The 111,405-nt window shown below is 54.2% G+C and overlaps 4 protein-coding genes across 12 annotated transcripts; 1 reads left to right on the forward strand and 3 right to left on the reverse strand.

The window, feature by feature from the left end:
• Positions 1–6,362: 6,362 nt before the first annotated feature.
• On the reverse strand, positions 6,363–9,816 carry IFI30 (IFI30 lysosomal thiol reductase). The gene is made up of 7 exons (XM_007195468.2): positions 9,643–9,816; positions 8,422–8,604; positions 8,257–8,331; positions 7,934–8,026; positions 6,963–7,115; positions 6,729–6,782; positions 6,363–6,644 (listed from the first exon to the last, which is right to left on the reverse strand). The coding sequence occupies exons 1-7, from the start codon at positions 9,754–9,756 to the stop codon at positions 6,582–6,584; spliced, it is 735 nt and encodes a 244-aa protein (XP_007195530.1). The 5' UTR covers positions 9,757–9,816; the 3' UTR covers positions 6,363–6,581.
• A 2,888-nt stretch (positions 9,817–12,704) lies between these two features.
• On the reverse strand, positions 12,705–25,224 carry PIK3R2 (phosphoinositide-3-kinase regulatory subunit 2). The gene is made up of 16 exons (XM_057541468.1): positions 25,089–25,224; positions 22,537–23,284; positions 19,611–19,703; positions 19,223–19,264; positions 18,983–19,114; positions 18,682–18,892; positions 18,102–18,187; positions 17,843–17,951; positions 17,655–17,753; positions 17,326–17,506; positions 17,098–17,223; positions 15,919–16,061; positions 15,511–15,687; positions 14,611–14,682; positions 14,261–14,431; positions 12,705–13,933 (listed from the first exon to the last, which is right to left on the reverse strand). The coding sequence occupies exons 2-16, from the start codon at positions 22,856–22,858 to the stop codon at positions 13,726–13,728; spliced, it is 2,172 nt and encodes a 723-aa protein (XP_057397451.1). The 5' UTR covers positions 22,859–23,284; positions 25,089–25,224; the 3' UTR covers positions 12,705–13,725.
• Positions 25,225–26,077: 853 nt separating this feature from the next.
• MAST3 (microtubule associated serine/threonine kinase 3) lies at positions 26,078–55,481 on the reverse strand. 9 transcript variants are annotated; one of them, XM_057541486.1, is made up of 28 exons: positions 55,256–55,481; positions 54,882–54,971; positions 46,689–46,777; positions 46,535–46,604; positions 46,325–46,345; positions 45,719–45,797; positions 45,100–45,257; positions 44,825–44,900; positions 44,322–44,531; positions 44,122–44,223; positions 43,715–43,847; positions 42,101–42,165; positions 41,589–41,674; positions 40,522–40,730; positions 39,736–39,874; positions 37,727–37,859; positions 37,405–37,570; positions 36,761–36,862; positions 35,928–36,050; positions 34,959–35,068; positions 33,174–33,313; positions 32,391–32,635; positions 31,730–31,936; positions 30,996–31,222; positions 30,435–30,557; positions 29,668–29,804; positions 29,374–29,555; positions 26,078–28,403 (listed from the first exon to the last, which is right to left on the reverse strand). In XM_057541486.1, exons 1-28 carry the CDS (start codon positions 55,300–55,302, stop codon positions 27,871–27,873), a joined length of 4,002 nt encoding a protein of 1,333 aa, XP_057397469.1. In that variant the 5' UTR covers positions 55,303–55,481; the 3' UTR covers positions 26,078–27,870. The 9 variants fall into 9 exon arrangements, with proteins under 9 accessions (XP_057397469.1, XP_057397468.1, XP_057397476.1 ...); XM_057541485.1 differs by having other exon boundaries at positions 46,535–46,607; positions 55,256–55,480; XM_057541493.1 differs by lacking the exons at positions 54,882–54,971; positions 55,256–55,481 and adding exons at positions 48,186–48,353; positions 49,521–49,587 and having other exon boundaries at positions 46,535–46,607.
• Positions 55,482–69,206: 13,725 nt separating this feature from the next.
• On the forward strand, positions 69,207–86,004 carry IL12RB1 (interleukin 12 receptor subunit beta 1). The gene is made up of 16 exons (XM_007195620.3): positions 69,207–69,267; positions 70,115–70,177; positions 71,101–71,218; positions 71,665–71,834; positions 73,821–73,960; positions 76,881–76,914; positions 77,389–77,511; positions 78,272–78,354; positions 79,198–79,435; positions 80,470–80,637; positions 81,314–81,451; positions 81,823–81,978; positions 83,364–83,498; positions 84,407–84,512; positions 84,826–84,907; positions 85,639–86,004. Exons 1-16 carry the CDS (start codon positions 69,207–69,209, stop codon positions 86,002–86,004), a joined length of 2,181 nt encoding a protein of 726 aa, XP_007195682.1.
• Positions 86,005–111,405: the final 25,401 nt, after the last annotated feature.

Raw genomic sequence — 111,405 nt, forward strand, 5'->3', positions numbered from 1 at the left:
GTGGTTTCTCGTTGTGGAGCACAGGCTCTAGGCGTGTGGGCTTCAGTAGTTGTGGAGCACAGGCTCAGTAGTTGTGGCACTCGGGCTTAGTTGCTCCACGGCATGTGATATCTTCCCGGACCAGTGATTGAACCCTTGTCCCCTGCATTGGCAGGACGGATTCTTAACCACTGAGCCACCAGGGAAGACCAAGGATGCGTTCTTAGGAAGGAAAAAGAAGAGTAATTTTGTCCCTGTTTAAGCGTATTTAGTGATTGTTTCAAAATACAAAAGAGGAAAATAAAGGAGAAAAACCTAAATGGATTTAGAAAGTTGGAGAGGGAGAAAGAGGAAATCTTATCTTGTGTGGTCAAATTGGCAAAAATTAAATGGATTATTATAAGAATTTTAAAAATGAGCTTTATTTTTAAAAAAATTTTTATTGAAATATAGTTGATTTACAATGTTGCATTAGTTGCAGGTGTACAGCAAATTGATTCAGTTATACATACATATATACCTTTCTATTCTTTTTTAGATTCTTTTTCATTATATGTTATTACAAGATATTGAGTATAGTTCCCTGTGCCATTCAGTAGGTCCTTGTTGGTTATCAACAATGAGCTTTAATATCAATAATGTGACTATGCAAAACTAGAATTTGACTTTCTTTCTCTGTTAAAAGAATAACATTTTCTTGGATTATTGTAAAAGATTTTTCTTTACCTGTTAAGTAATTCATATAGAAAACAAAGATTCTGTTTTATCAAAATGTTGTCTTTATCAAGTCTCTAATTAGGAAAACTGAGTCGTCTCAAAATTAAAAGAGCTGGAGCTTTTTCTTTTATCATGTTACTGTATTTGCCTATAAAATCTTTTATTGTCACTTTGGTTAAATAGGTAACTAAGTATTGTTTCATAATAATTTGTGAGCTTATTTAACCTAGTGTTCAAATCTTTGACATTTTGGACAAACTTCCCAAAATCAAATTCTAAATTTTATTTCCCCTACACTGTGTTTCCTTTTGAACCATGGTTGAAATTTTAGAATTGGAGCCACTAAACTCTGTCTGCCTACCTATAGGTCTGTAATTCAGAGAGGCCTTTACTTCTCACTATGTATGTTGTATTTTTCTACACCAGGAGGTGTGAGAGGCAGGATTCTAAGATATGGCCCCAAGATTTCTGCCTCAGATGTACATCAGTACATCCTCCTCAAGTGTAGGTAGAACTTGTGAATATGATAATATGCAAATATGATGTTATGTTGTATTTTAGAAGGGATTTTTTAAAAACTTATTTTACTGAACTATAGTTGATTTATAGTGGTGTGTTAATTTTTAGAAGGGATTTTGTAGGCATAAGTACCCTAGTCAGTTAATTAAAAAGGAGCTTGGTTAGTGCCCTCACTGTGATACATTTCTTTTTTTTAAATTGAAGTACAGTTGTATAATATTATGTAAGTTATAGGTATACAGTATAGTGATTCACAACTTTTAAAGGTTATACTCCATTTGTAGTTATTATAAAATATTGGTGGGACTTCCCTGGCAGCTCAGTGGATAAGACTCCCTGCTCCCAATGCAGGGGGCCTGGGTTCGATCCCTGGTCAGGGAACTAGATCCCACATGCATGCCACAACTAACAGTTTGCGTGCCACAACTAAGGAGCCCACCTGCCACAACTAAGACCTGGTGCAACCAAATAAATAAATATTTTTTTAAAAATTGGGCTTCTCTGGTGGCACAGTGGTTAAGAATCCGCCTGCCAATGCAGGTGACACGGGTTCGAGCCCTGGTCCGGGAAGATCCCACATGCCATGAAACAACTAAGCCCGTGCGCCACAACTACTGAGCCTGCGCTCTAGAGCCCGCGAGCCACAACTACTGAGCCTGCATGCCACAACTACTGAAGGCTGCGCGCCTAGAGCCCGTGCTCCGCAACAAGGGAAGCCACCGCAATGAGAAGCCCGCACACCGCAACGAAGAGCAGCCCCCGCTCGCCACAACCAGAGAAAAGCCCACGTGCAGCAACAAAGACCCAACACAGCCAAAAATAAAATAAATAAAATTAAATTTTAAAAAATATTGGCTATAGTCCCCGTGTTGTAGAATATATCCTTGTAGCTTATTTTATACCTAATAGTCTGTACCTCTTAATTCCCTACCCCTATATTGCCCCTCTCCCCTCCCCCTCCCCACTGGTAACCACTAGCTTCTTCTCTATATCTGTGAGGTCTGTTTCTTTTTTTTTTTTTTAACATCTTAATTGGAGAATAATTGCTTTACAATTGTATGTCAGTTTCTGCTTCATAACAAAGTGAATCAGTTATACATATACATACATCCCCATATCTCCTCCCTCTTGCCTCTCCCTCCCACCCTCCCTATCCCACCCCTCTAGGTGGTCACAAAGCACGGAGCTGATCTCCCTGTGTTATGCGGCTGCTTCCCACTAGCTATCTATTTTACATTTGGTAGTGTATATGTGTCCATGCCACTCTGCTTTTTTGTTACATTCACTAGTTGGTTGTATTTTTTAGCTCTGTGATACATTTCTTTAAACAAATTTTTTTTTAGTATTTATTTATTTGTTTATTTTATTTTTGGCTGCGTTTGGGTCTTAGTTGCAGCTCGTGGGATCTTTCGTTGTGGTGTGTGGGCTCCAGAGAGCGTGGGCTCAGTAGTTGTGCTGCGCGGGCTTAGTTGCCCTGCAGCATGTGGGATCTTAGTTCCCCGACCAGGGTTCGAACCCCCATCCCCTGAATTGGAAGGCAGATTCTTAAGCACTGGACCACTAGGGAAGTCCCTGTGCTACAATTCTATTTGGCAGATTCCTGAAGGTGCATTGGCTGATGTTAGGGAACCACAGGACAGCATTATCAATCCTAATTCCAGTTATTCGTTCAAATGTGAACTTGGCCACAATCCCACCACATTGCGTTTAGTCATCCCCTCTCCTTAGGCTCCTCTGGTCTGTGATTCTTTCAGGGTTTTTTCTTGTTTTTCATGACCTTTACACTTTTGAAGAGGACCGGTGGGACATTTTGTAGAATGTCCCTCCATCTTGGTTTGGGTGCTGTTTTCTTGTGGTTAGACTGGGGTTCTGGGTCTTTAGGGAGAATCCCACAGAGGTGGTGTCCTCCTTGCATCAGATGGTGCATGTGATATCACATGATTTACCCCGGTGACGCTAACTCGGATCACATGATGTTAACCAGGATCACGTGAGGCTCACCTGGCTCACGTGATTAAGGGACATCTGCCCGGTGTTTCTACTCCACTGTCAGTTTACCATTTCTCCCTTTCCCTACTCTTTGGAATTGAGTTCCAAAATCCAGTCCACTCTTAGGGCTAGAGTGAGGGGGTGGAATTAAGCTCCACCTCCTGGAAGACAGACTGTTTCCAGATACAATTTCACCAGCCATTTTCAAGAAACTAAGTTGGACTTTTGGGAGCCAGTGCTTACAAAACCCTCACAGGAAAACTGGCCTGTCCCTGACTTGAGGGTCAGCCCTACAGGTCCAGCCTGGCCAACCAAGATCCTTGCCATACTTTGGGGACATCAAAGAAGAGAGAAATTCACCAAAAGGCACAGATGAAACTGCGGGTGAAGCTCGAGTTATCTCCAGTTAACAAATGATAGAGGCTTTTAGAAGTCCACCCTGAGATTCTTTTTTTTTTTTTAATTTTTATTTATTTATTTATTTATTTATTTATTTATTTATTTATTTATTTTTGGCTGTGCTGGGTCTTTGGTTCATGCGAGGGCTTTCTCCAGTTGCGGCAAGTGGGGGCCACTCTTCATCGCAGTGCGGGGACCGCTCTTCATCGCGGTGCGCGGGCCTTTCACTATCGCGGCCCCTCCCGTCGCGGGGCACAGGCTCCAGAAGCGCAGGCTCAGCAGCCGTGGCTCACGGGCCCAGCCGCTCCGCGGCATGTGGGATCCTCCCAGACCAGGGCTCGAACCCGTGTCTCCTGCATTAGCAGGCAGATTCTCAACCACTGCGCCACCAGGGAAGCCCCACCCTGAGATTCTTTACAGAAACTTGCAGTAAAGCAAACTGAACTCCTGCTGCACCTGTGTAAAATAATCAGGGCAAATCCCATGAGACCTGTCAAGGAAGGACTTTCTTTGAGATTTTATTTTATTTTTTATTTTTATTTTTTTGGCTGAGTTGGGTCTTCGTTGCTGCATGTGGGGTTTCTCTAGTTGTGGAGAGTGGGGGCTACTCTTCACTGCGGTACGCCGTCTTCTCATTGTGGTGGCTTCTCTTGTTGAGGATCGCGGGCTCTAGGGCATGTGGGCTTCAGTAGTTGTGGCCTGAGGACTCAGTAGTTGTGGCGCACAGGCTTAGTTGCTCTGCGGTATGTGGGATCTTCCCGGACCAGGGCTCAAACCCGTGTCTCCTGCATTGGCAGGTGGATTCTTAACCACTGTGCCACCAGGGAAGTCCTGAGACTATTTTTAACAAAAGGCACAGCTCAAATATCATTCAGTCATTAAACAAAATAGAAGGAAATCCTGCTACTTGTGGCACCATGGATGAACCTGGGGGGCGTTATGCTAAGTGAAATTAGACAGACAGTGAAAGACAAATTATGATTTAGTTTATATGTGGAATCTAAAATAGCCAAGCTCGGGCTTCCCTGGTGGCGCAGTGGTTAAGAATCTGCCTGCCAATGCAGGGGACATGGGTTCGAGGCCTGGTCCGGGAAGATCCCACATGCCGCGGAGCAACTGAGCCCGTGAGCCACAACTACTGAAGCCCGCATGCCTAGTAGTCGTAGTTGAAGTTGAAGCCACCGCAATGAGAAGCCCGTGCACTGCAGCGAAGAGTAGCCCCTGCTCGCCGCAACTAGAGAAAGACCATGTGCAGCAATGAAGACCCAATGCAGCCAAAAATAAATAAATAAAATAAATTTATAAAAAAAATAAACATCCATTTTTATAAATAAATAAATACATACATAAATAAAATAGCCAAGCTCATAGAAACAGAAGAACGTTGGTTTTCAGGGGCTGGTGGGGAGGGAAGGAATGGGGAGATGTTGGTCAAAGGGTACAACTTTCACCGTAAGATAGTAAGTCCTGAGGATCTAAGGTACAGCATGGTTACTATAGTTAACAGCACTGTATTGTACACTTGAAAGTTACTAAGCAAATAGATCTTAAGCATTCTCACCACACACACCAGCCATGGATCATGTAGGACTATAGTACATATTTAGTGAAAAAAATCCGTGTAGAAGTGGACCCATGCAGTTCAAACCCATGTTGTTCAAGGGTCAACTGTATTAAAATTAGAAAAACATAAAGCTGGGTGGGAAAAAAAAGGAAGAGCTCTCCCATCCCCTGCCCCTGTGAAAAAGTCGGTTTTGCACAATCATTTCAATATTCCTGACCTATAAATCTGTCTGTTCTTGGAACATCTGACCCGTTTCCCTAATTAATCATGAATTAAATAAAATCTTTAACATTTATTCATTTTACATCAGTATGAGAATCACGATTTTTCCTTTCTTTGAAAATTATCCTATAACATGCCCTGTCGTTCTTAGGTGCCTCAGCCTGGCATTCTTTTTTTTTTTTTTCTTTGGCTGCATTGGATCTTCATTGCTGCGCATGGGCTTTCTCTAGTTGTGGTGAGCAGGGGCTACTCTTCGTTGCGGTGGTGCATGGGCTTCTTATTGCGGTGGCTTCTGTTGTTACAAAGTACGGGCTCTAGGCACGTGGTCTTCAGTAGTTGTGGCTCACAGGCTCTAGAGCTCAGGCTCAGTAGTTGTGGCGCACAGGCTTAGTTGCTCTGTGGCATGTGGGATCTTCCCGGGTCGGGATAGAACCCTTGTCCCCTGCATTGGCAGGCAGATTCCCACTGTGCCACCAGGGAAGTCCCTCAGCCTGCCATTCTAACTCCGGATTTTGCTGCTGTCTGGGCCTTTTTACACTGGTTCCCCTTCCCTGAAACACCATGATTTCCCCCCAGTGAACATATTCTTTCAGACTCCCCAGACAAGGTCCCTGCCCCATCCTCTGGCCTTGCCTGGCTCCAGTTACCATTCTCTGGCTTAACCCATAATACCCAATGTGAGGCAACAAAAAGGGGTAGCTAGGGATGTTTGCTGAATTAATAAATACATTTTCTGCCTAATGAACTCCTAGTCACCCTTCAAAACCCCAGTCCCAATGACCCTCCTCCCTATGCAGAACGTTCACTCCTCCTCTGGGTTCTCTAGTGCTGGTGCCTCCCCCTCTAGCCCATCCCTGCCCCCATGGGACTAGGGATGTCTCTCTGGCTCTGCATCCCCTGGACAGGGGGCTTCTCAGGGGTTCCAGCATTGTGCAGATCCAGGAAAAGGGGATTTGCTGACTTAACAAATGAATCACAACATCCAGAAGTGTTTATTGAACTAGTTTCAGTGTAGCACCGTTCTCAGTGGGGCAAGATTCTTGATCTCAGGGCAGAATTTTGAGTCTCGGCTTCGTGGAATGTGTAGAAGTTATCTGGATGATAAGTAGTGGCTGCTGACTCAGGGATCAAAAAATGAGCGCAGGTGGGATCTTGTTCTTCCTGCATCAGTTCCCTCCCAGGGCACCGGCCATCACTTGAAGCAGACTTCCTTGTGGGAACTGGCTATGAGTTGGCAGACATCCGGCTTCTCGCCCTGGAGGAGATGGCCAGGAGTTGGGGTCCTGAAAGGAGACCCTGCCCCCACCAGCTGAATCCCTCTGTTCCCTGTCTAGCTTACCTGGTATAACTGGCAGACGAGGCGTAAGAGCTGGTCCTTCTCTTTCATGGGTTTCTGCACAAACAAGACAGGAGGTCTTAAGTCCCACCTGCCCCAACCAACCCGTGCTTGGCCCAGAAGGGGCTGCAAATGGCCCCAAGTCTGGCCCCTGCCTCCTGCCTCCCAGCCCAGTGGTCACATCCATCAACCCGGTCCCTGCCTGGGGGATGACCTGAGGGCTGCAAGAGTTCTTACCCCATTGACGACGACCCAGGGCACATACTCGTGGGGTGGCTGCAGAGCGTCCGTGAGCTGGGCATTGATGTGCAAGAGCTGCATGCCACGGTCCCCTGTGGCACACTCCATGATGGAGTCAGGGGACACCTTTGGAGCATAGATCTGCAGGCACTGAGGGCAGAGGGGGAGCTGGCCAGCTGGGGTGCTGTCTCAGCTTCCTCCCTGTTATCTCCCCAATGGTCCTCCCACTAGCACCACCCCACACCCCAAGCCAAGCTTTTGTTTCCTCACTAGCAACAGGAGACAGTTGGGTTCACAGGGATGCAGCAATGCCCATAAACAATGGGTGCTTAATACATGCCTGAGTGGAGGCCCCCAAGGTAGGGGCTCAGGCTGCTCCTGTCTCCCATAAGACCAGACCCGCAGCCCGACCCCTATAGTGTTTTATTTTCCTGAGAGCATCCGTACTTGCTCTTCCCTCTGCCAGGAGCACTTTTCCTTCCCCTTCCCCTGAGTCTCCTGAGTGTTCCCTCATCCTTTGCACTCCATACTATGACTCTGCAGGGCCTGGAGGTGTCTCAGGGTGGCTCAGGTCTCTTGGGTGGCCCAGATGTTTGATGAATGAATAAACAATCAGGGCAGATGGGTCACTCCTTTGGGAGTTCTTTTTCATAACCCGCCAGGGAGTTAAGTGGGCCTGTCCTGTCATCTCCTTACCCCAGAGAAGGATCACCATCTGTGTCCCTGCACATTCCTGTTCGTCCGAGCCCAGCTCGGAGGCATCTTGTCCAGGAAGCCCTCCCTGATCTACCCACGTCCCCAGAAGATCTTCGTTCTCTCGATTCAGAGATCGAGGCTTCGAGAGGGGAGGCTGTTTTCCTGGGGCTGCATGGAGAGTGGTAGTCGTGGCCAGCACTTGAACCTGGGTCTGTCTGGATGCAGGAAGGCCAGGGCCCTCCAACCCAGGCTGAGTGAGGGGCATTGCTCACCGGCTTCAGATTTTTCTCCATGTCATCCATTTCTTCTAGGCAGACAATGGTCAGGAAGGCCGCGCTCCTCTCCAGCTGGTCCAACAGGCAGGCCTGGGGTGTGGGGGGGGGGCAGGCAAGGATGTGAGGGTGGCCCAGAGCACCCCAAGACCACTCCGGGAATAACCACGAGTGTCCACTAATAAAGCGGAGAATGAAGGCACACAGGCAAGGGACGGAGCTGGCTGCAGTCCATCCCTTCTGAGTCTTGATTTCATTTTCCTTATCGTGGGCAGTTTCCCCAGCCTCATGCCCCCAACTCGGGAACTCTGGGGGCTGCTCACCTCCACCTTGTTAAGCTTGCACTCCTGCTCGCCGTGCTGGCACGTGAACTCCCACCTGCCGCTGATGTTCTGTTCCTGAGAAGCAGTGGGGTGAGTGCTGGCTGCCTCCCCGCCCAGATCCCCTTCCCCTGGCCACAGGCCTCAGTTTCACCTGTACCCACACACCTGAGCGTTTCCGTAGGGCACCAGCGTGACATTGAGGATTTCCCAGACCATCAGCCATGTCGGGAAGAGCTCTCGGATCAGGAAGTACCGGCAGCCGGGGCACAGTGACTCATAGTAGAGGCTCACGTTGATGGGCGGAGGGTCAGACTTCCGGAGGGGCGCCTGCAGGCACAGCTCACCGGCCTGCATGGAAGGAAGGGATGTGATTCAAATGTAGCTCTGCTTGGTTCTCTTGCAGGAAGGGAGCTGCAAACAGTAGGTGCTCCATCTCACACTCCTTCCGGACCTTGCCAGGTGGAATCCTGACTCTGAGGCTTAACGGCATTCCTAAATATTCTTAAATATCAGTCTGTCTGCAGAATGGATGTGACAAAGATTTGCAAACAGTAGGCAGTTAATGAATGCACAAGTCTTGCTTTCTTCCTCCAGGTGAGGTGAAACTCCTCACCCAGGGGCACGCCATGCAGTAAGAATTCAAGGCATGCACATTTCTGGTCTCTGCCGTCAATCCTGCCTTCTCAGTCCTGCCTTCTCGTGAGGCATACCACTAAGGCAGGCTCATTCGTTTCCACTTCATCCCTAGAGCCTTCGCCCTGAACTGAGCAAGGCCCTACATACCCGCTGACTCATTTATTCTTCCTCTCCACGGGCCCACTGAACCCCTCCCAAGGCTACTGCAGAGGCGGCGCCTAATAGGTGTTGACTTCCGACTACAGCTGAGGGGCGGCGGACGGTCGCATCTGTGAGCGAGTCGTTCAGCCTCCAGGGCGTCTGCTTCCTCTGCACCAGGAGCACGCGAGCTCTTCCCCGACCGAAATGCACCCAATAAGGAGCCCCTAATGAATGCGGTGGCCACGCGCAGGCCGCTTAGCTAGTCTGGGCTTCCCCTGGCCTAAAAGAGGAGACTCTGATTCCTGCTCCAGATGTACATAGTAGGTGCTCAATGCACCCTGGGGGGGGCGGGGGGAGTTGCGGGAGGATGGGGTGGGGGGACAGCTGAGCTACTCAGACTCCAGTTAGGGAAGCAAAAGGGAAAGGGAAGTATGGCCAAAGTGTAAGGATTGATGCGGGGGTGGGGGTGGGGGCGGCCGGCACCGACCCGGGCAGCGTCCCCTCCGGACCCCGGTCGTCCCCGTCGAAGTCTGGGGAGCGGGAGGAGCCGCGGGCACCTCGCCTGGGCGCTGGTCCCCGCCGGCCCGCCCGCCGCGTCGCCTTCTCTACCTCGCAGGGGGCCGCCCCCTCGGGGAGTATTTCCAGCGGGGACGCCCGCGCCGCAGCGGTGACCTCCAGCAGCAGCAGGAGAGGCAGGAACAGCAGGAGAGGCGACGAGGCCATCACAGTGGGGGCGAACGTGCAACGGCGGGAGCAGCGTCCCGGGGAAGAAGCCGCCTTTAACCAGGCGGTGGCCCAGCCCCCAGGCCGGGCCCGCCTCCAGGTGCACACGCCTCTCGGGGGCCGGGGCTGACGTCTCTAGGGATCTCTACTTTTCTCTCTCTGGGTCTTTCTTTCCACCCCGACCCCACCCGCATCCCACAGCCCGCCAGGTGCTGGGCTCCCAATCTCCTGGACAACGTGCTGCCCTTCGATCTTCCCCGACACTTCCCCGTAATCAGCCCCGTCCAGTCCTGTGAGGCTGGGGCTTGAGCACCTTGAGCGAAGGATAGGTGGGGGCTTAGAGACAGAGACACGGAGAGACCAAGAGATAGGAGGGTCTCTATGGGTCCACGGATCCCTCTGGGGGCCGCCAGGGTGCTCCAGGCCCCTGGTCCTAGCCCGGGGACCCTGCCTCCCCACACCATGCTCCGATGAGAGGTGATCCCTGGCCTGGGAGCGGGCAGGAGCTGAGCAGCCCGGGCCCTTTCCCCTAGCCTGGCCCGGACCCCCCTAATTCTCAACCTCCACCCTCTCCCCCTCTCAGGTTCCAGAGCCCAGACGCTCCAGATCCACCAGCGTGGTCCTGTGGGGCTGACTCAGGCTTGGCCACAGCTGGGCCAGAAAGCAGAAGCCAGCGCAGGGAGGGGCTCCCTTCTCTTGGCTCCCTCACCCCTGGCTGGGGGGTGGGGAGAGAAAAAAGCTGGTGTTCCTTCTTTCCACCGTCCAAAGGCTTGAGGAGGGGGGCATCCCTGCCCTCAGCCAGTGCCCTTGTCAGAAGAGAGGCCCGGGTTGGAGCAGTCATTATTACCTGAAGCCTGTACTCTGTACATGGAGCGGGGGCGGGGGATTGGCCCCGTAGGACCCAAACCCACAGGAATCAGCCAAACCCACGTTTGCTCTGGGACGGTGTGGGCATCTCAAGTGATGAAGCCTCAACTCATTCTGTAAAACGGGAGAAGTGAGGTTTGGGGAATAAAGCTACCATGGGGGGGCTCAGAGCAGAGGGAGAGTTGCCCCAGGCTGGGTGTGGAGGTGACACAGGTGAGCCTGGGGAGGTGTTGACGGGACAGCAGTGAGGGCAGGGAGAATAGCCCAGGTAAGGGCTTGGCGGCTGGTAGTGTCGGGGGAAGTAACCGAGACGTTCAGACTTCAAGGCCTTGACACGACACAGACTCAGATCCCACCAGAGAAAATGCTCACCCGTGGGCCGGAAGACGGCCCAGTCCTCCGCTCCACAGCCCGTGTCCCGCTTCAGTTCTGGGGAAACCGTGGCCCGCGTGGCCACATTCATAGCAGCAGGTTTGGGAGCTGGGGTTCCCCTGAAGTCTCCACTGCTGGATGAACCCCCACCCCATTCCTCTGAACCCTTAACAAAACCCACTTCCTTTGTGAAACCTGCAAGACTAAGCAACACAGCTTTGGGGAACTAGTGTGTGCTCGGTCCTGTACTGGGCAGGACAGAAGAAATAGCAATAAATATAATTGCTACTATTTTTCCGGTGGTTATTAAACACCAGCCCTATTGGAGGAATTCATAAATGTAACCTCACCCATTTGATTGTGGAACCCTCAGAGGTGTCCACTGGGGGCAGGGGTAGAAACTACTGACCCTACTTGGTAAGAGGAAACAGGATCAGAGAGGAGAGGCGACGTCTCTGAGAAAACACAGTTGACTGAGTGTGGGGACCGGCTAGAGGCTCTGTGGGCCATTCTCTTGTGCCCCTAGGCTCCACCCGCCTGGACTCATGGGACTGAGAAGGTGAGCTTTACCCTGCGTCCACCCATGCAGTGGGTGAAGACCACAGTGGGGGCAGAGTCCGGGCTGGAGTTATTTATGGGGCGCCTCCTGACTGACCACTCAGCGGGGACAGTGCTTGGGAAGGACCAGAGCTCTGAGGCCAAGGGAAGCAAGTCCTGTCCCTCTGAGAGCCCAGTGGAGAGACGGGTCCGAGGCAGCCTGGTTCCTTCATCCACCTGGGGCTGCCTCAGGCGTGCTGGATCCTGACAGGTGCTGTGTGGGGAGAAGAAAGGTCAGAAGGTTCCCAGCCCTGGGGGTGTGAGAGGGGAGGGTAGAGTGGCAGGGACCTTGGGGAGGGGGAAGATGGTGAACATGAATCTGCGTTAAAGACAGCATGAGGACCCAGCTCAGTGTCCCCTGGGACGTGGCAGCTGGCGTCAGGGACAGGTGTGGAGAGGGGGTCAGTGGAAGGTCAGCAGGGAGGGGCTGGCACTGAAGACTCCTCTGGGTGTCACGGGAGGGGTTGTGACTATTGAGCCTGCCTGGCAATGAAGCTGCACATCAGAGGGGAGGTGACTTTCTGGAGGGTAGGGCTGGTGGCTGATTGCCGGAACTCCAACTCCAACTTGGGGGCCAGGGAGGAGCTGGGCCAGGGTCTGCCTGGGGTCCCCCCAGCAGGCCAGGGTGTGGGGCAGAGCTTGGGGTCTGAGCCTCTCTGCTGTGTGACGTTGGCGGGTCTCTCAACTTCTCTGGACGTGAGCATCTAAACTGGGGTTGGGGGACTTCCCTGGTGGCGCAGTGGTTAAGAATCCGCCTGCCGATGCAGGGGACACGGGTTTGAGCCCTGGTCCAGTAAGATCCCACATGCCGCGGAGCAACAAAGCCCGTGCACCACAACTACTGAGCCTGTGCTCTGGAGCCCGCGAGTCACAACTACCGAAGCCCACACACCACAACGAAGAGCAGGCCCCCCTCGCCGCAACTAGAGAAAGCCCGCATGCAGCAACGAAGACCCAACGCAGGCAAAAAATAAATAAAATAAAATAAAAAATAAGTAAATAAAAAAAATAAACTGGGGTTGGGGGTGGAGGTGGGGAGGAGGCAGGGGTTGTCAACCCTCGTTTGGCAGCCCGGAGCTAAAGAAGCCTGTCACCAAAGACAGAAGCATCCATCAAGTTCAATGTTTTATATCCACATCAGTATCAACGTACCATACAAAACCCGCCTGCCAGCCTGGCCAGGCAGGCAGGAGGTGGGGTGGGATGGGGGTCCGTGGGCGGCGTAGAAAACCAGGGCTCTCGTCCCAAAAGAGGAGAGAAAAGAGGGCTTTACGTACAGTCGAGGAAAAATAAAATCAGAGCCCGACATGATTGAGAAGAAGCCTTGAATCTGCGTCGCGTAGAGGTGCTGTGGGCAGCGCTGCGTGTCGGCTGCCCCAGAGGTGCTGGTGGCCTCAATTCCTGGGAGGCCTGGGGTCAGCTCATGAGTTTATTTTTACTTATTTTCTTTTTGGGGGTTATTTCTTGGCAGCAGCCCCGTCATGGTGTTAACCGGGTTTCACTTCAGGATTTGAAGGGGAAGTTGGGGTCTGTGGGGCAGGTCCCGCCTGGCCCCAAATGTCATGGATGAGGTTCCTGGAAGTGGCCAAGCGAAGTTCCTTCCTGCCCTGATCCCAGGTGTATGGCTTAAAAATCGGGGTACCCAGGTCGGGGCCGCACAGCCCGGAGGCCTCTGTAAACATGGCAGGTGCAGCCAAGGTGGGGCTTTGGGGACCCCGGGGGCCTGTCAGGGGCAGGGCACAGGGGTGTGGGTGGCCAGAGCTGCAGGGAGGGCAGTACTGGTGGGGGAAGGGGGATGGAGTGGGGGAGGCGGGACCCCCACCACAGATACATAGAGGGACAGAGATCAAGAGGGAAAGAGAGGACAGACAGATGGAGCTAGAAAGAGACGAAGTGTGACAGCGGGAGACGGATAGAGACTCAAGAGAAAGAGACATGGAGGGACAGGCAGACATGGAGGAGAACCTGAGAGAGACAGAATTGCAGAGAGATGAAGAGAAAAACAGATAGACCTGGAGAAATTCACAAAGACGAGAGAGATGGAGAAACCCAAGAAAGAAGAGACAGGTTCAAAAAGATGGAGACCGCGGATGTAGCTGCCACCCCAGCCGGGCCAGTTCTCCTGCTCAGAGCTCAGCGGGTGGCAGGTGGGGGCCCGGGGCCCGGGGCGCGCACAGGATGGGCAAGCGTGACAGTGAGCGCGTCGTTGTGCTGCACCAGCGAGGCGTGCTGGTAGTGCAGCACCAGCTCCTTCAGTGACCCGTACAAGTTGTAGGGTTCTGCAAAGCCAAAGCCCGTGGCAGTGCGGTAGATGACGCAGTGCTTGGTGTCGCCGTCCACCCTGTGGGTGCAGGCGAAGGGGTGGGTTAGATGGGCCCCCACCAGGCTCTCCCAGCCCCGTCCCCCAACTCCTGTAGGGTGACCCTGCCTGGCACCCATATCTCCCCATTTCCTGGATGCTGGATGCCGACCCGGTCCAGACCCCGCAATCTCCTGCTTTGATACTGTTCCAGCTTCCTCCCCTGTCCCCAAGAATCTAGGGCTTCTTCCTGACTGTCTTCCCGAGGCTTAACATACAGTTGGCACTCAATGAGAGCTCTCGGAAGGAATGGGCGGATCCCTCCTCCCCACCTTCAGTCCACTCTCCGTTCCCTCGCCAGGCACTCACACCACAGAACAGGCATAGCAGCCCCGCTGGCTGCTTTCACGGATGAGGAAGGTGCCATCCCGCTTGCCGCTCAGCATTTCCTCAGCTTGGGTGCGGTTGATCTTGCCTACATACCACGTGCGTTCCTCATGGTGGGGGAGATCATCTTCATCCTCCATCAGTGAGTACTGGCTGCGGGGGAGGCAAGGAGGGGCCCTGGTCACTTACTCGTTAGCCTCCAAGGTCCCCCTGCCACCTGGACAACTCTCCCTCCGTGGTGAACTCCTACTCATTCTGCAAAGCCCACCAAAAATGGCCCCTCCCCTGGGACAACCCCTCCGCCCCCCCCCCCCAACCAAGTGGTCACTCACTCCTCAGTCTCGTTCTTGATCCCCAACCATTCATTGATTTTCTTCTGCCGGGCACCTTTCTGAGTGAGCCACCTGGGGGGAAGAGGAAAGGTGGGCTCCTGCTGCTCCGCTGGTAGGGGAACAGCAGCTGCAACACAGGCAGGGTGAGCCACCATGGGCCAGGCCAGCCTGCCTGGAGGCAAGGGCTGACAAGTGCAGGTTCTGGGTGTGATACCCCTGGTTGCCACAAGGGGTCAGCCTTGGCCTGGCCAAGGACCACTTGAACCCAGATGGACTCCCCAGGCTCTGCCAGGGAACCCCCCTATTTATTATGTTTCTGTTAACACTTTTTGAGACCCTGGATTGTGCCATCATGGCAAGGTCTTATCACTATCAGAGGCTCAGTCCCGGGGACTGCACAGTGGTGCGCCTTTGCACAGGGCAGCTTTACAAAGGACTTTGAAAGGACCAAGTGAGCTAACGTGTGCAGGGTGCTTGGCACACAACAGGTGCACATGAGCGTCAAAGACCCAGGCGGAAGAAGGAAGCCGCTGGTGAAGTCCTCAGTGGGTCAGTGGGCAGAGGAGGGATCCTGGGCTCAGGCTGGGCACCGTGTGCTGAGCTGCACAGTTGGCATTCATGGAGTGGACCCTGTCGGAGGCTCCCAGTGGCCCGGCCTCGTGAGAGCAGTGTTCCCATTCCACAATTGAGGCTGAGGCCGCCGCACAGGGAGCCCTTCTGAGGGGGATGGGAGGGGCCTGATCGAGAGGGAAGGGGCTGGTGGACAGACGAGGGGGCTAGGAGACTAGGTGGGGCTAGCTGGTGGAGAAAGCAAGAGTGAGATGCATGCAGAGGTCACCTCACCAGGTGCCCCTGCACTAACAGGGGGCTCCACGGGTGAGCGCAGAGCCAGGCACTCACACGAGGTACTGGTCTCTAATCTTGCGCAGCTGCATGAGGTCTGGCTTGAGGCTGTTCATGCGCTTGTCAATCTCTCGGTTGTCGGAGGCCTGTGCCCGCAGCTCCTGTTCCAGCTTTGTGCGGCTCTCGTGGATCTCAGCAATGCGAGACTTAAGTCGCTCTGAGTTCAGCAGGATCCTGTAGGAGGAGTGGCTCAGAGGCCTCAGATGGCTTCCAGTATCTAAGCCTTTGGACATGCTGCTTCCCTGATTGCTCTTTCTGGCAAACTCCTATTCATCCTTCAAAACCCATTCCAACCGACCCTCTCTTCCCCTGAAACCCAGGCTGCCCCTTCTGTTTCCTTTCTTTCCCCACTTGCGCTGTGTCAGATGAAGGTGCGGTAGGGCAGGGCAGAGGAACCAGACTCACCTCTGCATCTCTTTCTCATTGCCCTCACGCCGGAAGCGCTCCAGATATTCCTTGCTGCACTTCTCCTGTGTCTGGCCCTGCTCTTCAAAGATCTTGATAGTCTCATTGAAGGCCTCGATGGCTGTGCGCTTCATCTGCAGTTCCTGGAGGAGGGAGTAAATCTGAGCACCTCCTGGGACTCCCCGCAAGTCCCTCAGGAGGGATAAAGGCAGATCCCAACCTGATATGGAGACTTTGCTCAAGCTGTTCCCTCCACCGCGTGCATCGTTCCTCTAGCCCCTCCTTCACCAAACAAACTCTTATTCAGCCTTCAAATCCCACACTCCCCAAACCCCCTCTTCCTTTAGATCCTCCTTTAGGCACCTTAAAAAATACCTGGGTCTGTGAGCACGGCTGAGAATTAATGATAAATCTAGTTGCTACAATTCATGGGGCTCCTTCTCGGAGTAGATGCTGCACCAAGCACCTTCCATGCATCATCTCATAAAACCTCCCAACAGCCTCTTACAAAGTCAGAACTATTAATGGGGAAACTGAGGCTCAGGGGGCCTAAGCCATTTCCACGGTCATGATGTTCCTAATTGATCCCAGACAGGTATCTTGTCCACTTAGAACCTCAGGTGACCCATCACTAGAAAGGGGACAAGACAGAAATTGCTCAGCGACTACAGGGGAGACAGAGAAATTCCCTGCTTGAGATGGATGTTCAATCTGAATAAGTTGCATCTCAACTTACAAGAGAAATTTATTAACACAGTCTTTGAGTAATAAAACCTCCCCCCACTTCCCTGTTTTTAAAAGACACTGCTCTTTTCCATGACCTCTTGACCCTTTGTCTTAGGCAACTCTTCGTCAGGCGGTTATCATCATTTTGAATAACATCCAGGTTGAAGGGGATGGAGAAGTAATTAAGACTCACGGTTCCAGTTTCCAGATGGGGAGACTGAGGCCCAGAGGCTCAACCAAGACATCTCCCACAGCTCAGCCGCTCCTGGGAGGCTGGTTGGTGCCTCTTCATCTGTTTTGTTTTTTTTAGAAACACATACATTGATTTCTATGTTTTTAGGGTGGTCCCTGGTTGTGAGAGCCTGCTGTGACCTAGAAGTGGACGTCTGTCCCTGTGGCCTTGGCACTGCCCTTCTGTGCCTGGGTCTCCCGGGGTGCGCTGGCCCGCGGTACCTGGGAGGTGCGTGTGTACTCCTCGTAGAGCTGGTCATACTCGCGGCTCTTGTCCTGGTACTGCTGGTGGTAGACCTTGAGCTGGGCGCCCACTGCTTCCACACTATCCTCCTTGACGATCTGGTCCTGGGGATAGCCGGTGCTGTCAGGGAAGCTACCTGGGAAACAGGCCCAGGCCCGGCCAGGCACCACCCACCCCCACCCCCAGCTCCCACCCCAGCCCTGCACCTGCTGGTACTTGGACACCGGGTAGAGGAGTCGCGTGTCCAGCTTGGCGTTGTACTGAGCCAGCGACTCGTGGCGGTAGTGGGTGATGAGGTCCACAACAGAGCAGAAGGTGAGTGGCTCTGAAAAGCCATAGTGCCCGTCTCGGTGGAAGACCTTGATCAGCTTGTTGTTTCCACCTTTCCTAGGGGCGGGTGAGAGGGGATGTCAGCGACCAGCAGCATCTGCAGACCCAGCAACGTCCCACTGGCTGTGCGACCCCCAGTCCTCTGACCTGGGTGTTCTCCCTCCCAACGCTCACCCCTGGTCTCCCTGAAGGGACAGGCCCCCACCTGAGGGTCAGCGTGTACTCCCCCTGGATCTTGCTAGATGCATCTCGGACCAGAAAGGTGCCATCAGGTGTGTCCCGCAGTTTCTCGTTTACCTCCTCCCTGTGGAGACAGCCAGGACTGGGGCTGCCCACTGGGAGACCCGACCCCTCAGGCTTTGCCCACCATGTGGCTCCACCCCACAACCCTACCTGGAGATGTCACCCCAGTACCACTCAGCATCCTGCAGGGAGGGCGGGTTGCCCCCATTGACCAGGCCTGTGGGGGCTGGCTTTGCCTTGGGGGGTTTTGGTGGCAGTGCTGGGGGACAGGAAAACAAATGCACACTGAGCACCAACTGTATACTGTGGCCAGCTCCCATTGCAACCAAGCCTGCTGATACCGGCAGGGCTCCGAGTCAGCATTCTTGGTCCCCAACGATAGGAGCTAATACAAGGGGGTGGAGGTCACCTGGGGGCGCAATCTCCTGTTCCTCCAGATGTTCCTGAAGCAACTTCTCCACCAGTAGCGCAGGGAAGTCGGGGGTAGCCTCAGTCCTACGGGGAAGGGACGTGTGGTGAGCGCTGGGTAGGGCCTGGTGTGCACAGGGCCCTGCATGTGCTTGCGCGTCTGGCGGGGGGTCTATGTGAAAGCATGTGAGGGGAAGAAGAGTAGGTGACGCAGGCTGGTGTGGGAGACCCACTACTGTTTATGCATATGCAGTTAGCGCCCAATAAGTATTCATACAACAAACAACAGGAGTCAGCATGTGAAGGAAGGTACAGACACCACCCAAGTGCCTGCCCTCCGGTCTAGGCCCCATCACCTTGTCCCAAGCCCTGCTAGAGTCTTCCTGGACCTCAAGTCCCACCCCTTGTTATCTTTCCTAGCTCGCCCATCATGACAGCTCTGGCCTCTTCCCCGCTGGGCCCCGTCCATACTCCTTTCTCATCGTCTAGACCCCCGCCCTGGCTACGTCTCCAGCCCTTCCTCCATCTAAAGACCCACCCCTTTTTGCTCCGGCTCAGCCCCGCCTCCCCAGGCCTCTCACCCGTCGGGCGCGCCCCCTGGCGGCGGCGGAGGCGACGGCGCCCGCAGAAGCAGCGGCCCAAAGGCGGCGCTCAGGGCACGCACAGCTGGGCCCAGGGCTGGGGCGCGCCGGGCCACCCGGCCCAGGTGCTGGAGCAGGAAGCGCAGTGTGAGCGCGCTGTGCAGCGGCAGCGTCGGGGGCTCCAGCGCCGGCCCCACGGGCCCCGCGGCCTCTGCGGACAGACGGCCAGGGGAGGGTGAGCCAGGGCCGGCACCCGCCCGCCCCAGCGCCCTCCCCAGTCCGGGCTTCCCGCCAGACTCACCCCGCAGGGCTCGGTGTGCCTCAGCCGCGGCCTCGGGTGTCACAAGGGGTGCGGGCAGCGCCAGCAGGAAGCCCTTCACGCCATCAGTCAGGGCTGCAGCGTCCCACTGCTCCATATCGCTCAGCGACCAGTCTGCGGGTGCAAAGGGGATGCATCGATCCAAGGCGGGTGCAGGGAGGGGACATCATCCGTCCGGGGCAGGTTCCTCTCCCACTCTTGCCCACTGAAGCTTTCCCTCACCTGTGCGCGCGGCAGGTGCCTCAGGCCTGTAGCTGTCTAGCCCTGTGGGGAAGGGGATGGGGTAGGTTAGTGCCACCCCACGCGGCAAGGCCAGCTCTCAAACGCTGCCTCGACCCCCGTGTGGGGTCTGGGGTGGCTGCTAACCTCCCAGAGGTAAGAACAGGGCGAGGGGAGGGAAATGGTGGCAGAGGGCATGGCACATGCAATGATGGGGTCTACATTCCCCCCGGGAGTTACTCCTTCCCCAACTCAACATGGAGGCCCAGAACATCCAGACTCAGCCTCTTCCCATACAGAGTGAACCCAGCAGCCCTGTGAAGGAGATGAGTTGCCCATCACCAGAGGTAAGCAAGCAGAATCCAGGGGTTGCAGCCAGGCCGAGGCTCACCTGTCCGCTCAACGGCCTCCACAAGTTTCACCAGGATAGGGGGAGCCACGTCAGGCGGGGAGAACTGCTCGGGTAGGTCAGGGAGTGTGAGGCCTGGCAGGAGGGGACAGAATGTTGGCAGGGTCCCTAGAAGGACCCCGGTCCCTCTCTTTGCCTGCTGCATCTCAGCCCAAGTGCCTGGCATCTGGACCACCACTCTAGGGGGGGAAAGAAGGCCCAGCTGGTGGGGCTGGGAGGGCTGAATTAGTGGGAAACGATTTTCTAGATTAAAATATCAATTCACCCAACTACACAGGCCAGCTATAGTTGGCTGACTAGTGTCCTCCCAAATGGTATGTCCACTTCCTAATCTCTGGTACCTGTGACTGTGACCTTACTTGGAAATAGGGTCTTTGCGGATATAATTAAGGTAAAGATTTCAAGATGAGATCCCTAAATCCAATGACTGGTGTCTTTATAAGAGAAGGCCATATGAAGGGAGAGGCAGAGATTGGGGTGATGTGGCCACAAGCCAAGGTACACCTGGAGCCCCCAGAAGCTGGAAGAAGCAAGGAAAGATCCTCCCTTAAAGCCTCTGGACAGAGCACAGCCCTGCCCACACCTTGATTTTGGACTTCTGGTCTCCGGAACCATGAGAGAATAAACTCCTGTTGTTTGAGGCCACCGGTTTGTGGTAGTTCATTACAGAAGCCACAGGACGCCCATACAGCAGGTTTAGGGCTCTGCCATTGCTTGCTGTGCAACCTCAGGCACAGGACCCACCCTCTCTGTGCCTCAGATTCCTCAACTGAGAAACTGGTCGATGGCATCATCTCTCCTTTCTCAGTGGGAACAACAAAGTGGTTGAAGAGAGTAAAAGGAAAATACCCCAGCTGGATCAGAACACCTCATTCCAAGGACCTTTCTCCATTTTCTAAGTCATTTTGCTTAAAAAAAAAAAAAAAATTCCCCCCTTTTAAAAATGCTGACCTCCTTCCGTGTCCCAACCCCGCCCCCCCCCCCCAGCCCCATGTTTCTGCCCCACCCAGCCTTTTGTGCTCAGGCGCACTCTGCCTGCACAGCCACCATTTGATGCAGCTTTGGCCCTTGGCGGGGACGCCCTGGCACACAGCAGGAGCAAGCCGGGGCCTGCGGGGCCTCCCTGAGTGATGGGCCAGGTGGTGCCTTGAGCTGAAGAAAGGCCCAGCTGTGTCAAAAATGCAAAAAAAAAAAAAAAAAAAAAAAAGTGAGCGAACAAGGGGAGGTGGGTGACATCCCAGCTGGTAGGGGGACTCTGAAATTCAACTTTGAAATTTGCCTGTGACCAGTTTGCAAAGCATGGAGGGAGGTCCCATCAGGATAGGCATTATCCCCATTTTACGGATGAGGAACTGAGGCTCAGGGAGGGAGCAACCTCCCCGTGGGTGCACTGCCAGACGGGGGTGCAGGTGACATCAGGGTTTGGCACGCAGCTCCCTGCGTGGAGCTGAATGGAGGGAAGGCAGCTGCAGCCTGCTGCCTGGTGGTCCCAGGATCCCGGAGGGTCAGGGCTTGAACAAAAGGACTAGTACCCCCCATTTCCAGATGAGGAAACTGAGGCCTGGAGAGGGCTGGTCCTAGCCGATGTCATATAGTCCTGGAAGATTTGGAGGGTGGGGCTGGGTGGCCGCCCGGAGCGGGGATGTGTGTGGTGTCTGGACCCAGGCCAGGCGCAGGAGGGAGGCGGCTGTTACCAGGGGGAGAGGCAGATTCTGGCTGGGAGCCCGGATGGGGCCTCCTCCTGCTCCTCTAGGCCGAGGCGGGACGCAGGCACTGGCCCTGGAGACGCCAGATGCTGCAAAGCCCAAGCCAGCAACCATGCTGCCTCAGCACCCCGCCATTCCACCCCACGCTGTGGGACCCTGGCCTGACCCTCTTTGGGCATCAGTGTCCCTCGGGAACAAAACCAGGCAGGCCGTCGGGTGGGGCCACGGTGCCTCCCAGGGGCTTTGGCCTTCACTGGGTGACTGCCCCTGAGCGAGTGGTTCAACCCCCTTGCACCTTGGTCTCCACATCTGTACACAGGGCCTCACTGGGCGGCTGTGAGGGTCGGAGCAGACCACGCCGGGCGCTCAGCACTCATCAGCCTCCACCCCACAAGCTGAGCCTCGGTTTCCCTGGTTGGAAGCCACACGCCCTGCCCAGCATACAGCCCAGCACGCAGCAATTGCAGCGTACGTTCAGTGCCCTGATTCTCCACTCCCAGGATACTCTTTGGAAGTAGGGATGGCCGAGGGTCTCTTTGGGGAGGGATTTAGGGTCCTCACACGTCACTGTGCTGCGTGGCCTCGACTGAGTAGCCCACCTTCTTTGGGCTTTTTGGCTCTCTTCATTTTGGAAACGGGAAAATTAGGGTTACAACAAAGGGGGTTCCTCAAGGGATTCTGTCTGCAAACCACAAGATGAAGCTAAATTGAGCCCCTGAATCTTAATGGACACTCCCTATTGTCCTCAAAATCAATCACACGAAGTCCTTGAGGTGAGGACCCTGCCCCTTTCCTCACTCCGCTCCACCTGATGGCTTGTTCCCTGAACCCGTCATGACATTCCCACCTCAGGGCTTCTGTCCTCGCTGTACCTGCTGCCTGGAGCCCTTTACCCCCATCTCTCCTGAGAGGCTCCCTCCTCACAGCATCTGTCATCACCTAATCACGTTCTCATCACTTCTTGAACCAGAAGCCCCATGAGGGCAGGGCCAGGCCTTGTGTCCACCACTCGGTGCCCAGTGCCATGAACTGCATCCAGCCCTTGACGGCAGTGTAATGAACACTTGCCGACCAACCAAATGTCCTTATTCCTCCTCTCCTGGAAGAAGCACCATTGCCTCATGGGAGAGAAGAGGATACTAAGGGTCTGAGGGCACTCCCCCTTTCCCCCAGCCCTGCCAGGGGCCCTACCTGTTGCTCACCTGGCTCAGGGGGCCCATCTCGGGGCCTGGCAGGCAGTGGGCGTGGGCCACGTGGGCGAGGCCCAGGCCGGGCCAGGGTCACAGGTCCTAGGAACTCAACATAGGTGCCAGGGAAGTCGCCGCGCTGCCGTGTACGCTCATTGAGGCCAGGCATCCAGCCCACGCTCTGTGGGCAGCGCTCGCTGCCCTCGGCCACGCCCAGCGCCTGCAGGGCTGCCCTGCTCACCACCAGCACGTCGCCCGGCAGCAGCTCCAGGTCCTCCGGCCGCTCCCGGCGGAACGGGTACAACGCACGGTACTGGAAGCCCTCGGCGCCAGCCATGGCTGGGCAGGGTGGGGTATGGATGGTCAGGTGGCTGCTCGGGGCCCCAGTGGCCCCATCAGCCTGGGGTGGGGGCCAGGAGGGTCCGCTGGGTGGGCTTGGGGACTCAGACCTCTATTTCCACCAGGAAGTTACAGGTGACCACAGGGGATGCTCACGCCTTGCTTCCCACCATTGTTCCACGACCCTGACAAGGGTCACTCGTTGCTCGGTCCACCATTCGTCAACTGGTGGGAGGGGGGCGGCAGCAGCGTGATCTCAGGTCACTCAGCCGCTGCGTCCCCCCTCAATCCGTAGGGCTGGGCTGGGCCGCTCACTCCCTCACGTGGGGGGCCATCGGCTCCCGAGGCTGGCGGCTCTTCCAGCTGCGCCAGGCGAGGGGGCCGAGGGCACAGGCTGTCACCATGCTCAGCTCGGGACGCCGACCTAGGGGGAGAGGGGCAGGGCAGCATCAGCCAGTTTGGACTCCTGCCACCCCCAACTCAGAGATGGGCCCAAACACCAGGTTAGAATCCCCTGACTCATTGGGTAATGGGGGGGCCAGTCCCTGCCCCCTCAGTTCCCCCAGCTGTAAAATGGGTACAATAATAGACCTCCTTTGGGGTTGTTGGGGGCAGAGCTCCAAAGAATCTGCCCCGGGCATATTGCATGCTCAGTAAACAAGCTCTTCATCATCCCTGTTAGAGATGGGGAATCTGAGGCTCAGAGCAGGGAGGTCTTTGTTGGACAACTCAATGGGCCAGGATGCCAGGACTCAAAAACTCAGATCCGTCCAACTTCACAAGGCCCAGGATAGATGAGAGGAGGCAGCAGCCACATGACAGATAGTTATACCCAGAGTGGGTAGGGTGTAATGGGTGATGCTCAGGGTGCTGTGGGAGCCCCGAGGAGAGACTGAGCCAGCTGAGCACAGAAGGAGGCGTCAGGGGCAAAAGGCGGTAGGAAAGGAGGTACAAGCAGAGGCCCCAGCACAGGCAAAGGGCTAGAGGTGAGTCCAAACAAATGGATCTCTGATCTCTGCGGGGGAGGAGGGAATGGGGGGGGGCGGTGTCCAGACATTGCTCAGTTTGGTGCCCACAGTAGGTACTCAAAACAGAAGGGGGGTGGTGGGAGGCCAAGAGGACCTTAGCCCCAGGGTAGACATGGAGCCAGTAAAGGGTGGAGGCAAGGAGGGCACTGCAACTGCCAAGAGGGAGGCTGCTGGATGCAGGGGCAATGATCACCCCTTAGGAGCCCCCAGTCTCAGGGAGACACAGCCCAGCACAGACACATTCTCAATCTCAGCCCTGCAGGTTCAGTCCTCCAGAGAGGTTGGGGGGTGGTAGGCGGTGCTTTTCCTAGGGGCGGGTCCTCACAGAGGAGAGGAGGGAGCACTGGCCAGAGGAAATAGTACAGGCAAAGACTTGACAGCAAGAAATGCTTGCCAAGAGTTCAGGGTGGCTTTAAGAAAGCCGCAGACCACGCAGGGCCCTCGAGTGCCAGGCAGAGGGTCAGACTGTATCCCTCGACCACGGGAGCAGCAAGACGTGTCCGAGCTGGGGGCACAAGCTCCACATTCCAGGACGCCCCAACTTACCCGCTCCCTGGCCCCTGTACCCCCACTCTACAGGTGGGGAAACTGAGGCCCAGCGAGGGGGACATCCAGGAAACCGCCTAAATCCGCTTGCCTGCCCGCCTCCGCGCCCAGCTGAGCACACGTTTGCACACGCCCCGGTGTGCGCGCCTGGGAACCAGCGCTCCCCGAATCCAAGAGGCGGGTGGAGAGGCCAGGCCTGGCTGGGGTCTTGGCGGCTGGACTCAGGGCCTGCGCGCTCACGCGTGTGCAGACGCGCACTCGGGCCTGCGTGGACCCCGCAGCCCGGCCCAGGGGCCGGAAGTGGAGTCGACCCTCTACCGTCTTGCACCCCACTATGCCCCACACAATGCCTGGGCGCCCCTCATTAATGCTCAATGCTCCACTCCCAGCAGGGCCTCCCTCAATTCAGGGCCGCAGCTCCAACCCCTTATCTCTGCCTAGGGTCCCCCGTTCCACCCCCATCGTCCGGGGAAGGCTGCAACGCAGCCAGGTCGAGCCAGAGGCCTCCCGCTCCCTGCGGCCCCCAGTTCCCGCGGGGCCCGATGCAGCCCTGCTCCCATTCTGGCTTCCACCGTGGCCCCACACTCTGCCTGGGCGCCCAGCATCTGACCGAACCCCCAGACCGGCCTGCCACGCGGACCAACCCGGACTTACCTGGTCGCGGCCGCCACCGCTGCTGCCGCGGCCGCCGTCACGCAGAGCCGAGCCAGACCCGTGGCTCCACCGCGGCCGCCGTCGCCGCAGCCGCGGGATCCCCACCTCCGCCGCCGCCGAGATTCCGAACGGTCGGGCCCGCCCCCGGCGGAAACGGCCGAGCGTATTCGGGCCGGGAGGGTGCAATGAGGCCGAGGCGGAGCCTGGGAACGCTCGAATGCTTCCGGAAAGAGCCGAACGTACTCCCGCGGGACTGGAGGGTAACGGGGGTGGGGGTGGGGCGCCCCGAGAGAGCCGATCATTTCCGGAAACAGCCGAACATACTCGGGTCAGATGAATAATTCCGAGGCTGAGCTCGGCTAGGCTCGGCTGGACTCAGAGATGCCCGAGCGATTCCGGAAATGACCGAGCGCGCTCCCCCTGGACCGGCAGAACAGAGGCTGGGCCCCGAGACTTCGGAAAGTTTCTGGAAAGAACCAAGGGTGCTCGGTCCCAAATGAGGCCCTGGGAACTTAGATCTAGAGGCGACCACCAGCTTCCGGAAACTGCCGAAGCATGGACGGCTCCAGAGGGCGAGTGAGGTGGCCCAGAACTCAGGAAATGGAGGCGGCAGAGTTGGGGGGAGGGGCTCAGACAGAAAGCTGCGCTTTTCAGGAAACAAGCTGAGAGCCGAGAAGGAGCCGGGGTTGAAAGCCGGGGTTTCCGTGGTAGCCCAGAGCGTCCGGAAACAGCTGAACTAACTCTCTCGGGTAGGGAGAACTAGTCCAAAGCCTGTCCACATGCGGACTGTTTCCGGAGATAGCCGAAGACACTCGGAAACGGGGCGTGGCCAAAGGTTTCCGACCTACGGAGCGCTTCGGAAGTAACCGAACGCGCTCGGGCTGGGTTGGGTTCCAGTGGTGGCGAGGGGAACTTTAGGGCACAGCCGGTTAAAAAAGGACACAAAGATGGTTTATTTATTTATTAACACAGCTTCAGGGCCCCAGACGGGTGTCTGGATGAAGCTTCTAAGGACAGAGCCCATGATGGGTACTCAATTCAGAGAGGGCAGCAGGAGGCCAGGACCAGAGAAGGCATCAGGAAGAATCTCAACAGTGAAGTCCCAGCAGCCTTCAAAACCCACTTCAAGTGACTTTGAGCCAAGGGTCTGTTTTCATCCCGCCCCCCACCCCACTCTTCCCTTAACCTTTTCTTGGCCCCTCACAAATCCAGACATTGGACTTCTTCTTTGTAAATGTGGGCTTTTATTCACCGTCAGCTCCGGGATGGAAGGCGGGAGCAAGTCATGCACAGCCTTGATCTAGTTCCAACACCAGGCAGTGCTACGCGGATGTCTCCAGAGAGAACACAGAGTGGGCTGCACTGCCTGGAAAGTGCCCTCACCATTGTGGGGTACGGTGACCTTGCTGGCCACCTCTGAATGGGAAATGGAGACTCTGAGATGCCCAGTGGGTCACACAGCATTACAGGGGAGAGAGCTGGAGTTGCAGTCGGCTATATCTGACAACAGATTCTCCATTCAAGCTCCCTTGACTACAATGCCCAGGACAGGGCCTGGCTGCATGACTCTTGCAAGGCAATGGTGGGGGCAAGTTTCCACGCCTTGCCAGGCCTTAGTTATTTGTCTGTAAAATGGGGATGACGACACCACCTCTAGCCTTCTCAAGGTTGGCTGAGGGAAAAGCCACAAGTAAAAGCGCTTGGCATACAGTAGGTGCTTAATAAATAGTCATTGGGATTTGTTTTGTAAACACAAGGAAACTGAGGCACAGAGTGGGGAAGTCATTTTCCCAGAGCCAAACAGTGAAGCCAAGATTCCAACTTGGGCCTCACTGCCCCCCAGTTGGATTTTTCTCACTCGAATTTCATCCCTACAAGGCTCTGGCATATCGATGGCACCCCCTAGGGGCTGTTTCAGACACATCATGGTCAAGTTCTCACCCTGGTGGGCATCAAACACAAAAAATCTTGTCCAGGGTGGACATTCTTCTCCTACCCTGGCAGTGTCCTGTGAGGCCTCTGCCTCCTGGGGCATCAGTGTCTGCTTGTGATGCGGGTGACCCCTCTGCCTAGATCTGGTGAACTTCTACTCATATATCAAAGCCCCAATTCCCACACCTCCTAAGCCTATAAGACTGGAGGCAGACTCTAGCAAGGCTGGCCTAGGGATGGAGGCTATGATGGTGGGAAGTAGCCTTCAGAATCCAGTCCATCATCAAGATCACTTTGTTTTGTGGTGGAGGGGAATTGTTTACAGAATCTCCAAGTCATCCAAACTGGGTCTGGACAGGTAAGCTTGGCTGCATCCCTTCAAATCTGTGGGTCTTGAGTCAGGGATGGGATCAAGTAACACAAAAAAACTTTAAAAGTTCAGAAAAACCATAAAACACGAACACACGTTGACTTGTCCAAAGTGCTTCCTTCTCAGCCCAGGGGGCAGGGTCTACAGATGGGTCCCAAGTGCATGGGACAAGACCTGGGCAGCCGCCTTAACAGTGGCGGCTCAGTCTGGCTATCGCTTATAAAACGTAATAAATTAGCTGCAGGGATTTGCTGCTATTTACAATGCCACCCTAGTCTCCCTTGCCTGCCCCTATGGCCCCCGGATTGATCGGCTCCAGAACATGAGGGAGGCACCTTCCAGCAAGAAACGCGATCGCTTCTCATCTTCCAGGTGTCAGAGGCTGGTGGCTCAGTCTCCATCCAGCTGTCAATTTATGGAAAACACATTCCACAAAAAATGCGTTGACTTCCAGGCCAGGGAGAGGCTAGGTAGGGGGGATTAGTCTTTCTCATAGGGTCCAAGGGCTCCTGGCACAGCCTCAGCGCCCTCCACGGCGATCTGCGGCACCAAGGTGGGTGGCCCAGTGGCCTCCTCAGGTGGTTCGTCAAAGCTCACCTCCTGCACAGCCTCCTGCTTCTTGAAGGAGTCTCGGCGCTCGGACAGGTGCAGCCGCCGCATGACCACCAGCTCGGAGTCTGGCCCGCGGCTGCGGCGCCCCAGCTCCCCGTCGAGCCGCTCACCTGTACCCAGCTTGTCAGCCGACTGGCCTCGGCGCAGCCTTGGGGACCGGGCAGGCACAGGCGGATGCCCTGGCAGGGGCGAGGGTGAGCGGGGTGGGGGCGCTGACACGGGCGGGCAGGCCAGCGGGGAGGGCGGGATGCTGCTGGTGGACTTGCGGCGGCCAGCTTTGGGGCGGGGTGGCCCAAGCTTGGTGGCCAAGCCATGCAGGGAGCTGGGTCGGGTGTGGCCAGCGGCAGCCGGAGATGCAGGGCTGCTGGAGCTTGGGGATGCGCTGGGTGGAGACACTGTGTCTGTGGGTGACAGGGGAGGGTCAGGGCCACCAGCCTCAATGTGCCAGCCTCGAGGTGGGGCCCTAAGACTGACTGCCAAAAGCCCACACTGTTCCCTGTGGCCACCCATCAGGCCTGGTTTTTCCTTTGTTTGAACAGGCTCTTCCTTTGGCTTAGATCTGGTGGACTCCTACTCATCCATCAAAGCCCTAGCTCCTCTTCACCCACTTCTCACCTAAATGACCCACTGAATCATTCAGCCAAAGGTACCTGCCCACCGTCCATCTATCCACCCCATGAGCCATCCACCCACTGGTTCTGGAAGTTATCCAGTAAGGGCCCTGCCTCTGCCTTTGTCCACTCCCTACCCCTAGGCCTCAGCCCCTGAGGATGCCTGATCTGAGAAAGACAAAGATGGCACAGATACCCCCAGCCCCATGAGGTCAGGGTAGGCCAGAAGGAGAGATAGCAGTTGGGGTCCCCAGAAGGCAGGGAGGGCTTCCTGGGGGCTCTCCTCCAGGAAGCCTTCCCTGCCTCTGTGGATTGCCCCAGACTGTCTCTAGTCTGATGCTAACCCAGTGGGACTAGGGGTGTCCATCTCTGGCTGTCTCTCACAGACTGGGGACCCTCAGGGTTGGGCCAAAGTCACCATCCTTTCCTGCTCCAGAACAATCTTTCCATGCCCTCTCTGGCTCACCCTCCATGGCTCCCTACTGCCCCCCAATTTAAGCCCAGCTCTTCGGCTTGATCCATCCCCCAATCCCCTCTCCCTAGCCTCCCTCTAGCTTTCACATCTCTCCTGTCTGGATCTCCTTTGTTCATGATGTTCCTTCTGCTGGGCACACCCTTCCCTGCCCATCCCAGACTGCCTTTGAGGCTGTCACACATCAGGTCATTCCAGCCTCCCAACTCTGCTCACTCCCCCGCTGGGCTCACCACCGCAGCCCTAAGGGGCCGTTCTTCCCAGGGTGGTCCTGGCGGGTGCACCCACCTGCTGGGGCATCGGGAGCCGGGCTGCAGCAGGGCGTGGTGGGGCTGGGGGAGAGGCTGTGGGTGGGTGAGCCCGGGAGGCTCTCGCTGGATGACAGGGAGTGGTGGAGGCCGGAAGAGAAGCTGCGGCTGGTGTGCAGCACGGACGACTGTTTTGAGATCTTCTTGAAGAGCGACTTCCGCCTGGGGGTTAGAAACCCAGATTCTTCAGAACCCCTGCCCCCAGCGGCCCGGGCTGCCCAAACATGCCACAGGTCCTGCATCAACCCTCCCCGGCAGCCAGCCCACTGCTCACCGGTCCTGCGTCTCCCGCCTTCGGCTCCGCTTGTTCCTGCGTGCCATGCGGCCCTTGGTCACATTCTTCCGTGCGGGGCCCACCTTGATGGAGGTGTTCTCCAGGGGCGTGGTCCGAAGGGCAATCTTGTTGCCACTCTGCAGGAGGGATGGCCAAGGGTCGCCTGTGTGCCTTCCATCCAACGAGCCGTCCATGCACCCACCCACCCATCTACTCATCCATCGGAAGCCCCGGATCCTAACCACCTGTTTCTTACCTAATGACCCCACCACTCACTGGGCCAAAGATGGATGTCTGCCATCTGTCCATCCATCCAATGAGCCATCTACCCACCCACTGGTCCCAGGAGCTATCCAACTAGGGGTCTGCCTCCTCACCTGTGCCCACCTCCCCACCTCTAGGCCTCAGCCCCTGAGGACCCGTGGTCTGAGGGGGGCAGGAGGCAAAGATGGTACAGATACCCCCAGTCCCACAGAGTCAGGGTGGGCCAGAGGGAAGGTCAGGAGAAGGGGCACCCAGGGGGCAGGAAGGGCTTCCTGGAGGAGTGGCTCTGAGGCAGAGGGGACGGGGCATGCAGGGCCGAATGCGGAGTGGTATGGTTGGACGGGGAGAACTACACAGAATCGGGAGCTGAGGCCAAGGGGTGGGGATGGGGGTCACAGGAGCAGCCCAGAGGGTGGGCAGTGTTGGGAGATCCAGGGGCCCTGAGGATGGACAGGGGGTGGAGGCTCTGGGATGGAGGCGGGGGTGGGGTTGGGGGCCTGCACCTTCAGCAGTAGCTCCACGACGTCCATGTGCACCAGGCCCAGGACCGACTCCCCGTTGATGTGGGTGATGAGGTCCCCGGCCCGCAGGCCTGCCTCCTGGGCAGGGCTTCCCTCCTCCACATTCTGGGGGTGGGGGCAGATGGTGGGGTCAGTGGCCTGGGCCCCAGAGCTAGAGACCCCAGCCCAGCTGAGTCAGCTACAGGCCCCCAGCAAGCTGCTGCCTTTCACACTGCCTGGTTTCCCAGACCTTTCAGAGACCAGTGGGGAAGGGACAGGTCCTGGGCTGGGGGAGGGAGGACAAAACACCCACTGTGCGGGAGCTTTGTGCCCACTTGAGGTCTCCATCCCTCTCGCCTAATCCTCTCCCCATAACTGACAAGGACCATTAAGACACAGGTGGCATCAGTTCCCTGCCCTGGGCTCCAAAACCTCATAGGCAATGAGTACTCGCCTGCTTTCCAAGACTAACAAATGCAGCTCCAAAAGGGAAGCGCCTTGCCAGGGCAGAGCTGGGACTCAAACCAGGTCTGGCTGTTCCCGCCCATCCCAGGGCCAACTCACCCACACGACATGGTGCACGGTGTAGATGTCACTGTCGCCCATGTAGACGCGGATTGCCCGCAGGCTGAAGCCGTACTTCTTGCCCGAGCTGTGGATGACAATGGGGGGCCGCAGGCTGCCACACACGGGGGAAGGGTCTCGGCTTGGAGAGGAGTCGCGGGACGACGGGTTTGAGGACACCGAGCGTGGGGACAGGGGGCTCATGAGGGGGCCGCCGCTGCCGTCATCTGCAGGGACGAGGTTCAGGGAGGGGGGTCACTCCCTTGTGGGTCCCCTCACAAGGCACCTTCCCCTCCCTCCACACTGATCAGTCGGTTTGTTTTTGTTTTTGTTTTTTGGCCGCACGGCGCAGCATGTGGGATCTTAGTTCCTGCACCAGGGATCGAACCTGTGCCCCCTGCAGTGGAAGTTCAGAGTCTTAACCACTGGACCACCAGGGAAGTCCCCACACTGATCACTCTGGCTGCTTTGCTGCCGCTCCAATGCCCCAAACATCCTCCCCCTTCCCCTCCAGGACTTTGCAAATGTAGTGCCCGCTGCCAGGAATGCCAGTCCCCCAGCTGCTTCCCGTCTCCTGGGCTCAGCCCCGAAGAGCAGCCCTGGGAGCTTTGTGCCCAGGGACACATCATCTGGAGGGACCCCCTCTAGCTCCTGCTGGCCAAAGCAGCCCCCACTCCATGGTTAAAATGGACATGGACAGACAAGCAAAGACGAGGCTGGGCCGTGGGCGTCACCTGCCGTGATGATGAGCGACAGGGCAGACACTGAGGCTGACTTGGGCACGCGACCCCCGCTGGGGGAGGTCCTGGATTTCTCAGGGGCTGAGTCTCTTGGGCCCCCAAGGCGGCGGCCCCGGCCGGCATCCAGGGCCCTCGGCGTAGAGTGTCGTGCACCGGTGCTGTTGCTTCGTAGGCGTGCGTGGCTGAGGGCAGCTGTGTCAGCTACGGGGATCAGCAGGGTCAGGGGGTCAGTCTGCCCCTCCTCCATCTCACCACTTGGCCCCTCTGCCCTCAGAAGGCAAAGCCCCTTCTTCCCTGGTCGGTGTGTACACAGTCCAGCCTCCTGGCCTTTGTTCAGGCGTTCCCTCTTCCTGCACACCTTTCTTTCACTGCTCTCCCTGGGAAGCTCCACTCTTCAAGTCCCCTACTTCAAGAAGCCTTCCCCTCACCCCAGTCAGATTCCTAACTCCCACTCTTGGAGCTCCCCAGTTCAATTCCTCTCTCCCGTCCTAATCCAATGAAGCTGGGGGGTATCACCCTCAGACTGAGGCCTTTGTTACACAAGTGAATGTTGTCTCTAGAGAACTCCTACTCATCCTTCAAAACCCATCTCAGATAGTCCCTCCTGTGGGAAACTCTCCATGACACCATCCCTCCCACCCTGGACTCCACCTACCAGAAAGGCTTGAGGGCTTGGGCATCACTGGGGTGGCTGCTGGGGGTGGGTCGGGCTCCCCTAGAATGAAGACGGGCCTTTTGGGGCCCACAGGAGCTGGGCCGGCTCCCTCATCCTCTGATGAGAAGGCAAATTTGGGCATCGTGTCCAGGTTGATGGTGTTCAGGAAAGATGGGCTAGGGCCCCGCTCAGGCTGGGAAAAGGATAAGTGGCAGGAGGAACCGGAGGATGTGCAGGACCTCAGCCTGTAGCAGGGAAGAGCCTGAGTCACACCTGCCAGGTGCCCTCACCCCAGGACACCCAGTCTCCCCTAGTGACCATACCTTAACTCTCAGCCTAGATTCAGAGGTAATTTGTAAATATAAGGTGAGCTCCCTCTGCCTGCTCTGTCCTCTGTGACTGCCCAGAGAACTCCTATTCAATTTTTAAAACCCAGCTTCCAACACCCATCCTCTAGCAGACATTGATTATTTCTGTGAGTTTGGACATTGAAAGATGAAAGGGACTTCATGAGCAAAGGGTATTCTGGGCAGAGGAAACAGCGCAAGCAAAAGCCTAGCAGTGTGACGGTACATGGCTGCTTTAGGTTTAGTGTGGTTAGGAATGCAAAGCCAAAGGGAGTGATGACAGGGGCCAGGTTGGCAGGGGTCTGACAGGCTGGCCAATATGTTTTACCCTTTTCTACTGGGCCACTGGGAAGCTCTTTCCAATGTTAAGACTTTGTGGCTCCACCTCCCAGCAGGTTTGGAAGCTGGATCTGCTTATACTCCCCAGCCCACCTACCGGACCTCGGTGATGCTCAGCCGGCGCCCATAGTCCCCCTCACTGCTGCGCTCCCACCCTTCCTCCCGGTCCTCACTGAAGCTCCGTTCAGCAAAGGTTGGGGTGGGCTGGGCGGCCAGGAACTCAGAGCTGCTGTAGACCTGGGAAGCAATTAAAAATAACAGTAACGGGACTTCCCTGGCAGTCCAGTGGTTAAGACTTCGCCTTCCAATGCAGGGAGTGTGGGTTCAATCCCTGGTCAGGGAGCTGAGTTCCCACATGCCTCGCAGCCAAAAAAACCAAAACATAAAACAGAAGCAATATTGAAACAAATTCAATAAAGACTTTAAAAAATGGTCCACATCCGAAGGGGAGTTCTGGGCAGAACTCTGGCCCCTGAGGCTTCTGAGGAGGAGTTGCTACCATCATGACAAGCATGTATTTCTGTACATGAGCCCCTTTGGCAAACTGGTGACACCTACAGATCTCTTCTCAGAGTAGTATTTTTAAATGCATCAAATGAAATAGGTCAGGTTGCAAGCGAGGCTGATTATATTAAAATAATATTAGAATATTTTTTAAACCAGCAATATGGTACTATACGTGTCTCTTTAGTAATGCATTAAATAACAAGATCTAGCAGGTCTTATAAGCACCATAATTTTGAAGTAGTTTTGAACTTGAAAGATATTTTACAACGACTCCAGCGTGATGTGAAAAATCCATGATTTGTAATGGTGACAAAGTCAAGGTCATGCTAATATTACTGTGATTTGTTGCTTATATTACAATTGGAAAACATGCCAAATTTCAGTTCGAGATTAGTGAAAATAAAGATGTAATTTATTCCCATGCAAGTTCACAAAGCCTAGATTAAGCCCTTCAATAAATTCTGATAGTACCTGAAAAAAAAAAAATGGTCCACATCAAAAAAAGAAAAAAAAAAACAGAAACAAAAAAACAGTAACAACAACCACATTCGTGGGGGACGGCTTAGTTGAGTGTTTCCTACATGCCTGACACTTCCCTGAGTCACTTCCTCAGATCCTTACTTACCACATCTCTAAAGACGTAGAGTCTTTAGCCCACTGTACAGGTGGAGAAACTGAGGCTCAGAGCGGCCTGGCTACCAAGGGGCCACAGCTGGGGTTTCCTGCTTGGGGTCCAGACCCATAAGCAGTGCAGGTTTTTAAATCAAATTATAAACAAAGGAAGGAACTCAAGTTAAGCTGATGAGGCTATAATATAACACCCAGCATAGCAGGTCTATTCACAATTGCCCCAAAGTGGAAACAACCCAAATGTCCATCAATTGATGAGTGGATAAAACAAAATATGGTCCAACCATATAATGGAATATTATTCAGCCATAACAAGGAATGAAGCACTGACACATGCTACCATGTGGATCAACCTTAAGAAGCCAGACACAGGGAATTCCCCAGTGGTCCCACATAGCGTATGATTCTATGTATGTGAAATGTCCAGAACAGGTAAATGCATAGAGACAGAAAGCAGATTAGTGGTTGCCGGGGAGCGGGGGAGGGGGAAACGAGGAGTGACTGCAACCGGGTACAAGGTTGCCCTTTGGGGATGATGGAAATGTTCTGGAACTAGATACAGGCGATGGTTGCACAACACTGTGAATGTACCAAATGTCACTGAATTGTATGTACAGTTTAAAATGGCTAAAATAGTCTATTTTATGTTACATGTATTTCACTACAATAAAAAAAAAAGAAAAAACCCCCCCAAACATCTTGCCCTGTTTCCTGAGCACTAGCTACATCCAGGGCCCAGGCTCACCTTGCTGAACCGGTGGGAACAGGATGAGAACTGGGGGATCTCCGTGGATGACTCCTCATCATTCGTCTCGTCATCTTCAGAGCCCAGGTGACGGTAACGCTCTGAGCGCGCTGCGGGAGGGAAAGGCATGTGCAGCCCACCTGATGCTGGGAGGTGGACACAGGGGCTGTGGGGTGATGTGGGGAGGGCCTCCCAGGTGGGGAGACACTGTCAGGGCACAGGCTTTGTGGTGGGACCAGGCTTGGTATGTTTAAGGACCAGAGGAGACTTGGGAGGCAGATTTAGTATCTGGGAATAAATCCCAGTTGTGTTCCTAAAAGCTGTGGGACTGTGGATGGGAATTCTTGTGTCTCAGTTTCCTCACCCTTAAGATGGGTTACCCAGAGTTAGGTAAAATTGTGCATCTCAAACATAAAGGATGTTCCTCATCTTACAGAAAAGGAAACAGATGCTCAGAGAGGACCTCTGACATGCCCGAGATCACACATCAAGTTCTGGAGGAGGCACTGGAAGCCGAGGGCATTTACTCTGTGTTTGGCCAGAGCCCCGAGTGGGGAGAAGGAGATTTGTCTGAGCTCACCTGAAGTGCTTGAGGGGACCCCCTCCAGCAAAGCTGAGCGAAGCACCCCACCCTCCTGTATGACAGGCAGGGCTCCATGCCTGGTCAGGGTTGACACTCAGGAGGCTGAACCTGCTGGGGGACCCCCAGGCGAGGGCTGCCACACTCAGTGCCTTGGTTTCCCCTCCCGCAACCCAAGGTGGTGCGACAGCCTCCTGAGCTCAGACGCATAGGAAATCCAGGCAGGGGGGCAGCCAGCAGACATGCCCCAGCTTCTTGGAAAGCTCAGGAAGTTGGAAGCTCCAGGCCCCGGGCGAGGCACCAAGCTGGGGTGGAGACCCTGTTAGACACCCCTCACCACCCCAGGAGATCGTGGGACAGCACAGCCCGCCTCCTGGACCCCTGCTTACTGTCGAAGTAGCTGGTGTCGTCCTCAGCTTCAAGCTGCGGCACAAACTCGGCCTTGTGTCGCAGAAGCCCCGCCCAGTCCAGTGTCCAGAAGAAGGGGTGCTGCTTTACTTCGTGGGTACCTCCTGCAGACATGCCTGGCTGAGCCCTGCTGGTCCCCACCCCCCATGGCCCCCTGGGCCAATTATGAACACAAACTTGGCCAACACAGAACCAGAAAGATGGGAGGGGAAACGAGCCATCCTTTAAGAGCCCATAGGGGAACCAAGCTAGGGCTAGAACCCAGGCCCTGCTCTTCCCTCTGCTGGATTCTGAGATCCCATCACCTGGAGGAACCCCAGAACCTTAGGAGGGGGCTTTTTCCACATGTTTCTACCCCATGGAGCAGAGCTGACTGCATGAAGCAGAGCTGACTGTATCCTGTTCCCCAACCTCAGCCCCCATAGTCCTCTCCAGTGGCCAAGCTTCATCCTGAATGTGATCTGTAGTGGCCACATAATGGGTGGCTGCATGAATATTAAATAGTCCCTTAATCACTATTTTGGTGGCTGGGGAAACTTGGGACAGTGGGATCCACTGGGCTGGGCCTTGGGGACCATAGGACAAAGCCCATGGCAACCTGGCAGGCTCATATACACAGCCTCAGTGCCCCTTGTCTGAACCAGACCCAGGTACCTGCTACTCTTCAAAGTCTTATGCTAGTTCTTGGTAAGCTCCTATGCATCCTTCAAAACCCCAGTTTCAAGTCCCCCTCCTCTATGCAGCCTCTCAAATAGAGCTCTTGTTTACTCCAGCCCCCATCCCACCCACCTGGGCCCCACCCACACCTACGTACCAGTGCCCAGACGGTCCAGGGGGCTCTGTCGGAGCAGCCTGGTGATGAGGTCCTGGGCGTCAGCTGGAAGGGCTTCGTCCCCCTCTGGCCACATGATCTCGTCTAAAATGAGAGGAGGGAATGAGGGACTGGGGACAGCGCTTCCTAGCACCTCCTACTACCTCCCCTTTCTATGCTCCAAGCCATCAGCCTCCTCTGCTCCTTCAGCATACCAGGCTTGGTCCCATACAGCCTTTGTTCTGGCTGTGCCCTCTGCCCTGAGCACCTTCCCTTCATCCATCTCTGTGGCTCCCTCTCGCTCCTTTAAGTCTTTGCCCACATGTCACCCCAGTGTGGCCCTGCGTGACTCTCTATTTAATATAGCACCCCTACCACCCGCCCCACCGCCCCCTCCCTTCTTCCTGCTTCCTTCCCTCCTCAGCATTTTTTGCCTCTGATTGCTCTGTAATTTGCTTATTTATCTCCCTTACTGTCCGTCTCGCCCTTGGCTGTGTCCCCAGGGCTCAGCTGGGGCCGGGCACGCCATAGGTGCCCAATCCACAAGTGGGCCTGCTCCCCTCCCCGGCAAAGGCAGGGGAACCACCGACCAGAGCCAAAGTGGGGCTGAGACTTAAACCTGGGGCTACAGGGCAGGGGGAACGCACCACTGACCACCTGGCCAAAGAGTTCCTCAGGGGTATCTCCGAAGAATGGCACGCAGCCCACCAGGAATTCGTAGAGGACGACGCCCATGGCCCACCAGTCCACTGGCTTCCCGTAGCCCTGGCGGAAGATCACCTCGGGGGCGATGTACTCAGGCGTCCCGCATACCTGGGCCAGGTGGGACAGGGAAATGAAAGACGGCCCCCAGCCAGGGAAGAAAGTGTGGGTAGAATTACAGGGATAGTTTATTTTCTCCTTTTTTGCTGCAATGTCTCCCCATGTCCTGGGCTCAGGCTTCAGGCAGAGGGAGGCAGCCCCGCCCACCTGCTTGTCCACGAACTCCCGAGTGTCCTTCTCGATGTGGCCCTCGTAGAGGTTGGTGGCCATACTCATGAGCCCGATCTTAGACAGGCCGAAGTCAGTTAGCTTGATGTGGCCGAGCGAGGTGATGAGCAGGCTGTGGGCAGGCGGGTGGTGCGCTCAGGGCTGGGGGGCCCGAGCTGCTTGGCTGCTCCCGCCCCCTCGCCCACCCAGAACTTGGTCCTACAGGAGGCGGCCCGACTCCTCCATGGATCAGAAAGCACTGCCTGTGCATGATCACATTACTGAAAGAACCAGCGGGTCCTGGGCAATATTACAAATTTGGCAAACATCTCTGTGCACCAACTGGGTGCATCTGGTGTTGCTCTTGAGCACCTGCTGTATACTCCGCTGTGCAAAAATTAAGTTCCTGAGAATCACAGCATGTCCCCACTGGGCATTAAAACGTTTCGTGAACACCTCCTGGGGGGGATCTACAGCATATTCTTGTACGTTCATCCACGATTTTAACAAACTGAACACTTTGTAAGCACCTATTGTTAAGTGAACATGTCTTTAGCACCTGCTGTGTACAGAAATATTTGTGCCCCTCATGGGCGCACCAGTTTTTTAAAACTTACACACCTACCATGTATCCCTGAACCCTCCAGGGCTGCACCTTCCCACCCCGTTTTTCAGATGAGGGTCCTGAGCTTGGGAGGGGCAGATTCTGCCTTGGGGACACTTGGTAGATCCCACTCCAGGATGATCCCACAGAGGTCCGATGGGCACAAAGCAAGCAGCCTTAGAGCGTCGAGCACAGAGGCCCAGGTACACAGCAGATGCCAACACACATTTGCTTTGTTTTCTAAGCCACTCGCAAACAACAAGATGCCCTGAAAACATGCAGGGCTCTTAAGGCTTGTGTTCACACCTCCACATAGCAAGTACCTCCATTGGAGAAAGGGACCCATGTCCCTGGCACACAGTAGGTGCTCAATGCATGCTGACTTCAACATAAAAACTTTATAAAAAAACAGCTGCAGTGTTCGGGGACTGACACACAGTCATTGCCTAATAACTGTTGTTCTGATCACTTTTACACAGCTGGTGCCCAATAAATACACACCAGCTAAAAAATGTGCTTTATAAACTCAAAAGGGTCATCAGTGTGTGAGAAGTTAGTTATACCGCCGTCTGGGTTCCTTAAAACGGTGAGCACTGGCCCAGGTATACAGAAGGTGCCAAATACAGGTGCTTTGTTTTCTAAGCCACTTTCAAACTACAAGATGCCCTGAAAACATGCAGACTCTTAACGCTTATGTCCACACCTCCACATGGCAAGTACCTGAGAAACTCACACTTCTTGCCTGGTATCCAAAGGGCACTTGATGTAAGAGCAGCCCTTTCCTCTGTACACAGGAGGTGCTCAACTAATGTAGGGAAGAGTGCTTTGAAAATTATGAAAGGGTTACAAAGCATGAGGGATTATTCACACTCACACTTGCGTTTTTCAGTCACCCAGAGAGCACCGGGCACTCAGTAGGTGCTTACTAGAAGCTAGGATAAAATAAACACCCTAGGACTCTCTTTCTTCCCTGCACTAATACACAGCAGGAGCTCAAGACATGCAGTCCCTTTCTCTACACATAAGGTCTTGCAAAGTGCATGTCCCCGCTCTTTGTATATAGCTGGTGCCTCATAAGTGCATGTTCACTTCCCTTGTGTGGCAGCAGCTCTGTGAGTGCATGGTTCCTTCCCCTGTCCAGTCTGTGCCCCCTCACTTTGCCTGGCCAGCACCTCGATAAGTGCACTGTCCTTCCCCTGCACACAGCAGGCGCCTATTAAATACCTGCTCTCTTCGGTACACACCAGGTGCTCAACATTGCCAAGATCCCTGCTTTCTACCAGCAGCGGGCCCATGATGCCAGCAGAATCTAGATGGTGGGGCTCCTGAGCAGCCCCAGACCCACTCAGAGGCCCCGCCCCCAGGCTACTCTGAGCCCCGCCCCCTGAGAGCCGGGGCCACTCACTTGTCCGGCTTGAGGTCCCTGTGCACGATGCCATAGTTGTGCAGGTACTCCAGCGCAAGCACCGTCTCGGCGAAGTACATGCGGGCCATATCCACGGGCAGCGGGCCCATGTTCTTTAGGAGCGTGGCACAGTCGCCGCCTGCAGAGGGGTGGACGTGCTCACAGAGGCCCTCGGCTCTACAGCCATGCCCAGACTTGTGCCTATGTGCCCTCCCCACCTTCTGCAAAGTGTCTCCAATCTGTCCTGAATTGGGGTGGGGAACTGGGAGGGGCGGGAGGATAGGCAGACCCTGCCTTCTGATTTTCCCCTGGCAGGGCAGCAGCTCTGTTAAGTGCACAGTCCCTTCCCTTGTACACAGCTGGTGCCTCCTAAGTGCATGCTTCCTCTCCTCACCTGGCAGCACCTTGGTAAATGCACGTCCTGCACTTAACCTGAAGGCCCTGCTGTTTCCTGAACTGCAAACCTGATCCCACAACTCCTCACCCTGGTCCCCAACCCTCCTAGTCCTTGTGACGCACGCCTCCCTCCCTTCGCTGCTCTTGCTCTAGTCTCTAGGCCTCTGACCACCAGTCCCTCCTGCCTAGGCTGTCCATCCGACCCCTATACCCTAGGGTCCTGCCCTCACGCTTCTCTTTGGGATCCCCCAGTTCCAACTCCCTGAGGCTGGGACCCCATGGAGGACAGAGCAGACTGCGGGCTTGATCAAAGGAGGGGTAAGGTATTTCTTCTGGGTAAGGAGTAAGCTCTCCATTGCTGTGGAGGCATGCAAGCCCCAGTGACCGCACCTTCCACATACTCCATAACCATGCACAAGTGGCGCCGGGTCTCGAACGAGCAGAACATGCTGACCACAAACGGGTTCTCAGCGAAGGTGAGGATGTCGCGCTCCACGAAGACCTGCTGGATCTGGTTGCGAAGGATCAGGTTCTGCTTGTTGATCTTCTTGATGGCAAAGCGCTGCCTCGTTTCCCGGTGCCGCACCAGGTAGACGGCCCTGGGGCGGGGGGGCGGAGCCGGGCTTGCTGAGGCCCGAGATCCAGGTCCCAGCAAGCACTGGGACCCGACCTGGGTCCAGAACCCAACCCGCCGTGCCTTTGCCTGTGCTGTGCCGTCCACCTGGGACACCTGTTCTCTTTACCCGGCCCTCCCTTCTCCCAAAGCAGCCACCCCGTGGGTTTAAGCCACTCTCCCTGGTGTCATATAAAGAGCCAAAGATGACCCCTAGGTTGTTTATTTCTTCACAGCCGACTGAGACCCATTAGCTCAGAAGCCCCGCTGGCACACACTCAAATTGCTTTAACTACAAGTCAAATAAGCAGATTTTTAGCCATTTAGAGCCTGCTGGTTTTGCATACCTTGTAGATAAGATAGACGCTGGGGCTACTAAAGACCCCAAGCTGCTCCTGCCCTGTGGAGCTCTCTGACCCAGAGACTCCCCACTGTGCTGCGGACACATAAGCCTGGACACAGAAGCCTCCTCTGCAAGCCCCCCTCCGTCCCAGACCCCACAACGGTCTTATGCTGTGAGGGACTCCTCCCCGCTCCCAACCCCCCCTCCCCCAAAGCAAATCCGTCAAAGCGGCACTTAAAGAATGCTTGGCGCACGCTACTGCCATCGTGTGGCCATCTTTTTCCTTGCGCAGTCCCCAAATTCCTAGAACCCCAAACACCTGGGGCAAGTAAGGACCTAGATCACGGACAAGCCCTTCCAAGGCCATGCCCCTGCTGTTTTGTGCCTCCACTTCCCTCTTCAGGCCTCAGTTTCCCTGTCTGCACACTCAGGGACTGTGTGGGTTTCAGCCATCCCCATGGGCATCTGAGAAACGGGTCTATGGGGTACCCAAGGACTCACCCGTAGGCCCCATTGCTAATGAGTTTGATAGTCTCGAAGTCGCTCTCACAGGGCTTCCTCCGTGAAGGGCCGACCAGGGCACGACTCTGCGGGGGGATGGCAAGAGGGGTCAGGGTCCTGCCCCACCGCAGAGCAGGCTGTGTTCTTCCTGCCCCCAAGTCCCAACTGCTGGTCCTGGCACCTGATGCTACTTCTTCTCCTATACAAACTTCTCAAACTCAGCTTCCGAGTTTGAGCTTTTGCTTAAGCCATGCATGCCCTCCTTCCAGAAAACTCCTACACATTCTGCAAAGCTCCCCTTTCCAATGCCCCCTCCAACCCTGCCCTGCCCAACCTCCATGGCAGGGCAAACTCACCTGCCCCCACCACCCCCCCCCCAAAGTCACAGGCGTTCATTAAGCACCTGCTATATGCAAAACCTCAGCAAACAGCAAACCCAGCCCTTCTCATGGCCACCTGGTCTACTGTCAAAAGAACAAGACAGGTGGGGCCGCCAAAGCTCTGCGTCTTACTTCTGGGGACTCCGGTGCTGGGGGCTGTCCTCCACTGTCATCAAGGTGACTCAGAGGCACCATCTCTGTAAAGTGAGGGAGGAGCCTCAAATGGGGTTTCTGAGCCCTGCCCCTCCACCACCCAGAGACTTCCAGAGGCCTCCAGGGCTCATCCTGGGCTGGGGAAATGGTGCCTCCCCTGACCAGCTCCCACGATGCTGTCATTCAGCCTCTACTGCGTCCAGGTGTTGGTCAAACCCAGGAGGCTGGACTGAACAACGACTAAGGAACCTTCTAGAAGGGCCAGTGGGAAGCCCAGGCTCCAAATGCTCAGCCTACCTTGAACCCTGGCCCCAAGTCTTGGGCCTGTGAACACCGGCCGTGATGCCACCCCTCTGGGTGATGGCTCCTAACATCCTCCTCAGCTCAGGGCATGGCCCAGGGGAGCCCCCTTAGTTTCCAGCCCTGGGGCTTAGCAGAGGGGCGGCCCCGGGTGGGAGTGTGCAGTTGGTGAACATCAGCAGTGACGGTGGCCATGAAGACAGTGTCTTGCGGTCACAGAGCAGGGCTAAGATGGGGCAGTGGAGCCTCAGGGTGAGGGAGGCCCGGGTTCAAATGCAGCCCGCCTGTCCCACTGTCAGTGGGCCCACTGTGCGGTGCTGGGTAGATGATCTGCCCCCGCAGCCTCAGCTGCCACCTGCCTGCCTGGCCACTTCGTGTTTCCTCTGACACCCGGGCCCACCCACAGTGCCACCTGCGTCATCTTCATGAGACAGAAAAGAGGTTGGCTGCAGCCACACGGCTAGTCCATGGGCGATCTGGCCTCGGGCACACATGCGCCTGAACCTCAGCTCAATCTCATCTGCCTGGAGCCTCAGTCTCTCCAGCTTTAAATGGGGACAATGGCAGCCCAATCCCAGCGGACGCTGGCCACTGCGGCTGGTCCCTGCTGACCCCGTAGCCTCCCCCCAGCTCCCCTCCTTCCTCAGCCACACCCCTTTCCTCGCTGCTCTTCCAACACGCCAGACACAGACCCACCTCAGGACCTTTGCCTTCACCATTCCCTCTGCCCAGTTCATTTTCTCTCTCCCCTAAATCTGCACACCTTTCCATCCTCCAGGCCCCAGCCTGAATATCCTCCCTTTCCAGAGCTCCCCCAACCACCCCTGGACCAGGCCAGGTTCAAGTTCAACGCTCCCCTAGCACCATGTCTCGGTTGTTCCCCTGTCCTGGCTGGGGGGCTCTCGACCACCTCGGTCGTGCCCATGGGCTGCCCCGTCTGATTCCCACTTCCCAGGTCCCACTTCCCGAGCCACAGTAGGATGAAACTGGGAAAGTGCTTTGTGAATTTACAGGACAACGTGAATGCCACTGCTAAAGGTGGTCCCCTGGCACCCTGGCCCAACTTGACTTAGCATTTGAGGACTTGGCAGGTCAGGGGCTCCAACTTGTGGCCACCTTACCCCGGAATCCTGGGCACTTTCCCCATAATATGCCCTGCAGGTGGCTGAGGACAGGGCCAAAGAGAGAGGAAGGACAGTGTGGTGGCTCTGGAGTCAGATGGGCATGGGTTGGAATCCCGGCTCCACCGCAATCTTGCCCCAGTTTCTTCTTTCTGCCCCACCCCAAGCTCACCCTGGAGGGGGTCCTTAGCCAGGCCCAGCTGCCCAATGATGTACCGCGGCAGGTCCGTCTTGATGCCCTGGCCCTCACGGGCCTGGCCCTCGGCAGCCTCCAGCAGGTGGTAAAACTCCTCAGGGTCAAACTCCTGGGGGTGCAGAGGGGTTGGTTAGCCGAGGCCTGGTCCCACCTGCAGGCCTTTGCACACGCCGCTCCCTCTGTCTGAAGCATCCTCACCAGTGGCTCCAACTCGTCCCCGGGATCTTAGCTCCCGGCCCCTCCTCTGGGAAGCCCGCCGCAGCCTGGCAGCCCCCAGCATTCCTCTCAAAGTCCTATAGGATGGGGCCTGACTCTTGTATCTCGGCAGGACTGTTGGGTGCCTGGACTCAGCCCGGCACCTGGCCACGTGCCAAGACACTCACCAGGCACTCGAGGAGCCTCGCTGGCCGCGAGATGATGATCAGCAGCTTCCGGACAAGCTGGACGATGAAGCCAACTTCCTCACTGTCTGAGCGCTCATGGGCCTGGGGGCAGATGGGTGGTAGCGTCATCCGCAGGCCCTTGGTCCTGCCCTGCCCTGCCTGGGGACTCCTAAACCCTGCGCTCCCCTGCCCCCACGCACATCCTGCAGCAGCCTCTCCAGCTTCTCCTGCATCTCCAGGAAGTAGCGGGAGGTGACAAGAGCCTCTCCAGACTTGGCCAGGCAGTCGCGGGCCAGCTCGATGATTTGGTGGTGGATGAAACCCAGGACGCCGTCAGCCAGTGCCAGCTGGGCGCCGGGTGAGAAGGTGGCCAGAAACTCCTGCAGACGGCCCTCCATCTGTGCTGTGGCCTGGGCGGGGAGCAGGGGAGACGGGGTGACCTGGTCATTGGACGGGGCTGGGGAGCGACATGCGCAGATGGGGGCGGGAGAGAGAGAAGATATGACGATGGGGTCCAAAGATTGGAGGAGAAGAAGCAACGTGTATAGGTGTGGGTGGGGGAGGGGGGAGTTTGAGACACAGAATTAGGGAAAAACAGAAATGGACAGATGGGGGGACGCAGCCAGGAAGACAGCAGGTGCCACTGGAGGGACAGCAACATGGAGGGGAGCTGGGGCTGGTCTAGCCGCCAGGCGCTGCCCACCTTGGGGAATCTCTCCCGGTACACGTGATTCATCATGACGATCTCATTGTCGAAGGCCCCTGTTGTGCGTCCAGGGCTGAAGGAGGGGACAACTGGCTTATGACATGGGACCCAAAACACAGCCCAGGGAAAGGCAGCTGAGTCAGGTCTGAGGGCCAAGGGCCAGAGGCCAGGCTTGTGCACGGTCAGGACCAAAGGGGGAGGAGGAGCCACAATGTGGGTCCCAAAGCCAGCCCAGGGAGGGGCTGGGGCTGGGGTCAGAGGTCGAGGCCCACCTGAGGCTGCGGGAGCGGGGCCGAAGGCGAGGTGAGTGGCCGCCTTCCTCATCAGCCATGCTCTCTGAGCTGCGGAAATGCTTGGACAGGAAGCATAGTTCGTCCGGTGTCGGCTGGAAAGGAAGCTGGTGGAGGTGCTCCCTGGAGGATGAGCTCGACTGGCAGGAGGGGGTATCGGGGCCATGGGTTCATGGTCAGTGCCACAGCCAGGACCCCAGCATTACCCCTCGAGGCTCAGGCTGTCTGCTGGTCATCAGATGGTAACTCTCCTGCCTGGCTCCTATGCATCCCTCAAAACTCCAGCTTTGATGTCCCCTCTTCCAGGAAGCCTTCCCTACCTGCTCCCTTGGCAGCCCCAAGACCCCCTCTGACCAGGCCTTCCCTGACCACACAAGGATGAGGATATCTGTGTACCCCGGACCAGGAGCCCCTTGGGGCTGAGGCTGGGTCCTTTCAGGGATGCCCCAACATTGCCCAAAATGGGGCACAGAGGGGCCAGCCAGGATGTTTGCTGATTGAATAACTATCCAACATCTTAAAAAAAAACCCAAAGACGTGTCTCCCCCACCCCCAACCTGGCACTCCCCTGTCTGCCTGCCAAGGTAGGACTTGTGGGTACCGAGACAGTGGAGCTGGGCGTGTTGGTTCCATAGCCAGAAGACGGGAGGGACGCGAGGGACCATCTTCTGCCGTCGGCCCTGGAGAGAATGAGAAGTTGGAAGGAAGGCACGGCCCCTGCAGCTAGTGGGGACCAAGGGCAGGCACTGTGGCTGGCCGATCCTGGCCCCACTGGAGGAAGGACCTTCTGAAAAGGCCAAGAACAGGAATACAGGGTGAGCAAGTCCACTGTGTGTTTTCTCCTTGTTCTTCAGCTGCCTCCTCCGGGAAGTCTTCCCTGATGCCAGCGGCCAGTGCGTCCCCCATCAAAGCTGCTCTCTGAGTTGCAGCTGCTGGGGTACACGCTGGCCACTCCCACCAGACTGAGGATTCCCTGAGGGCCAAAGTCCAGCCTCCCGTTCCTCAGCCCCCAGGGTAGGGCACGGCATCCAGCAGGCACTGAATAAATGTTGTTGAATGAATAAGTGACATCTAAGTGCCTGGCACATAACAGGTCCTCCATCAGCTCTTGTTAAGTGAATTAACAACTTTCAGTGAATGAGTGATTCCTGGACCAAGCCATGCCACCCCCTCCGCCTCCCCCTCCCGGAGGGCTCATAGAAATTACCTGTCTGTGCTCGGGATGTGGCTGCAGGAGACCGTGCGTGCATGCGTGCATTTGCCAGGGGCGGAAGCCAGAGGAGAGATCACAGCAGGGCAGAGGCCAGGGGTGGGGAAAAGGCTAATGAGGAGGCAGGTCCAGCCACCAAGTGCATGCCCCTGCCTGTCCCCTCGCCCATCATGTCAACACCATCCCCCAAAGCCGGAGACCACTCACCTCCGGGCAAAAGGGAAGTTGACAGCAGATGCAGCTGAGAAGTTCCGAGGACTATCCAGGGGGCTGCTGCCTGCTGAGGAGGAGGTGGGGGAACTGAGTCAGTGGGGGTGGAGACAGGACACTCCCAGCCCGCCCCACTTGCCCCTGCGCTCACCTGTTGGGATGGACAGTGGTGACAGGGGCCGGGAAAGGGTCGGCGAGGGCGTTCCTACCACCAGGCTCTTGCGGTTCCCGCTGCGGCAGCTGTTGCGGGGGGAGGTGGGGACAAGGTCAGGTCCAGGACTCCTGCTTCAGAGGACCACATTTTCAACTGGGAGCACACGGGTGATGGCTTCAGGGCAGGACATGAAGCTGGGGGCGACCACTCTCTCTCTGCTCCCCAGGCGGACCGCCCCGCTCCAATGTCACAGCCCTGGCCCAGCTTCTCCAGCTTCTGTGTTCACAATCCCACGCCCAGGACTTCCCTGGCGGTCCAGTGGTTAAGACTCCACACTTCCAATGCAGGGGGCACAGGTTCGATCTCTGGTGGGGGGAGTTCCGCATGCCGTGCAAAGCTGGTGGGGGGGGCGGGGGGGGAAGGTTGCTCCACAATCCCACCCCCACAGCCTTGCCCACATCATGGCCACTGCCAGGAACAATGACGAATAAGGCAGAGGGTGGAGAGGATCCTGGAACCCACAGGTGGGTTGAGGCAGGCGCTCACTCCATTTTATGCACCTTTTCCCAGGGCCACTGCTCCAATCTCTGAGCAGACCCCCTCCCCAAGATCCCCCTAAAACGCCAATCTGATCCTTGGAAACCCTAAAGCCAGCATCTTGCACATTGGATCCTGTTCTTGTTCTACCAAACTTTTTTTTTTTTCAAAGAATGTTTTTTAAAAAAAAATATTTATTTGTTTATTTATTTATTTTATTTTGGCTGCACCGGGTCTTAGTTTCGGCACGTGGGATCTTCGTTGCGGCACACGGGACCTTGTAGTTGCAGCATGCAGGATCTAGCTCCCTGACCAGGGATCGAACCTGGGTCCCCCCCACCCCTGCATTGGGAGCGCTGAGTCTTACCCACCGGACCACCAGGGAAGTCCCTGTTCTGCCGAACTTTTGTCCACATGTTTTCCTCCCTTCATCCCAGCTCCCTCCTGGCCACCAGACCCCTGGCCCAGGCGCCTTCCGCCCTTGCCCAGTAATTCCCATATGTGCCCTGGCCCCAGCCCCCGCCTGGCAGAGGGAAGTTGGGAGCGACACGGTCCCCCCCACCCACCCCGGCAGTCGCCCGGCAACGGCTCCGATTGCTCTCGACAAGTGCATCAGCCCACACAGCCTGAGCCGCCAACGCAGCCCAGCCTTGGCGGGAGAACTGCGCAGGGAGGGAGAGATGACACCTACGGGCCTCACAGGGCCAGGAATGGTGTCCCAGGCAGAAGGCACAGTGCAGGCAGAGGAGAGTGAGGTCAGCAACCGGCTCAGGAGACAAGACATGCACAGAGGAGGGGTTCAGCCTATCCACGGCTCCATGTGCAGCTGCTCTGCTGAGCCTGTTTCCCCATCTGTATACTTTGCACAGGTGCATACACAGTGCTCAGCTTTGGGCCTGGCACTGGGTAAATTGTGGCAGGTACGTATATTGTCATCTTTCTCCTGACATTACTCACAGAGCCTGGTGCATGGTGGGAGAGCAAGCAATGCCTCTCCAGCGAATTAAATCACCAACATCTGCCAATAGCAATAAGCCCAAAGGAGGGAGAGACCAGCTGCACCCATTTCCCAGCCTGGAAAACTGAGGCCACAGATGTCATCAGTCACAGAGATTGTCCTCCAGTCTGAGGTGCAAAAGCAAAAGTGAAACCCACAGGTTCCTGCACAACTTCCTGTCACCACCTCCCCCAACACACACACATCCGACAGCCCACATCCTCTTCCAGCCCCTCACCCGGCTCCTCACCCCCACACTGCACCCCAATGCATCATTTTTCACTTCCAACAGCATTTGGGAAAAACACTGGGAGCCTCCTTCTTGCTCTCAGGCAGGGCTTTCTTGAAAACAACCAAATCTGAGATCTCAAAGGGGAACTGGGCATCATCTGTTCAATTCCCGAGCATCTACTGAGCACCAACTGTGTGCTCGGCCTTCCCTGGAGAAGGCCCAGGACGCTGAGAAGCTGCCTAGTTTTTCAATAACCAGCCCTGTGGTACAACAGAGAGTGACAATTATGTCAGAAAAGAGGGGCCTGAGGCCAGTTTCCTGCACCTGATCCCTGAGGTGCCCATGAGCCTTCTGTGGCTCCCCACATTCTGGGAGATGAGTTTAAACCCTGGATTAGTCATTCAAGGTCCTTCAGCAGCTGGTCCCACCGCCCAGCCTTTGCCTGTGCTCCCCTCTGGGAATGCCCCGACCAAGCACTGGTGAGACACTCAAGCACAGAGAGGTTAAGGAGCTGCCTGAAGGCACACAGCCTGACAGTGGCTGAGCTGGAATTTCAACGCAGGTCCAGCAAAGCTCACAGCCCTCACTTCGCTTCTCTGCCTTCCAGGAGAAACTGAGACTCCACTTTGCTCTGGATAGAACACCGTGATTTGCCCCCACCCCCCCATAACCGACAAGCACACCATCCTCCTGCAGCAAATATTTGCTTCTGAACCAACATTTCCGCTGACTGGGCCCCAGGGACTAAACAGCCTCAGTTTTTCCAAGAAGCTCCTCCCCAGGTCTGCCCACAGGACAGGTTCGAATCCTGATTCAGTCCCAAATCCCTGCTGCTTCTGTCACCACCTGAACTGCGACCCCGGCGGACAGACACCCCAATTTGGGTAAGGAGCGGTGAAAGGAGGGTGCCTGGGACCCCAGGGGATACCTGGATCCCAAAGCATCCGCCCACTTCCCCCTACCGCCGCACACAGTGGCCCTCCCCGCGCTGCCGAGACACACTTTTGGCAACTCGTGTCTGCTCGGTCGGCCGCTGCGCCTTTGCCCGCGCGAAGCCCCCTACCTCTTGGAGCGCTGCAGCAGCGCGCCCTTGGCCAGGCGGCTCCGGTGGCCGGGCGCCGCCACCGCCGTCCAGTAGCTAGGATCGGACATGCTGCTTCCCTTTGTGCCGCCGCCGCCGCCAGAGGCCCGAGAGGCGCGGGGGCACAACCAGCGGCGGCGGGACACGAACCTTCACGGCGGGATCTGCCCCGGGAGCCCCGCGGTGAGGGGCGGGGGCGCGCCGCGGGGCTGGGGGTAGGGGACGAGGAGGAAGCGCGAGCCCAGGAGCGAGGCCTGGAACCCCGCCCAGGACAGCGCGGGGGCGGGGCCTGGCCTGGCGGGGTGGGGCGAGTGGCGCGGAAGCAAGGCCTGCGAACCCGCGTGCTGGCTGGTGGGCGTGGCGTTGCCATGGCCGCGGGCGGAGGGGCGGGACGTTGCCAGGGTTGCGGGCGGCGGGGGCGGGGCGTTAGCGGTACCTGGATGTAGGGCCTTGGAAGTTGGCTCCCTTCCCTCAAAATGTAAATCCGATCGCGCCCCTTTCTCCCCTACCTCGGCGCTAACCCCTTCTGGGTGCGGCACTCAAGACCCATTCAGCGGCCTGGCCCAGCTCATGCTACCGCACCCACGCTGGCTCTACTCCTTGGAATGCCTTTCCTGCCTGGCAAAATCCAGCGTCCCCTCCTTCAGGAGGTCTTCTCTTGTGTCTGTCCAGCTCTGTCTTCCCCAGGCTTGGGCTCCTTGAGGTCCCAGCATCTTCCAGCACTGGACTGGCACAGAGGATGTGTTTAGCAAACTGAGTCAGGGCATCTGATATGCTCTTCCTGTCTGTATGATGGGAAAGTTAACTTCTCAAGCCTCAGTATTCTCAACTGTAAGATGGGAGGAAAATGGGGTTGACATGAAGATTACACTGTGCCTCCCAAGAGTGCCTGGTAAATGTTCGATAAACGTTAGCATTAGGCAAACTTCCAGGCCTCTGGTTCCCCATATACATATGTCCCTTTGTGAAAATGGAATAAAATCAGAGGCACAGAAAGTGCCTGGTACAGAGCTGGGGGTACAGTTCATCTTCACTATGGAATGTCTCACACAGTAGACTGTGAATTAATGCCTCCTCCTTTCATGACAGCCCCAGGAAGTCAGGGACAGTGTCACCCTGAAGGTGGACCCTCCACAGGCCACACAACACTTTGGGAACTGGCCCAGGCAGGACTGACCTGGAGCCCAGACCCCACATCTGAGAAAACTGAGACGTACAGGGGGTATTGCTGCCTGATGTGTAGCCCTAAGCCTGCCCATCCATCTTGCCACCCATTTTGCTTCTCAAGTCTCTCTCAGACTCCCTGCCTTGCTCCCTCCAAGCCCAGTGTCACCTTCAGGTGGCCCACACGCTGTGGCCCAGATATCTGCTGAGTGTCTCCCCAGCCCTGCTCTCCACGCCCCCCAGACTGGGGCTCAAACAACCCATGTCTGGCCACTCATTCACTCAACCTACTGTGTGTCTGCCCTTGTACTGAAACCTGGGGATGCAGGCCACAAATAATCCCTGCCCCCAGGAGTCCCCAGTCTGGTAGGGGAGGCAGAGAGTGAACAGGAAACAATTAAATGAACAAGTTAATTTCACACACTGAAGTTGAGGAAGGAAAAGAACAGGGGTAAGGCTGGCAAAGGACAGCTTTAGCCAGGAGGCCTCTCTGAGGTGACACTGCAGCCAGCAGTGAGACATTGAGAAGGAAGAGGAGCCAGCCATGGAGAAAGAGCAACCCAGGCAGGGAGCACAGCTCATGCAACGGCCCTGAAGCAGCACTGAGGGGAAGATGCCAGCAAGACTCACCATGTGGGCCTTGTGGGCTACAGGGAGGAGTGCAGTTTTACTGCAGCAGCAACAGGGAGTCATGGAGGATGTGTGAGCAGCGGGAGGGTGTGATCTGGTCTATGTTTGTAAACCGCCCCCCATGTCTGCCATGAGGAACAGGAGCTGTTGGGGGCAGGAGTGGAGGCGGCAGGAGGCTAGTGAGGGGCTGTAACAGGGTCTGGGAGGGGAGGACACACGCCTGGACCAGGGTGGGGCTGTGGAGTAAAGTGGGTGGATTCTGGACTTATTCTGAGGCTAAAGAACAGGCTCTGCTGTGGGGTCATGTGTGTAGATGAGGATAAGAGAGGTCACCCATGATCCTCAGGTGTTTCGCCTGCGCCACATACAGGAAACAGAGCCTCCTGCATGGGAGGAATTCGAGGTCCCACAGGTCTGGGGACCCAAGTGGGGATGAAGCCACGGTCTCATGCACCATAGGCTAACATGCTGTGTCCACAAGCTCCCCCCACCATGTGTGCTGGGACACTTCTGCACACAGTTAGTAAAGGAGCTGCCCATCATCCCCAGCCTGTGCTGCCTACATGCCTCCCACTATGCCCATTGTGTTGGCATCCCCAGCAGCTGCTTCTCCCACGCCCATCTGGCCTCAGTTTCCTCCTCTGCAGAACAGGGCTACAGCTGGCAATCCAGAGGGCCTGTGGCCATGGCAAAGACCTCCCGCGAAAGGCTGGCTGATCAAGTGACCTCTGGTGCCAGCCCCTTGCCCACTAGATCAAGCCCCTCCCCTACTCACACACCCTCCACGGCTCCTCATTTTACAGCAAATTCACACTTCTGGGTAAATCCCTTTCCTAGAGCTCGAATCCTAACTCTGTGCCTCGGACTTTGCCTCTCTCTACTTGTGCCAGTAACTGTGTAAATAGGAAAGCCCTAGGTGGACATACAGACCCCCATCTCCGACCCCACATTGGTAGGGCCACCCCAGCCCTTCCTACCTGCCCATGAGCTGTCCACGCCCCTCCAAGCCCCATACTTTATGTGGCTCCCAGTGCCCTCAGTAGAAAATCCAAATCCTTCCCGTCCTTGGTGTCCAAGGCCCCAGAGGGAACACGCCTCTGACAATGCTGTTCCTGCCTGGAACAGCCTCTTTGTTGTCCCCTTGGCCATATGGGCCCAACTCATGACCTTCTCTTCAAACTGCTCCCCAACAACACCACAGGTAGAGCCCTTCCAGCTGCTTCCCATTTGTCTGTGCCACAAGCATTAATTGAGCACCTGATGTATAGCAGGCCCTGCCTGAGGCTATAGGATGACCAGGACAGATCCAGGTCAGGCTTTCAAGGGGCTCTCAAACCTTTGGATGAGAAAAACAACACAAGAATCACACAAGAAAACATGGAAATCACAACCATGATGGGGTCAGGATGAGGGAAATGGATGTGCATAATGGATGCAACTGGGGCTTGGGGGCCCTTATGGTAGGGTGGGGCAGGGGCGGGGAGGTTTCGTCAGGAAAGGCTTCCTATCTGAGAGCTTGATGGAGACTTGACAAATGAATAAAGGAGTAAACAGAGAAAGCGGAGCTCTGGGCAGGGGGGACAGCAAGTGCAAAGGCCCTGAGGCTGGCCAGCTTATATTCTGGCAGTCCAGGAAGCCGCACGGCTAGAATAGGGTGAGCACTGGAGAGGTGGATGGGAGGACGCGGGGTGGGGGTGGGGGGGTGGTTCATCACAGGGGCTGGACCCACAGGGCCTTGGAGGCTGAGGGGACAAATGTGGGCTTATTCCCCTTGGAGCAGGGGAGGCAGGTACCCATTTCCTTGCCTGGCCCAAGTCAACGGGGCTCTGCTGCCCCCTGGTGGCGAGCAAGGGGGCCAGTGGACTCAGCTAGAGTCCCAAACTCTCTGCCTCCATTTCCTCCTGGTAAAACTGGCTTATCTGCTCTCAACAGGTCCCTCCCCTCATCTTGTCCTCACCTGAGGTTGAGGCCAAGGACCCAGAGTCAGATCTGGCCTGACACTCTCTCTCAGGGTGCCTCTGGACAACACACTCTGAGGTCCCAAGCCGAGTCTCTCCTCAGCTAAATGGGGGCGACACAGTCTCTGCCTCCCATTGGACACCCCAGCCTGGTCCAGGGCCCACCATCTCCTACCTAGATGTTGCCCCAGCCCCTTCCCTGCCTCTGCCGCCTCCATTCCTGTCCCCTGTCCCCAGCCAACCTTTCTTCCCCCAAGGTAGCCACAGGGGCTTTAAAAATCTTGGTCCTGCCTCAGGACCTTTGCATGTGCAGTTCCCTCTGCTTGGTGCTTCCCTTCCCCTAGCTCTGCTCAGGCCTTGGCTCAAACACCACATTAATAAGTCTCCGTCTGAATGTGTCTTGTTTGTCCATTCCCTTGTTCATTGCGTACTTCCTGAGGACTGACTGAGAGGCTCATGAGGGAGAAACTATGTTCATCTTGTTCACAGCTATGCCCTTAGCACCTGGCACACAGTAGATGCCTGCTTAATGAAGGTACCCGCCTGTTGCCCAGCTCCCAGTGTGGGCTCCAAAGTGTTCTCTCTTCTCCCCACTAAAGGCCCATGGGGAGAGGCTGAGCAGCTCATTCATACTAAGGTGTAAATGGTTGATGGGCCATCAAATTCTAGACATCACTGACCTGTACATCTGTCCCCTCCCTGAATTTTTGCCCAAGCTGTGTGAGGCGCCCACTATAGCCCTGATGTTCTCTCCCATACAGGGGCAAGACCCTGAGACCCCACAGTCGCAGAGAGTGGCTCAAACCCTCAACAGACTCTGATGGCAAAGCTGGCCCTGACTTGGCCCCCAGACGTACTGAATCAGGAGAACTGGTGTCTCCTCTCTGAGCCTCAGTTTCCTCTGCTGGGCAATGGGATCAGAAAGGGTGCTTCTCTCCCAGGGTTGCAGAGGGGACAGAAGGCACTTGGGGCACTCAGTCAAGCTGGTTCTTTTCTCCCTATACCACTTGGCCTGGTTGACTTCAGTGCACAGGGCTCTAATGGTGGACTCTCAGCCTTAGGAGTGTGTGTGTGTGTGTGTGTGTGTGTGTGTGTGTGTGTATATACAGTCACAGGGGTGTGTGTGTGTGTGTGTGTGTGTGTGTGTGTGTGTATGTATATACAGTCACAGGGGTGTGTGTGTGTGTGTGTGTGTGTGTGTGTGTGTGTGTGTATACAGTCACAGGGAGGAGCTTTCCAGCCAGCTGAGCTGGGTCACAGCACAGGAGGCCAGGCCAATTCAGCAGGGCCCTGAGCAGGCTGGGAACCCAGCACCTGTATCGAGGAAGTCCTTGGGCAACAGCTCAAGTTCTGGCCTTGCCCTGACCATCTATCAGAAGGGGGAACCTGCTGGCTATGACTGAATACGGAATTTCCCAATCATGGTCCTACTGTGGATCACAGTGCCATTTTATGGAGAGGTAAACTGAGGCCCAGAGAGTCCATGTCACCAGCCCACAGTACCTTGGGGGGGAGCTGGGTCTGGGCAGCTTCCAAGTCTCTGGGGTGCCAGGGCGATGTCCGAGCCCCGCCCCCGCGCGCTGTCACTTACCTCCAGGGGTGCAGGCCCAGCGAGGGGCTGCAGGGGCTGCAGGGGCTGCTGGGGCTCAGCAAGGACGGGCTCTGGCTGCTTGGAGACAGACTGCAAAGAAAGAGGCCGGGGACGGTGAACCTGGCAACGGCCCCTGCGTGTGGCCGAATCCGGAGACAGGACCGGGGTTGTGGTTTCCTTAGGGAGAAGGGGCCTGAGGCCGGGGATACTAGGTCTCGCGTAGGCCGCGAGGGCGGGGCCAGACCGTTGACCCGGGAGGGCTCCCTGGAGGCGGCGGTGCGACTCGGGGCGACTTGAACAGAGACACGGAAGAAGGGTGGTTGTCAGCCTGCTCCTGTTCCCCCAAATCTCCCCTTCCAGGTCCAAGCACTCACTCGAGGGTCAGCGCCGGGATGTGCAGCTTGTCCCTGCGGGACTTCATGCCGAGGCCGGGGCCGCGTCTACGCGACCGGGTACTGACGCCCCCTTCGTGGCCGCCAAGCCCTGACTGTGTCGCGATCGGACAGACAGACAGACGCGGACGCCGGGACAGCACGCCTGGCAGGCGAGACAGACGCGGAGTGGGGCCTGGGCAGCCGGGGGGTGGGGTGGGGGGTGGGGCGGGCTCTCTCCGTCCCGGGGCGGGGCTCGGAGCCCCGCACCTGCGCGCAGGCACAGCCCCGCAGCAAAGGTCGGATTGTGCGAGGCGGGAGCCGTGGTGCCACCCCTCCCGGGCAGGGACGCCGAGAGGGCCGGGTATCGAGGCCCCGAGCTGCACGGCCGGAAAGGAAGGGCAGTCACTGCCTTCTCTGCCGGACTTATTGCTCCATCAACTGGCCCCGCCCCTTCCCGGTCGCGGCCGTACCTCCGCGCTCACCCAGCCCCGCCCAGCCCCGCCCCCGGGCGGTGTCTCTCGGACCCCGGATCTGAGCGTGCCCCGCCCCAATCCTCCCACCCGCAGCCGCTCAGCCCAGGCGTTCCCGGCCGCCCACAGCGGGTGTCAGCATCCCGGCGCACACCGGAGGCCCCGACCACGCCTCCAGCCCTTGGCTTCCCTGGGTTCCCTCTGCCAGGACAGTCATCCCCCTCATTCATATCCTAATTCAGCCCCACCAGCCTCCTCCCTACACGTGGACCCCTGGCGCTCCGAGCCCCACCCTCCCTCCTGCCCAGCCCAGACTCCGAAGGTTTGGGGTTGTCTGTGTCTGGCCATGGCCCCCTTGAAATCCTGGTTGGACCCAGTCAGGCACACCGCAGGTGGCAAACACTAGACAGCCCTCAGGGAGTCTTTGTCCTTGTCCTATTCCGTGGCCCAGGACTTTGCCCTCAGTGGTTTGTACTGATTCACGGTCCACTACCCCGCCCCCAGCCTGGGCAAAGGCTGGGGACAGTGCCCGCCTTCCGGGCAGTGTCCAAGCCCCGCCCCTACTGGGGTCCTCAGGGCCCTCCCTACCAGGTGCACTATCCCCAGTCCAACAAGAGATGGTCTGGGCTTGGGGGCTACTCTGACACCAACCCCACCATCAGATTTCAAACTCTCATCCAACCCCCAGGACCTAACCCTTCTCCTCTCCCTCCACCTCCCCTATGCTCACTTCACCCCAGCTACCCCTGTCTCCATGCTGTTTTTCCAATGCCAAGCTAGTTCGCACCTCAGGACCTTTGACCATGCTGTTCCCTCTGCCTGGAATGCTGTTCCCCCCACACCTTCCCCCTGGCTCTTGCTCCTCTTCCAGATCTAGTCTCAAATGTCACCTCCTCTATGAGATCCCACATCTTCAGGGCTAAAGCCACCCTCCAGCCCCCTCTGTCTGTCTCTGTTTAATTTCTCCCCTGTATAACATCTCTTCATCACTCTCCCCAAGAGAGTGCAAGCTCCACAGGCAGGGTCCAGCATTGACTTGTCACTGTGTCCCTTGTGCCTGGAACAGAGCCCAGCACACAGTAGATCCTAAAAAAATGTTTGTTGAGTGAGTGATTTCACGAGGCGCAAGGGAATTCCCACCCCCAACTTAGGCAAACGCAGCCTCCAAAGAGGGAGTGTCTGCACTCACACTCCCCCAGACCACCAGTACAAGGCAAACTCCTCCCCCTCCTGGGCTTTGGTTTCCCCATCTGTAAACAGGGGAAGGCACTGAACAAATGTTTTTTGAGCTTTTGGGATCTCAAAATGCCAATCACCAGGAACATTAATGTGACCCTGAAGTGTATGATTTTCTGCTGGTGTTCCCCAAAATAGAGTGAGCTTCCTGTCATGGGAGGCATGCAAGCTGGTTCCAGGATACTTGACTGGAATTCTACAGTCTGGACTCTGGATGCCACCTTTTCAAGTTGGGTGCCTTAGAGCCAGTGATGCAACCCTTATGCACCTCAGTTTCCTCGTTTGCAAACTGGCATGGTTTGCACCTCACCTCCCAGCTTGTGGTGAGGGCCACGTGAGGTGCCTGTGAAGTACTTTGCAAACACCGGGGCAGGATCAAGGTGAGAAGCTTTGTAGTAATTATTAAATAAATTCACAATTTGGAGGCTGCTGCTGAAATATCTGTGCCCAGGACCACAGGCCCCCATCCAGCCCACTGGTCCCAGGTGAACTCACCCACGTCCCCGGCGCGGTAGGCTCAGTTCCTTCTGAAAAGAAAACAGGGGTCATTCTCAAGGAGACAAACCCTTCACATCTCTAGCTTTCCACCCACCTCATTTACCAGTTGGCCCCTTGTCCACCCTGTTCCAACCAATGCCTCTTTTCTGCTCACCCCACACACTGGACTCAACCCTGCCTCAGGGCCTTTGCATCAGCTGTATCTTCTGCCAGGACCACTTTCCCTCCCTTCTGGTGCTTGTCAATTGAAGCTCATCCTTCAGGTTTCAGCTCAAGCATCCCTTCCTCTAGGAAGCCCTTTCAGATTCCCAATCTACCTCACTTCTCAGCTCCCCTACTTACATTTAAAAAAAAATCATTATTTAAAATAAATTAGTTATATTTACAAAGAAGTATGTCAGTAGTGGCTAAATACTAATAATCTATTAAGAAAAGGGAGATTCCTGAGTCATCCTCACCCTGTCCCCTCCCAGATCTGAAAGCCATTCCCCGCTCACCTTCTGCAGAATCTCTGCAGGTTTGGGTCCTGGTCATTGGTGGGGGCTGGAGATACTGACCAGTGACTCCCTATTGAAGACTCTTTTAGAGCTCAGCAAGCTGATCTGCACCAATCCTGGGTGTCCTCACCATATATAGGGCAGAAAGCCCTGTGCTTGGGTTCCACTGTGACCCCAGAGTCCACCCTCAAATGTGGCTTGCCCAAGAGGGCTTTTTAATTCTCAAAAGGCTGTGTAGCACAAGTTTAGAATCTGAGGACACTTAGACCTGGGTCCAGATCTATCATCTGTTCTTTCCTGGCCATGGAACCTTGAGCCAAGTGACTGGTACTACCTGTGCTTTGGTTTCCCCATCTGTAATTTAGAGATAATGTAAGAGGGTTCTGGGGTAAAAATGATCAGAAATTATTGTTGTTGTGTTACTGTTGAGCTCAGCAAGGGCCTTCGCAGACTATCGCAATACTTGCTAAATTTTACTCACATTTACTGAGCCGCTACTACGCATCAGGAGCAGAGGCCTTTTTACAGGTGGGGAAACTGAGGCGCGGAGGGCAGCAGCTGCCCACATCTCTCGACGGAGGTAGGGCCGGGAATCCAGGTCTCTGGACACCACACACACACACACACACACACACACACACACACACACACACTGGGGCGGTCGCGTGGAGGATGCACGACTATTTTTACCTCGGTGGGCCCAGGGCTGCCCACATCCAGAGTTGGGCGTTCGTCATGGCAACCAATGATGTCATCAGCCCCCGCAGCTAATTGGAGGGGGCCGGAAGCTGCTGGGCTCGGGATGACAGGGCTGGGAGGGGTTAACAGGGTCTCCAGGCAGGGGAAGAGGAGGATGTGCGGGGGTGGGGCGTCGCCCTGAGGCTGGACCCCAGCTACCTTGAGCTCAGAAAATCAAGTCAGAGCCCTTCAAGGTGGGAGGAGGCTCACATGCCACCCTGAGGTCTCCTTGTTTGCTTGAATACCTCTGGGGATGGAGAGCTCACTATCATTCTGTGCAAATGTTCATAGACCCACCACCACCACCACCACCATTAGGGTCTCCTTCGGCCCCCTCCGGTTGTTATGAGATCTCATGCCAGCTTCCTCCTCCCCTACTAACCCGCAAAACAGTGAGGAGCTGGGATCTGAACTCAGGGGTTCTTGCTGTGCCCACACGTGCCGCCCCCCCCACACCCCATCCCAGCCATTTCCTTCCAAAACACTGACAGTCCTGGGTTCCCAGTCTGGCTCCCTAATCTGGGCTGTGTGACCCCCGCCAAACAACCTCACCCCTCTGTGCCTCAGTTTCTTCCTTTGGAAAATGGTCCAGTTACATAGGGCCCTGGGAGGAATCAAGTAGCAGGCTCAGGGCCTGGCGCTGGGGGAAGCTTTGATCAATCGGAGCCCAGACAATGATTTTGTGAGGTTAATAACTACCAATTTAACCACAAATTTTAATTTACTTCCAAAATACAAAAAGATGTGAAATGGCACAGAGAGGTGAGGGAAGGTCAGCAGCCCCCCTACAAAGGCTCAGTGGAACGCTGGGCCCACATGGAACTCTCCCAGCACCACCCCCGGACCCTCTGCTCCCTGCGCCATCTGCTTCTGCCTTCAGCCCCCTCTTTGCCAGCTGTTCCTCAGGGAGTGGCTCCCGCCTAGAAAGGGGGTGGGGGTGGGGGTGGTCTAACCCCCCGGAACTGCCCTTTAAAGATAATATTTATGGCATCCTCTTCTGGGCTTGACTGGGCTGGGTGATGCTGCCTCCTCACCAGAAGCCTCAGCTCCACCCCGAGGAACCCACATTCTGAAGGAGACAGGGTAGGGCATGGACACCCCCATACTGGAGGCATTAGCAGGGACCCAGAGGAAGAGAAGGGGCTGGAGGGAGAAGGGAGCCAAAAGAGTTCCAGGAGGAGGGCTTCAGGCTGGGCTAGCAGGCTAGTGGGAAACAGTAGGGTGGAGGTGGGACTCAGCCCAGTGGGCACCAAGTCTCATGGGAAGTTGGCAGCTGGAGCGAAGAGAGAGAGGTCAGCAGGGACCACATGGCACCAGCCGGAGGGCTTCCTGGAGGAGGAGAATAGTTGGAACTGGGCCGTGAGGATGCCAGATGGACCTTCCAGGGAGCTTCCCCAGCAGCAGGAGAGACAAAGTCCAGACACAGACTGGCCACCTTCTCTATCCCTGGATGCTCTCTTTGGGGATCTGCTTTTAAAATTCTGTCGTTTGTTAAGCAAAGGGCCAAGTGGGAGATGATGAAAAAACTGATAAAATAATAGTGGTAGTAGTCCTAGTAATAACAGCTTACGTTAACTGGCGCCTACAAATGCTACACAGAAGACTGAGCTTAACCCAAACCAGAAAGGGCCAGTCTCCACTTCTTCCCCTTACCCACAGCCAATGCAAACTGGTGGTCCACAGGCCAAGCCAGGTCCTGTTTACAACCTCCTAGTACTCAGCCAACCGCATGCCCTGCATTGCCACAGTCAGATTGGCCAGGATACCCCCAGCTATTGTCTGGACTGGCCAATCAGCACCTGACTTCCTCAAGCTTTTATGAATTGACTCTGACATTTGGCAAGGATCACCCTCCAGGATATCTGATTGGCTCTGACCTGATTGGCTGGGGGTGCTCTGGGCTCCAATTAAAGGAGTGTGTGACTGATGCCCCAAACCAAGGCCCTCAACATCTTTGCACCCTCAAGTGCCAGACCACTTAGAATTCCAACTCCCTGACTTCCTGGATGTTATTTTCCTTCTCTGAGCCTTAGTTTTCCCCTCTGAAAAATGAGGCTAACAATCTCTTGGGCTGTTGGAGAACTAAATGCATGTACAGTGCTTAGCATTTGTAGATGCCCCTTAATGCGAGCAGTTATTTACACTTCTACTGTTATTTTAAAAATTATTTTCATTGTGTCTCCTACTTGGTCCTTTACTCTAGATGCGTTCCTGGTTTCTGGCCCCCTTTTTGGCCCCCACCTGCTCCAGAGGAGTCTTTCAAAGCCCTCAGATCTGACATGTCCTCCCCTGTTCCATCACCTTCCATAGCTCCCAATCACCCTAGGAAGAAAGTCTAACCTCTTCAAAATCGGCTATGGAAGCCCTGGAAGCAGATGGTCCCATCTCACACGCCCAGTTCTAGCGCTAAGAAATGGCTTCTAGCTTCCCCATAAACACATATGGTTGCATACCTCTGGGCATTTGCACGTGCTGTTCATGGACAGAATGCCCTCACTCAACTGGGCAAACCCTACTTGCCCCTCCGCCTCCTTGGATAGAGGCCTGCCAGTGTGGGGTTGGGCTGGAGGGAGAGCCAGACCTGCCTGGGTTCAAATCCTCTGTCACCTTACACACTGTGACACCTGGACAGAGGCTATGATTCTATGAGCCTCAGTTTCCCCGTTTGTAACATGGGACTCGTCATCAAGGAATGGGTGCCTCTTCCCCATGGAACAGCAACCCCCCCGTTTCTGACGTCAGCTGCACCCCCCATTCGCCTACCCGAAGGCGGTTTCTCTATTTTAAGAGGCTGCAGGCAGGGCTCAAATCTATCTGGGGCTCCGGGCGGGGCTTGTTTCCCCACAACACCCCACTGCAAACCAGTCCTGCTGCACCCCCTCCTCTATGCTCAGGCCCCCCACTCCTGCCTCTGGCAATGGCCCCTCCCCCACCCCCGCATGTCCTCAGGGTCTCTGCCTTGCAGCTCTACCCACACCCTCCCTGACTCCCAACCGAAACACATGTGGCTCTTCCTTCACCTCCGGACAAGTTCGCAGTCCGCAGCCCGGGTTCAAGGCCTGCCTTTCCCTCCCTCCTCGGCCTCAGGGCCCACCTCCCCACCCCACCCCCTCCTTTCTAGCTTCTCTCAGCCTCATTCATTTCCCCAAACACCTACCCCCTGCCCTGCCACCAGTGGCTGCTTCCTCTGTCCCAAGGCCACCCAGCAACCCTCGGTTCAGCCGCCTTCTCCAGGGATACCTGAGCGTGCCCCATCGCAGCTGACACTTCTGCGGGGTCACTGCTGCTCAGGCATTCGTCTCCCACAATAGGCTGGGAGATCCAGGAGGGCGGTTCCAGGGGTGAACCCCCCCATCCCCCGCCTCTCCAGAGGGGCGGGGGTGGGGTGCGCCGGGGGATGAGCAGGCACTCAATAAATGTTTGTTGGGTAAATGATGAATCCCGGCTTCCCCCACTTGCAACTGGTGGCTTCTTACAGGTGTGGTCTAAGCCCCAGAGGGAAACGGCTAGATTGTCTAAATTCCCACTGGACAGATGGGGACACTGAGGTCCAGAGAGGTCAAGGAAGTTGCCGCCGCGGGGTCACGTGCGTTAGAATGTCAGCCTCTGCTAGGTCTGATGCCTTTTTTTCTTATCTCCTGGTGGCGCTGCCTCCCGAACACAAACCCGGGGCCAGAGGTCAGAAAAGGAGGGTCCTTCTAGTGAATGGGGAAACTGAGGTCGGGAGAGGCAAGAGTGCCTCCCAACGCCCCAGACCCCACCCCCCAGGCCACAGAGCCAGTTGGCAGTGGCTTGTGCACCTGAGAGCTGGTTAAGGTCGCTGGACTGAATCCCTGCTGTGCGACCTCGGGTTTGTGACTTTCCCAGACTCCAGCCTCAGTTTCCTCATCTGACGAAAGCGCGGACTGACATCCCCAGCCTCCCCAGCTTGCCTTAGGGGTGAGCTGAGGCAGGGCTGCGGTGGCGCTGCGAAGGCACGAGGCATGTATTAATACACGTTAATTAATATTAATATAGCACTAGTAAAAGTATTGACACAACGAGATGAACTTATGGTGAGCGCTCAAAGGCTGTTGTTGCTCATATGATTAGATTAGAGCTGCTGGTGGAGAGGTTGAAATCCTCAGCTCCTTTCTCCCACGGAGCCTCAGTTTCTCCATATGTCAAATGGACATACCCTCTTCCCAACAGGCGAAAAGCACTTTGAGATGCGGGTGGACAAGTGGGAGCCGCTGGAGCGCGCACCTCCCTCCGCCTCAGTTTCCCCGGGTCCGCCAAAGCCCCGAGCCCGGCACCCAAGCAGGTTCGCCAAAGCCCCGACCCCGGCACCCAAGCAGGTTCACTCCGCCAGCGCCCTCTGCCCGCCCGCGCAGGGGCCTCACCTGGAGCCCACGGCGCCGCAGGAGGCTCGGCTCGTCCATCGCCGGCTAGTCCGCAATGCCCGCTTGCGCCCTGCCCCGCCTCAGCCTGCCAAGCCCCGCCACACCCTGCCGTTGGCCAAACCGGTCAGCTGATGAGGCCTGACCCCGCCCCTCTCCGAGAGCTGGTCTCAAAAGGCCCGCCCCCTTCGGGCGAGTCTGCCCCGCCCTTTCAGGCCCCGCCCCACCCCTACAGCCTAGAAGTAAACATTTTTCAATGAATCTTCCTAGAAGGGAGAGTTATCCCCATTTTGCAAATGAGGAAACTGAGGCTCAGAAAAGTTAATCCATGTTCCCCGCCCCGGGGAGCACACAACAAGGGTGAGGCGAGTGGGGCACTCATGTCTGTGCAAAATTTAAGAAGCGCCCACAAAAAAAGTCAGTAATGAAGATACACAACATTTTAATACAATAGTTTAAAGAATCGAAACTAATGCAAAAATGCATGATGAGCTAGACATCAACATTTTAAATAAAGACAGGATCAGACTCTGCCCTTGCACGACCCTGCCTGCTTGCCTCACTCCGGTCCTGGCCCTTGTCCCAATAAAACTTTATTTACAAGAATAGGCGGCCACTGTAGTTACCAGTTTCTTTTTTGAGGATGGCTGCCTTTGCTGAGCGCCAATTGGGCACCCAACTAAGTGCCTCATGAGGACCTCCTCTCACAGGTATCTGATGATAATTGTTCAGCCTGACTTTGCAGAAGGGAAAGGGAGGCTGGGAAAAGCCCAAAGTCCCAAGATGGCACCCATCTTCTCTCTTTCACTGGGACTTCCACTGTCTCTGCAGCTGCAGGGTCCCTTGGTTACCAACTGTTCGACCTGGACATTAGAGTATGTTCTCAGATTGGAGGGAACCCTAGCTAAGGTCTCCGGCTAATCGCCTGTGAGGTACAGTAGTGTCCCACCAAGTTATGGTGGCCAGATTGAGCACATAAAAATACAGGACTCCAAGGCCAAATTTGTTTTTCTCATACACGTTTTGAAATTGACATGTAATTTACCTACCATAAAATTCACCTTTTTAAAGTGTACAATACTGTGGTTTTTAAACATATTCACAGAGATGTGCAATCATCACCACTATCTAATTCCAGAACACTTTCATCACCCCCAAAAGAAACCCTATACCACTGAGCAGTCACTCTCCATTTTCCCTCCCCCAGCCCCTGTTAAAGACCAATCTTTCTGTCTCTGTGGATCTGCCTGTCCTGGACATTTCACATAAATGAAATCATACAACACGTGGCCTTTTGTGTGTGGCTTCTTTCACTCAGCAAGACATTTTCAAGATTCATTCTCGTTGCAGCAAATGCCACTACTTCATTCCTTTTAATGGCTGAATAATATTTCATTGCATGGATAGACACATTTTGTTTACTCATTCATCCATTAATGGGCATTTGAGTTTTTCCACTTTTTGGCTATTGTGAAGAGTGCTTCTGTGAACATTCATGTACAAGTTTTTGTATGGACATATGCTTTCGATTCTCTTGGGTATATACCTAGGAGTGGAATTCCTGGGTCCTATGGTAACTCTACATTTAAATATTCTCAAAAACTACCAGACCGTTTTCCAAAACAGCCACTGTTATGGGTTGAATTGCGTTCTCCCAAAATTCATAAGTTGAAATCCTCACCCCCAGTACCTCGGAATGTGATTGTATTTGGAGATAAGGCCTTTAAAAAGGTAATTAAAGTAAAATGAGGTCATGTGGGTAGATCCAAATCCAATATGACTGGTGTCTTTATAAGAGGAGATTAGTATACAAACGTGTACAAGGGAAGACCATGTGAAGATACAGGGAAAAGATACCATCTTCAAGCCGTGGAGAGAGACCCTGGAAGAAATCAAACCTGCCGACACCTTGATCTTGGACTTCTAGCCTCCAAAACTATAATAAAGTAAATTTCTGTTGTTGAAATCACTCAGTCTGTGATACTTTGTTATGGCAGCCCTACCAAACTAATACAGACACCTGGTTAAATTTAATTTCAGATAAACAATGAATACTTTTTCAGTATATATCCTGTGCAATAATTGGGACACAGATATGCTAAAGAGCTATGTGTTATTTATCTGAAATTCTAATTTAACTGAGTGTTGTGTGTTTTATCTGATAACCCTACACTAAATGGACTTCAGCTGGAGCTTGCATACCCCAGGTGATGGTAAGCTCACACCCTACCATGGCCAACTTTCTGTCTCTGGCTAGTTCTGCCTAAAAGTTCTGTAATCCAGGTTGGGGTGGACATGTGACCTAGAGTCATTATCCATCTCAGCCACTGTGATTGGTTAAAGATGGAGATGTGACGCAAGCTCAGCCAATAAGAGTCTTCCCTGGGACTTTGACTGGAACCCTGAGGAAAGAGAGGTTCCCTGTACCAGAGGTGGTTGGGCTGGACAGATGGGGAGCTGCTGGGGGGGAAGCCACCAGAGAGGTCTCAAAAGCCCGTGATCTATCTGCAGAACTTCTTCCCAGAACTCCTTCCCAAATGACCTCTTCAAAGGGCAACAGGGAGCATTTATTGACTGACCGACTGGAGGACTGACTGAATGCAATTTTTCCACGGTGAACACCTATCCTTCAAAATCCACTTCAGATTCTCTTTGAGAGGCATCAGAGAACATTTATTGAATGAATAAATAGATTTTTTTCTTGCCAACTTCTACACATCCAGCAAAACCCTCCTCAAATATCTCCATGAGGGGTATCAGGGAGTGTACTCAGGGAGTGAATGAAGGAGTTCTTTTCTTGGTAACCTATGTATTCTTTTTTAAAAAAATAAATATATATATTTATTTATTTTTAAATTTTTATTTATTTATTTTTGGCTGTGTTGGGTCTTCATTACGGTGCACGGGCTTCTCATTGTGGTGACTTCTCATTGTGGAGCACGGGCTTCAGTAGTTGTGGCTCGCGGGCTCTAGAGTGCAGGCTCAGTGGTTGTGGCACACGGGCTTGGTTGCTCTGGGACATGTGGGATCTTCCCGGACCAGGGGTCGAACCTGTGTCCCCTGCATTGGCAGGTGGATTCTTAACCACTGCACCACCAGGGAAGTCCCACCTATGTATTCTTTTTTTGTGGGGTGGGGGTGGGGCCCCACACTGCGCTGCACGCAGGATCTTAGTTCCCCGACCAGGGATCGAGCCCCTACCACCTGCAGTGGAGGTGCAGAGTCTTAGCCGCTGGACCGCCAGGGAAGTCCCCCTATGTATTCTTTTTTAAAAAATTGAATTATAATTGACCTATAATATTACGTTAGTTCCAGATACACAATATATAGATTTGCTATTTCTATATCTTACAAAATGATCACCACTATGTATTCTTTAAAACATCCTCAGTTGATTCTCTGGAGGCCTCAGAAAGTCCTGGTTGAGTGAATGAAAAATGTTCTTATTGGTGAAAAATGTTCTTATTAATAAATGTGTTTGTTAAATGAACTCATGGATTTTCTCCTTGCCAACTCCTACTCATCCTTCAAGATCCTCCTTAGATGCCCTTCAGGGGCACCAGGTCTCTTGACCACATGGAGGGAAGCTCAGCCCTTCTCGGGCTAAAGGTCACTACCCGCCGTTCCCACAGAAGGCGGAAGCTGAGGGGGTGGGGAAGTTCTGTGGTTCCTCCCATTACCATTTCCTGGGGAGGGGGGCCTATGACCCTATCCTTCCTGCCTCCCCCTCCCCCCAGTTTGTGGGGTATCTGAAAGTGGGACAGCTCTGGGGACATATCCCAGTTGTGCTTCTAGGGCAGCTGGGAGGGCTTCCTGGAGTAGGTGGCAGGCAGGCCAAGAGAGGTGGGTGTACAAAGATTTGGCACGGGGAAGGTGGGCTGCAGTGAACCTCAAGGAGAGCTTCCAACTGTGACCTCAAAAAGGGTAGAAACAACACCTCACAAGTGGCTGGAATCCTACTCACATTCTTGCCATAGCTCCTTGGGAAAAAGCTCTTGGGAAAAAGCCCAGCCCTTCAGCCCAGCACTCAAGGCCCTGGCCCCACCGACCATTTTCATCTCTCCCATGTAGCCCCAGACCTGCCACTTTCATCTTGGTGTTCCCCAAATCATGTCCCCCGAACTTTTGCCTCTTCTGTCACCTCTGCCGGGAATGCCCTTTAATTCTCAAAGCCAGTTCAAGACCTCCCTACTCTGGGAAGCCCTCCCTGGTCCCCTGCAGGGCCCCCTTAACCTCTGCCCCTCCCTGCACCCAGCCCCTGACCTCAAGGAGCTGGGGGCATCTGTGTCCAGCTCTGCCCCACCCACCTTGATGTTTTTCCAGTGACTGCTCTAACTTTGGGGGGATGGGAAAGAGGTGTGACAAGAGCAGAGGCCACTGAGAGCCCCAAAAGAATGACAAATCATACTGGCTGTCTGGTGGGCAGCAACCCTCTTTTATCCACACTCTAGCCCATTTGCACATGGGGAAGCTGAGGCCTGGGAGGCCCAACTTTTGGGATGGGGGTTGGTGGGAGGTAGGGAGTAGCCCTGGAGCATGGGCCTTATTCTGGAAGGTGCAAAGCTCAGCCCCACTGTGGGGGGCGTCCTGCCTCAGAGTTTGCAGCCATGTTTTCACCTCTAGCTGGGGCCCTGAGTGGTCTGGGTGTCTCTGGACTCAGTTTCTCCATCTGCGAAATGGGGCACCTGAGGTAGGGGTCTCGGGATCATTGAGAGGGGGGCCATGGGTTTACCCCTATCTCCAGTGGTCCCTTCTATCTTTACATTTCTCTCCATTTATGTCTCTGTCTCTCTCTGTCTCTTACCCTCCCCCAGACCTCAAACCGACTCCGCCCCCTGGCCTGGCCTGGGCCCTGCTGCCTGTGAAGACTGCTCTGTGCAGGGTCACAGGGTCCCCGTCTCCACTGTGCCAGGCCTAGAACACTGCCTCTTTGTTCCGATGGCTCTGACTTCATGGCCTGCTGGGCGCCTGACCCTGGCCAGCCCAGCTGCCCCTCAGGACTTGCTCTCAGAGAAAGGGCTTCCTCCTGGCCTCTTGGGCCTCAGTTTCCCCAGATGCTTTCCCCCAGGAGAGACCCTTAGCCTGTTCTTTGCCCACCTGGGCTCCGAGAACATTTTTTTTTTAGGTGAAAATCACATAACATAAAATTAACCATTTTAATATATACAGTTCAGTGACATTTAGAATATTCACTATATGGTACAACAATTACCTCTGTCTAGTTCCAAAACATTTTCAGCACCCCAAAATGCAGCCCCATCCCCATGAGTAGTCACTCCCCATTCCCCTCCCCCAGCCCCTGACAACCACTAATCTACCTTCTGTCTCTGTGGATTTGCCTGTTCCAGACATTTCATATACATAGAATCATACAACATATGGGCTGCTGTGTCTGACTTTTTTCACTCAGCCTGTTGTTTTGGAGGTTCATCCACTTTGTAGCATGAATCAGCTCTTCTCCATGGACATTTTGGGCCTCTGCTGACAGTGGGGAGAGAGGGTCAGAAACTGAGACCCCCCCCCCTGCCCCCCAACCTCTCCACCTCTGGCTGAGAAAAAGACACAGAAAAAAGACAAAGTTGAGTCTAAAGGAAGCAAGGAGACTCTTCCAGACCTGGAACCCAGGGTGCCCTGAGGCTGGAGTTCGGGAAATGGGGAGGTGGACATTTTCGGAGGGCCCAGCCTACAGCAAGCACTTCATAACAATTTATTGGGAGAGTGAACTCTGACGTCTGAACACCCTGGCCTCCCATTTAGCTCCTAAGTCTCAGAAGTGGGCCAGAGAGGGCTGGAGACCTGGCCAAGGGCACAGAGCCCCAGGCCACCCATGGGGCTCTCACCCAGTGTCCAGCTTCAGTCTGGGGCCAGCAGAGAAGACCCCCCGGACCTGGGGCTCAGGGTCCAGAGCTCGGGTGTGTTTGTGGTCTGAATGAGGCCACCACCCACAGGCTGACTTCCTGGGTTTCTCTTTTAGTTTGACTTGCCCTGGGAGGGGCCATGACACCTAACTTTTTTTTTTCTTTTTAGTTTTTCTTGCTAAGCTTTAATGTGTTCCTGGGTGAGGACTGGGTGGCTGGGGCCTCTCCAGCAGCACAGAAGCTCGTCTGGGGCTGCCGCCCACTTCGAGGACCGGATGGGGCAACGGGTGACCAGGCTGGTCCTCCTCCTTCTCCTCCTGCTCCCCCGGCAGGGCGGTGAGTCCCGTACCCTGGAGTCACGGCTCTTCTTGCCGGGGCGGGGGGGCTGTGTGTGTGTATGTGGAGGACTGTGGACCTGGGTCCCAGGGTTGTTTCTGTGTCTCTGTGCCTCAGTCTTTCCCTCTGTCAAATGTGAGCTGGATAATCATGGATTCTGATGTCAGACTTGGGCATCTCCCCTCTGGTCTTAATTTTGTCTTCTGTGGAGCGGGCTGAAGCTCTGAATCTTTCCCACATCCCAGAGTTTAATGAGAAATAGCTAAGGAAGGGATAAAGACCAAGTATATATATAATATATATATATATAAAACATAGTGTTATGTACCCAGTGTATGTAATATACATACTCTCTCTCCATCTTGTGGAATCGAATGGGAAGGGACCCAGCCCCCAGCGGATGACTAGGTTTGGACTCTCATCCCAGCTCTGCTGTTGCATGACCTTGGGCAACTTCTTTGTGCCTCAGTTTCCCTCTCTGTAAACTGGAGATCAGCAAGGTTTCGGGGCTTTTAGAGGTCAGGCAGGGCTGGAGACCAGCAAAAGGGAGAGGTACAGGGGACCCTGGATTGCTTTAGAGGAACGGCCCGAGAGCTGGATGGGTGGGTGGATGGATGGATGCGTGTATGTATGGATAGATGAGGGGGTGGGAGGATGGATGAATGGATGGATGGGTGGGTGGGTGGAAAGATGGATGGACTTATGGATGGATGGATGGATAGAAAGGTGGATGGGTTGGTGGGTGCAAGGATGGGAAAGTGGGCAGGTGCATGGATGGTCACTGGGCAAGCCCCCTCCCCTGCAGTGAAAGGCTGAGACTGTCATTATCTCTTCATTGCCTTTGCAGCTGAAGCCTGTGGCACCATGGGGTGCTGTTTTCAGGACCCGCCGTATCCGGATGCAGACTCAGGTCTGGGGCAGTTCCCCATCGTGGGAGGAAGGGGTTGTACTGGACTCTGACTGACCCATCCCTAGCGGCCACTCCCTCAGCTCCCTCCTGCCCAGCCAAAGACTGGGGTCTCGGGAGCCCCAACCCGACAGCCTGATGGCCTGTCCTCACCAAACTCAGGTGTCCTGGAGCAGTCACCTCTGTAAGCCTCATCTGCTCCCTAACAGGGTCGCAGGACTGGTGTCTGTGTCCGTCCTGATTGGTCAGCATGTGGGGCTAAGCAGCTGTTAAACATTTTGAAGTTGCTCCGAGGCAAGCATTGCTGGAACATTCATGCTTGTAACAAACTCACTAATCTGCCACTGGGCAAGGCGTTTCATCTATTTTTTTTGCTCAAGAAATATTTACCAAGCACGTACTACCTGCAGACACAGTTCTAGACATGAAGGAATCAGCTGCGAGCCCAGCTGTCCTCCTGGGGTCACAGCCTAGCACAGGAGGTGGACAAGAGGCACACAAATGCATATCCTGCATACAATGATGTGCTATGAAAAAAAAACAGAGCAGGGTGAGGGGTGGAGAGGGAGGGGGCTGCTTCAAATAGCCTAGTGCTTGAGGAGGTGACACAGAAGGAGAAATTGGAATGTCAAGATCTGGGGCAAGGACATTTCAGGCAGAGGGCATAGCACATGCAAAGGTCCTGAGGTAGGAGTGAGCCTGGTGTGTTTGAGGACCAGTGAGGAGGCTGAAGTGGCTGGAGGAGGAGGTGCAAGGGAGATGGCAGGAGACATGCGGGAAGGGCACAGGTAGGTGCTGGAAGTCACTGCGTGTTTAGGCTGAGGTGACACCGGATTGCGTAAGTGTCACAAAGATTCCTCTCTGGGGTGTGTCAGTTTGGGGACCCCGCCTCCCCCCCCCACTCTAGTCTGTTCTCAAACCTCCAGGCTTAGCTTCGGGCCCCCGGGACCTAAACTGCTACCGGATACTCAGCAACGCTGGTTATGAATGTTCCTGGGAATATGAGGGCCCTGCAGCTGGGGTCAGCCACTTCCTGAGATGCTGGTGAGAATCCTGCCCTTGCTCCTGACCCCCTGCCTCTACTCTCAGATGTATGACCTCGGCAGTGTCTTTGCCTCTTCCTGGGCCTCAGTTTCTCCTGTCAGAAGGGAGGGTTGGGGATCTGTGTTGTGGGGTCAGCATGGGTGGGTATCCAGTTTGGGCGGCAGTTAGGATCCCTGTGGTCCTTCCTTCATCCTCACCCTGTGACTTATTCATCCATCTATTCATTTCTTCCTTCTCTCATCCATCTATTCATTTCTTCCTTCTCTCTGTGGCAGCCCACATTAGGAGATTCTGGGATCCTCCAAATCCCTTAGTCCCAAGTTGATCCCTAAGAAACCCCCAGGCTGGGGAGCGGGAGTAAAAGGGGAAGAAAAGGATACTGGGATGTGATGTACATCATCTGCTGTGGCCGCTGAGACTCAGTACCAACACCCTCCTTCCCACAGCCTCAAGCCTGGGCGCTGCTGCTACTTTGCCGCGGGCTCAGCCACCAAGCTGCAGTTCTCCGACCAGGATGGCATACCCGTGCTCCACGCTGTCACTCTCTGGGTGGAATCCCGGGCTGCCAACTGGACAGAGAAGTCCCCCAACATTACCCTGAACCTCTACAGCTCAGGTCAGCACCCTGTTCTCCTCGTCCCCACTACCACTTCCTCACCCAGAGAAGCCTCTGGTCCCCAAGCCTAGACCTGGGGGAATTCTGAGTCCCTGGCAAGGGGCTGGATACTGCCAGCTGTTTTTACATCCAACACTGTCATGTGACCTGGCAGAGTCTTTCATGGTCCCCTTACTGATCCCCTACGGATGAACATTTAGGTAGCTTCCAGTTTCTCCTTGATACTGTAATGTGGCCAAGACCCTGTTGGGTCTTATAATTTTTTTTTTTTTTTTGGATGCATTGGGTCGTCATTGCTGTGTGCGGGCTTCCTCTAGTTGCAGAGCGTAGGGGCTACTCTTCCTTGCGGCGCTCGGGCTGCTCATTGCGGTGGCTTCTCTTGTTGTGGAGCACGGGCTCTAGGTGCGCAGGCTTGAGTAGTTGCAGCACACGGGCTCAGTAGTTGTGGCTCGCAGGCTCTAGAACACAGGCTCTGTAGTTGTGGCGCACGGGCTTAGTTGCTCTGCGGCATGTGGGATCTTCCCGGGCCAGGGATCGGACCCGTGTCCCCTGCATTGGCAGGCGGATTCTTAACCACTGTGCCACCAGGGAAGTCCCCCGTGTTCGGTCTTTAAAATCTGTTTTCACGAATCGATAACATACACTTAGTTTATACTCGTTGAGCTGCTACTGTGTACCATGCTCAGTCACAGGGGACGTGGGCAAGGCCAATGGAGGTCACAGCACAGGGCTGGGACAAGGGTGAGATGAATTAGGCATGCTCCTTGGCCACAAAATGTTATGGGGGTGCCAAAAAACCTCAATAGTCATTATAAACCATATCATGATGCAACTTTTCTTTTTGAATATTTATTTCTTTACTTATTTGCCTGTGCCGGCTCTTAGTTGTGGCATGCAGGATCTTTGTTGCCACATGAGTGTTCTTTGTTGCAGCATGCGGGATCTTTTAGTTGCGGCATGCGGGATCTTTTAGTTGTGGCATGCGAACTCTCAGTTGCAGCATGCATGTGGGATCTAGTTCCCTGACCAGGGATCGAACCCAGGTCCCCTGAATTGGGAGTGTGGAGTATGGACCACTGGACCATCATGGGAAGTCCCATGATGCAACATTTAAAAAAAATCAATATTAATGCAAAAAAAAAAAGCCATGACAAATCAAATATCAGATTTTTGTTTTTGGCCGCGCTGCATGGCACGCGGGATCTTACTTCCCCGACCAGGGATTGAACCCACACCCCCTGCAGTGGAAGTGCAGAATCCTAACCACTGGACCGCCAGGGAATTCCCCAGAACTTCAAATAAAGACAGGATCTGACCCTGTATTTGTACAACCTTGCCTCACTCTCCTCACCCTAATCCCAACCCTGTCCCTGCCTTCATGGAGCCCAGATTCATGTAGGGTGATGGACAAGGCATGATCGTTACACATGATGAGATACTGCTGGGAGGTCAGGGAGGGCTCCAGCTCAAGGATGAAAAAGATCCAGTAGGAATAAAGATGGGGAAGTGTGGATACAGCAAGACAGAGAATACAGCAAGTGCAAAGACCCTGAGCTAGAATCAGGCACAGTATGACCAAGATGCAGAAAGCATGACAGATGTCTCTCCTCAGGCCAGGCTTCTTGAAGTGAGGTTAAAAAGTTAGTAAGATTTCCCTAATAGTCTTTCAGAAAAAAATAGAATCAGTTAATTACCCTCTCATCAGCAATTTACAAGAGTGCCTGTCTCACCACAGCCTTGCCAGCAATGTGTATTAATATTTTAAAGACACCTTTACTAATAGGATCCTGTGTATAAATCTTAACTCTTTGACCCATAGAACCCCAGGCTTAGATGGGACCTGTAGAGGTGTCCCTGATTCAAATTTTGGGAGCTTGGTGGGTTACTCTGGGCCAGGAGGATCATGGGAAGATTTTCCAGAATTTTCAGGACCAACAGCTCACACACATGCCGGCTTCCCCTTCCCACCCCCATCTCTGCTTCCAGTTAAATACGACCCTCCTCCAGGAAACATCAAGGTGTCCAGGTCAGCGGGGCAGCTGCTCATGAAGTGGGAGACCCCAGCCCACCAGGATGGTGCTGAGGTACAGTTCCGGCACCGGACACCTGGCAGCCCGTGGAAGTTGGTGAGTTTATTCCCCAGATCAGGGGTTTGCACAGGCACAGGGCACCCTCACACATGTTTCATCAGTTTTGCAATCTCTGTATCTATCACCCTTCCCACCTGGCCTCCACTCTTGACCCATGTTTAGCCTCTGGGTCTCTCTGACATGAAGATCTGATTGTGATCTCCCTTGCTCACACACCCTCCATGGCTCCCCACTACCCTCAGTAAGGCATCCTTATCTTCAGCTGGCCCTAGGTTCCCTCACTGGCCTCATGCTTCCTCTGGCCCCTTTTTGAATGGCCATCATTCTTTGCCCATGCCCTGGATTTCCAGCCTCTTTGCCTTGGTATATGCAGTTCCTTCCACCTGCATGCCCTCCTCTCCACCTGAGCACATGTGAATCCAACCCACCTTCAGGGTCCAGCTCAAGGGCTGCCTCTTTCAGGAAACTACCTTTCCACCATTCCTCCCTCCCTCCCTCCTTCCCTTTTTTTTTTTTTTTAGGCCATGCTGTGTGGCATGCGGGGTCTTAGTTCCCTGACCAGGGACTGTACCCTTGTCCGCTGCATTGGGAGCACAGAGTCTTAACTGGACCGCCAGGGAAGTCCCTCCTTTTTTTTTTTTTTTTAAATTTTATTTATTTATTTATTTATGGCTGTGTTGGGTCTTCGTCTCTGTGCGAGGGCTCTCCCCAGTTGTGGCAAGCGGGGGCCACTCTTCATCGCGGTGCGCGGGCCTCTCACTATCACGGCCTCTCTTGTTGCGGAGCACAGGCTCCAGACGCGCAGGCTCAGCAATTGTGGCTCATGGGCCCAGTTGCTCCGCGGCATGTGGGATCTTCCCAGACCAGGGCTCGAACCCGTGTCCCCTGCATTGGCAGGCAGATTCTCAACCGCTTCGCCACCAGGGAAGCCCTGTCCCTCCTTTTTTAATTCAGATGTAACTGACATACAAAATTATATTAATTTCAAGGTACAACATGATTTGATATTTGTATACATTGTGAAATCATCACCACAATAAGTCTGTTTAACATCCGTCACCACACAGGCATGTTCCAGATTTTGCTTCTTGTAATGAGAACTTTTAAGATCTACTCTCTTAGCAACTTTCAGACAATACAGTTCAGTATTGTTAACTATAGTCACCATGCTGTACATTACATCTCCAGGACTAATTTATTTTATATTGATAACTTTGTACCTTTTGACCACCTTCACCCATTTCGCCCACCCGCTACCCCTCACCTCAGGCAACCACTACTCTGTTCTCTGTATCTATGAGTTTGGTTTTTTGTTCGTTTTAAATTCACCTGTAAGTGAGATCACACAATATTTGTCTTTCTCTGTCAGACTTATTTCACTCAACATAATGCCGTCAAGGACTATTCATGTTGCAAATGGCAGGATTTCCTTCTTTTTATGGCTAAATAATATTCCATTGATACATGTACCACATTTTCTTTATCCATTCATCCATCGATGGACGCTAAGATTGCTTTCACATCTTGGCTGCTGTAAATAATGCTGCAGTGAACATGAAGGTGCATGTATCTTTTCCAATTAGTGTTTTGCTTTTCTTTGGATAAATACTCAGAAGTGGTATTGCTGGATGATATGGTAGCTCTATTTTTAATATTTTGAGGAACTTGCACTCTGTTTTCCATAGTGGCTGCTGCAATTTACATCCCCACCAACAGTGCACAGGGTTCCCTTTTCTCCACATCCTCGCCAACAATTGTTATCTCTCGTCTTTTTGATGATAACCATTCTGACAGGTGTGAGATGAGATCTCACTGTGGTTTTGATTTGCATTTCCCTGATGATTAGTGATGTTAAACACATTTTCACGTATCTATTGGCCATCTGTATGTCTTCTTTGGACCTTCATTCATTCTTCAGCTACTCTATTCTCCCCTCTTATTCTCCCCTCTGTCCCCTGCAGGCAGGGCAAGCCTAGGCTTGCAAGAAACCTCAGCTCTGACCAAGTCCCCAAGGAGTCCCTGGTTTGGGAGAGACAGAGACCCCCCCAGCTTCTGAATTGTGGTGTCTCCCCCTCCCTCAGCCTGGGAGCATCTTGAGTCCAGGGAGTTGCCTCAGTTTCGGCCCCATCTTCCCTCCAAATGTTGTGCCCCTCCCTGAGCCTCAGTTTTCCCATCAAGTGAATGGGTTCGGATCAGTCAGAGGCAGGTGACATGGGACTCCCGTTGGGGAGGGACATCTCTTTACTTTTTATCTCCAGCCCCCTAACACACTCTTCAGTGGACCCTCTCAGCCCCCCTTTGCAGATGAGGAAACTGAGGCTCAGGATGTCCAGGGACCTCTCAGCATCAGCCGGGGAGTGTGGGGCTAGCTGGCTCCTAAACTTGCCTCTCCTCATCCATGACACCACAGACAGATAGGTTTTGTCTCTTAAAATATATATTTAGGAAGTTATAAAAATATAATTTTGCCTCCTAAAATAATTATTTTATTTTATTTTATTTTTTAATTTTTGGCCTCGACACACGGCTTGTGGGATCTTAGTTCTCTGACCAGGGATTGAACCCGGGCCCCGGAAGTGAAAGTGCCAAGTCCTAACCACTGGACTGCAAGGAAATTCCCCCAAATAATTCTTTAAAAAAAAAAAAATTTTTTATTTTGGAATAATCTTAGATTTTCAGAAAAGTTACAAAGAAGTACATAGAACCTTCACCCAGCTTCCCCACAGGTTAATGGCTTTCATTGCCAAGTCCGTCTGTCACTGGTCCCTTGCAATGAACTAAATTCCAGAGTTTATTTGGACTATCACCCGCTTTTCCAAGAATGTTCTCTTTCTGTTCTCAGATCCAATCCAGGGTTCCATGTTGCATTTAGCAAAATGATTGTTGAAAATTTCAAAAGAGCTAGAATTTTCAACACCCAAATGTAAAACAATGTATAAATATGGTCTTGTTTTAGGGCGACTGTGGACGTCAGGATGATGCTGACTTCGGTGAGAATAATAGTGACAACGACAGCAGTAGCAAGTTAGCATTAATTAGGCACCCACTGTGTGCTAGGCCCAGTGTTAAATTCTCTGTAGGCTTGTTTGCGCCTCCCTGTAGTTCAGTATTGGATTATTCCCATTTCACAGGTGAGGAAACAAAGGCTTGGGCTTGTGAAGCCTTTGGCCAAGTTCACATCCCTAGTAGGTGGCCTTGCTGAGACTTGAACTCCAAACAGTAGAAGAAGTGGGTGATCCTTGAGGCCCCAAGAGCACAGGACCTGGCCTATTCTGGCTGTGTCCCCAGGGTCCAGCACATGATTAGCTCTCAATAAGTGCTTGTACACAGTTGACACTCAATAAGTGCATGTACACAGTTGGAACTTAATATGTGCATGATGGCTAAGTGACCAGTGCCAAGCCCTGGGTGTTCCTGGCTTTGGGACAGCCCCTTTGCTTGATGTTTGATCTGCTTCTCCCCAGAGTCATGCCTCTGCCCCTTGGAGACGGACACGGCCCAGGAATTCCAGCTGCGGCGACGGCTGAGGCCAGGGGTCCCCGGAGGTCCCTGGAGCAGCTGGAGCAGCCCTGTGTGCATCCCCCCCGGTGAGAGCACCCTGGGCCACAGGAAGGGAGACAGGCGTTAGAAAGATGGTAGTGGTATTAGAAATTAGGTGGTGAGTGTTAGCAATAACGTGATGGATGTTAGAAATAAGGCTGCTGAAGAAATTAGGGAAAATGAGTGCAAGGTGGCAGGGCAGTGGGCAAGTTTCACTTTGTAAAATGTGGCAAATCCGTAATAAAAAGAAAACATTTATCAGTCTTTCTCTCCTTCCAATTAGTTTGGTGGGTTTTGTTCTTTGAAAGCCTAACAAGGAGTCGATGGGTGCAAGTGGCTGTGTCGTGAAGGCAGATTTTCCCAAATGATACAGGAAGCTGGAGCCAGGGCAGCTCCAGAGTGGAGACGTGGCCCCAGGTGGGGGTGGGAGGGAGAGATGGCGGGGGGTGACTGTCAACATTTGTCCCCCTACCCTTTGAGCTGGAGCTTCCTCCTGCCCACCCAAGTGCGTATCTGCTGGGAAACAACTCCGACGGCTGTTTTCAGATTTTTTTTTTTAATTGTAGTAAAAAAAGACATAATATAAAATTTGCCATTTTAACCATTTTTAGCCAGTTGCATTAAGTATATTCACACTGTCGTGGAGTGGATCTCCGTGTTTGCAGATTTTGAAGACTACTTAACGACCCATGGAATCCTGTGTTTCATGGGAGGGAAGGAAAAGGTCCGGGTCCCCATCTAGGGTCTGCAGGACGTTGTGAGCAAGGGCCCCACCCCCAGTGTCACTGTCTTGCTGTCTCATTGCAGAACCCCCGCCACAGGCCAAGGTGAGGTTCTCCGTGGAGCAGCTCCGCCCGGATGGGAGGAGGCAGGTGACCTTGCATGAGCAGGTAATGGGAACATCGCAGGCCTGTGGGGTGGCCTGAGGACAGAGAGAAGGAGACAAGAGGCTGGAGTGGAAGTGTTTAAAAGGAGGGAGATGAGTCGTGGAGGTGGTAGGGACTGGAAGGACTGTGGGTTGAACTCTGAAGGTAATGGGGAGCCATGCAGGGTGTGTGAGCAGAGGAAGGATATGGCTGGACTCAGGTGTTCACAGGCTCCCTCTGGCAGCCATTGGGGGAGCAGATTTTGGGGAGCTCACGTGGAAGCTGGAAGGCCAGGAGGGGGTTGACTGTGCTGGTCTGGATGGGCGATGATTTTTTTGAAGTCCCCCAAACAACTCATTAAGTACAGTCGAATGAACCCATTTTCCAGAGAAGGAAACTGAGGCGCAGAGGGGAAATCCCCTGCCTGAGTCTGGGCAAACTCACCGTACATTTCAACCCCTGGCTTCACCATAATTGATTCAGCCAGGTCCCCAGTGGGCTGGCAGGGTAAAGCTGTAGTGAAGCTCCTTCTCTTCCTAGATTTCCTATAATTTGAATTCCTTTTCTTAGGAAAAATTTCCAGGCTCGAAGTAACTGGGTCCAAAGACGGAAATATTGTTTTTCTCTGGCTTTCAGTGGGTTTTGCCAAATTATTCCCCCCTCCCCCTAAACCAATGAGCAGTGGATGTGTCAGTTTCCCAGCAGCCTTGCCAGCACTGAGGTTTACTATTTTTTAAAAATTTTCACATATGTCATCAGCTGTGGCCCGTGGATGAGCCTGTGCTCGTGGGCAGCATCCTGATGTCAACCCACAGGGACGACGTGCATGTTCAGGTCCCCACAAACCATCTCTCACACTCACAACAGCTGCCCCAGCTGGAGCTTCCGGAAGGCTGCCTCAGGCCCGACTCGGGCATGGAGGTGACCTACCATGTCCACCTGCATATGCTGTCCTGCCCATGTAAGGCCAAGGCCACGAGGACTCTGCGCCTGCAGAAAAAGCTCATCCTCTCGGGTGCCGCCTATGACCTGACAGTCGTTTCCCGGAATCGCTTTGGCCCCGGTCCCAACCAGACATGGCACATTCCTGCCTACACCCACTCAGGTACCTTTGGCTGGGCAGTGGGGGGGCCCCTTGAGGCTGAGCACGTACTCTGAGCCTCAGCTAGACTAGGGTGAAGCAAGTGAGGCACAAAAATGTAACGGGGTGTCTAATTTAGGAGAGTGTAAAGTCAGTATTCAAAATGCATAGCATTAAAAAATGCATAGCATTATAGTGTAATAGTTAAAAAAATTCTCACTGGCAAACTGTGGCCCAGACCAAACACTTGTTTTTGTAAATAAAGTTTTATTGGGACCAGGGCCAAGATCAGGGTGTGGCAAGAAAGGCAGGGTCGTGCAAATACAGGGTTGATCCTGTCTTTATTTAAAATCTAGACATTTTGCTCATTTTATATACATGTATACATATATTAAATATATACATATATTTATACACGATGAAAAAATCAATGGCGATGATGTGGATAAAAGGGGACCTTCATATACTGTTGACAGGAAAGTGGCGCCTGTAAAATGCTCGGCACTGGCCTGGCGCATACAGTCGGAACTCAATAAGTGATAGTTATTGTCCTTAGAATTGGAAGCAGTACCCACCTCTCAGGTTGGTACAGGTGCCCTTGCTGTAGGGAGTGGGAGAGATGAGCCCAGGGGGCTGAGTGGGTCTGTCCTCGGGGCTCCAAGCTCTGGTCCAGCCGGGAGGCTCCTCCTCCACCACAGCCACCCACCGCTGGGCAAGGTGGGGGGTGGGTGGCCAGGCATCTGCTGGACCAGGAGATGCCCACTAGCCTGACAGGGTAGTAGTGGCAGCATAGGGAGCACTGATTGTGGGCATCCTGGCAGGGAACCCACAGTCAGGCTGGGGGAGGACTCGATTCATTCAAACAGCCCTTGCTGTCCCCTCTGTGCTCAGCCCCCATCCTGGCAGCCCCCAGTGTAGGGAGACAGAGCCAGATACAGACACTCCTGGCCCTGGGGGGTTAGAGCTTGTCAAGAGGGTGGGATGGGGCTATAGGAGCCTTGGTCTGTGGGCGGAGCATGAGGCAGCTATTATGACGTGCCTCCCTTGTCTTCTTCCAGAACCAGGGGCTCTGAATATCAGTACCGGAGCCAACAGGACCACCATGCATTGGCCAGCCCGGGCCCAGGGCATGACGTACTGCATTGAGTGGCAGCCCCAGGGCCAGGACGAGAGCCTTGCCACCTGCATCCTGACGGCACCCCAGGACCGGGACCCTGCTGGAATGGGTACCATAATATCGGTTGCCCTGCATCCTCCATTAGAGCTCCTGGTCAGCGCAAACCTACAGGCATCGTCCGTGTGGGGTGTCTGAGGCCCAGAGAGGTCTTGCCACTTGCTCAAGGTTACACAGAGGTGGGGACAGGCCAAGACAGACCCTCCCACTCATGCAGGTCTGGAGCTTCCTGCTGGGATCCTGGGATGTCAGGGCTCAGCCCTGGGAAGGTTGCACCCCAGTGGGTAATAAGTCTCACGTCCCAGGGTGTTTGTTACACATTCACCCGTGCCAGGAAAGGTGGCAGCTAGCAAGATGCAGGTGGCAAATTAATGAGGCCTCTGGAGGGAAAGGGAGGGTGCCAAATGGCCCAAGCAGCCTCTCACTCTCTGACGTGGTCTTGGCCGGGGCCCCAGGAAGGCTTGGCCTCAGCCTGGCCCTCAAAGAGCTCCCAGCCAGGGGAGACAGAGCTGGATGCAGACACCCCGGTGCCGTAGAGTAGGAGCTGTGCTGGAGGGGGTGGGGACGGGTTGGGAAGGGGCATGAGGACGGAATCCTGGAGGAGGGGACATTGGTGCAAGGGCTTTGAAGCATGGGTAGGAGTGCTCTAAGAGTTCCTGGCAGATGGCACAGGTGCAGAGGTGGGGACACAATCTATTTACTGGTCTGGCCCTCGCTAATCCTTCTAGCAACGCACAGCTTGAGCCAAGGATCTGGGGCAATGTGGCAGAAAGAGTGTTACCGCATCACTATCTTTGCCTCTGCACACCCGGAGAAGCCCACCTCGTGGTCCACCGTCTTGTCCACCTACCACTTTGGAGGCAATGGTGAGTGGCCCAAACCTGCAGGGTGGTCTCCCCAGGGGACTCGGCAGCGTCCTTGGGTATCAGGAAGGGGGAATACCATTTAGAGGCACCTACTGCATATCAGGCCCTGGCCAGAAGCCAGACACATAGAAGTCAGCTCAGTCAACTCTTAAGATACCCCGAGAGGCATTGCCCCATTTTATAGTAAGGAAACTGAGGCTCAGAGAGGGGAAGTGATGACACCAAGAGTGGTGGAACTGGGATACAAACCCAGACCCAGCTGACTCTGTGGCCAAGGTTCCCTGGGTCTCTGGACAGTAGCAGGCTGGGCAGGCAGGAAGTACTCAACCAGCACCCTTGGAGCTGACTGTGGTAAAGGATGTTGGTTGCAGCCTCAGAGGCCGGGAGCCCACAACATGTGTCTGTAAAGAAACTCAGCCAGGATTCAGTGTCTGTGGACTGGACACCATCTCTGCTGAGCACCTGCCCCGGCGTCCTGAAGGAGTACGTTGTGCGCTGCCAGGATGAGGCCAGCAACCAAGTATCTGGTAGGTGAGGCAGCACAGGCCTGGCTGGGGGAGGAAGGGCTCTGGGCTTGAGTTCTGCCTTGCTGTGTGACCCTGGGCACCTCACTGTCCCTCTCTGGGCCTTGGTTTTCACACCCATGGAACAATAGAGTTGGACTCAAGGGTCTTGACTGGCCCTTTAGACGGCAACTCCCATGGAACGGGGATGACTGTCTCCATTCCACAGATGGGGAAACTGAGGCCTGGAGAGGGATTCACCTGCCCAAAGGTTAAACAAGCTTGGATTTGAGCTCCGTTAGGTGCCCCTTCCTGCCCCATAGGAGGGAAAGAAATGAGGATGTACAGGGCAGGTCTCACCAGGGCTGGAACTTCCTGTCATTTCCCACATTGGGAGCCTCAGCCTCCCCACTGGGTAACATAGCCTTGCGAGAATACAGCCTCGCCCATCCACCTCCTGCAGCAACAGGCCAGGCCGCCAAGACCATGGGTTTATATCCTGCCTTCCCTCCTCGAGCCCAGCACAGGGGTGGGAGAGGGGGGAGGGGGGGAGGAGGGGGAGGGGGGTGGAACGGGGGCTGCTACGGCATCAGACATAGACATTCTGCCATCAGCTTGGTCACCCTCCGTTGTTTAGAGGGGATAAATGAGGCCAAATGGGAGTCGGTGACTTGTTCACAGTGGCACAGCTGGAAGCAGCCCATTTGCTGAAAACCAGTTTGCCAAAAGTCAAATTGCTGAAGATGTATGCACCAAATGCCCATTTGGCCAAATGTACCAACTTCCCTGAAATTTCTTTTGAAGAGTATTCCTCTTGAATATTTACAACGAATATGGATTTAGGGTTCTAGGAATTTTTCTTCTGTATGACAGCCAACAACTGTATTCTCATTTTAGAGAATTTTATGGGGTGCTTTATTTTTTTAAAGTCATCCAATTCCACAGACACTTGCTGAGATCCTACTTTGTGCTGAGGTGCTGGGGACACTTGGGGAACAACTTAGACAAAGTTAACCCTGACCTTGTCCCTAAAGATAGGAAAGAGGTGAGGGAGGAAACCATGTAGTTATCTGGCGAAAGGGTGAACCAGGCCAGGGAAACAGCCAGTGCAAAGGCCCTGAGGTTTGAGATTGAACCTGGTGCCTTTTAGGGAGCTCTGAGGAGAAGGCAGATGCGGCTGGAATGGAGTGGGCTAGGAGTGAGTGAAGGGCAAATTGGTCAGAATTTGAGAAAAAACAGCATTATTCACTGAATATTTTGATGAAGAATATTTTCCAAATAAGCTTGATGTGAATGGGTGCATTCAGGGAAGATTATTCAGCAAAATGTCTGTGAGCCCCCACTCCCACCCCCAGGGTGGAGCCCAGAGTAAAGGGGGTTTAGGGACCCACGCTGCCTCCCGCACACAGAGCTGTCAGTGAAAGCCACAGAGACCCAGATCACCCTCCAGGGCCTGCGGGCTGCCACAGCCTACAAGGTGCAGGTTCGAGCAGACACAGCCAAGTGGCGGGGCGCCTGGAGCCAGCCCCTGCGCTTCACCGTCGGTGAGTGAGGGGGCGGGCCTGGGTACTTACCCAGCATGCACTGCCCCATCCCACATGTCGGCAAGCAGTCCCGCCCTGACCCTCCATCCTTCCATGGCTCCCCATGCATCCCTCTCAGGAGAAAGTCGCAGGCTGACCTGCTCCCAACTTCTTCACCTCCGCTGCAGCTTCCCCTCATGAACCTTCTCTCACACTGCCTTTCCCTTGCAGGCCTCTCTGTCTGGAATGTTTGGTCTCCTTGTCAAACTCCTATTCATCCTTCAAAACTCAGCCCAAAAGCTCTCTCCTTCAGGAAGCCTTCCAGGCTTCCTTCTGGGCACCCCCCCACTGCCCCTCCTACCTGGCCTGACGCCTTGGGAGTGGGTGGGGGTGTCTGTGTGGGCTCTGCCTCCCCCAGCCTTGGGGCTCCTGGGGAGAGGAAGGGAGCAGGGGGGCTATTTATTGAGTGAATGAATGAATATGAATGAATGAGTATCTCATCACAAACATAAGGAGGTGGGCTCCATTGTCTTGGGGGGTGTGGCAGTGAGAGGTTTGGAGACCAAATGATCCCTGTTCCTGCCACGGTCCCTGCCTGTTGTCCTTGTTGTGAAATCTGGTTCCAAGAGAACCAGTGAGTCAGACTGGGTGTGCGGTGTGCTGGTCTGGGTCTGGGGGAGCAACCACACAGGCCCTACCTGCAGGCTCTTGGAGCTACAGTGTCCTGAGCACTTATTGTGTGCCAGGACTTTATCCTGTAGTCACAGGGCAGGCGGGGTCCCACTTCACAGAGGAGGAAACTGAGGCACAGAGGGATTCACAGTATGCCAGGGTCAGCAGTGAGTTGATGGAGGGCCCGCCCCTCCCACTCCCTCCTCAATGAGAAGCAGGAGGTGGCTCTCCCCCAGCCCAAGCTCTTCTGCTTCCAGAAGTCCAGGTTTCTGAGTTGTCCAATTTGTCCATCTTCCTCACATCTTTGGGGAGCTTCGTGAGCATCCTTCTCCTGGGAATCTTTGGGTACCTCGGCTTGAACAGGTAACTTGCACCCCCTCCGCCGAGATGATCTGTAATAGAGATAGTAAGAATAGTAATAACTGCTCACCCCAAGTAGGTTTTTATGTCCACTTTCGAGATGAGGAAACTGAGGCCCAGATAGTCAGGCCCAGGCATCCAGCAGTGGGGACAGTGCTGGGATTTCAATCCGGGTCTGTCAGTCTCCCGTACCCCTGACCCCTTAGCCACATCCTCACTCCCCTTATTATAACCTAATGGAGATGAAAAAAATAAGTCAGAACAATTAAAAAGTAAGAACGAACAGAAGCACTGACCAGTTTTCCTCCCTCCCCAGGGCTGTAAGGCACCTGTGCCCACCCCTGCCCACACCTTGTGCCAGCACTGCCGTTGAGTTCTCTGGCAGCCAGGGGAAGCAGGTAAGGGCCCCCTTTCTAATTCCAGGTCTCGTTTATTGGGTCCATATCTGGACCAGGGCTCTGAAGAGTAATGGCCATGCATTAACTCATTTTACTTTCCCCCAACCCACTGGTGCAAGAACTCCAAAAGCCTGCCCAATTTCATAGACAGGCAAATAGAAACCCAAAGGGGAACCTCGTGTGGGTCATTTACTAGTAGCAGAAACAGAACTGAAGTGACTTCCACAAAGGAACCTGATGGAAAAAAATTCCAGGGTGGTGGGCTTCAGGCATGGCTGGATCCAGGAACTAGGACTCCATTTCTTTGTGGTGCTATCCTCCCTGCAGGCTTCTATCTCAGGCAGGCTCAGCCTTCCCCCTGTGGAATCAGGGTATCCATTTTTCCCATTAACTGGAGCAGAATTCTGGAACATCACTGATTGGCCCAGCTTGGGTCATATGCCCATTCCTTAGCCTATCACTAGAACCAGGGGGTAGGAATGTTCTGATTGGCTGGGCCAGGATCACATGCCGATGGCAAGAGCTGGCGTGGGGCTACTGCCCTGCCCAACCACATCAGCTAAGAGAGAAGGGGCAATTTTCCAAAGAGAAATGGGGGGCCCTTCCAACTGATCCTTGAATTGGTCTCGGGTTTTAGAGAATTAAGCCAGAAGGGACCTGGTCCACTCCATCCTTGTGTGGATGAGAAATAGGGCCCTGCCCACAGCCTTGACCCCACCGTCCCTCTCCAGGTTTGGCAGTGGACCAGCCCGGCAGACTTCCCGGAGGAGGTGTCCCAGCAAGAGGCCCTGGTGGTGAACATATCCTGGGACAAAGGAGAGCGAGCTGACATGGACACAGCTGGGCTTCTCAAGGAGAAGATGGAGCTGCCTCTGGGTGCCCCTGAGCCAGCCCTGGACACGGAGCTGCCCTTGAAGGACAGGAAATGGGTTCAGGGATGCCCTGAGGCTGGGACTCTGGGGCCTGGCTGGCAGGACAGTCTGGAAGACAGCCCTGCCCAGGCAGCTGGACTCCCGCTGCTCCTGGGAGACCTAAGGCAGAGCCCCAAATTCTGTTCCCAGGGAGAAACAGAAACATCTGCCTCCTCTTACAGATAGGAAGACCAATGATCGCAATCACGACAGCTGGTTATTAAGTGCTTATTGCATACCCAGCCTGTTCTTTCCTGACACGTGATGCCCTGAATCCCCATAACCACCTTGAGGTACATGGCTGTCTTATTAACCTATTTCAATAAGCCTCAGTGAGGTTCAGAGAGGGTGAGTGGCTGGCCTGTGGCCACACAACACAGGCAGGAGTCTAACCCAGGCGGAGTGACTCAGACCCCATCCCCACTGCCCAGGCTCTGGCGTCAGTGCCCCCCACCAACACCCACTCTGTCCAGCACTGGTTGCCACATGTCCTGTGGTGGGAACCCTAGAAACCGCCATGAAATGGGAGCTGCTACTCAGGGCCAGGGCCTGGCATCCATGGAGCAGGGCGCTGTTGGACTGTTGGGGGTGTGTGGGATAGACTGGAGGGGGGCCCAAAGGGTCTCAGGCTGATCCCAGGGTCTTGGGCTGGGCATCCTGTCCCAGAAGCATTGGATGGGGAATCTGGGCACAGAGTTCCTGGCTGCATTGCAGGGTCTCCAGGCTTGGAGGATCTAGGTGTGAGGAAAAGAATGGGGGCTCTAAGCATTCTGAGGGGGGCATTGGCCCTCCCTGGCCTCAGACTCTTCCCCTGTAAAATGGGGGTGAAAAAATAAAATAAAATAAAAATAAAGTGGAAATGCGGCTGCTGCTGTCACTATGGCTCATTACAAAGCCGCCCATCAGTTCTGGAGGTACTTGGAGAAGTCGGGGGTGCTGGACACGCTGACCAAGGTATTGGTAGTCTTATATGAAGAACCAGAGAAACCTAATAGTGCTTTGGATTTTTTAAAACATTGCTTAGGAGCTGCTACCCCAGAAAATCTAGAAATAGAGCTGCTTCGCCTAGAATTGGCAGAAATGGAAGAGAAATATGAAGCTATTGTAGAGGAAAATAAAAAACTGAAAACAAAGGAGAAAGTTCAGTAAACTTATGGTGGAGAGGAAGAAATTCCTTACTATAAGCCACAACATCTTTGGGAAGATGTAGATTATTGCATATCAAGTATTTGTGCAGTGCAGTTATGAATGGGATTTAAATTTTAGTTACCCAGTAATTTTAAAGGTTTATATAAAAAGTTTTCATTAGGTTTGATTGTATTAAATATTAAAAATCACTGAGTGGTTTAAAAAGATAGGACTGGGACTTCCCTGGTGGCGCAGTGGATAAGAATCTGCCTGCCAATGCAGGGGACACGGGTTCCATCCCTGGTCCGGGAAGATCCCACATGCCCCGGAGCAACTAAGCCCGTGTGCCACAACTACTGAGCGCACACGCCTAGAGCCCGTGCTCCGCAACAAGAGAAGCCACCTCAAGGAGAAGCCCGCGCACCCCTACGAAGAGTAGCCCCCACTTGCCACAGCTAGAGAAAGCCCGCGCGCATCAATGAAGACCCAGTGCAGCCAAAAATAAATAAAATTGAATCTTAAAAAAAAAAGGACTTTAATATAAACTTACTGATTCAGTAATTAAATTGAATGTAATAGTTAACTTGTTTTGTTGTTAAGTTTTTTACCCAATTTAGAATAAAATTCACCTAAACTCCAAAAATTAATTAATTAATTAAATGGGGGTAATAATAATGACCTCAGAGAGCTGCTGGTGTGGGGGGGGGGCGGGTGTCTGAGGCTTAATAAATGTGTATCTTTCCCCTGACTAAAGCTTGAATGTCCTGCTCAAAATCCCCCAATAGGAGCCTGAGAATTAATTTATTCATTCCACACATTTACTAATCTCTCCCTCTGGGTGCCCCCAGGAGAACCCAATCTGGGGGAGACAGAGCTAGATGATCACTTGGAACTCTGCAAAGTTAGGACTGGGAGGCGGGGGGTGGGGGTGGTGGACCAGCCCAAGGGGCAGTGGGGCTGAGACCGCTAATAACAGGAGCCTTGGTTGTCCCCCAGCCCCGCCCCTCTGTCCAGGGCTCAGGCCAGGACCTGGGGTTCTTCCCTGGTCCTAACACCCAGCGCCCCACAGCAGGACCCGTGCCCCGCAGACACACCTTGAATCTGCCCGCTTCCCATACCCTCGCCACACGACCTCCCCTCATTCTATTTTTTAAAAAATAAATTTATTTATTTATTTATTTTTGGCTGCGTTGGGTCTTCATTGCTGCGCACGGGCTTTCTCTAGTTGCGGCGACCCGGGGCTACTCGTCGTTGCGATGCGCGGGCTTCTCATTGCGGTGGCTTCTCTTTGTTGCGGGGCATGGGCTCTAGGCACGTGGACTTCAGTCTTTGTGGCACGTGGGCTTCAGTCGTTGTGGCACGTGGGCTCAGTAGTTGTGGCTGGTGGGCTCTAGAGCGCAGGCTCAGAAGTTGTGGCACACGGGCTTAGTTTCTCAGCAGCATGTAGGATCCCGGACCCGGGCTCAAACTTTCGTGCCCTTCATTGGCAGGCGGATTCTTAAGCACTGCGCCACCAGGGAAGTCCTCTCCGCATTCTTAAACGAGTTGGTTCTGATTCCCCGCATGGCCACCAGGTGGCAGCAGCGGCGCGTGTCTCCCAGGCCCAGTCCGCCCAGCCCCCTCCCACCTCCCAGGGAGTTTCCAAAACAGACTTTTCCGGTTTTAAACGAGGGCGGGGGTGGAGATTAAAACCCAGTACCACTGAATTTTGTGGCAAAAGGAGGTGGGACCTCTGGGTGAGGGAGGTCTGGCAGCCGGTAGGGCCGGGAATCGAGAGATCCAGGCCCCTCCCCTTTGGGGGTCTTCTGTTTCCCCATCTATGCATCTAGATGGGGAAACAGGAGACTTGGTCCTAGTGCTCCAGCTACAGTGCTGCTTATGTTCTGCGAATGTTCCCTCCCTTGGATTTGCCACCTCGCAGCTTTTGCTCAAGCGCCCTCTGCTAGATACGCCCTCCCTTGAAGATCAGCCCTCCTCATTCCTTAGGGCTGGCCTCCAGCCTGAGGAAGAGGCCTGGACAGTGGCAGAACCAAGTGGACAGGAAGGAGAGGATGCTGGGTCAGCAGCCTCATGAGAAAGACCAGAGTGACCTGACCCCCAGGGGCTCAGAGCTACCCACCTCAAGTCCAGCATCTCCCCCATTCCCAACACACATACACAGCAGAACCTCCAGGGAGCTAAATGCCCCCATGCTGGCCATCCCATTCTTGGGCCCACGGGTAGCACACGACCCAGTTATGTGGTCTTGGAGTTGGCAAACTCACCCCCTGGGTCCAAGGGGTAGGAGTTTGGTGTTTATTGAGCACCACCAGAAATTCTTGCTGAAATGAATGGGAAAAATGAACACCTTGCTTCCACTGGGGGGAGGCTGAGCCTGCCTGGAAGAGAAGCTTGCAGGGAGGACAGCAACACAGAGAGATGGAGTCCTAGTTCCTGGATCCAGCCATGCCTGAAGCCCACCACTCTGGTTCTCTTTTTGTTAAAGCCACATTGAGTTCTGTTTCTGCTGCTAGAAAATTACCCACAGGAGGGTCATTTTCTGGGCCTCTACTTGTCCATCTCTATAAAAGGAAGGGGTTCAGGGCACTGGCTTGAGGGCCCTACCTCAATGGGTTGGACAACCTTACTTAGCAGAACCCTGGTCCAGTGTTTATTGAGCACTTGCTGTATACTCATTATTCTGGTGCTCCTCTGAGTGTTGATCCCTCAGCTCCTCCGAGCAGCTCCAGGAATCAAGACTGGGGTAGACCCCCTTTCACAGCTTCATTCCTTCATTGATTCAGGAAATCAGTGTTGAGCACCTACTGTATACCAATTCCTGTCCCGAACAGGTCAGAATTGGTCCAGGCACGAGGGGTTCCTGATTGGGTAGGGAAGGCAGATGTTAATCTAATCATCACAAAGAGAGTTATAATAAACCTGGGAGAGTGACAAGTGAAAGTGTGAGGAACAGGAGTGAGGGAGGGCTTCCTGGAAGAGGTGGTACTAGGGCCCAATGGTGAAGAGAGGCCAGAACATCAAGAGCAAAGGCCCTGTGGCAGAAGTGGTCGGGGAGTAGGTGAGGGGGGCGGATAGAAGTCACAGCCTCCAGGGGCTTGGGGACCTAAGAGTTTTTTTTTTTTAAATTATTTATTTATTTATTTATTTTGGCTGTGTTGGGTCTTCGTTTCTGTGTGAGGGCTTTCTCTAGTTGTGGCAAGCGGGGGCCACTCTTCATCACGGTGCGCAGGCCTCTCACTGTCGCGGCCTCTGTTGTTGCGGAGCACAGGCTCCAGACGCGCAGGTTCAGTAGTTGTGGCTCACGGGCCTAGTTGCTCCGCGGCATGTGGGATCTTCCCAGACCAGGGCTCGAACCCGTGCCCCCTGCATTAGCAGGCAGATTCTCAACCACTGCGCCACCAGGGAAGCCCCCTAAGAGTTTTATTCTTAAATTGGCAGGGGGTGGGGGTGGACGTTCTGGAGCAGAAGAGTTAGAGACCTGATTTGTGAGTTGTTCAAAGATTCTTCCTGCTGCAGTTCAGCCCAGAACAGATGACTCAGCCTGTCTGGCCTCAGTGTTCCAGTCTGTAAAATGGGTAAGGTGGCTTCTCCAGAGCACTTACCCCACTCTCAACTTCCTCTCCTCTGAGTCCTTCTCTCTTGAGAAAGAGACTCATCCCACCATGAGTCAGGATGCATGTTTCCATCAGGGGGACAGGCTGCCTCAGTTTACCTCCCCAGATACCTGCCTCTTCTGTCTCTCCAGCAGCCTCTGGGTGGTTTGGTCACAAAGACACGTTGTCTCCGCCTCTTCCCTTGAACCAGGATGGGGCTGGGGTATCAGGGGCCTCTGGGGACAGTGGTTGCAGGAGATGACACAGAACAGGCCTGGCCTAGCTTCTTACGCGTCACAGCCTGCACCCTGCAGATCCCAGGCCCTTGGCCTGAACTGAAATGCCCTTCCCTCAACTGTGCACCTTTGCCCATTCCTACTTTTTTTTTTTTTTAAGGCTATGTTTGCATACCACACTATTCACCCTTTTAAAGTGAACAATTCAGTGGCATTTAGTACATTTACAACGTTGTGCAACCATCATTACTATCTAGTTCCAGAACATTTCCATCATCCCAAAAGAGACCCCAGCACCATGAGCAGTCACTCCCATTCTCCCTCCCCCAGCCCCAGGCAACCACTGATCTGCTTTCTGTCTCTATGGATCTGCCTGTTCTGGACATTTCATATAAACGGGATCATGTAACAGGTGGCCTTTCGTGTCTGTTCTTTTGTAGAAGAAACTCACCTTGATGTTCTTGATGTTTGAGGTTAATCCATGTTGTAGCGCATATCAAAACTTCATTCTTTTTTTTTATTGCTGCACTGCGCGGCTTGCAGGATCTTAGTTGCCAGACCAGGAATTGAACCAGGGCCCTACCAGTGAAAACGCTGAGTCCTAACCACTGGACCGCCAGGGAATTCCCACTTCATTCCTTTTTATGGCTGAGTAATATTCCATTGTATGGATGGGCTGCATTTTGTTTCTCCATTCATCTATTGATGGACATTTGGGCTATTTCCACCTTTTGGCGATTGTGACTAGTGCTGCTATGAACATTGTGTACAAGCATGAGTGTGAACACCTGTTTTCAATTCTCTTGGTGTATACTTAGAAGTAGAATTGTTTGATCACATTGTAATTCTAGGTTTAAATGATTGATGAACTGCCAGATTGTTTTCTAGAGTGCCTGCACATTTTCCATTCCCATCAGCAGTGTGTGAGGGCTCCAATTTTCCCACATTCTCATCAACACCTGTTATTTCCCACTTTTTGAGTCTGGCCATCCTAGTGGGTGTGAGGTGGTATCTCATGGTGTCTTGATTTGCATTTCCCTGAGGACTAATGAGGCGGAGCATCTTTTCATGTGCATACTGGCCATTTGTACATTTTCTTTGGAGAAATGTCCATTCAAGGCTTTTGCCCATTTTTCATTGGGTTATTTATCTTTGATTGAGTTGTGAGAGTTCTTTACATATTCTGGATATTAATCTCTTGTCAGATATATGATTTGCAAATATTTTCTGCCATTCTGTGGGTTGTCTTTTCACTCTCTTAAGTGTCCTTTGTCAAAAAAACTCTTAAATTTGGAGCCCAATTTATGTATTTTCCTTTGGTTACTTGGGTGTTAGACCTCATAGCTAAGAATTCTTGTGTTCGATGCCCCCTCTTGCAGGCCCCTCTCCCCATCCTCCCTGCCCCCCAGCCTCTCCCTCTGGCGGGCCCTGACCTACCTCCCCTCCCCCGACTCCCCGCCACCCTGCACTAACTCGGGTTGGGGCATCTGCGTCCAACCATGTCCCCGCACTGGGAGGCCCCTTGGGCAGGCACCAGGCAGCTTCCATCAATGTTTAATAACGGAGCGCTCGGAACCTTGGCACGGACGTGGGAAACCCCGCCAGGAGGCATCTGCCCCTTGGCCACACGTGGGGGCCCGCGACCAAGCAGGGCCCCGCTTTCCAGGTGGGGAAACCAAGATACGGAGGGAGCAGGAGGGAACCTGCCTGGTCCCCATGTTGGGGCGATGGCCGAGGTCGTGCCCTGGGTTCGGCCCCGGAGCTGCTCCTGGCTTCTGTCCCCTCCCTGGACTGACCCTGCCCGGCAGGAACCGCCTGCGGGCAAGGCGGTTCCTGCTGAAACCAAAACACCCAGGAGGAGAAGAAAAACACTCTGCGGGCTGGGATGGGGAGGGGCGGAGAGGGAGTAGAGGCGGGCCAGGGAGGAGGGGCAGGGCGGGTTTTCTCCTCTGCCAGCTGGGGTGCGCCTTCGGGTGGGTTGGCGGCTGGAGGAACCGAGTGTCACGCAGTAGGTGGACAAACGTCTCTCACATCCTGACCGAGTCCTGCTCGGCCTCCAACTGGCAGTGCAGCCTGGGACTCTCCAGCCTAAGTGTCCCCGTCGGTGGAACAGGGGTGGTTAACCCTCCTTGGGGGTTGTGAGAGGTGAAGAGGGTGCCTGGCCCTGGAGGCGCGCACCTTAGGGAGCTGTCCCTAACATCATCCTCAGTAATACGCAAGTCACGGTTTGTTCAAGAGCACGCAGAGATTTGTTCCACGTAGGGGCGCCTCTGGCTGTTTTTACATCCCCAGCTTCCCGCGATTTGCCAGGTGGGGGCGACCGTGTCTCCTCTGTCTCTTTTTGTCTCTCCAGCTCTCTTGTTTCTCTCCCTTTCTCTTCGGTCTCATCTCTCCCTTTTCTCTCCACCTCACCTCTCTCTGTCTCTCCCTCTCTCTCTCTATCTCTCACCGCCTCTGTCTCTCCCTCAACCCTCCTCCAGATCTCCCAGACTAGGCCTGCGTCAGCCGGGGCAGCCCAGGCCTGGCCAGTGTCTTAGGCCCACATTTCCCTAAGACAAGCCCAGATCCTAATCTCCCCCCAGCCACCCCCCGCTGTGGCCTCAGGGTCGGGGATCTAGGCATCTTGGGGCCCTCACTTGCCGCCTGGAAAACCCAAATGGCATAAGAATCCCTCTCTAAGCCTGAGAGCCTAGCAGCTCAAAACCCACAGTCTCAAGACACAAGAGTTGTCCCCCACCCCCATTTATTTAGATGGGGAAACTGAGGCCTGCATCATGAAAAATCCCATCCAGAGCCCCCAGCTCCAGTGCTGTCACTGGTCACCCTGGTCCCCAGCCTGTGGCTCCCTTGGGCCTACCCCGTAAATGGTCGCTATTGTTCCACCCAGGCGGGCTGGGTGGTGACATCCCCACCTCCCAGAGCTGGTTTCCCAGTGGCAGATCTGGCAGGTGGCCCAGGCCGTGTCCCAGTGGCATTGGCAGCTTCCTGGCGCCAGCTGGAAATGGGGACCAGAGGGTGGGGTCTGAGGTGGGGCCTCAGGCCCAGGAGACTCCAGGGTCAGGAAGTCCCACAGTGTCCCCACCCTCCCTGGCTTACACCTTTGTGTAGGGGGTGGGACAGGGAGGGGGCCGCTTCTCAGTCCGAGGGTCCCTTCTTCAGGAAACATCCCTCACCACCTACCAGACTCCTGGGGATCCCCAGCTCAGAGTACCTCCCTCTGGGCCAGCCTTGACCCCGTGGAACTGGGGGTATCTATGTAGGGCCCAGACCCTCCCAAACTGGGGCCTTGGACATCTTCCCACACAAGGCAGGCACATGAAGGTGGCTGGGAATGAATGAGCAAAGGAGTGGACAAACACATGATATACATGCATCCTTGAACCACAGAAACACAGGTCATGAACACTGGAACTGGAATTCTTAGCACACCTAGGGGGCTCCCACCACAGCCCGCATCTGAAGCCAGGAACTGAATAATACATTCCAGGGTGGGAGGGACATTTGACGGTATGTGTCCGCACCCCCAGGCCACCCCAACTCAGGTAGAGTGCGGTCCCAGGACCAGGATCTGGAGCCCTAAGTTCAGGGTTCACATCTCGCCTCTGCCACTCATTGACCTGGACAACCACTTCGCCTCTCGGAGCCTCAGTTTGCCCATCTGTAAAATGGGGATGGTGCCCTTGTCTCAGGCTTGTTGGGGGAAGTGAATGAATCTGTGTGAAGCAGGGTCAGGCCTATCTTCAACTGTGAGTGATGAGCCTCCTCCCTCTGACAAAGATTAAAATTATAGAGATAAAATCAAAGATGGAAGGAGGGTAATTGCGCAGAAGCAAACTGACCGCCCTGGTGACTCCGGTGGGGGGTGGGGCACGAGGCTCCCTCCCAGATCCTGGTTGCCTCTTGACTTCCTACTGACCCTTTCAGCCTCTCCTTTACTCAGATATCTCTGCGTCCAGAGCCTCAGTTCTCCCTCTGTGAAACAGGACCAAACAGGCATCACTGACGCTCTTCCTTCCCCACCCCATCCACCAGTGAAATTGTTCCCAAATCGCACCCCTCCTCACCACCTTGTCCAGCCCCGTCCTTGATCCCTGGACCAGAGCAGGCATTCCTGGCCTCCTCACTTTTGCCCTCATCCCCCATAGACTCTGTAGTGACCAGTCAGACTCATCCTTCCTTCCTCCAGAGCCCTCTATGGCTCCCACCTCCCTCAAGGTAAAAGCCAAAGTCTTCCTCGAGGCCACAAGGCCCTGCTGGTCTTACTGCTCCCATTTCTTTTCCCTTCTTACCTGGCTCAGGCCACATAGGCCTCCTCAAAGTACCTCCAACAAGTCTGGCAATTTCTTGCCTTGTGGACTTTGCACAGGCTGTTCCTCTGCCTGGAACCGTCTTCCCTGAGACACCCAAATGTTTCCCCCACCTCCTTCAGGTCTTGGCTCAAATGCCATTCTCACCCACGTGCCCTTTCTTCCTCTCCTACCATCAGGAGTCTAGATTTTGTTCACAGCAGTGTCAAATCAGTGTGCTCACAAATAATCACACTGATAATAAGAGTCATTTATCACATGCCTACTGTGTGCCAGGCCCTGGGCTGGTGGCTGGGAACACAGCTGGGGACAATTGAGACATCCCTGCCCTTGAGGGATTCATGGTCTGGAGGCAGGGAAGGAGATGGACAGTACGGATAAAGTGGGACACACGACCAGATGTGGCAGAGGGAGGGTCTTTTCAGATTGGGAAGTCATGGAGGGCCTCCTGGTAGAGGTGATATTGGAGCCCAGGCCCGAATGAAGGGAGGGAGAGAGTGGGAGGTGTGATGAGAAGGTTCCAGGCAGAGGTAAAGGCTCTGACCTGGGAATGAGCTTGTCTGCAAGGAGGCCATGGAAGGAGATGATGGGGGGAGGGCAGCAGGGCTGGACCTTATGGGGCCTTGGGGGCCACAGGGAGGGCGATGGTCTTTACCTTAAAAACAATCGGTGGACTTCCCTGGCAGTACAGTGGTTAAGACTCCCCACTTCCACTGCAGGGGACACTGGTTCTATCCCTGGTCAGGGAACTAAAATCCCACTGCTGCGCGGCCAAAAGAAAACAAAACCAAATAAAACAAAAACAACTGGGCACGCTGGGAGGGTCTGGGGTGGGGGGGCGGCGCATAGGACTTGATTTGTGTCTCCCAAGGGAAAGACATGACTGCGTGTGGTTACTCTGGTGGCCGTGTATTTCTCACTAGTTCACAGATGGAGAAACGGAGGCTCAGAGACGCGAAGTGATTTACTCAGCATCCCCAGGCCCAATCTCCCCAACCTGGAGCTTGCAATCCCCTCCCCCCGCATGCACCCCGTCCCCCCTGCCCCCTCGGCCCAGATGTAGATGGGGAAACCGAGACACAGAGGTGCTATCACTCCCCAAGGCCCCCCCGGGAATGGAGTCAGCCCCCTCCACGCTCCCTGCCCTTCCCCTGCGTAACCTCACTAAGGGACTTTCTCACAGGGAGGAAGCAGCAGCAGCTGTTTTCACAACTGGGTGGCCAAAGCTGCAGGCCTGGGTTTCAGTTTGCAAATGGCATCCGGCTCCAACCGCCCGCTGCAGCCTGGGAGGTTTGCTGGGCCGCTGCCTGCAGGACACTATCTGTGCTAAGAGGACGCACTACCTGCTGACTTGGGGAAGCAGGGTACCGCCGGGCCTGGGGGCGGCCAGGGGTCAGCAGTCTGGGGGGTCACTGACCCCTCATCCTCATTTAGCCTCGATCACTCATTCAATCAATAACCAATGCTTATTTCATGCTTTGCTGTATTAGCACATTTTATTCTCCCAGTGATCATAAATTAAGTGCATATCAGGCTGTGTACCAGGTATTGTTCATTTAAGCATCCTAACAGTCCTAAGAGGCAATATAGGCCTGTGACCGCTGTAACAGGTGACCATAAACCTGGTGCTTAATACAATAAAAATGTATTCTCTGACAGCTCAGGAGGCCGGAAGTCTGAAATCAAGGCGAGGGCAGGGTGGGTTCCTTCTGGAGGCTCTGAGGGAGAATCTGCCCCTTGCCTCTCTCCTGGCTGCTGGTGGCTGGCATTCCTTGGCTTGTGGCTGCATCACTCCAATCTCTGTCTCTGTCTTCTCCTCTGTCTCTCTTTGTCTTCTCCTTTTCTGTCTCTTATAAGGACACCTCTCATTGGATTTACGGTCACCCTACTCTAGGATGATCTTGTCTCAAGATCCTCAATTACATCTGCAAAGACTCCTGTTCCAAATAAGGTCACATTTGGAGGTTCTGGGTAGGCAGACTTTTGGGGGGCCACGATTCAACTCTCTCCGGGCAGGTATTATCAGCTCTACTTTACAGGTCAGAGAACCGAGGCACAGAGAGGTCAAGTTGATGATCTGAAGGGCTAGGACTTAAACCTAGCTGGTTGGAGCCTAGATCTACTCATTTCACTGCTCTGGAATCACCTCCAGTCTGCTGTGTTCCAGGTCCTTGCCAGGACCTGGGGACACAGAAGGGAACAAGAATTGCAGTATCAGGCGCGTGGCTTTTGAACTTCAGGCTGATGACTCTTCCGTGTGTTACAGAGTGATCTTAGGATCAAGGGTCTCTTCTGTAGTGGGCTGAACGGTTATCCTCCAAAAGACATGTCCACCTGGTACCAATGAATGGGAACTTATTTGGAAATAAAGTCTTTGCAGATTTAATTAAGGTAAGGATCTCGAGATTAGCTCATCCTGGATTAGGACGGGTCTTAAATCCAATGACAAGTGTCCCTATAAGATAAGAGAAAGGAGGGGAAGATGTGAGACAGAGGAGACAGCCATATGAAGACAGAGGCAGAGCCTGGAATGTTGCTGCTATAAACCAAGGAATGCTAAGGGTTTCCAGCAGCCATCAGAAGCCAGGAGAGAGGTGTTGGACAGAGCCTCTATAAGGAACCAGCCCTGCCAGCACCTTGATCTCAGGCTTCTGGCCTCCAGAACTGTGAAAGAATAAATTTTTGTTGTTTTAAGCTACCCAGTTCTTGGTACTTTGTTTCGGTAGCCCCAGGAAACATCCACACTACTCTCATTCCGAATAATGATCCCCCTGTCTTCCCGCAGGTGCCCCAGCCCTGAGAGGGCAGTGCCTACCCCCAGGGCACTCTGGCCAGGAGTAGGGAGGCATGTCTTTCTCTTTTGGGGATTTCAGGGGTTTGTGGGTTGTGGATTCTGATATGCTCAAAAACTCCAGATGCTTTTCTAAAGTGTTGGAAAGTCTGAGTTTCTCATGAATATGTGACTTGGGAAACACTGGTTTTGTTGGATTTTGTAGCTTTTGTCAATCAAATGGCATCTCACTTGTGTTTTGATTTACATCTTCCTTATCTCCAGTCGATTCTGAACATCTTGCCACATGGGTTTCCTCCTTGGTTCTTTATATATGTTCAATACTATTCCTCTGTCAGTCGAGTATATTGCAAATATCTTCCTCTTGTTTGTAACTTGTCTCTTTACTTTCTTCAAGGTACTTTGATTAACAAAGAGTTTTAATCTTAATATATACAAATTGGTCAATATTTTCTCATGTAGTATACAATGCCTGTTGGCTCTTTTGGGGGAAGTCTTTCCTTAGTGAAGATCACCTATATTTTCTTTCTTTCTTTTTTTTTTTTTAAATATTTATTTGGTTTCTCCGGGTGTTAGTTGCAGCTCGTGGACTCCTTAGTTGCAGCATGTGAATTCTTAGTTACGGCATGTGGGATCTAGTCCCCTGACCAGAGATTGAACCCAGGCCCCCTGCATTGGGAGCACAGAGTCTTATCTACTGCGCCACTAGGGAAGTCCTGCTCACCTATATTATCTACCAAGACATTTAAGCTTTATTCAAGCTTTTTTTTTTTTGCACATAACCCCTTCACCCACATGGAATTGAGTTTTGTGAGATGTAGGGATTCAATTTAACGGTTTTTAGCATGGACTCTTACTTCCCAGATCCTTTTATGAGATAGTCTCCCCTCCCCACTGCTGGGACAGACCCTCTCCATTTTGGAGCAAAATACCTGACCTGCATTGGGTGTCTGTAGGCATCTAAATCCAATCCATTGGTTAATGTGTCTCTCCCTGTGCCAACACCCCTCTGACTCAGTTACAGGTTTTGTAATGGATCCCAATATCTGGTAGGACAGGTAACAGCACCCTGTTCTTCTGCAGAAGCATCCTGGTTATTCACAACCCTCTGCTTTTCCAGATAAAAAATTAATTCATCTTAAGGTTCCCGGGGAAAAAACCCTGCTGTGACTTTGGTTGGGGTGTGTTAAAATGTCAGATGAGGGGCTTCTCTGGTGGTGCAGTGGTTAAGAATCCACCTGCCAATGTAGGGGACATGGGTTCGAGCCCTGGTCCGGGAAGATCCCACATGCCACGGAGCAACTAAGCCCGTGCACCACAACTACTGAGCCTGTGCTCTAGAGCCTGCGAGCTACTAATACTGAGCCCACGTGCCACAACTACTGAAGCCCGCGCACCTAGAGCCTGTGCTCCGCAACAAGAGAAGCCACCACGATGAGAAGCCTGCGCACCGCAACGAAGAGTAGCCCCCGCTTGCCGCAACTAGAGAAAGCCCGCGCGCAGCAACGAAGACCCAACGCAGCCATAAATAAATAAATAAATAAATAAATAAATAAATAAATAAATAAATAAAACTTTAGATGGAAAGAATCAGTGTCCTTTGAGCCTCAGCCTCCCTGTCCGTGAATATGGTACATCCACCATCCCTGTTGCTTCCTTAGTATTTCTTTTTTTAAAAAATAAATTTATTTATTTATTTTTGGCTGCGTTGGGTCTCTGCTGCCTGCGGGCTTTCTCTAGTTGCGGCTAGCATGGCTACTACTCTTCGTTGCAGTGGGCAGGCTTCTCATTGCAGTGGCTTCTCTTGTGGAGCACGGGCTGTCGGTGCGCGGGCTTCAGTAGTTGTGGCACGCGGGCTCAGTAGTTGTGGCTCCCGGGCTCTGGACCGCAGGCTCAGTAGATGTGGTGCACGGCCTTAGTTGCTCCGTGGCATGTGGGATCTTCCCAGACCAGGGCTCAAACCCATGTCCCCTGCATTGGCAGGCGGATTCTTAACCACTGCGCCACCAGGGAAATCCCTTCCTTAATATCTTTTTTTTTTTTTAATCTTTATTGGAGTATAATTGCTTTACAATGTTGTTAGTTTCTGTTGTACAACAAAGTGAATCAGCTATAAGTATACATATATCCCCATATCCCCTCCTTCTTGAGCCTCCCTCCCATCTTCTCTATCCCACCCCTCTAGGTGGTCACAAAACATTGAGCTGATCTCCCTGTGCTATGGGGCTGCTTCCCACTAGCCAACCATTTTACATTTGGTAGTGTATATATGTCAGTGCTACTCTCTCACTTCGTCCCACCTTCCCCTCCCCCCACCCCCGTGTCCTCAAGTCCATTCTCTACATCTGCATCTTTATTCCTGCCCTGCCACTAGGTTCTTCAGTAGATTTTTTTTAGATTCCATACATGTGCGTTAGCATTTTTTTAGATTCCATACATGTGCGTTAGCATATGGTATTTGTTTTTCTCTTTCTGACTTACTTCACTCTGTATGACAGACTCCAGGTCCATCCACCTCACTACAAATAATTCAATTTCGTTCCTTTTTATGGCTGAGTAATATTCCATTTTATATATGTGCCACATCTTCTTTTTTAAAAAAATTTATTTGTTATTTATTTATTATTTTGGGCTGCATTAGCTCTTCGTTGTGGTGCGCGGGTTTCTCATTGCGGTGGCTTCTCTTGTTGTGGAGCACAGGCTTTGGCACGCGGGCTTTAGTAGTTGTGGCTCGCGGGCTCTAGAGCGCAGGCTCAGTAGTTATGGCTCACGGGCTTAGCTGCTCCGCGGCATGTGGGATCTTCCCGGACCAGGGGTCGAACCTGTGTCCCCTGCATTGGCAGGCGGATTCTTAACCACTGCGCTACCAGGAAAGCCCATGCTACATCTTCTTTATCCATTCATTTGTCGATGGACATTTGGTAGCTTCCATGCCCTGGCAATTGTAAATAGTGCTGCAGTGAACATTGTGGTACGTGTATCTTTTTGAATTATGGTTTTCTCAGGGTATATGCCCAGCAGTGGGATTGCTGGGTCATATGGTAGGAAAGAGGAATAAATGAAGCAATTGGTGTTCTCAACCCCTCAGGGAAACAGAAACCACTGTATTAAGAGATACTAAGGTACCTTAGTATCCAAGCTTCATTTATTCCTCTTTCCTGATGCAAGGTGCCCTCCATCTGATCTTCCATTTTACCACTGCATTCTTGATGCCACTATGAGGTTTTTTTCTTACCTGGTATTTCTGATTTCTGCCTGGTTCTTTTCTGAATTTTGTTTTGTTTTGTTCTGTTCAGATGGACCCACTTTCACATGGCCGGCATATTCCCCTGCCTGGTTTGGGATGCACGTCAAGCTCATTTTAAGCTCTTGGCCTATCTGTCCTCCTGTTCTCACTCCTGGTGGAAGCCATGGTTCAGAGATTTTTCCTGGTGAAATAATGGGTTTCTCCAGATCTGGTCATTTTGATTCCAGTCCATTTCCTCAGGGACATCAAAGATAAGGCCAGCCCCAGTTCCCCTGTCTCAGGGAATGAGATGAGTCCCCAAGTCCCCTAAAACCTCAGGCCATTACTTCTCATTTCCCCTCCCTCCCCGAGTCCCGGCTTCCACCAGCATCTCCCAGGGGGGCAGCTCGTGGCGGGAGTAGGTGGGAGTCACTCTATTCCAAGCGCCCCCTAGGGGCGAGAAGGAGCAGTCCCTGCTCGGGTCATTCTGCTGGCAGGTGCACCGCGTGTTCCTGCAGTGGCGGGGGCCGGGTGGAGGGCGGGAGGATGCCAGGAGCAGAATTCCCAGCCGCCCCCTCGAGGCTGTCTGGCGCCTCCATCTCAGGCCCGGGTCATTCTCAAAATTTTCTCGGCATCCCCACTCTGGCGCCTCTGGGTCAGTCTCTAGGAAGAGCTGAGATTTTCCTCAGTCCTGGACATCAGGCCTGGGATCGGCCTCAGGAGCCCAGAGGTCATTTCAAAATGCTCTGTGTCATGGAAACTTTCAAACACTCCCTGCAGTGGAGAACACACAGTGACCTGTGGGCCATCCCCAGATTCACAGTGACCCAGGCTACACTCACCACATGTCCACGGCACCCCGCCCTCCTCGACCTTATTAGGTCCATGCTAATCCCCAGGTCACGCTCCTCACCCAAGAGGCGGAATTCTTCTTACTGGACAAGCCTGGCTCCGAAAGCAAAATCACCCCTGAAACCCACCAGGAACGAGGGTCCCCTTCATTCCCTGCCCCCCAGCCTTTGGAGTCCTACCTGCACCTCTCCATGCTGAGGGCCCTGGCCTATGTCACAGCCTTGGAGCTGCAGGTTGAGAGCTTGGGATCTTGGTTTCCCCATCTGTATGTCCAAAGGGTGCCAGTCTGGTTTGGTGTTGGGGAGAGGTCCACGGTCCAGACCTAGGGGGTGCAATTAATGGCCCAAGAGCTCTCTCTGTCTATCCCCACCCCCATCTCTCCTACTGTCTCCCTGTCTCTCTATTTCTCTCTCCCTCTCTGTGTCTGTTTTCTCTGTCTCTCCACTGTCTTCCCCCACCCCCGCCATCTTCTTCTCTCTCTCTCTCTCTCTGTTTCCGTCTCTCTGTCTCTCCCTCTCTCTCTCTCCCTCCTTGTCTCTCTCTGTTTCCTCATCTCTCTGTCTCTCCTTGTCTCTCTCTGTCTCTCTTTTCCTGTCTCTCATTCATATCTCTCTTCCTGTGTCTCTCTCTCGTTGTGTTTCTCCCTATCTCTCTCTGTGTGTGTCTCTCTCCCTGTCTCTCACTAACTCTGTCTCTCTATTTGTGTCTCCCTCTGTCTCTGTTTCTCTCTCTCCCTATCTCTCTGTATCTCTCTCCCTGTCTCTCCATCTCTCTCCTGTCTCTGTGTCTCCCTCTCTCTCCCACCATCTGTCTGTCTGTCTCACAGGTGTATTGGGTCCACTGTCTGACTTCCCTGCAACCCTTGCATCTGCCCTGGGGCCTCCAGTCTGAGGAGGATGAGCTCTTGTTGAACCTCCAGTGAATGGCTGATGGGCTGGACTTTCCAATGAGGCCAGAATTGCACACACTGGGCCCAACCGGCTATGGCCACCTTGCCCTGACCCTGTACATCCCCCCACCCTGGGGGCCACACTGCTGAGTCCCCAAAGCAGCCTCCCCAGGTTCCCTTGCCAGGTCATGAGCTCCCCCATTGGTCACCCTGAGTCCAACTTCCTGGTTATCCCGGGACTCCAGAGTCTCAGGTTACCGGCCTGGGCTCCTCACCACCCCCAAGATTGTTCCAGAATAGAAGCAGCCCCAGGACTGGACCTTGTCAAGGGGCAGCTGTGCGCTGGGGCGTGGCTGGGACAGTGCTGCTGCCTCGTCGGGCTGGCCCCGGCCACGCAGGGAAGGCTCCTGCCTTGTAGATTATCAACCCGAGCTTTTGGACAATGGTGAGATGTGCGATCTAGCCTTTGTTGACTTTCATTAGCATAAAACAAATAAATGCAGCAGAGAGAGCAGAAGGTACTCAATCCAACCAAAGATTTATTTATCCTACCCTGACGGTACCTACTGCATCACCCCCAACCTACCCAGTCCCCAGTACAGACCCACACAGCGGGTGGGGGTATCATTACCCCCATAGTACAGATGAGGAAACTGAGACAGCATCTCTGTACAGCTGTGACAGCTGTAATATCTCCATTTCCAAACAACTGCTTTTTAATCTTTTTTCTGTGTTTATATAATGGTATGCTCACATATCTTTCACAAATACTTCATGTATAGCATGTTGATATTGACACAACTTAAAATACAGATGTGTTTTATTTTATTTTATTATTTTTTTGTGTGTTTTTTTGTTTTGTTTTTTAAAGATTTATTGATTGATTAATTGATTGATTGCTATTTTGGGTCTTCGTTTCTGTGCTAGGGCTTTCTCTAGTTGCGGCAAGCGGGGGCCACTCTTCATCGCGGTGCGCGGGCCTCTCACTATTGCGGCCTCTCTTGTTGAGGAGCACAGGCTCCAGATGCGCAGGCTCAGTAGTTGTGGCCCACGGGCTCAGTCGCTCTGCGGCATGTGGGATCTTCCCAGACCGGGGCTCGAACCCGTGTCCCCTGCATTGGCAGGCGGACTCTCAACCACTGCGCCACCAGGGAAGCCCCCAAGTTATAATTTTGCATTTATGGTGATGACTGGGTTAATATCCATCTCCTTCGTTGATGGGGAGTCCTGGGCAGGCAAGAGCTGGGGTGCCTGGCATACAGTAAGTATTCAATAAAGAGTGATGGGATCAATCACTAAATTCATAACTACTTATTGAATCTCATCTGCCATTCACTCAGTAACTCTTTACCGAGCCCTGCAGGGCACTGGGCCAGACTCTGGGTTCTGGGGACACACTGTGAATGAAGAAACTCAGACCCCCTGCCCTCCTGTGGAACCCCTGTGGTCCCGAGCCTCTTGCTAATGGTTCTAGTGAAAACTCTTGAATAAGGGCACTATTCTTGTTACCCAGGCTCTGGTCCTCAGAGACAGGTGATGTATTTATGAGCCAATTGTCAGAACTTACCCATCCCCATGAGCTCCTGGGAGAGACAAGGATGGTGAACCGTCAGTGGTACCACTTTCTCGGTGCCTGGGATCCCCCTCAGGATCTTCACAACCTCCTGTGGTTGAGGCTTCATCAAAGTGGGGTCAGGGAATTCCCTGGTTGTCCAGTGGTTAGGACTCGGCGCTTTCACTGCCATGGCCCTGTGTTCAATCACTGGTCGGGGAACAAAGATCCCACAAGCCATGTGGCACAGCCAAAAAAAAAAAAAAGGGTGTGTGTGTGTCAGATTTAGCAAATAAACATCTAGGCACCCAGTTAACTTCAAATTTCAGATAAGCAACCAATACATTTTTTTAGCATAAGTATATCCCCAAATGACGCATGGAAATTTATACAAAAAAAAATTTTTTTTATTGTTTATCTGAAAGTCAAAGTTAACTGGATATCCTGTATTTTGTCGGGCAATGTTGATCCATCATTGTGCCCATTTTACTGATAAGGAAGCGGAGGCCCAGAGAGGTTAATCGATGTCCCTGAAGTGGCACAGCCAGGGATGGGCAGATGGAGAATCCAAGTGGTACCATGGGACCCACTGCCTTCAGTGCTCAATTCCTGCCTCCAAAGATCCCAGCCTGAGGCGTGGTGGGGCTTGAATGAGCAAAAGCCCCACCTCGCCTGGGTCAGAGGCACTTTCCTCACTCTCACTCCTGGTGCTGGAAGCAGCTGAAGGAGAGGAGTCCCCAGAACCAGGGCCCTCTGCAAGCAGGAGGAGCCCATCCCACCATCTGGATTCCGGCATCCGGAAGTAGGGTGGCTGGTCTCCTGTAAACAGCCAGTCTCATGTCACTGTAAACAGCTGGTGTCTAGAGTTGTCACAGTGCCCGAGTCTCAGTGTGACTGCCCTGTGACTCGATACCCTGCCGCCAGCCCCGTCACTGGATACTTGGTAAACAGTGTTCTAAGAATGGGTAGCAGTGCCCCATCTGGTCAGTACGGTGCTGGGACCAGTGGCTGGGTCCAAATTAAACCCAGATCCTCACACCCCATTAGCCATCCCGGCTGCTTTGTACTGATACTTTGTAAATATCCAGTCCTGATACCTGTTAACTTGTCAATGGTCAGACACAGTTAGTCATCAACCTGCCCTAATATTTCTTAGCTGGAGATCTGGAAGCACTTTAAACAGAGTTCTGATACTTTGTAAACAATGAATCCTGATACTTTGTTAACCATCTAGCGCCTCATCAAGGTGCTGGCAAACTGCAGCTCTGGCCAGACCTAGAGACAGCTTCCACACTTTTCCATGTTTGAAAACATACCAAAAGAAGACCATGTTGTGACCCATGAAAACTACATGAAATTCAAATTTTAGTGTCCACAAATAAAGTTTTATTGGGTTACAGCCATGCTCACTCATTTGAGTATTGTTTGTGGCTGCTTTCAAGTGAGCTGAATTGACTAGTTGCAACAGACACTGTATGGCCCGCAGAGCTGAGAATATTTATAATCTGGCCACTTACAGAAAAAGTTTGTTGACTCCTGATCTAAACTCTCAGGCAGTGGCTGTTCCTTATGCTACGCTTAGTAACCTGTTAGTAGTCAGTGGTCCATGGTGTTCATATACTGGGCCAACAACGAGTTCAACATTTCCTGTTGTTCATATACTGTGCAAACAGCGAGTTCAATGGTCCACAATGTTTGTATACCATGCAAAGCATCTCTTTACTTTGTACAAGTCACTTTAAGCGTGATGTGATGACACTCTGGGTGCAGTGACTATTTGGTCTCTGACAGCAGTTAATGTGTCCCGAGACTGTGTCAACAGTCAATACTGGGAAATGCAACCAAGATGAGACCAAAAGGGTGACTGAGAATTAGGCAAAGGAAAAAAGAAGGATCTTGGCACACTCGGGCAGGACCTTGAACCCTGCACCGAGGAGCTGGACTTCCTCTGGAAGGTGATGGTAAGGTATGGCCAGACTATGAGTAGAGGACGGGCACACTCAGCCTGGACATAGGGGTGGAACCTCTCCTGACCTGGATTTCCCACTTGTGCTATGGGCTGAGGAGGTCAAAATAAGGGCCTTTCTAGGCCTGGAGTCTGGAAGGAAAGGGGGCTCCGGATCATGATGGGGAGGGTTTTATGAGAGGCCAGTGTGTGAATAACTGAGCAGGACCTTCTGCTTCACTCCCCTCCACCGCTGCAAACACCAAGCAGGCTCTGCGGGGGTGGGGGGGGGGGCGGCAACAAGGATCTGGAGGCCAGGGGTGAGGCTGGGGGCTCTCCTTTAGGAGGACATGCTCTAGGTTCCTGCACTCTCCTTTGTTACTGCGTGTTCACTGGACACTCACTGCATGCTGCAGCCCTGCCCTCTCAGAGCTCCCATTACAGAGGGGAGGCGGAAGATGACCATGAACTCACCAATACGTCATAATTATGAATTGTCAGAAGCACAGGGGAAGGGCTGAGAGAGGGAATGAGGCAGCGCAGCTTCGGTCAGGGAGGCCTAGGGGCCTGCGAGAAAGGGATGTTTGAACTTAGACCTGGAGGAGAAGGTGAGCATCTTGGGAGGAGTGAGGGAAGGGCTCTCTGGATAGAAGTAACAGCAAGTGCAAAGGTCCTGAGGTGGGACTGAATCTGTTGTGATGGAGGCTGTGGGGGCCGGCCCACATGGAACGTCACAGGCTTTGGGGAGGGTGTATGAGGGACGGGATCTGAGCCTTGTTTCATAGCTCCCATGGCTGCCCTGGGGCTGGGGCACTGAGACACCAGCAAAAAACCCCCACTGCACTAACGTCTCGGGTCCATTTCACAGATAAATCAGCCTGGCGCGGAGCTGATGTGAGCCAAGGCCAGGGGGGTTGAAGGCCTGGGCAAGGGAGTTTCCAGAACACATGGGCCTCTGGGTGGAATGGAAAAGTCTTGCCTGCCCTTCTAAACCACAGAGTTTGGCAGGTCCTGAGAGTGATAAGCCAGCAGGAGGCACCTCCTGGGAATCAGGCATGGCAGGGGGGCCTGAGCCAGCTCCAGGAAGTTGGCATGTGAGAAACATGGTTCTGCATACCTGTCTGGGTGATGCTAGGCTCCTGAGAGGCCTCAGCCCTGACCTGTCTGGAGGGGATAGGCATGGCCAGACGTAAATGCCCTCAGCCTGTGAGGTCAGAACTGGGTTAGAGAAAAGGGGCATTGGAGATGGGGTTTTGAAGGATGAGTAGAAGTTTGAGAGCAAGAAAAAGGCATCCCAGGAACATGACCTGCAGGAGGCCCCAGTTTGGCCCCATTTGGTCCCTGTGGCTGAGTAACCCTAGACTGTCCTGGACCCTCGGTTGTCTCCCACTTAATATGGGAAAGGACAAAGCCTCTGAGATCAGGCTAGCCCAGGTTTGAATCCAGGCTTTTCCACTTTCCGGGTGACTCTGGGTGAGTGAGGCCACACCAAGATTGGCCCCAGGTTAGAGGAAAATAAACTGAGACTTACAGAGTGAGGCCACTCATCCATCCTAAGATGCAGAGAGAAGTGGCCAAAGCTGGGGCCTGTGGTCAGGACTTAGGGAAGGAGAGGAAGACAGTTGCAACAGAATCAGGAGACGGGTGTCTTGCCCAAGGCCAGTGTCCTGAGGCCTGAGAGATGGAGAGGAGGGGAAGGAAGAGCAGGCTGGCAGTTGGCATAGCAGGTGCAAAGGCCCTGAGGCAGGAACATATTTGGCAGTCTCCAGGAACAGCAAGGAGGCAGGTGAGCCAGGAGCTGACGTGTGAGGGGCAGATGAAAGGAAAGGAGGGCGGAGCAGTCACAGGGGCTATGCAGGGCCTTGGGGACCAGGAGGAGCCGCAGTGGGTTTGGAGCAGGGAAGAGATGGAATCTAGAGTGACCACTGGCAGCTGAATCAGGGCTTACCTGGGGATTCAGAGTCCTGGGGGTGTCGCATAGGCTCCTATCTGTCAGCCCGTACTGGCACAAGCCTGCACAAGCCAGTATATTCCAGTTAGTGCTTACCAGGGCACACCAGTACCCACTGCTGACAGACACCCAAGCCTAACACCTGGACCCAGACTTGCAAATGCACCAACCAGCCCGCATCTGCTTCCTGAATTGACTGAGATGTGTACCACCTTCAAGTACATAACGCTTGTGTACATGCGCCTCTGGGCAACTCCGCAGACAAGGCAGACACACAAACACATGCACACACTGGTGGCTCCACCTATTTCCAGGCCGCCTGCAAACACACATGTGTGTGAGTACACCCCCCAGACTGAGTCACTAGGAGGCTCAGGAAGCACTGCTGGGGGCTCCCTTGAGAGCTGGCTTCCTGTTTTCAAAGAGTCTGGGAACTGTTGATGGAATGTTCTGGACAGGCCCAGCCCTTCCCCTACTGCCTCAGCACCCCTCCCCCCCCATCTAGCCCCACAGATCCTGCACACCCTCTGTACCCCAGTACTGACCCTGTCCTACAGTGAGGTCAGACTCCAGATCAGGAAACTGAGGTTCAGAGAGGTACAGCCACTAGCCCAAGTTCACACAGGAAGGAAGAGGTGGTGCCTGGAGTCCAGACCCTGAGTTCTAGCCTGCCTCCCTCTGGAGCACCATTTCCGGGGTCCAGGATTCACAGACAGGGAATTGCCCCTTTCTGCCTGGACTGTGGCCCAGCTCCTCCTGGCTCCTGGGGCCACGCCCATGCAACCCCAGGCTCTCCTGCCCCGTGAATCCAATCCCCCCATTCACCACCCACTCTACCCATCCCATCCTCTGTGTCTCCAAAAGGAGGGCCACCTACGTCACAAACATTAATGAAGCTTCAGCAGCTGACGAAGCAGAACTGGTCTCACCCTCTGGGGGTTGGTGAAGGTGGGAGAGGACCCAGCCCAGGAACAAATAAACAAACACATCTGCAGCTGTTCCCTCTATGCTCCAGCCCCACAGAGCCACTGGGATGACTGAGGACATGCTTGGCTCTCTTTTGTCTGCTGGGTTGCACAGGCTATTCCGTCTGCCTGGAATGCTCTTCTCTAGTTCCCCAGTGAACTCCTCTTCATCCATCAAAGCCCCAACTCCAGTGTCCTCTCCTCCTGGAAGCCCTCCCAGGACCCTCCAGCCCTCATCCTTCCCTCTGGCCCCACCCTGACTTCACAGGGTGGCGGGTATTTGTGGACTCCACCATAATGCCTCTGGACTCTGTTTTGCTGTCCTTGTCATGGTGGCAAAGATGGTCGCTAACATCACCTCCAGGGAGTCCTCAAACTCCCACAGTGATTGACCCAGCCAGAGTCACATGCCCATCCCTGAACCAGTCCCTGGGTCTGTGGTAAGAAAAAGGTCTAATTGGCCAGACCTGGTCCCATGTCCACATCTGGAAGCAGGAAGTGGACCTGGCTCCTTTTCTTTTCTTTTATGTATTTATTTATTTTGGGCTATGTTGGGTCTTCGTTGTTGAACGAGGGCTGTCTCTAGTTGCAGCGAGCCGGGGCCGCTCTTCATTGCGGTGCGTGGGCTTCTCACTGCGGTGGCTTCTCTTGTTGCAGAGCACGGGCTCTAGGCGCGTGGGCTTCAGTAGTTGTGGCTCATGGGCTTAGTTGCTCCGCGGCATGTGGGATCCTCCCTAACCAGGGATCGAACCCGTGTCCCCTGCATTGGCAGGTGGATTCCTAACCACTGGCCACCGGGGAAGGCCGACCTGGTTCCTTTTGCCCACCAAAAGGTGTTCAGGGAGAGTAGGTGCCCTCAAGACCCTTTTACCAAGGACTTAGGGATCCCCTGCCTGCTCCATCCTGGCTGTGGGGCCTTGGGCCAAATCACCTATTATCTTTGCCTCAGTTTCCCCACCTGTCAATTGGGCTTAGCATGGCTGAGGTGTTGGAGCACAGAGGGGTCATCCAGGCACTCCCCACCCCCCCCACCATTCAGAGGTCCTGTTTACCACGCACCTCTTTCCCCCATCTTTTCTTGTTGCTCTCTGTGATTCCCCCTGAGACGGGGCAGCACAACGTGGGCAGGCACTGATGGTCACCAGCTGAGTCACCACTTCCTCCTGGGCCCCTTGCCCAGCCTGATGCTTTCTGGGGGCTTTCCTGGCCTTCCCCGAACATCAAAAACAAGGTGGGGGATGACTCCCGGGTTGGGGGCGCGAGGGCAGAGGCGCGTGTGGACAAGACTGCGTACACCTTGGCATGGGTTCAAATCCCACGTCCTGTCCTCACCTGTGAAGAGGCCATAACCTCCTCAGAGTTGGGGGACTCCACACGTGAACAGCCCACAGACCCTCAAGCCATGGGCGCCCAGCGCTGGGATGAGCACGGTCATTGCCGTTGTACCTGTTTGGACAGGCGTTAGAGGGCATGTGGGTCTGTGTTAGTGGTTTCTGGGTTGCGTGTCCCCGAGTTCGCGGGCCCGTTTCTGTGTCTCTGCACGTGTGTGTGCATCATGGCTGGCCCTGTGTGTAGAGCCCAGCAGGCTTAAAAGACAGACCCAGCCCCTTGCTGGAAAAAGGTGCATCTGGTGGTGCAGGGAACTCCCTGGGCAAAGGTGGGAGGGCTGGGAGATTCCTGGTGGGGGGGGTGAGGGCATGGGAAACAGCAGGGGGGGCGGCAGGGTCAGGAGGAGGCAGAGGCTGGGGTAGATCAGGCAGGCTGAGGGGTTGGGGAGCCGTGTGTGTGAGCCTGGGAGGCTCGGGCAGACTTCAATTCTAAAATAGTCACCAAGCACCTACTGCGTGTGCCCGGTGCTGCGGATATAGTGGGGCCCTGGGGTAACAGACATGTAAATCAAACGTGTAAAGATGGGACTTCCTGCTGGTTCAGTGGTTAAGACTCCACAAGCTTCCACTGCAGGGGGTACGGGTTCGATCCCTGGTCGGGGAACTAAGATCTGACTGAGGAGACTCTCTGGTCTAGGGACAGGGAGACGTCCTGGAGAGAGGAGCTCCAGGTGGAAGACTCAGCAGGTGCAAAGTTCCTGAGGTGGGGATGAGCTGGCAGAGGGTCCCATTCAGGAAGATCTAAGCCCAGAGCAAGGAGGGGA

Source organism: Balaenoptera acutorostrata, chromosome 2 (genome assembly GCF_949987535.1).
Source record: "Balaenoptera acutorostrata chromosome 2, mBalAcu1.1, whole genome shotgun sequence".
Classification (NCBI taxonomy): domain Eukaryota; kingdom Metazoa; phylum Chordata; class Mammalia; order Artiodactyla; family Balaenopteridae; genus Balaenoptera; species Balaenoptera acutorostrata.

Bases quoted from the DNA above. Each gene is read 5' to 3' on its own strand.
- IFI30 (XM_007195468.2), bottom strand. From the start codon at position 9,756: ATGGCCTCGTCGCCTCTCCTGCTGTTCCTGCCTCTCCTGCTGCTGCTG. The intron at 8,027-8,256 runs GTGAGCAGCCCC...CCCACACCCCAG, and splicing joins GCAAGCTTAACAAGGTGGAG to GCCTGCCTGTTGGACCAGCT. The intron at 6,645-6,728 runs GTAAGCTAGACA...CATCTCCTCCAG, and splicing joins TCGTCTGCCAGTTATACCAG to GGCGAGAAGCCGGATGTCTG.
- MAST3 (XM_057541485.1), bottom strand. From the start codon at position 55,302: ATGAAGTCCCGCAGGGACAAGCTGCACATCCCGGCGCTGACCCTCGA. The intron at 36,051-36,760 runs GTACGTAGGTGT...GCATGTCTGCAG, and splicing joins CCTGGACCGTCTGGGCACTG to GAGGTACCCACGAAGTAAAG. The intron at 29,805-30,434 runs GTGCAGGCCCCC...TCCCTCCTGCAG, and splicing joins TCGTGGAGCTACTGCTGAAG to AGTGGCAACAAGATTGCCCT.
- PIK3R2 (XM_057541468.1), bottom strand. From the start codon at position 22,858: ATGGCTGGCGCCGAGGGCTTCCAGTACCGTGCGTTGTACCCGTTCCGC. The intron at 19,115-19,222 runs GTGAGGGAAAGC...TTGCACCCGCAG, and splicing joins GGCACCTGCCGCGCGCACAG to ACTGGTCGCTGAGCGATATG. The intron at 13,934-14,260 runs GTGAGTGCCTGG...CTGCACCCACAG, and splicing joins TGCTATGCCTGTTCTGTGGT to GGTGGACGGCGACACCAAGC.
- IL12RB1 (XM_007195620.3), top strand. From the start codon at position 69,207: ATGGGGCAACGGGTGACCAGGCTGGTCCTCCTCCTTCTCCTCCTGCTC. The intron at 81,979-83,363 runs GTAGGTGAGGCA...TCCCGCACACAG, and splicing joins GGCCAGCAACCAAGTATCTG to AGCTGTCAGTGAAAGCCACA. The intron at 83,499-84,406 runs GTGAGTGAGGGG...TTCTGCTTCCAG, and splicing joins GCCCCTGCGCTTCACCGTCG to AAGTCCAGGTTTCTGAGTTG.